This window comes from Salvelinus fontinalis, chromosome 13 (genome assembly GCF_029448725.1).
Source record: "Salvelinus fontinalis isolate EN_2023a chromosome 13, ASM2944872v1, whole genome shotgun sequence".
In the NCBI taxonomy this organism is placed as follows: domain Eukaryota; kingdom Metazoa; phylum Chordata; class Actinopteri; order Salmoniformes; family Salmonidae; genus Salvelinus; species Salvelinus fontinalis.
The window spans coordinates 47,507,885-47,652,063 of NC_074677.1; the positions used below are offsets into that span (position 1 = coordinate 47,507,885).

Below are 144,179 nucleotides of genomic sequence, written 5' to 3' on the forward strand. Positions count from 1 at the left end.
TTCCAAGGCCCTGATGTTCTTTTCACCGGGCTCTTTCACCCCAACAACCACTGCCGAGTCCCCTACATGGGCTACGTACATCAGATCCCCGCGGATCAGCACTATACTGGCCGTTGTTCCTGCCGTACTGGGCTGGCCGGTCAGAGTCTTGGGCCACTCAGCTGTAGGATTAAGATGGGGAAAGCATTGGAGAACATTATTATGTACAAACATCTTGCGGGCAACACAGATGAGTGGATGTGACAATTTGGCACGAGGCCATCATATGAAAGAAGTGTATTCAGATCAGAGGAAATCAGGAGACGTTTGGATGACACATGTCAGAGGTTGGGACAAGAGCACGCTTGTCATGAGATAAACTCATCATTGCTTTTGGAACATAAGGTTGACATGCTGACCTTTTATGCTCTACTTGCAGTGCTAGGTATTTACAAACCCCCAAACTTGTTTTGTCTAACCAAACCCCCGAGCAATAACGTTACATAGAAAAGACCTGCTCATAAAATTGCCAGTTAATAGCTAATATTAAAAGGGATGGATATCAGAACTGTAGCAGAGAGGACGAGGCGATCATATTTGGTAGTAGCATCAGCAGCAGCAAAAAGGGATTAGCTAGCTACACACTGTACAGTAGCTAGCTAAACCACAGTTATTGTGGAGCCATAATTTCGCCACACTAACTTGAGCGTTGTTGGCTAGCTAGCAGGTAGATAACGTCAGCCAGCGAAGAAGCTACAAACACAAGCTAGGCGAGCTAACTAGTTCACTTACGTAGCTCTTTCCACATATCATGGTGGCAGGCAATGAACCCCTTTCGAATTGCTTCACAGACTTCTCCTTGATCTTCTGACCAAAACCCCCTTTGCTTTTTCAGAATACCCCACAGATTGTCTCGCGCAAAATGAGCAGCTTCTCGCCCTCCGTGACCGTCAAATACACCAAAAAACGCCACAGACTTCCGAACGACCGTGTGCACTTCTGGAACTTCTGCCTGGGAAATGTCCTCATGCTTCTCGCATGTTATGTTTTCTGTCCACATTGCACTAACAGGCACCGATTCTTGAACGTTGTCGGGGGAATTGCTTATTATGATCTGCTCAGTATGACCATTCTCCTGTTTCTCTACTTTTGACTCCCTTTGTTGTTCTACCGAGTTCAGACCACCCTCTGCTGGCTCTGGTTCAGGCGGTTCGTACTCCACTTTAAACTCAATAACATCCTCCATGTATCTCCTTCCTCCTTGCTCGGAGAATGCACTAACTCGGAAAATTAATGCGTCGTTCATGGCTATGAAAACTCCAAGCAAAGCTATACAATAAATACTTGTCCACCGGTTATGCTAAGCCGTGTTTGAAGCAAATATCTGCCGTGATATATTGATCGAAAAACCTTTTCCCCGTTCCTTCCTTGCTTCTGTTTATTTTTCGACGACTGGTCGTAAGGTATTTGAACCACCTGTGTGAAGCTAGCCACAATAGTAGAATTTGCGGTTTGCCTTAAAAATAAAAGTCCCCAATTGAAACATCCAAACGGATACAAATAGAGGAATAATGCCATACTTGGACTAGATCATGTTTAACCAGGTTGGAATGTTTTTATATAGCTTAAAAATAAATTCAATAACGAATTAATTTGACAATAAACAGTAAAGTTCAAATCCAACTGTGGATTTATTAGACTGCATAATTGCTTTGGGGGCATACATATATGCACTGTACAGCCTTCCCTATGGAGTGTGCACCCATGAAGTGGGTTATCAGCTTACTCAGTGAAACACGCAGAGTCCAATTCTAAAGAGTTTACACAAATATTAGCATCATAGCTCTTAATGCAGAACTTTGACTGCGCAGAATCTCTCCACAGTTGGTCTATTATGAGTTTTGAACATTCATATTATATTGTATAGCCTTATCTATAGTGTGCACCCATGAAATGGGGTATCAGTCTACTGAGTACACCCACATATTACAATTCCTTAAGAGTTTAAAGAAATATTAGCTTCATAGCTTTTATTGCAGGAATTTGAAACCACTGTGAAGTGAGTCATATTAGCTAACCGGTCAGTCTATAATAAATCTTAAACATTCATATTACACTATTGTACAGCCTTACATATAAAGTGTGCTCCGGGGGAGAACAACCTCTCCCTCTCTTTGAAGCCACGGAAGTTCAAGGCCGACCGCGTTGTTAGCAAAAAACAGTATTATAGTGAATGGGAAAAAGTAAACTTTTTTAAAAGACAATCATGGTACCAATAATTGCTTATAATACACCAGATATATGTCCTTGAACCAATTATTGTAAAATCGCACACAGAATAAGTGATATGGATAACTTGGTTGCTAATGGTAGCCTGCAGTACCCCAGTCGGCCTTCAATAAAATTACTCAATGAGAGGCTGCAGCACTGAGCTAGCCTGCAATGTCATTTCCTGGAGTATTTCGTATTTATATTGAACACAAATATAAACGCAACATCAACAAATTCAAAGATTTTACTGAGTTACAGTTCATATAAGGAAATCAGTCAATTGAAATAAATAAATTAGGCCCTAATCTATGGATTTCACATGACTGGGCAAGGGTGCAGCGATTTTAGCCACTGCATCACAGTGCAAGAGGCGTCACTACAGTCCCTTGTTCTATTCCGGGCTGTATCACATCCGGCAGTGATTGGGAGTCCCATACGGCGGCGCACAATTGGCCCAGAGTCCTCCGGGTTTGGCCGAGGTAGGCCGGTTAATTGTTCTTAACTGACTTGCCTAGTTAAATAAAGGTCAAAGAAAAAATAAAGAATAAAAAATAAAAAAAACAGCTCTGGTGGACATTCCTGCAGTTAGCATGCCAATTGCATGCTCACTCAAAACTTGAGTCATCTGTTGCATTGTGTTGTGTGACAAAACTGCACATTTTAAAGTGGCCTTTTATTGTCCCCAGCACAAGGTGCACCTGTGTAATTGTCCTGCTGTTTAGTCAGCTTCTTGATATGCCACACCTGTCAGGTGAATGGATTATCTTGGCTAAGGAGAAATGCTCACTAACAGGGAAGTATACAAATGTGTGCACAACATTATAAAGAAATAAGCTTTTTGTGCTTACGAAACATTTCTGGGATTTTTTATTTCAGCTTTTTTTTTATAAAACAGTACATTCAGAAAGTATTCAGACCCCTTCACTTTTTCCACATTTGTTAAGTTTGTTAAGTTACAGCCTTATTCTAAAATTGATTAAATTGGCTTTTTTCCTCATCAATCTACACACAATACCCCATAACGACAAAGGAAAATCAGGTTTTTAGATATTTTTTTCAATTTATAAAATTAAAATGAAATATCACATTTACATAAGTATTCAGACCTTTTACTCAGTACTTTGTTGAAGCACCTTTGGCAGCGATTACAGGGTCGAGTCTTCTTGGGTATGACGCTACAAGCTTGGCACACCTGTATTTGGGGAGTTTCTCCCATTCTTCTCTGCAGATCATCTAAAACTCTGTCAGGCAGGATAGGGAGCGTTGCTGCACAACTACTTTCAGGTTCCAGAGATTTTAGATCGGGTTCAAGTCTGAGGCTCTGGCTGGGCCACTCAGGGATATTCAGAGACATGTCCCGAATCCACTCCTACGTTTCCTTGGCTGTGTACTTAGGGTTGTTGTGCTGTTGGAAGGTGAACCTTCGCCCCAGTCGGAGGTTCTGAGCACTCTGGAGCAGGTTTTCATCAAGGATCTCTCTCCAGACGTGACACTTGGCATTCAGGCCAAAGATTTCAATCTTGGTTTTATCAGACCAGAGAATCTTGTTTCTCATGGTCTGAGAGTCCCTTAGGTTCCTTTTGGCAAACTCCAAGCTGGTTTCATGTGCCTTTTACGGAGGAGTGGCTTCCGTCTGGCCACTGTACCATAAAGGCCTGATTGTTGGAATGCTGCAGAGATGGTTGTCCTTCTGGAAGGTTCTCCCATCTCCACAGAGGCAGTGCGAGCTGTGCCACTAGAGATTCAAGTCCAGGCTCTGTCGCAGCCGGCCGCAACCGGGAGTCCCACGGGGCGGCACACAATTGGCCCAGCGTCATCCAGGTTAGGGGAGGGCTTGGTCGGCAGGGATGTGTTTGTCCATTCGCGCTCTAGTGACTCGTGTGCGGGCTGGGCACGTGCACGCTGACACGGTGTACAGTGTTTCCTCCGACACATTGGTGTGGCTGGCTTCCGGGTTAAGTGGGCATTGTGTCAAGAAGCAGTGTGGCATGGTTGGGTTGTGTTTCGTAGGACGCACAGATCTCGACTTTCGCCTCTCTCAAGTCCGTACGGGAGTTGCAGCGACCAGACTGTGACTACAAATTGGATACCATGAAATTGGGGAGAAAAAGGTGTAAAATTAACAACATTTAAAGAATGATGGAGGACACTGTGTTCTTGGGGACCTTCAATGCTGCAGACATTTTTTTGGTACCATTCCCTTGATCTGTGCCTCGACACAATCCTGTCTCAGAGCTCTACAGACGTCTCCTTCGACCTCATGGCTTAGTTTTGGCTCTGATATGCACTGTCAACTGTGGGACCTTATATAGACAGGTGTGTGCCTTTCCAAATCATGTCCAATCAATTGAATTTACCACAGGTGGACTCCAATCAAAAGAAAGTTGTAGAAATCTCAAGGATGATCAATGGAAACAGGATGCACCTGAGATCAATTTCAAGTCTCATAGCAAAGGGTCAGCAAAGGGTTTTTATTTGTAATAAATTTGCAAACATTTCTAAAAACCTGTTTTTGCTTTGTCATTATGAGGTATTGTGTGTAGATTGATGAGGGGAAAAAATGATTTCATCCATTTTAGAATAAGTCTGTAATGTAACAAAATGTGGAAAAAGGGAAGGGGTCTGAATACTTTCCAAATGTACTGTGTATATATGTATATATACTTCTGTCAACCCGGGGCCAGCAGGGAGCTACAAAGGTAGGAGCAGGACCTTGGTCAGCTCCAGAGGGCTAGAGAGGCCAAGGTGGGTTAGTGCCATAGACAGCTCTACAGGCACCAACTGCGACTGGTGATTCAACACCAATATTACCCACTCCAGGTGCTGCAAACAATTGGCACCTGGAATAGGTCACACCTGTTACTTGTTACCCCAAATGGGTATAAGTAAAGGTGCAGAGGACCCATTCCCGGGCAGCACGCCACCTGGAGAAAGTTGAGAGAAAGGCTTGAAATCCCGGACTCATCGCTCTCTCTTTTTTGTTCATTAACACAGGAGGTTCGAGGAGCCGCCACGCCGGACACAGAGTGACCCACCTGTTACCAGAGAGGGCTTTCAGTTGTATCCCCCCCCCCCCCCCACCACCACCTTTATTACAGAACAACTTTGGTTTTAGCACCACATAACAGTCTCCCTCTGTCTTATTTTATTGTGAATTTCACCTCTGACTCCCCTGGGCTGCCATAGCTGGTGGAGAATGCTGGCACAACCCTCCCATGCTTTGAACTCACAATAAAATAAGAAGCCGGTGGTCATCGTGGTCAGCTGGTTCAAGCCTAAATGCAGCAAGCTCAAAGCCTATTTGCCTTTCAGGAGGTCATCACACAGCTTAGCCAAGCCATGGTCCGGCCGGACCATATGACACATCCAGGCAAGGTCCTCATCAAGCTAACTGCTTAAGATGACATTGAAGCTTATCCAGAAGTATTTGAGCTCACAGCAGAGAGAGCGATGGCCCAAGGAGGACTGGGCTGGCAAAGTGGCCCCCTTTCTGACTGGAGAATCCCAGAGGGCCTATAGCGGCTTGGCACTGGCGGACATCGACAACTATGCTGCTCTGAAAACTGCCATCTTGGCCCATTATAGGCACAACCTACCAACCCGGGCCCAACAGTTCCACTCCTGGGCCTATGATGGCCACGCCCCGGTAAGACCTCAAATAGCCGAGCTGGTTAGACTAACTAGAAGTTGGCTTACCACAGGGACGGGCCATCAGCAATAGATCGACTGGTAATGGACAAATATATCCGGGGCCTCCCCACCGCTGAAAAGTGCCATGCTGCCCAGAGCAACCCCCCGTCAGTTGACGCCCTGGTTACTTTATTAGAATATCACCAGGTTACGGAACATATGTTGTGAATCAGTAGGCCAGAGCCCAGTAGGCCTGAATTCAAGGCCGAACTAACGTGTGGTAGAAAGGGAGACGCCTATTTGAACCCTGCTTCAAGACGGCCTCCTATTACTGAAGCCAGATCATCCCTGAGGCGGCGGCCGCTAGTTAGCGTGGACCAGAGAAGGTATTACACCTGTGGCCAGGAGGGACACCTGGCCTGGAGCTGCCTGGGAAATGACGAGTCCCTGCCGACGGCCAGTCCCTCAGAGAAGACCACCAGAAGGTGCGAGTACATCACAACCTGCTGGGCCCACGAAGCCACTGCAGCCCCACAGAACCCCGTCAAAATAGGCAGTCAGGACGCGGCAGCCTTGTTGGACACAGGTAGTATGGTCACTCTCGTCAAGCCTCTACTTCAGTGGAAGTTCATTAGTATCACAGAAAACAATAATGGTCCAAGCCAGCTGCTTTGCAGTACGCCACACTAGATTTTGCATTAGAGAGGCTTCCATTAAAGAAAACCCTCTGTGTTATATTGGATCGATAACGGTCCATCCATTAAAAGGCAGAGGATGTTAATCCATAACACCTAACTTTTCAGCAATATGTTATGATCAATGATATCAAAGGCTGTGCTGAAGTCTAACAAAACAGCTCCCACAATCTTCTTATCAATTTCTTTCAGCCATTTGTGTCACCACTGAGCATGTTGAGTGCCCTTCCTACAAGCATGATGAAAGTCTGTTCATTTGTTATCTGTAAAATAACATTGTATTTGGTCAAACATAATGTTTTCCAAAGCTTTGCTAAGAACTGGTTTTAGGCAGATTTGTCTGCTGTTTGAACCATTGCTATAACGTTCGCTATATTTTGGCCGAGGACTGACCTTTGCTTCCCTCCAGGCCTGTGGGCACACTCCGTCTTCTAGGCTTAGATTGAAGCTGTGCCAAATAGGAGTCGCAATGTACTCCGCTACTAACCGCAGTAATTTACCATCGAGGTGGTTTGTCCTTTTTTTCAGATAGCAATAATTTTTTCAACTCTTCCACACTTTGAAGAATTCAAAGCTGCTGTGCTTGTCTTTCATTATTTGGTCCGTTATGCGTGATTATGAAGGCTCGGCATTTGTTTTTTTGTATGTAGTGTCTAAATGTGCTAATCTTGTCAACAAATTAGTTATTAAAGTAGTTTGAAATATCAAAGGGTTTTGTTATGAATGAGCCATCAGCCTCAATGAAGGATGGAGCTGACTTAGATTTTCTGCCTAAAATGTCATTTTAGGGACTCCAGAGCATTTTACTATCATTCTTTATATCATGTATCTTTGTTCCATAGTATAGTTTTTTTCTTATTTTTGTTTAGTTACTTGATTTGTCAATTTACTGTATGTTGCCAATCTGCTGTGTTGCCAGACTTATTTTCCATTCCCTAGCCTCATCCCTCTCAGCCATACAGTTTTAACAGTCAGTTTCTTTATGGCTGTCAGTAACCGGAAGAAGCAATTTCATCCTGACGCTGCTTTACATCATTACACACTTCAGACCAACAAATATTTTTCACATCTTTAACATAGGAATCAGTGTAAAACCTATTGTATGACCGCTTATACACTATTTTAGGTACAGTCTTAGGAACTTGGGTTTCCTAGACATGGCTATTATATTATGTTCACTACATCCGATGGGTGTTGATACTGCTTTAAAGCGGATTTCTGCAGCATTAATAAAGATGTGGTCAATACAAGTGGACGGTTTAGTTGATGTTCTGTTTGTAAATACCTTGGTAGGTTGATTGATAACCTGAACCAGGTTGCAGGCACTGGTTACAGTTTGAAGCTTTTTCTTGAGTGGACAGCTTGATGGAAGCCAGTCAATATTTACGGCACTGAGAAATATACCTCTCTGTTGATATCACATACATTATCAAGCATTTCACGCATATTATCCAGATACTGACTGTTAGCACTTGGTGGTCTATAGCAACTTCCCACAATAATAGGCTTTAGGTGAGGTAGGTGAACCTGTATCCATATTACTTAGACCGCATTTGACATGAGATCCTCTCTAAGCTTTACAGGAATATGACTATGAATATAAACAGCGATACATCCTCCATTGGCATTCCTGTCTCTTCTGTAGATGTTATAACCATATATTGATACCACTGTATCATCAAAGGAATTATTTAAGTGAGTTTCAGAGAGTAGCTCAAACTGCACATGTTATGTCTTCATGAGACGCCATCTTAACCGACAGTCAGCATATTATACATATTGAACATTCATATTACACTGTACAACCTTACCTATAGAGTGTGCACCCATGAACTGGGGTATCAGCCTACTCAGTGACAACCACAGATTAAAATTCTGAAGAGTTTACACAAATATTACCGTGGTAGGTCTTATTGCAGGTCTTTGACTGTGGCAAATCCATAGTTAGTCTGTTATGCGTAATTGAACATTCATAACGAATTATTGTCAAATTAGTTCATTATTGTATTTATTGTTAAGTTATGTAACAACATTCCAACCATGTTAGAATTATCTAGTTCAAATATGGCATAATTCCACTATATGTATCCTTCTGCATGTTTCAATTGGGGACTTTTATTTTGAAGGCAAACTGCAAATTCCACTATTGTGGTTAATCGTTATTGTGGCTAGCTTCACAAAGGTTCAATGAACGTTCCGACGTCAGATTTCTACACCTATCAATCTAGCCGCTTTTACTGCCTGGCAACAATTTTGCAGTGGGTGCACTTGGTTTGAGCTTGGCGGCGCGTCGGTTGGTTCGCAATTTCTTCACATCCTATTTCGCTTTTACAAGGTTTGTGGACTTGGGGACATATTATGCACATTTGTCCAGTCTTGGCCACAAGAGCTTGTGGTGCTTTCAAAGTTGCTATTATTCAGCCTCTTAGTGGTCTCTGATCAATTTCCACAATGCCTGCTTGTCAAGGGACAAAAATATAAAAATTTATTTTGTGTGCTGCAGATCTGTTACGTTTATGTTCCAGGGACACACATATTTTTTAAATAAAAAAAAAGGAATGACGTCCATAGGACAACGATGAATACTGATGATTCATTTTTTTATTTTATATTATGCTGTGAGTATGTGATTGATTGGTGACTGATTAACTGAGCAAGTATTTTGGATGCATTAAGAAAACACCACACACATTCCACTTCCATCTTCTCGCATCGCCAGATCAGAGTTTGCAATCGCTTTGGCAAGATAGCCATACAGCTGACGTTCCAGTACAGTCTACCTAGTAGCCTGACTGACGCGCGACCCACGTGACTAGGCAGCAACGTTGTTTTTATGCCGCCTTCACGCACTTGTCGGAAACTCTGAAGTGTCCGATTGCTAACTGGTTGAACGAGGCACGTGTGTAACCACAACCAGTTAGCAAGTTGGACATTTCAGAGTTTTCTAGTTCCGACTAGACCTTGAATGCATCATTAGCAAGAGTACGGTCTTCCCCGGTCTATCGACAGAATCCTGTGACGGGATCATCATCTGCGCAGCAGTGAGGGGATTCGATTAATGCCCAGGGCGAACCGGGTTAGCGTTGACTGCATCCGGTTTGGAAACTTGCTACCTCCCTGGCGCGAACCAGGCGCCCGATTTTGGCCGACGGCGATGTCGGCTCAAAACAAAAGTGAAGTAGGTTAAGCACGCATAATGAGTAACGACTATGATTCTGTTTTCACATGCAAAAGTGATTGCTTTTGATTTAAAAAAGTATATCTGCCTTCCCAATGAAAACTAGTTTGAAAATTAGAGAATATATTTTTGGGAAACGAGATGTATGTTTCTGAATGATGCATCAGTTAGTTACTTTAAGGAGCAGTTCTCTCTGTGGGTCTAACCCCAAGAAGTTCTGGAAAACATTTAAAGACCTGGAGAATAAACCCCCCTCACAGCTGCCCATGTCCCTTAATGTTGATGATGGGGTTGTTACTGACAAGAAGGACATGGCTGAGCTCTTTAATCACCATCATGATGACAGGATTCCAACATTTCCTCATCTCCCCCCCTTCTAATGCGACTATCCCAGATGCTTCTCCCTCTTTTTCCCATGCCCTGTCCTGGTTTGCTAACTACCTCTCTCAAGGAGCGCAGTGAATAAAGTCAGAACATCTGCTGTCTCAGCCACTGCCTGTCACCAAGGGAGTACCCCAAGGCTCGATCCTAGGCCCCTCATTCTTCTCAATTTACATCAACAACATAGCTCAGGCAGTAGGAAGCTCTCTCATCCATTTACATGCAGATGATACAGTCTTATACTCAGCTGGCCCCTCCCCAAATGTTGTGTTAAACACTCTACAACAAAGCTTTCTTAGTGTCCAACAAGCTTTCTCTGCCCTTAACCTTGTTCTGAACACCTCCAAAACAAAGGTCATGTGGTTTGGTAAGAAGAATGCCCCTCTCCCAACAGGTGTGATTACTACCTTTGAGGGTTTAGAGCTTGAGGTAGTCACCTCATACAAGTACTTGGGAGTTTGGCAAGATGGTACACTGTCCTTCTCATCACATATCAAACCTGCAGGCTAAAGTTAAATCTAGACTTGGTTTCCTCTATCGTAATCGCTCCTCTTTTCACTCCAGCTGCCAAACTAACCCTGATTCAAATGACCATCCTAACCGTTTTAGATTACGGAGACATCATTTATAGATCGACAGGTAAGGGTGCTCTCGAGTGGCTAGATGTTCTTTACCATTCGGCTATCAGATTTGCCACCAATGCTCCTTATAGGACACATCACTGCACTCTATAATCCTCTGTAAACTGGTCATCTCTGTATACCCGTCACAAGACCTACTGGTTGATGCTTATTTATAAAACCCTCTTAGGCCTCAATCCCCCCTATCTGAGATATCTACTGCAGCTCTCATCCTCCACATTCAACACCTGTTCCGCCAGTCACATTCTGTTAAAGGTCCCCAAAGCAAACACATCTCTGGGTCGCTCGTCTTTTCAGTTCACTGCAGCTAGCGACTGGAACGAGCTGCAACAAACACTCAAACTGGACAGTTTTATCTCAATGTCTTCATTCAAAGACTCAATTATGGACACTCTTACTGACAGTTGTGGCTGCTTTGCGTGATGTATTGTTGTCTCTACCTTCTTGCCCTTTGTGCTGTTGTCTGTGCCCAATAATGTTTGTACCATGTTTTGTGCTGCTACCATGTTGTGTTGCTACCATGCTCTGTTGTCATGTGTTACTGCCTTGCTATGTTGTTGTCTTAGGTCTCTCTTTATGTAGTGTTGTGTTATCTCTCTTATCATGATGTTTGTTTTGTCCTATATTTATATTTTATTTATATTTTATTTTTAATCCCAGCCCTAGTCCCTGCAGGAGGCCTTTTACCTTTTGGTAAACTGTCATTGGGCGTCATTGTAAATAAGAATTTGTTCATAATTGACTTGCCAAGTTAAATAAAGGTTAAATAAAAAAATAAAAATGAAATCATGCTGCATTTTGAAAACGACCGAGCGGCGTAGACGTTCGCTCCTCCCGTTCACTTCAGGTATGAACGGGCGTCACGGGCCATACTCCCTGTCTGTTTAGCCCGGTGCGGGTTCAATTAATCAAACTCCCTCAGGAACGAAGCGAAGTACATTTGACTCTGGCGAATCAGACCCCGAGTGTGAAAAACAGGGTGGGGGCAGAGATAGACCTTCGGGCAGACTGCACTGGTTCAGTCCGTATCCTAGGAACATGGCCGATGGTTAATGCTGGTGCTTAACCAGATGAGACAGTAAAAACTGTTTTGTTACATGAGAAGGTACAAGAAAAGAAGTTTAAACTTGGCAAGGTGGTTAGCTAGCTACCGACCGTCGATCGAGCAGAGGGGGTGTTATTGGCTGGAGAAAAGGAAAACAACATGGCGGCCTTGGAGCTCGAATGGATCCCAGAGACACTGTACAACACTGCTATATCAGCAGTGGTGGACAATTACAGTCGATCGCGAAGAGATATTCGTTCCCTCCCTGAAAATATTCAATTTGATGTGTATTACAAGGTAAGTTCTTAGTCTAGTTTGCTAACTGACGTTATACAATGTGATGTTCACGAGTCGATTCGTTTTAGCTAGCCAGAAAACGTTACAGCTAACGTTGCAAACTCGTTACTAAGCAAATCAGCTGATCAACTTGCTTGCTAACTATCCTGCTTTAAAGGTTAACAACAATATATTCCATTTAGCAGACGCTTTTATCCAGAGCGACTTGCAGTCATGCGTGTATACATTTTTACATGTGGGTGGTCCCAGGAATCGAACCCATTATCCTGGCGTTACAAACACCAAAGCTGGGGAACGATGGTATCTTATTAAGGGGAGAAGAAAAATGAGATTTTTTTTTAACATTTTTAAAATTGAGGCTTCGTCATAATGTAAGTGTTTATTATTCATTTATTTTTTATGGTAAGCTGAAAAACAATGAAAATGTAGTTTTTTCCCTCTGTTTAAGGAAGGGGAAGAGAGGACCCGAAGGTCTCCAGTTCGAATCCTGCCTCGGCCAGAAATAACATTTCTAAACAAACTCCAAAAGTGTAAAAAAAAAAATCATATTGGTCAATATGAGTTAATGTTACGATTATGGTAGCATAATCGTTATATATGTGTTCTAATGAGGTTGGTTTATGTACTGTACTCCCGCAACCTTGTTTATGCAATTAGTGTCTTAAATGATCAGTTATCTGTTGCAGTGTCTTGTGGACTGCATATTACCTGATGTATTTATAATTACATCATATCTCTGAAACTTTACTCAGAGCCACATATGTTAGTTATTTAAAGTGAATAATGATTGACCTACAATCAAAAGTCATTCAAATAATTGGTTGAAATATAGAACCATGTTTATTAATGTGAAATGTCACACACACACAGTCCCTAGGGACCCAGGGTAATGAGTGGTTATGACACTGCCTGATTCTGAGTGAATGACACAATCGGATCCAAACATATGACAACATCCATGCAAACAGAGGAGAAAAAAAACTCAATCTAAAAGTTCTAGGGCTCGATTTAATCAGATTAGCGTTGGTCAACACCCGCATAGCGGTTGTTTTGGCGGTATCGGAGGTGAAACCGTGTTAGAGCTTTCAAATTCACAAGCAGAACCTTGTTACCTTATCACCTACACTGCCATTGAATACAACAAAACCACCCAACTTTATATCCAACAAATCCCATGCAGCCGTGTTAGAAACACTGAAATACGTGATGTTCTATAGTAGGCTATAGGCCCTACTCCTGACTAGACTGATAGGCTTTAAATCCCCCCCCATCCAAATGTACATGAAAATTATGCAAAAGTCTACACTTTCTAATGCTGTTTTGAACTTCTGATGCGGTAAGGATAATAAAGAAGGGAGTGGTTTATGACACATGAGCAACATTGGGTTAAGGCTTGATCTGATTGAATCAAGCCCCTGGTTGTAGAAATAAGATAAAAAGGACTAGAGTGGCACTGCATCGTAGTGCTAACTGCGCCACCAGAGTCTCTGGGTTCGCGCCCAGGCTCTGTCGCAGCCGGCCGCGACCGGGAGGTCCGTGGGCCGACGCACAATTGGCATAGCGTCGCCCGGGGTAGGGAGGGTTTGGCCGGTAGGGATATCCTTGTCTCATCGCGCTCCAGCGACTCCTGTGGCGGGCCGGGCGCAGTGCGCGCCAGCCAAGGGGGCCAGGTACACGGTGTTTCCTCCGACACATTGGTGCGGCTGGCTTCCGGGTTGGAGGCGCGCTGTGTTAAGCAGTACGGCTGGTTGGGTTGTGCTTCGGAGGACGCATGGCTTTCGACCTTCGTCTCTCCCGAGCCCGTACGGGAGTTGTAGTGATGAGACAAGGTAGTAATTACTAGCGATTGGACACCACGAAAAAAAATTGGGGAGAAAATGGGATAAAAATTATTTTAAAAAAAATATATAAAAAAAAGGACTAGAGTACAGCAGAGTCTAATATGGAAACTATTGATGTGTTGCCACTTCTCAAACAATCAGGTTTTTTGCATGGGTGGAGTTGGCTGGCAGCAGACTGGGCTGTGGGTGAAGCAGGCCAGGTACTGGTGGCAGCAGACTTGGCGCTGGAGGAAGCAGGGTGGACTGTAGTGGGAGCATCCTGGGTGGGGCTGGGAGCAGAGAAGTCAGCAGTAGTGGTGGTGAAGTCATCCAGAAGACTACCAACTGTGGGGTCCGTTGCATAGTTCTCAAAATCAGTCTCCAAGTCGGGGAGGGTCCATGTCCTGCATATCCTCCCCAGTCTGCCTAAGCAGGTAGTCCACACCAATCAGCTCTCCTGAAAATGAAAAAAAGCTACGCAAAACAAGACAAAAATGTAATATTACTCACAATATCTTCATCATATCAATACACTGACGCGCAGTTTTGTTTCTGCCATGTTTTAATGTATATCATTATATTGGTTAAGAAATTACAGTTTGGTATGTCTTAAGAGGCTATAGCAGAGGAGAGCACTTAAGGCGTCGGCATGCTTCAGTTTGGCTGGCAGCTAGCCTACCCGACCAAGTATGCTTGCATACTCCCTTAAAAGACCTTCGCTTGAAAAAGTGGTACTGTTTGTCCATTTTGAGATGCCATTGCCAATATACACTTCCTCAAAATAGTCATTTAATTTGGACTTTTTTGCAGAGGAGACCTTAGTCGTGCAATTTTACATCCAACTAAGATGTTTGGTGCAGTATTTCTTAATGAAATAATGTGCATGAAAACGGGTCGTCTCTTGTTGAATGACAGACTACTGAAGATTCCCAACAGTTGACCTCGGCTTCCAACTTCGGCTTGCCTCAAGAAAAATAGTGTGCTCGACTAACCTTAAAAATGGAAAAATAAATGTCACAATGTTGTCATAATATATGCACAATCTATTCAAAAGCATGAGGGCGCCTTTAGAGGCTCTAGCAGAGAGCTCAGTTCCCTGAGAGACAACAGAGGCAGTGGTGGTCTTCACACAGGCTGTAGCAGAAGGGGTCGGGGAGAAAGGCGAGGTGGTCTTCACAGAGGCCCGTTGCAGGGGAGAAGAGCTAGGTGGTCTTCACAGAGGCCCATTGCAGGGCTGGGGAGAAAGGCGAGGTGGTCTTCACAGAGGCCCATTGCAGGGCTGGGGAGAAAGGCGAGGTGGTCTTCACAGAGGCCCGTTGCAGGGCTGGGGAGAAAGGCGAGGTGGTCTTCACAGAGGCCCGTTGCAGGGCTGGGGAGAAAGGCGAGGTGGTCTTCACAGAGGCCCGTTGCAGGGCTGGGGAGAAAGGCGAGGTGGTCTTCACAGAGGCCCGTTGCAGGGCTGGGGAGAAAGGCGAGGTGGTCTTCACAGAGGCCCGTTGCAGGGCTGGGGAGAAAGGCGAGGTGGTCTTCACAGAGGCCCGTTGCAGGGCTGGGGAGAAAGGCGAGGTGGTCTTCACAGAGGTCCGTTGCAGGGGAGAAGAGCTAGGTGGTCTTCACAGAGGCCCGTTGCAGGGCTGGGGAGAAAGGCGAGGTGGTCTTCACAGAGGCCCGTTGCAGGGCTGGGGAGAAAGGCGAGGTGGTCTTCACAGAGGCCCGTTGCAGGGCTGGGGAGAAAGGCGAGGTGGTCTTCACAGAGGCCCGTTGCAGGGCTGGGGAGAAAGGCGAGGTGGTCTTCACAGAGGCCCGTTGCAGGGCTGGGGAGAAAGGCGAGGTAGTCTTCACAGAGGCCCGTAGCAGGGCTGGGGAGAAAGGCGAGGTGGTCTTCACAGAGGCCCGTTGCAGGGCTGGGGAGAAAGGCGAGGTGGTCTTCACAGAGGTCCGTTGCAGGGGAGAAGAGCTAGGTGGTCTTCACAGAGGCCCGTTGCAGGGCTGGGGAGAAAGGCGAGGTGGTCTTCACAGAGGCCCGTTGCAGGGCTGGGGAGAAAGAGGAAAAGGTATAAGATTATTATGAAAATGATTTGAGCGTAAACCGTATTAAGAACAAATATGTAATCAAACAAGCTCTTGACAGGTTAAGCTATAGCTGGCACGATACACTAAAAATGATCACCGACCATACCGATCACTTATCGCAAGAATTTGGCTGATATCGTTCATTACGTTAATTAGCCGATATTAGAGAAATGTAAAGCTTGAAATTATATAAGTTTGCGAATATGGGTGATTTGTTATTGGGACAATTTTGTCTTTGTCGCCCAGCTCAATAATTGTTACTTTTTTTTCACCTTTATTTAACCAGATAGGCCAGCTGAGAACAAGTTCTCATTTACAATTGCGACCTGGCCAAGATAAAGCAAAGCAGTTCGACACATACAACAACACAGAGTTACACATGGAGTAAAACAAACATACAGTCAATAATACAGTAGAAAAAGAAGCCTATATACAATGTGAGCAAATGAGGTGAGATAAGGGAGGTAAAGGCAAAAAAAGGCCATGGTGGCGAAGTAAATGCAATATACCAAGTAAAACACTGGAATGGTAGATTTGCAATGGAAGAATGTGCAAAGTAAAGATAGAAATAATGGGGTGCAAAGGTGCAAAATAAATACAGTAGGGGAAGAGGTAGTTGTTTGGGCTAAATTATAGATGGGCTATGTACAGGTGCAGTAATCTGTGAGCTGCTCTGACGGCTGGTGCTTAAAGCTAGTGAGGGAGTGTTTCCAGTTTCAGAGATTTTTGAAGTTCGTTCCAGTCATTGGCAGCAGAGAACTGAAAGGAGAGGCGGCCAAAGGAGGAATTGGTTTTGGTGGTGACCAGAGAGATATACCTGCTGTAGCGCGTGCTACAGGTGGGGGCAGCTATGGTGACCAGCGAGCTGAGATAAGGGGGTACTTTACCTAGCAGGGTCTTGTAGATGACCTGGAGCCAGTGGGTTTGGCGACGAGTATGAAGCGAGGGCCAGCCAACGAGAGTGTACAGGTCGCAGTGGTGGGTATTATTATGGGGCTTTGGTGACAAAACGGATGGCACTGTGATAGACTGCATCCAATTTATTGAATAGGGTATTGGAGGCTATTTTGTAAATGACATCGCCGAAGTCGAGGATCGGTAGGATGGTCAATTTTACGAGGGTATGTTTGGCAGCATGGGTGAAGGATGCTTTGTTGTGAAATAGGAAGCCAATTCTAGATTTAATTTTGGATTGGAGATGTTTTATGTGAGTCTGGAAGGAGAGTTTACAGTCTAACCAGACACCTAGGTATTTGTAGTTGTCCACATATTCTAAGTCAGAACCGTCCAAAGTAGTGATGCTGGACGGGCGGGCAGGTGCAGGCAGCTATCCGTTGAATAGCATGCATTTAGTTTTACTTGTATTTAAGAGCAGTTGGAGGCCACAGAAGGAGAGTTGTATGGCATTGAAGCTCGTCTGGAGGGTTGTTAACACAGTGTCCAAAGAAGGGCAAGAAGTATACAGAATGGTGTCGTCTGCGTAGAGGTGGATCAGAGACTCACCAGCAGCAAGAGAGACATCATTGATGTATACAGAGAAGAGAGTCGGACCAATAATTGAACCCTGTGGCACCCCCATAGACACTGCCAGAGGCCCGGACAACAGGCCCTCCGATTTGACACTGAACTCTATCAGAGAAGTAGTTGGTGAACCAGGCGAGGCAATCATTTGAGAAAACAAGGCTATCGAGTCTGCCGATGTGGTGATTGACAGAGTCGAAAGCCTTGGCCAGGTCAATGAATACGGCTGCACAGTTTTGTTTCTTATCGATGGCGGTTAAGATATCGTTTAGGACCTTGAGCGTGGCTGAGGTGCACACATGACCAGCTCTGAAACCAGATTGCATAGCGGAGAAGGTATGGTGGGATTCGAAATGGTCGGTAATCTGTTGACTTGGCTTTCGAAGACCTTAGAAAGGCAGGGTAGGATAGATATAGGTCTGTAGCAAGATTAAGCTACAGTGAGTGGACAAAACATTAAGAACACCGTCTTAATATTGAGTTGCACCACCTTTTGCCCTCAGAACAGCCTCAATTCGTCAGGGCATGGACTACAAGGTGGTAAGTGTTCCCCAGGGATGCTGGTCCGTGTTTCTCATGATCTTTTCAAATTGGCTGGATGTCAAGAAATGTGGACCATTCTTGATACACACGGGAAACTGTTGAGTGTGAAAACCCAGCAGCGTTTTAGTTCTTGACAAACTCAAACTGGTGTGCCTCACACCTACTACCATACCCTGTTCAAAGGTACTTCAATATTTTGTCTGCCCATTCGCCCTCTGAGTGGCACACATACACAATCCGTCTCAATGCTTAAAAATCCTTATGTAACCGGTCTCCTCCCCTTCATTTACACTGATTGAATTGGATTTAATAGGTTACATCAGTACGGGATCATATCTTTCACCTGATCAGTCTGTCATGGAAAGAGCAAGTGTTCTTAATGTTTTGTACACTCAGTGTATATCATTTTTACCCAAACAGGCTTCCTAGGCACATGCTGAAATTATAAAGGAAGTAAAGAAATAAAAATGTATTTGAATACTGACAATACAGTCATGTGAGATTTAAAACGTGACAATAGTTTTTCTCTATGTTTTGATGAATGTTAGTTCTAGGTGTTAGTTCTAAAAGGACCATGGTGCATGATGTAGTAAGTAAAAGGCCACTCGCAGACAGCGGTTTGGGGCACTTGCAGATGTTGTTTATGGGCGGGGACACTCAGAGGCTGGTCCAAGTGTGGGGGCACTCAGAGGTCGTAGACAACTTGGCCAGGCTACAGACAACTAGTGTCTGTTTAAAATATATATATTAGTTACATTTGAAGGTTGTACTGTTATAAAAAACAATCAAACTTTATTGGTCACATCCACGTGTTTAGCAGATGTTATTGCTGGTGTAACGAAATGCTTGTACTTCCAAGTTCTGACAGTGCAGCAATATCTAACAAGTAATATCTAACAATTTCACAACATGTACCCAATAAACACAAATCTACGTAAAGGAATGGAATAAGAATATATAAATATATGGACGAGCAATGTCAGAGCAGCATAGACTAAGGAGCAGTGGAAACGTGTTCTCTGGAGTGATGAATCACGCTTCACCATCCGGCAGTCTGACGGACTAATCTGGGTTTGGCAGATGCCAGTAGAACACTACCTGCCCCAGTGCGTAGTGCCATCTGTAAAGTTTGGTGAAGGAGGAATAATGGTCGGGTTGTTTTTCATGGTTCGGGTTAGGCCCCTTAGTTCCAGTGAAGGGAAATCTTAACGCTACAGCATACAATGACATTCTAGACGAGTCTGTGCTTCCAACTTTGTGGCAACAGTTTGGGGAAGGCCCTTACAGGTTTCAGCATGCACCCGTGCACAAAGCGACGTCATTACAGAAATGGTTTGTCGATTGGTGTGGAAGAACTTGACTGGCCTGCGCAGAGCCCCAACCTCAACCCCATCAAACACCTTTAGGATGAATTGGAACACCAATTGTGAGCCAGGCCTAATCCCCCAACATCAGCGGCCAACCTCACTAATGCTCTTGTGGCTGATGAAAGCAAGTCCCCAACATGTAGTGGAAATCCTTCTCATAAGAGTGGAGGCTGTTATAGCAGCGAAGAGGGGACCAACTCCGTATTAATGCCATGAATTTGGAATGAGATGTTCGACAAGCAGGTGTCCACATACTTTTGGTCATGTAGTGTAAAACGGTATGTTTTCTAGATGAACACACAGTTCAAATGTCACAGGCCTGTGCATGTTTTGCCATTTAACTCTTGTCATAACCATACCACTTCTGCCTCGGAGCTGGATTGTTGCCTGCATTGGCAGGCCAAACCCCTGTGGTGGCAAATGTCCGCAAGCAGGACATTCACTTATAGGGCTTATGGGTCTTTTTAGGCATCTGAAACCAACAGGATGAATGTATCACACTACCACAAGAACAATTAGCAAACCTAATGTGAACTAGGCTAATGCAGTCAGCCTAAAAGAATACACTGTGTTATTGGAAAACAAGTCCGTATTCAAGCAAGTAGGCTCATTGCAAATTTGTAAGCTAGGCTATATCATGGACTGACTGATAAAAAAAAAAAAAAAAAAACATTACATAGATGTGTAAGTTGCATTCGCTAAAGCTGTTTATAACTAGAAGTTTGTCCCCTGGATATCAAAGCATTATCTAATTTAGCTGGCATAATCTAGCTAGTCAAAAGAAAGTCAGGTGACACTGACAGCTTCCCCCATTGAAAGTGGATGCTACTGTGACGTTACCAAATGATATGTGACCGTACTGTAAGCTGTTTATACATGGCTAGCTAGCCAACAAACGTAGCTAGCTGAAAATAATTTACCCAAATGGGCAATAACCTTGTTAACGTTAGCAGATTGCATGATATTTTAGCTCTCACAAACTTTGGCAGTACTCTTGCCTATGAAAACAAATGTTAGAGCTACTGTAATGTTACTGTACAGTTACCATGCTAGCTAGCTTGCCAGGCAGCTAAGCTAACCACTTTCCACAGGGTGATGAAAGTGCACTGTGATCTTGATGCTCCTTTACGGTAAATATTGAGGGTCTTATTCTGGTGACATGACGATACTTGACTGCTGTTTTGACAAATAAAAAATATTCTCGCTCTTATCCATAATAAGGTCATCATGTAAACTAGCCTACACACACAGCCTACCTGCACTGTACCCACACAGTCTACCTGCACTTTATCTGCGAGCTGTTGGCTAGAGCACACGTGCCAAGACCAGAGTAGACACGTTTGCTATTAAACGCAACTTTTTGAGGAAAAACTATCGGTTGAGTTGAAAATGTAAGTGTACACAAAAATGTGTTTCCATATTTCGGAAACGCCACTGGTGTGAAAATGCGCACATTTTCTTTATGTAGATTTGAGAATATTCGCATGAAAGTCTGTGACCAGTTGGATGGAAACATAGCTTCTGACACTCCTGTGCCTTTTTTTGCTATCCTAACTTTGTCTTCATGTTTCTCCAGCTGTACCAGCAGGGTCGGCTCTGCCAGCTGGGAGGGGAGTTCTGTGAGCTGGAGGTGTTTGCCAAAGTTCTAAGGGCATCTGACAAAAGGTACTTTGCTCATGTGTATATACATTTCATATTCTGTATGGTAATCTGACCATGATCATGTGAAGCAAAAGGGATATGATGATCCTCGAGCAAACCTTGAATGTCAGTGTCACACATTTTGACCGGTTCTCATGTATGTTTGTATCACGTCGTCATGCCCGGTCTTTGTGTGTGTGCGTGCAGACACCTCCTGCACCATTGCTTCCAGGCCCTGATGGATCATGGGGTGAAAGTGGCTTCTGTCCTGGCCAACTCCTTCAGCCGCCGCTGCTCCTACATTGCAGAGTCTGATGCCCATGTGAAAGAGAAGGCCATTCAGTTTGGCTTTGTTTTAGGTAGGCACCCACACCCATCAACTTTCTTTACCACTTTGTGTCTGATTGTACTAATGTTGACCCTGTCCTGTAGGTGGCTTTCTGTCTGATGCAGGTTGGTATGGTGATGCAGAGAAGGTGTTTCTGTCGTGTCTGCAGCTGTGCACACTGCATGACGAGGTGCTTCACTGGTACCGGGCTGTGGAGTGCTGTGTCAGGTCAGTGGGTCACAGAGCGTTAGTATATTCGGCTCCAATTCTAGTTCTTTGGCTGGTTACTCTTAGTCTGTATTTTTCCACAAAAGCTTACCAGATTCACTAATTTCTCTTAGGTTGCTTCATGTCCGGAATGGCAACTGCAAGTACCATCTTGGTGAAGAGACTGTCAAGCTGGCCCAGTTGTATATGGACAAATTGGCCAAACATGGTCATCAGGCCAACAAAGCTGCGCTCTATGGAGAGCTGTGTGCGCTGCTCTTTGCTAAGAGCCACTATGATGAGGTATGTTGCCTGGTAAAGATATATCAATTGGTTCTGTTAGATTGTTTTTGGTGTTCTGGTTTTACATGTAGATCTCATCACTGATATTGTCTTTTGCAGGCCTACAGGTGGTGCATAGAGGCAATGAAAGAAATCACAGTGGGTTTGCCTGTTAAAGTTGTGGTAGATGTCCTGAGGCAGGCCTCCAAGGTATGAGTGTTCCCTTTTCCTGTGTTATAGACATGTCTATGAATGTATAAATAAATACTTTTTGAGATGTCCCCAAACTATTGTCACTGCAGTACTCTGTTAGTCATAGATACTGCTTCGGACTTTAGTTAGTAGGGATTTAACGATTCACCAATACGCATTGGTCCCAGATACAAGTGCTTTGGTCTGCGGATCCAAATGTAGCATACATTGCTCAGAAAATCGATTCAAACGTTACGAATCGCATTCACATTTGTTTTTTATGCTGGTTCACTAACATTTATTACATTAATTCTGTGCTTTCAGAAACTATTCAGGCCCCTTGACTTTTTCCAAATGTTGTTACAGCCTGATTTAAAAATTGATTTAAATTTACACAAAAAATTCAATGGCCTACACACACAATACCCCATAAAGTCAAAGTGGAATTATGTTTATTTATTTTTTTACAAATTAATTAAAAGCTGAAATGTCTTTAGTAAATAAGTATTCAATCCCTTGTTATGGCAACCTCATCTGTACCTCACACATACAGTTATATGTAAGGCCCCTCATTAGAGCACTGAATTTCAACCACAAAGACCAGGGAGCTTTGCCTCGAAAAGAAGGGTACCTATAGGTAGAAGTGTAAAAAAAAAAAAAAAAAAAATCAGACATTGAGTATCCCTTTGAGCATGGTCAAGTTTTTCATTATATTTTGGATGGTTTATCAATACACCCAGTCACTACAAAGACACAGGCATCCTTCTTAACGCAGTTGACGGAGAGAAAGGAAACCACTCAGGGATTTCACCATGAGGCCAATGGTGACTTTTTTTTAATGGTTGTGATAGGAGAAAATTGAGGATGAATCAACAACATTGTAGTTACTCCACAATACTAACCTAAATGACAGTGTAAAAAGAAGGAAGCCTGTACAGAATAAAAATATTCCAAAACATGCATCCAGTTTGCAACAAGGCACTAAAGTTATACTGCAACTGTGGCAAATTTGTCCTTAATACAAAGTATTATGGTTTTGTGGCTAATACAACACATTGCTAAGTACCACTCTACATATTTTCAAGAATAGTGGTGGCTGCATCATGTTATGGGTATGCTTGTCATCGTTAAGGACTATGGAGTTTTTCAGGATAAAAAATAAACGACTGGAGCTAAGCACAGGCAAAATCCTAGAGGAAATCCTGGTTCAGTCTGCTTTCCACCAGATACAGGAAGGTTAAAACACCTTTCAGCAGGACAATGACCTAAAACACAAGGCCAAATCTACTCAAGTTACTTATCAAGAAGAAAGTGAATTTTGTTGCCAAGTTATAGTTTTGGTTTAAATCTACTTCAAACTGGTTGTCTAGCAATGATCAACAACAAATCTGATGGTGCTTGAGGAATTTTGAAGATAATAATGGACAAATGTTGCACAATCCATGTGTGGAACGCTCTTAGAGACTTACCCAGAAAAACTCGCAGCTGTAATCACTGATAAAGGTGCTTCTACAAAGTATCACCTCGAGGGCGTGAATACTTATGTAAATGAGAGTTATGTATTTCATTTAAAGTTTGCAACAATTTCTAAAAACTTGTTTTCACTTTATCATTATGCGGTATTGTGTGTAGATGGGTAAGAATCTATTTAATCAATTTTGAATGTGTAACAAGTCAAGGGGTATGAATACTTTCTAAAAGGCACTGTACCTCATCTTCTGTGACAACCAATGCATCCGCTCTCCTTCAGTGTCGAACTGCATGTAACTGTGTTGACGGTCATTGATCTACAAGTCATTTTGCATGCAGAACAACCCCAGGCAATAACAGTAGACTAGTCAAACTGCGCACTGTACTCAGCTTGTTGTGCTGACCAATGCGAGGTTGACGGCCTGATCTTGCACATCTGCGCAGCACCTTCAGTATTCAAATGCTAAAATGGCATGCGTGATATTAAGCTTTATTCGTTGAGTGCATTCGGAAAGTATTCGGACCCCTTCACTTTTTCCACATTTTGTTACATTACAGCCTTATTCCAAAATAAATTACATTCATTATTTTCCATGTCAATCTACACACAGTACCCACCCCATAATGACAAGGCAAAAACAGTTTTTTGGTCTTTTTTTTTTTTTATTATAAAAAAAAAAAAACTACATTTGCATAAGTATTCAGACCCTTTGCCATGAGACTCGAAATTGAGCTCCGGTGCATCCTGTTTCCATTGATCATCCTTGAGATGTTTCTACAACTTGATTGGAGTCCACCTGTGGTAAATTCAATTGATTGGACATGATTTGGAAATGCACACACCTGTCTATTGTCCATAGGATTCCGAGACAGGATTGTGTCAAGACACAGATATGGGGAAGGTTACCAAAACATTTCTGCAGCATTGAAGGTCCCCAAGAACACAGTGGCCTCCATCCTTCTTAAATGAAAGAAGTTTAGAACCACCAAGACTCTTCCTAGAGATGGCCGCCCGGGCCAAACTGAGCAATCGGGGGAGAAAAGGGCAGTCTGGTCAAAGCTCCAGAGTTCCTGTGGAGATGGGAGATCCTTCCAGAAGGACAACCATCTCTGAAGCACTCCACCAATCAGGCCTTTATGGTAGAGTGGCCAGATGGAAGCCACTCCTCAGTAAAAGGCACATGGCAGCCCACTTTGAGTTTGCCAAAAGGCACCTAAAGGACTCTCAGACCATGAGAAACAAGATTCTCTGGTCTGATGAAACCAAGATTGAACTCTTTGGCCTGAATGTCAAGCATCACCTCTGGAGGAAACCAGGCATGAATGTTTATGCAACAAATATTAGTCTATCGCATCTATTCATTTTCTAATTAAACCAAATCTTACCGAATCAGTTCAAACTAAAATGTATGGTTCCTGTATCGTATCAGAGCCCATGTACTGTATCTCGATATGTATCGAATTTTCTGGGAAAGATGTACATCCCTAGTAGTTTGATCTTAGTGTGGTTTCATGCCTTTGTGTTTGGACCAACAGGCCTGTGTGGTAAAGAGGGAGTTCAGTAAGGCAGAGCAGCTGATAAAGCATGCTGTTTTCCTGGCACGGTAAGTTAGGTTCACCACACTTTTTGTTTCTGTGTTGTAGTCCTTGTCTCTGTCTCCTTCAGTAATGTCTGTTTCCTTATTGTTTCTGCAGTGAGCATTTTGGACACAAGCATCCCAAATATTCAGACACTCTCCTTGATTATGGGTTTTATTTGCTGAATGTGGATAACATCTGCCAATCAGTTGCAATATACCAGGTGAGTGAGTCAGTCTGAGATGTCGATAGACAGCAGAGAGGGTGTATCAGATGTGTGATATTGAAACTGTGTTAATATTCCAGACGGCTCTAGATATCCGGCAGTCGGTTTTCGGGGGAAAGAATATCCACGTGGCCACAGCACACGAGGACCTGGCATACTCCTCCTATGTCCATCTGTACAGCTCTGGCAAATTTGACAACGCGCTGTGAGTAAACAACCAGGGGTACTAGGACCCCTGGGGGTACTTGGCCTATCCACAGGGGGTATTTGAAGACTCATGAGACCATAGCTTTACTGGTAAACTGGACATGAGGGGTTACTTCTAGTGAACTCCAGGCAGAGCAAAATTCAGTTGGTGATACAGTAACCGAGAAAGGTTGGAAACCACTGCTGTAAGGTACTTGTTGGCCATTTGATGTTATGTATGTACTTTTAGTCTCTCTTGTATTTGGAAGTTCATGCAGGCCAATTGCAGTGTCCCTCCCAAAAGTGATGTTCCTGCCTTATTTTGTTTCCTAGGAAATGTTTGTGCTTTAGCTACTGTGGCACATCTGTTTCTCTGCTGTGCCCCCTGGGTATGTTGTGTACAGATTCCACGCAGAGAGGGCCATAGACATCATCACTCACATTCTCCCTGAGGATCATCTGCTACTGGCCTCCTCCAAAAGAGTCAAAGGTAAAACGGCTTTCACAACCATCTGTTTACTCCTGTCCCACGTTGTCCGTGATGGGCACGAGGATGTCTGTGACAACTGCTGCCGAGTCAGTTATGGAAGAGGAGTTGTTTTATTTTGGAGGAGAGGTCCGTGTTATTTGGATTAGATCAGTTGATACCATTTCATCTTTCATTTCCTGACTAACTTGAGGTGTACGTCTGACTCTCTGTACCTCTTCTGACTGTGCTGTGCTGCTCACTCAGCTCTGATCCTGGAGGAGATCGCTATTGACTGCCACAACAAGGAAACGGAGGAGAGGCTGCTCCAGGATGCCCATGACCTCCACCTCTCCTCCCTCCAGCTGGCCAAGAAAGCCTTCGGGGAGTTTAATGTTCAGACAGCGAAACACTATGGCAACCTGGGCCGCCTCTACCAATCCATGAGGAAGTTCAAGGTCAGAATCAGATCCAACCCCTGAGACAAGTGTCTGTAGAAAGCATGCAGAAGGTGACCTGTGACACACTTTCATCATAAACTGCCATCCAAATGTTCTCCACAGTGTTTACGAACCCTGTGACCCACTTTTGGAGCAGGAATCTGCTCTCTAAGTGGGCTAAAATGTCACAGAGGCTCTGGGGTTTAATGGTAGCTGAAAAGCTGTATACAGACCACAAGGCTGTGGATGACTGGGAGATCTCATCTGTTTCTGTTTTTTAGGAGGCAGAGGAGATGCACATCAAGGCCATCCAGATCAAGGAGCAGCTTCTGGGTCAGGAGGACTATGAGGTGGCTCTGTCTGTGGGCCACCTAGCTTCTCTCTACAACTACGACATGAACCAGTATGAAGATGCTGAGAGGCTCTACCTGCGCTCCATCGCTATCGGTCAGTCACTAGGCTAGATGGGGTCTATTTTACCGTTGTACTCTTCTTTTGTAATCTATTCTTCCTCATCGTTCTATTCGATATTCTTACCAGTATGTGTGTTTCTCCCCTGCAGGTAAGAAGCTGTTTGGCGAGGGCTACAGTGGACTGGAATACGACTACAGGGGCCTAATTAAACTGTACAACTCTGTGGGGAACTATGAGAAAGTCTTTGAGTACCACAATATTTTATCCAATTGGAACCGGCTGAGGGACCGGCAGTTTGCAGTGGCTGATGCCCTGGAGGATGTCAACACCAGCCCCCAGGCCACAGAGGAGGTGGTGCAGTCCTTCCTACTGTCACAGAACCATGGGGCCGGACCACCTGCTTAGGCTTCCTGCACAGACACATGCACACACGCAGATAGAAACGCTAAGGTGTTCACAGCTCGCTTAAATCTATTGAACACACCCTCTCCACATCAAGTTACACAGTTGGCCTTGCAATCTGCCAACTGGCTTTAGGGAAATGCACTATGGCCTGTGGAATGCATCTGATCCAGTCTTTTTGTCGTTCTCCTGTGATCTACCCTACAGAGAACATTTGATGGGAGGATTCACTTGCTATACACTTTGCATTAACTAACACCGCTTTCATCACCGTCAGTCTTCTGTTAGAGGAATTGAGTCCAGGGGGGAAAGAAAACAATGAGAACATAGTGTTTTATAGAATAGTACATGGGTTTTGTTTTTCTGCTTCATTTTTGGTCAGAGCTTGCCCTTTATTGACCATTGATGTCTCCTGTAAGCATGGATTCAGCACCTCTTGGCTTTTTGCTTTGGTCAATTATAAAGAGCCAGAGTGATTTCTTCTGGGTGCAATCCTTCTGTTATTGTGCTAATGTCATGAGGGAGTTTACAACACCTGTCATCCGTGGACCAAATCTTCAGTTCTATTTCTTTTTGGAACACCTGTTTCTGCCTCTAAAGATGTTGTTGGTGCAGTCCTTCATGCATGCGTTTAAAGGTTGTCTGTGATTTGATGAATTTGAAATGCACCAGCATGTGTATTGAATTGAAGCACAATTGTGCTCAATAGATTCGTTGTTGGACCACTGACTTTTGGAATATTTGAAAATGTACGTTAGAGTACCTTTTGTGGAATTAAAATGGCAAGTATTTATGAGGAATTTCATGAAGCTGAAACCAAAAACAAGTCAGCTAAAACCTGCTATTGAGATGACTCCCTCCCTGTCTTCCAGTGCAAATGCTCAGACTGAGACCCTCAAAACACACCGTTAACAATATAATAGGTCTTGTGTTTTCATTTTAGAATGAGATGGTAAAGGTAGTAGTGCTAGTGAAGGGTTACCTAGTGCAAAGTTAAGTAATAATGTACGCCATTTTGTATGGACTAGGTAAATAGAACTTATTGCCTTGCTTTTAAACATGCATGTCTGTCTCATGGCTGTTAATTTTACATGTGCTGTTATAGTCCTACTGAAGTCCAAGCCTTAGCCTTAAAGGACGATCAGCCCAAGGTGCTCTTGCTCCGGTTATTAGCATGCTTGCTTTCAATATGCAGACAGAGACAGGAAGTCACATGTTTGACCTGACATGCACTACATGGCCAAAATGATGTGGACATCCCTTCAAATTAGTGTATTTGGCTATTTCAGCTACACTTGTGCTGATAGGTGTATAAAATCAAGGACACAGCCATGCAATCTCTAAGGACAAACATTGGCAGTAGAATGACCCATATTGAAAAGCTCAGTGACTTTCAACGTGGCACCATCGTAGGATGCCACCTTTCCAACAAGTCAGTTTGTCAAGTGTCTGCCCTGCTAGAGCTGCTATGGTCAACTGTAAGTGCTGTTATTGTGAAGTGGAAATGTCTAGGGGCAACAACGGCTCAGCCACGAAGTGGTTGGCCACACAAGCTCACAGAACAGGAGTGTAGTGCATAAAAATGGTCTCCTTGGTTGCAACGCTCTCTACCGAGTTCCAAACTGCCTCTGGAAGCAACGTCCGCACGAGCTGTTCGTCGGGAGCTTCATCAAATTAAGCTTCATGAAATGGGTTTCCATGGCCGAGCAGTTGCACACAAGCCTAAGATCACCATGCGCAATGCCAAGCGTTGGCTGACGTGGTGTAAAGCTTGCCGCCATTGGATTCTGGAGCAGTGGAAACGCGTTCTCTGGATTGATGAATCATGCTTCAGCATCTGGCAGCCCGACGGACTAATCTGTTTGGCGGATGCCAGGAGAACACTACCTGCCTCAATGAATAGTGCCAACTGTAAAGTTTGGTGGAGGAGGAATAATGAACTGGGGCTGTTTTTTGTGGTTTGGGCCAGGCCCCTTAGTTCCAGTGAAGGGGAATCTTAACACTACAGAATACAATGACATTCTAGATGATTATGTGCTTCCAACTTTGTGGCAACAGTTTGGGGAAGGCCCTTTCCGGTTTCAGCATGCCCCTGTACACAAAGCGAGGTTTTTATCGGCGTGGAAGAATTTGACTGGCCTGCGCAGAGCCCTGACCTCAACCCCATCGAAAACCTTTGGGATGAATTGGAACGTCAACTGCTAGTCAGACCTAATCGCCCAACATCAGTGCCCGACCTCACTAATGCTCTTGTGGCTCAATGGAAGCAAGTCCCCGCAGCAATGTTCCAACATCTAGTAGAAAGCCTTCCCAGAAGAGTGGAGGCTATGATAGCAGCAAAGGGGAGACCATATCCATCTTAATGCCCATGAATTTGGAACGAGATGTTCGAACAGATGTCTACATACTTTTGGCCATGTATTGTCTCTTCAAGCTAAGACTGATCATGTTGTTCTCAAATCAAGGACACCCAGTCCTTCTGAGGGAAGACCGCCAGCACTGTTTGTCAGCCAGCTTTACTCAACAGCTTTGTTGTGAAAAGTATTGCACCATGGGTGATGAATTAGGATGAACCGAGTTCAAGCTTAGAGACAGAAGGTGACAGGGAAGGCCGTTCTGAGGCAGATCAAGGGACAGCCATCTTAAAATCTGAACAGGTGAAGCAAATGGACATTCTCAAATGTCAACCCTTTTACCCCCAAGTGCTTTGCCTGTGTACATCTGAAAATAAAAACAGTTTAGATTTAGGAAATTGGATGTTCAAAAAAGTTATCCACCTCCTTGTAAACTGGGGTGGCTGGTATATGGTTGTCTATGTCCCTAGTTTTGTTTACAAGGCTTTAATTGTTTCTGGTGAATGTTACTGTTTGGGTCTGAATATCTAATGGTATTTGTGATTGCTGCACACATGAATTTGGGGCTGAGCCTCCCTGTCCTTTACATCTATCAGTGTCAGCAAGACTGCTATAAGATTCATTGAAGACGTCTCTCTGGAACAAGGCATAGCTCTCAATCAGGAGTTTCATCTTTGTATGTTATAGGTGGAACATCTATTGAGAGTTGATCACTTCTAGACACGTTTTCCACTGAAACTGGAGCAAATGCAGTCCATGTAGCTTTTTTTATTTAGTTTTTATTACGTGCTGTCTATATCCTCACATGCATTGCAAGGCGCCAGCCTTTTGTAAAGCACATTTATTTCCACACTAACATTTTAACCGTTGCTCACTCTGAAACTCCCATGTAAATAGAAGATTGTCTAATTCTAGAAGTATAACTATGGGCAAGTTTCACAGACCTACATTAAGCCCACTCTTGGACTAAATTGTACTTTTGAATAAGACTATGATGACTGTTATGGCTAAACTTCATTTTAAAAGGTTTGCATCACAAACGACCCTGTATTTCATCCATAGTTAGTTAAACAATGTTCTTGAAATTTTAAGGTCTTTATTATCAAAAGGTAATTTGGCCAACTCCTGGAATCATTTAATCTTGGTCTGTGAAACTGGCCCTAAATGTGTTTTTAAAAGAGGAGGTTACACACAAATACATTTTGAGTTTAGGTATGACTCAGAAGTATTTGCAGAACTAGATTGCAGATATTCCATACATGCTGTATCAGAGTTTTTAAAGAACTGTGCTGTGCATTAATCTTTTGAGATATTGTATTTATTGTATACTGCGTGAAGTGCTGCCTGCTGCATAGGTGTGGATACAGTCCTCTAGTAAGAGTGGCTTTAGTGGTTGTTCATCGTGACATCCATGGCTACCCAGAAAGGTAAGAGGAAATTGGTGGAATGTGTGTACTGAGAACATGTAAATAATTTTCATTTTATGTACTGCCTTCTGCAGTACCCCTAAATTTGAACAGATGGCAACAGTGACAGACAGATGGCAACAGGTCAGCCCATTATTCTGTCATAGGATGGAATCTTTAAATGAAATCGCACAAACAATATGAAATGAAAGGACTTTCAGTAATCTCCTTTTGTTTCATATCAACACTACTGTGTTTTTGTACATTTTTTCATTAACATTTTACAAAGCTCTGAAAAGATGAAGGAATATTGACATGTCTACGAATTAAAAAGATACATGTAAATGTCGACATCATCATTAGTGTCAGTGCGCTTTTTTATGGATAGATCAACGTTATTTGGCTTGTGTAACGCAATGCACCACCATTAAATGATATTAAACTTGTTTGTACATTATGAATCTGTGTCGGTTATTCTTTGGCAATAACACAAACTTACTAAAGTCAGTAAGTCTTGATTATGTAAACTTGCTGAAATATTTCAAGGGCTTTGATGAACTGCAGCCCCGTAGCAGCCTGTAACTAAAACTAGCCTGTCACTAAACCAATACTATCGCCGTCTACTGGCCGTGGTTAATCCCTACCACATACATGCGAACTCCTTTTTTTTCTCGGTCCTTGCTGTCCGGGAATTCTTGGGACGTCCCCACCCCATTTAAATTGAAAGGTAAAATGATAATTTCCCTTTATAATCATCCTTTCCTAGCTTCCTTTCCTACTTTATTAGCATCCTTTCCTAATTTAGGGAATGAAACTATGTCCCTTTCCTTAGCTCCTTTCCTTGTTACCTAGCTCCCTTCTTCCTTTCCTAACTACTGGCCGTGGCACAAATAGAACATTGAGCCAGATGTTTCATCGGATTTATAGATGTGAAGTATCCTGCTGGCGTTTCCACTCACCACCAAATATGGTGATGATAGGAAGCCCAGTGGTCGGCAGTGAGAGAAGATGGAGCGAGATGGATTTTGGCCGACTTTCTGCTCATTTTCTCATCGATGAAACATTTGATTTCAAAACAGTTTTCTATTCCCAAAACGAACATTTGTTGCCAACAGAGTTGACTAAGTTTTGTACACCTTACAATATGCAAAAGTAAAATAATAATATATATATATATATATAAACAAAAAAAAACAAAAAAAAGGATGTTGTTCAAAATCAGTGCAAGCGCGAATTGAGTTATTGCACATGCGCACTTCACAGAGTAGGCGCTCCCTAATGTCAATATAAAATACATGCTAGATTAGGACCTGCCCAGGCCTGTAGGAACGAGCCAATAGGCACTCGCCAGCTGCTCGTTCTGCCAACTATGAAAGAAGGAAAAGAAAGGGACGAGGAAGAGAGGAAAGGGTTCTAGGAAAGAAAATTAGTAAATTAAAGGAAAGAGAATAGGAAGCAAGCAAAGGGAGCTAGGAAAGGAGGAAAGGAGCTAGGAAAATAAAAAAGATAAGAAAGCGAGATTGGGAAGGAAGCGAGGAAATGGGGGTAGGGGAGAATAGGAAGCCAGGAAAGAAGGAAAGGAAGCTAGGAAAAGAAAGGAGTTAGGGAAAGAAAGGAATCTAGGAAAGAAGCTAGGAAATGAGGAAAAGGAGGGAGCTAGAAAAGGACAAAAGGAAAGGGAGAGTGGAAAGGACAAAAGGAAAGGGAGCAAGGAAAGGAATCTAGGAAAGAAAATGATGGAAGAAAGGGAAGAAGGAAAGGGAGCTAGGAAAGGTGGAAATTAGCTAGGAAAGGAGATAAGGAAAGAGAACTATGGATGGAGTTGAGGAAAGGAAGCTAGGAAAGAAAAGGAAGCTAGGAAAGGAGGAAAAGAAAGCGAACCAGGAAAGGAAATGGAGCGAGGAAAGGAATCTAAGAAATAAAAGGAGGAAAGAAAATGAACAAGGAAATGAAGCAAGCAAAGGTAAAAAGGAACTAGGAAAGGAAGCTAGGAAATGAAAGTAATCTAGGAAAGGAGGAAAAGAAAAGGAGCTAGGAAAGGAGGAAAGGACAGGGAGAGAGAAAAGGAGGAAAGGAAGAAGGAAAGAAAGCTAGGACAAGGGAGCTAGGAAAGGAAAACATGAACTAGGAAAGGTAAGGAGATAAGGAAAGAGAGATTTGGAAGGTGGAGAGGAAGCTAGGAAAAGAGAGGAAAGGAATTTCAAGAAAGAAAAGGAGGTGTTTACATGTATGTGTTTGAGATTAACTATGACCAGTAGAGAGGCAAGGAAAGGAAGAAGAAAATGTAGTTAGGAAAGGAAGCTAAGAAATTAGGAAAGGCAAGGGAGCGAGGAAAGGAGGAAAGGAATCTAGGAAAGAAAAATTCACATCTATGTGGTAGGGATTAACCACGGCCAGTAGATGGGTATTGGTTTAGTGACCGGTTAGCTTTAGTGACAGGCTAGATTTATGGTGTTTTCAAGACAAATGGAAACTCGAAAATAACCGAGGTCAAATCATGAAGTCGGTGATCTCCAGGTTGGAAAGTCGGAGCTTTAGAAATATCGTTTTTTCCTGAGTACCTAGCGGTCTTGAAAGCACTGATTTAGTTATCCGAGGTCCCAGTTGTTTTGAACGCGGCAATAGTCACTGCCTGCTGCAGCTGGATACTATTGGCCTTGACAGGTGATCACGTGACTTTTAGTCGACGAGGCATCGGCAAAGCTTCGGTATACGCAAGGCTAGCTAGACATAATTAGATAGTTTTGACCGCAGTGTACAAGCTAGATAAACGAACAAAGCAGTTGCTAGCTGCCTTTTATATTTGTAAGGCTGCTGCTATGAAATGAGGAAAGCATGGGAGCCAAAGAGTCAAGGATAGGTTTCCTTTCGTATGACGAGGCTATCAACAGAGGTAAACATAATTGACAATTTGCTAACCTTGGCTAGCTAGCTGTCAACATTAGCGTTAGATTCATTAGCTAGCTGGCTAACTTAGCTTATGCTAGCTCTGTTGGATGGGTAATACGTTACTAGCTAGCTAACGTTAGGGCAGGCAATGAACTAGCTAACGTTAGTGGACTAAGGTTTAATTTAAATGGGTAGCTAATACTGCTAGCTTCAGGCTAGCATTAACGGTAATAAGACGCAGTACTGCGGTTAGCTAGTTTACATACTATTCTTTTTTTTACCCCAAAAAATGTACTTTACAGTACTGCCCTCGGGATCAGGATAGGTTGATGATGACATATGTATTGGGGAGAGGCCAACGACCGGAAAATAAGGCCTAGAGCTACTGGTAGCTAGCTGTCTACAGTAACTGTCAGTGCCCTGTCATCTAGAAGTGCATGAATGACACCACCAAGTAGCAGCTGCGCTGAGAGGCTAACGCTAGCTGTTTGTTGACATTGTCAATTTTACCCGTTTTCTCCCCAATTTCGTGGTATCCAATTGATAGTTATAGTCTTGTCTCATCGCTGCAACTCCAGTATGGACTCGGGAGAGGCGAAGGTCGAGAGCCGTGAGTCCTCCGAAACGCAACCCAGCCAAACCGATGGTACTGGGCCAATTGGGTCTCCCGGTCGCGGCCGGCCACCGCAGAGCCTGCACTCGAAACCAGAATATCTAGTGACACAGCTAGTACTGCGATACATTGTCAATTTAATAACGTTTTTTTTTGCATACGTTTACTGGCAAGAGTCATATTCAACGGGTGTTGGGCGTTAATTATTAAGTCTGTTATTCTTCGCTCTGGCACGCTCAGACAAAAGTGCTTTTAAATCGGAGTATTTGTATTTATTAGGGATCCCCGACTCTTCCTAGGGTCCAAGGCACTTACATTACATATAAAACAGTACATCAAATAACATAATTACACCACTATATATCTACAATGCAAAATGTATAATACCACCATGCAACAATATTACAATGTACGTGTGTGTAGAGTGCAAAGATGGTCAGAGTGAATTTATCAACAAACCCTGTCTTTCTGGTGTTCTAAGTTTTCAATTTATCATATTCATGGTATGTTATGATATTCAGGCCTAGCCTAGCGCAGGAACAGCAACTGGCCATATTTGAATTGTTTTTATTTGTATTTAACTAGTCAGTTAATAATTATTTCTTATTTACAATGATGGCCTACCCCTGCCAAACCCTACACCGGACGACATTGGGTCAATTGTGCGCCACCCTATGGGACTCCCAATCAGTTGTGATACAGCCCAGGATCAAACCAGGGTCTGTAGTGATGCTTCTAGCACTGAGATGAATGCCTTAGACCGAGGCACCACTCTAGAGCCCTACCGGTAATTAGAGCTGACAGAGCTAACTAGTAGTAGTTATACTGATGATGGTGTATGTGTGTGTCTGCCAGTACTGTATCGTTGACATTGTCTGTCTGGTGCTGTGCCAATGTTTCATTTTATCATATTCATGATGATAAAAAAAAAAGTTTTAAGTAAGAATATGCATTGGTCTGAAGACGAAAAAGAAAGGAAATTCACATGAGCACCACAATGTCTATTCCACCCAGGCTCTACCAAGTTTTCCAGCACACCACTTTGACCTACTACAATAGCTATGTTGGTATTGTGCTTCAAATTACGTATGAGTAGGCAGGTTGCTTAGAATTCAAACCTTCTCAAACAGCCTAATTTGAACTCTTAGTGCTTCCACAATAATGTGATTTGTACCACATACAAGGTAAAGTATTGGATTCTTCACACACCACAGTTTGACATTGTCCCATTACGCTACTTTTTCATACTTTTTAAAATTAATTGAATGCAAGCTTTGCTTTTATACTTACAATACAATCAGGCTTGATTGAGCTGTTTTTTCTTGTAGTAATGTGGTGCCTGCATGTATTTCCTTAAACCTTTATTTTAGCAAAACATGTAATCATAATAACACCCTTTTTTTGGTCAGTAGTTGCCCATCATAACAGAAAGTGGTGGTGTGTTGGACACAGTAGCTCAGATAGAGCCTGTCTGCATTCCTGATTTCTGTAACTGTTAGCTTACCTGTGTAATATTTAATTAAGCTCAGAATCACTTGTGTTTCAAACATGGTTATGTTTTATCAATTGCTGTGCTGATCAATGGAAAGTTCATTACCTCTGTCAAAATAATATGTACCTTCAAGTTATGTACTACTTTTTGCAATAAATATGGGGACGCATCAACAATATGCATTTATAATAGGCCTATATCTAAAAATACATACGGCAAAATGTATTTCTATTAACAAGGTAGTTAACCCACTGTTCCCCAGTAGGCTGTCATTGTAAATAGGAATCTGTTCTTAAATGACTTGCCTAGTTAAATAACTAAAATAATTATATACAGTACCAGTCAAAAGTTTGGACACCTACTCATTCCAGGGTTTTTCTTTATTTGTACTATTTTCTACATTGTAGAATAATAGTGAAGACATCAAAATTATGAAATAACACATGGAATTATGTAGTACCAAAAAGCGTTAATCAAATCAATATATATTTTATATTTGAGATTCTTCAAAGTAGCCACCCTTTGCCTTGATGACAGCTTTGCACACTCTTGGTATTCTCTCAACTAGCTTCATGAGGTAGTTTTCTAGAATGCATTTCAATTAACAGGTGTGCCTTGTTAAAAGTTCATTTGTGGAATTTCATTCCTTAATGTGTTTAAGCCAATCAGTTGTGTTGTGACAAGGTAGGGGTGGTATATAGAAGATAGCCCTATTTGGTGAAAGACCAAGTCTATTATGTCAAGAACAGTACAAATAAGCAAAGAGAAACAACTGTCCATCATTACTTTAAGACATGAAGGTAAAATTTCAAGAACTTTGAACGTTTCTTCAAGTGCAGTTGCAAAAACCATCAAGCGCTATGATGAAACTGGTTCTCATGAGGACCGCCACAGGAATGGAAGACCCAGAGTTACCTCTGCTGCAGAGCCTCAGAAATTGCAGCCCAAATAAATGCTTCACAGAATTGAAATAACGCATATCTCAACTGTGTGACTCAGGCCTTCATGGTCGAATTGCTGCAAAGAAACCACTATTAAAAGACACCAATAAGAAGAGACTTGCTTGGGCCAAAAAACACGAGCAATGGACATTAGACTGGTGGAAATCTGTCTTTTGGTCTGATGAGTCCAAATTTGAGATTCTTGGTTCCAACAGCCGTGTCTTTGTGAGACGATGAGTAGGTGAAAGGGTGATCTCCGCATGTGTGGTTCCCACCGTGAAGCATGGAGGAGGAGGTGTGGGGGTGCCTTCCTGGTGCCACTGTCTGACTTATTTAGAATTCAAGGCACACTTAACCAGCATGACTACCACAGCATTCTGCAGCGATACTCCATCCCATCTGGTTTGCGCTTAGTGGGACTATGATTTGTTTTTCAACAGGACAATGACCCAACACACCTCCAGGCTGTGTAAGGGCTATTTGACCAAGAAGGAGAGTGATGGAGTGCTGCATCAGATGACCTGGCCTCCACAATCACCCGACCTCAACCCAATTGAGAGGGTTTGGGATGAGTTGAGCCCGCAGAGTGAAGGATATGTTGGAACTCCTTCAAGTGTTATTTCATAGTTTTGATGCCTTCACTATTATTCTACAATGTGGAAAATAGTACAAATAAATACCCTTGAATGAGTACATGTGTAAACCTTTGACTCGTACTGTGTGTGTGTATATATATATATATATTTTTTTTACGGTTATGTTATTTTCATGACAGTCTTCATCAATAACCGTCGGTTATTAGTAATTTTGCCATTTCCTTTGGGTCGCAGAGATGCATCTTCCTACAATTATCGATAAGTTACAGGGCCTAAAATTAACACCTGCCAAATGCGAGTAGATTTTGGCATTGATGGGTCAGATGTCTATTTCACCAGCCACGTTGGCAGGTGGTCAGGGCTTCACCTGCAGTCCGTAAGTCAAGTATGAGCACACTTTATAGCTAAATTAATGCAGCAGTTTTCAAAGTGTTTGTCGTTTTGTTTCGTAGCTGGAAGTGAATCTCACACAAATACTAATCCTATGATATATATCCCACCTTGTGCAACGCGCAGCAACACTGCCTGCCTGGGGAGCTGTGTGCACTGATTGATGGGCTGAAGGTACATTTTTAGAAGCGCTGTGCACATGCATAAAAGTTGGTCTAATTTACTCACGTACTAAAGTGAGACTTTGTTATTGTGTTTCTTGGTTATTTACCTTTGTTTTGTTCACAAGAAAGATTGATTTTCAATGTTTGCTTCAAGTGCTAGCATCGGCTACTATTTTATTTAACCTAACTAGGCAAGTAAGTTAACAAATTCTTATTTACAGTGACGGCTTACCCCTTGTTCAGTGGCAGAACAACAGATTTTTATCTCGTCAGCTCGGGGATGTGATCCAAAAACCTTTCGGTTACTGGCCCAACGCTCTAACCACTAGGCTACTTGCCGCCCCTAGTCAGATTCTTTATCTAATAGGCACACTGTCACTGAGGACTCGAGCGGCTTGAGTGACCTGCCCTTGTTGCCATGGGAACCTCCCCAAAAAATGAAATAAAATGTATCAATTTACCACATCACTTTTTACTAGTAATACATTTATTGTGTAAGAAACATTACAAAGCATGCTCATCTTTTTTGGGCGGGGGGTTGTGTGTAATTATGTCCCCCAAAATATTTTGGCTGATGAAAAATCTGTTTGTGTTAGGCCCTGATTTTAGTTATGATGGTTGCTATTGTAATACAATTTAACAGCCATGGTGGTTGTGGGTTGGGGTAAAGGAGTTATGCAGATAGCCTTTGCTTGTATTTGTGACCATGGTTTGATGCTCTGCCGTGACCATGGTTTGATGCTCTGCCATAACCATTGTCCGTGTTTCATTTACAGAAAAGCGATTTATATTTTCTAAACACTTACGGTTTCTCTCTCCCTCCCAGTCACTGATGTGGAGCTCCAGCGTCTGAAGGATGCCTTCCGCAGGACCAGTGGCCTGTCCTGTTATATGAGCCAGCAGTGCTTCCTCAGGGAGGTGCTGGGAGACGTCGTACCACCCAGGGTTGCTGAGGTGAGCCTATTTCAACTGATAGAGGACCCCAGTCTGATGGGAGGGATTGTAGCCTATTGTGCTCTTCCGATGTTAGTTCACATTAGCAGCAAACGGGCTTGACTCTTCCTAACAGCTTTTGGAATGTGGTCCTGCAAGTCAGAGCATGTGATGATTGGGATTCACCCTTTTTCTTCATAATTTTACTTATGCTTGACAGTGAAATTATGTCGAGCATAACTTTTGCCCTCAGAACAGCTTCATTTCGTCGGGGCATGGACTCTACAAGGTGTCAAGCGTTCCACAGGGATGCTGGCCCATGTTGACTCCAATGCTTCCCACAGGTGTCAAGTTGGCTGGATGTCCTTTGGGTGGGGGACCATTCTTGATACACACGGGAAACTGTTGACCAGGAAAAACCCAGCATCATTGCAGTTCTTGAAACAAATCAGTGCACCTGGCACCTACTTACATACCCCCTTCAAAGGCACTTAAATCAGGCTCTGAATGGCAAACACACAATCCATGTCTCAATTGTCTTAAGGCTTAAAAATCCTTTAACCCGTATCCTCCCCTTCATCTGTACTGATTTAAGTGGATTTAATGTGACATCAATAAGGGATCATAGTTTTCACCTGGATTCACAGGTTATGGAAAGAGCAGGTGTTCTTAATGTTTTGTACACTCAGTGTATGTCTAATCAGTAGTCAAATTTTGGTTACCCAAGTGACTAACAGAGATGTTTTTATGTAAATGGAATGTTATAGAAGGTTCCAGACACTTTTTGTTGTTGCAATTTCCCTTGATTTTGAGAAACTTAACCCAACCACTAATTCAATTCCAAATCCTCGTTGTGCAGTATGGGGGCTCAAAAAACATGAACAAATGCTTCAAAAACACACATACATCCTTTTAAAAACTGAAATGCTCTCAGTATAGTGACACAGGTCTTTAGATGTTGTACACATGGAAATGGTCATTCCGAACTTTATCTGCATTGTTTTATACCATTTTGTGCACATCGAGCTGTTTCCCCTATCTAACATTATCCGTGTAGCCTACTGTTAGGATAGACGGTGAGGTATTGCTCGAGTCACAACAACATTGAATATAACGTTGCGGATAAAGTTCTGAATGACTCTTTCACGTGTACAACATCTAAAGACCTGCATCACTATTAGAGGTCGACCGATTAATTGGAATGGCCGATTAATTAGGGCCGATTTTCAAGTTTTCTAAACAATCGGATATCGGTATTTATTATTATTTTTAATTTTTTTTACACCTTTATTTAATCTTTATTTAACTAGGCAAGTCAGTTAAGAACACATTCTTATTTTCAATGACGGCCTAGGAACGGTGGGTTAACTGCCTTGTTCAGGGGCAGAACGACAGACGTTTACCTTGTCAGCTCAGGGGATTTCATCTTGCAACCTTACAGTTAACTAGTCCATCGCTCTAACCACCTGATTACATTGCACTCCACGAGGAGCCTGCCTGTTACGCGAATGCAGTAGAAGACAAGGTAAGTTGCTAGCTAGCATTAAACTTATCTTATAAAAAACAATCAATCAAACATAATCACTAGTTAACTACACATGGTTGATGATATTACTAGTTTATCTAGCGTGTCCTGCGTTGCATATAATCGATGCGGTGCGTATCGTTGCTCCAATGTGTACCTAACCATAAACATCAATGCCTTTCTTAAAATCAATACACAGAAGTATATATTTTTAAACCTGCATATTTACCTAAAATAAATCCAGGTTAGCAGGCAATATTAACCAGGTGAAATTGTGTCACTTATCTTGCGTTCATTGCACGCAGAGTCAGTATATATGCAACAGTTTGGGCCGCCTAATTTGCCAGAATTGTACGTAATTATGACATAACATTAAAGGTTGTGCAATGTAACAGGAATATTTAGAATTATGGATGCCACCCGTTAGATAAAATACGGAACGGTTCCGTATTTCACTGAAAGAATAAACGTCTTGTTTTCGAGATGATAGTTTCCGGATTCGACCATATTAATGACCTAAGGCTCGTATTTCTGTGTGTTATTATGTTATAATTAAGTCTATGATTTGATAGAGCAGTCTGACTGAGCGGTGGTAGGCAGCAGCAGGCTCATAAGCATTCATTCAAACAGCACTTTCGTGAAAAGAAAAAAAAATATTTCTACGACAGTGGTCACTCTACAAAAAACAACAACCTGTCAAAGAAAGTAGGTGAGGACTGGGCATGAATGAGTTGACATGTTTACCTGAACTCAACCCAGCTCCCTTCCCCTGTCTCTAGGTGATATACAGCTCATTCGGCGGGACCCCTAAAGGCCTGCACTTCAACAACCTCATTGTTGGGCTGGTTCTCTTGACTAGAGGACGTGATGAGGAAAAAGCTAAATGTGAGTATTGTAAGACAGACTTATGAAACCACTACAGATGTTTGTGTTGACCATGTAATTTCAAGAGTAATCATAGAATAATATAAATAATTGAATAGGATCTCTGTTAGAATAATATTTAAACAAAGTTTAAACCATCTTCACACTTAGTTTTTAGAGTGGTATGTAATTTATTTTCTTGAAAATATCTTCTGTGATTCATCCCCTTGTAAATATCACATGTGACTGAGTTGCATAACAGGCTAAGCTTCTTTTGTGGTTCTCCTTCAGACATTTTCAGTCTGTTTGCCAGTGATTCGGGCAATCATGCAACGCGAGAGGACATGGAAAGCATGCTGCAGACCGTGGATGGAGAGATCCCACTTTCTCTCAGGAAGTGTTTCTCAGAGGTCCGCTCGTATGCCTTAGTTGATTGAATATGTATTTTACTGTTTTTAACTCAACTTTTGACAGCCATGTTTTCACATATGACCTCCAGGGTGGGTGCAAATCTGTTATTACCATTCAGTGGCCCGTTACTTATTAGGCTACCTTTTTGTTCTATTACTAGGTCTATTTTTATCTGCAACATCTGTTCACTACAATAATGCCACATCCTAATCTATCCTCATGCCTTATCTAATTGTAAACTGCTGACAGGACTTAGCACACCTAGGCTTTCTTATCTGTTTAACCAAGTGCACAGGGCTGCTAATGCTACTTAACACAGAAAGATAATTGCACCTTTTGTTATTTTCTTTACCAGGGTGAGAAGGTAAATTATGAGAAATTTAAGAGCTGGCTCCTGCAGAACAAGGATGCCTTCACCTTCTCCCGCTGGCTCCTGTCCAGTGGGGTGTGTGTCACCCTGACAGACGATAGTGACACACCCACCTTCTACCAGACCTTGGCTGGAGTAACACACTGTGAGTGACGCTCATCCTGAGCCTTTGGGAGATATACTAAACAATAGCCTAGGCTAAGGGTCCGATATGATCACTAGTCTTGTCATGCCGCTTATTGATTTTTCTCTTGCAGTAGAGGAATCGGATATCATTGACCTGGAGAAGAGATACTGGCTGCTGAAAGCTCAGTCTCGGACCGGCCGATTTGACCTGGAAACCTTTGTCCCTTTAGTTTCTCCCCCTATTCATGCATCCCTAAGTGAAGGTAAGAGAATACACAGGATTTATTTATTGGATACTTATTTTGAAGGCAATCGTTACTACTTCCATTTTCAACGTTTCTCTTTGTGTCCAGGTTTGTTTCATGCCTTTGATGAAAACAGGGACAATCACATAGATTTCAAGGAAATCTCGTGTGGCCTATCTGCTTGCTGCAGAGGGCCTTTGGCAGAGAGACAGAAGTGTAAGTGGATACACAAGCATTAATCCTTGCTGATTGTCATTTCTTCATTACGTTAGCAATGTTTCTATTAACTTGTCCAGTGTTTTTTTTTTTACAGTTAGAAAATAGATACGAGAATTGCCTGCTACAGTGCGTTTCTATTAAACTATCTTGTGTCGATTCAAAACAGCTGGATGTAGTGACGTCACACCTAGGGCTGTTATGGTGATGTGACTGTTATGGGGACACCAGTAGTCACGTGTCATGACCGCAGTCAAATTCCATGTGATCGTTTGTCACGTAATTAGGCTTCTCCAAGCTCTGATGCTGCCGATGGTCATTAGTAGCCTACTAAACTTTTCAACTGCCTGGTACTCAGCACTCTATTGTTCCTGTAATCACTCGCGCAAATGTAATAGAAAATCACATTTGATTTGTCACATACACATGGTTAGCAGATGTTAATGCGAGTGTAGCGAAATGCTTGTGCTTCTAGTTCCGACCATGCAGTAATATCTAACAAGTAATCTAACCTAACAATTTCACAACAACTACCTTATACACACAAGTGTAAAGGAATGAATAAGAACATGTACATAAAAATATATGAATGAGTGATGGCCGAACGGCATAGGCAAGATGCAGTAAATGGTATAGAGTACAGTATATACATATGAGATGAGTAATGTAGGTTATGTAAACATTATATAAAGTGGCATTGTTTAAAGTGGCTAGTGATACATTTATTACATACATTTTTCCATTATTAAAGTGGCTGGAGTTGAGTCAGTATGTTGGCAGCAGCCACTCAATGTTAGTGATGGCTGTTTAATCAAACACTTCATGAGTGCCTATGAGCTCATGTTGGGCAACATTTCTATAGGCTATGCAATTGCGTGAGAAAACAGAGGATCCCATCAGATTTCTATAGGCTAGACCTACTATATTTATTTCTCAACTATTAAGCACATTGCTTCGCTACAACAGGAGTAGAGCCTACCTGCTGGCATGGAAAAGGAAAAAAATGGAAAAGCGTCCTCCATTCGCAACTTAAGTACATAATTGTTTTTTCCCCCCATGCCCCCTAAAATCTTAATTATTATCACACATATATGTAAAGACAACATTAAATTAAGAATAGTTTGATAGGCTAATATTGTCACCTATCACTTGTGAATGATGCCCAGCTTGTGCAAGAAACAGTGCATATCTTTTTTTATTTACTTTTTCAAATCATAGTCACACACCTCATGTATCCTAACCTATAGGCCTATATGTTTTGAGAAGGTCTGTATCACAACTAAAGAGGCCAAATAACATATTTATAAATTAACCACATTAATCTGCTTTATAACCGGTGTAGAGCCTAACTGGCATACAGTGCATTCGGAATGTATTCAGACCCCCTGACTTTTTCCACATTTTGTTACGTTACAGCCTTATTCTAAAATTGATGAAATTGTATTTTATCCTCATCAATCTACACACAATACCTCATAATGACAAAGCAAAAACAGTTTATTTTAATTTTAAATATTACATTTACATAAGTATTCAGGCCCTTTGCTCAGTACTTTGTTGAAACACATTTGGGAGCGATTACAGCCTATAGTCTTTGGTATGATGCTACATGCTTGGCACATATGCGTTTGGGAAGTCTGTCAGGTTGGCTGGGGAGTGTCGCTGCACAGCTATATTCAGGTCTTTCCAGAGATGATCGATCGGATTCAAGTCCGGGCTCTGGCTGGGCCACTCAAGGACATTCAGAGACTTGTCCCAAAGCCACTCCTGCATTGTCTTGGCTGTGTGCTTAGGGTTGTTGTCCTGTTAGAAGGGGAACCTTCTGAGGTCCTGAGTACTCTGGAGCAGGTTTTCATCAAAGATCTCTCTGTACTTTGCTCTGTTCATCTTTCCCTCGATCCTGACTAGTCTCCCAGTCCCTACCGCTGAGAAACATCCCCACAGCATGATGCTGGCACCACCATGCTTCACCGTAGGGATTGTGCCAGGTTTCCTTCAGACGTGACGCTTGGCATTAAGGCCAAAGAGTTCAATCTTGGTTTCATCAGACCAGAGAATCTTGTTTCTCATGGTCTGAGAGTCTTTAGGTGGCTTTTAGCAAACTCCAAGCAGGCTGTCATGTGCATTCTACTGAGAAGTGGCTTCCATCTGGCCACTCTACCATAAAGGTCTGATTGGTGGAGTGCTGCAGAGATGGTTATCCATCTGGATGGTTCTCCCATCTCCACAGAGGAACTCTGGAGCTCTGTCAGAGTGACCATCGGGTTCTTGGTCCTGACCAAGGCCTTTCTCCCCCGATTGCTCAGTTTGGCTGAGCGGCCAGCTCTAGGCAGACGAGTCTTGGTTCTTCCGTTTAAGAATGATGGAGGCCACTGTGTTCTTGGGGACCTTCAATGCTGCAGAAATGTTTTGGTACCATTCTCCAGATCTGTGTCTTGACACAATACTGTTTCGGAGCTCTGCTGACAATTCCTTCGACCTCATGGAATGTTTTTTTTTGCTTAGAAATGCACTGTCAACTGTGGGACCTTATCTAGACAGGTGTGCGACTTTCCAAATCATGTCCAATCAATTGCATTTACCACAGGTGGACTCCAATCAAGTTGTAGAAACATCTCAAGGATGATCGATGAAAACAGGATGCACCTGAACTCAATTTCGGGTCTCATAGCAAATGCTTATGTAAATAAGGTATTTCTGTTTAGATTTTATACATTTGCAACAATTTCTAAAAACCTGTTTTCGCTTTGTCATTATGGAGTATTGTGTGTAGATTGCTGAGGAAAAATAAGATTTAATCAGTTTTAGAATAAGGCTGTATGTGGCATAACAAAATGTAGAAAAAGTCAAGGGGTCTGAATACTTTCCAAATGCTTGTGAGATTCAAGATTGGGCAAGATAATTTTCACCATAAAAAGGCCCCTTTTATAATAATGCATAATCGCATTTGCCATCACTTGTTTACCCGCTATTTGATTGCATATTGTTACGTTTATGTTTATAGCCTACTGCGGGTGTGCGGAGCGCGGTGCTTATGTGAAGGAATAGCCTAATAGTTGATCAACATTTTAAGCTAAATGGTCAGCCTCATTGCTTTTAAAAGTTTTTTTGATACTAGTGGTTGTATTTAATTTGGGGAGCTGTCACATCCCACTACTGTCACAGAGATATGTTTGGAATATTTATTTATTGCACAGAAAGACAAGTTGACCAATAGAATAGGTCAACTTTTGTACTTTGGGGGATAGTAGTTCGACATAGGCTTGTGCTTTTGCTATCCGTTAGGGCTACTCATCTTATTGGCTGATGAAAAGTAGTGAACAGTTCTAACATCTTCAATATGCGACTTGGAATTTGAGGGATGCGTGCAGTTGCGTCCCAGATGTGTCTGTCTTCATTCATTTGTAGCCTACTTAGGTAAAATGCCTGTCAAGAAGGACACGATCACGTGACGGGCATTGGCTACATCTGAGAGAGCCATGTGACTGAGCGGTGCTTCCGAGCACGGCAGTCGGCAGAAGGGAATTATAATTAGCCTATTATATTCAGCCCAAGGGCACAATGGCTGTACAATGATTGGATTTTTTTAGGTAGCATCACGGTCACACAAGGGAGATGCCGCCGGGACATTCGAGGCCTGGAGAGAATATTATCAAGTGCTTGTCAAATTGTGAATGACAGACTGAAGTGTGTGCAGCGTACAACTTTTTTCAAATCATCATTAGTCCCATCATGTAGCCTTAGAATGTATTAAACATCAAAACATTTAGCCCAACGTTTGTATCATAACTCAAGTTGCATAAATAACTCTAAATTAAGCATATAGGAGGACCAGTTTCTTTGTTACCTACTCAACACAGAATAGCCACATGCACTTCCTATGAAATATCCTTTATTTTATTAAGCTATGCTCAATTGTATTCTTCATACTGTAAAATATTTTATTTTTTAAATGATGCCACGGAATTCTAAGCAAATATTGTCTGCTAAATGAACTAGTGTTGCCTACAGCCATATGCCATAGCCTTATCAGGGCCTAACATAAGGATAACTCAAAGTATATGCTATTCTGTTCTTCTGAAATGGACTATGATGGTGGAGGCTATATTAAATGGATTTATTTGACTTTTTAAAATGTAGATGTGCCAAAGGTCCGCATCAGTGTCTTGTTGGTTATGCTTGGAAGCCAGGACATGCTAAACGTGTTTATGCTAATTAATGGTCAATTACAGTGAGACCGGCAGTTATTTGCTTGACAATCACCAGCTGACAAAATTTCATGACTGCCACAGCCCTAGTCACACCTAAAATAAAAACTTTGTTTCTCAAAAAACTACAGTGTTGAATTAAAATGAAGTGTTTCCATTACCCATTTGAAGTGTTTCCATTACCCATTTGAAGTGTTTCCATGCCAATTTAGGCAAATTGCGCATTAATAAATTGTTGACTGCCTGCCTGTATGCCCTCCCACCTGTCTGTATGTCTCAGGTAGCCTGCGAAAGCCAGCATGGAATGCAAGAATTGATGAATATTTGCCATATTGTAATAATTCTCACGTGACAACATATAGCCATGGTCCGTAACATGGTGAAACTTGCACTCCTGTAGATCTGAAATAATTCAGCCAACAAGAAAAGCATGGCGAAGTAATTCAGGCATTATTGAAAGTCAGGACAATCCTTGTCCTGCAATGGAACATCATTTTTATAGATGTTGCAAGCAGTAGGCATTAGAATTAATTGTGGAGTGGCGTTTTATAGTTGTGTGATTAAATTATGTGCCCCGCATACCTTAAATTATTCAGCAATCGTAATTTATTCTAAAAACACAGTTTTCATAATTTGTCGCAAATAAAATTAGACAATTGAACTGCTAAAAATGTTGAAATTTCTCATATCGGTCAGTTGCATTACACATGGCGCAAGGATTTTGTTTACGACGTTGCTTTTGTCGAATAACCTGGGTCAATGAGAAACCTGCCTATTGACAGTTTCAATGTGGGACTTTCCCCTTGTTTCTTCTCCCCAGTCTGTTTCAAAGTGTTTGATGTTGACCATGATGGGCTTCTGTCTCGGGAGGAAATCACAGAAATGGTTGGAGCATTACTGGAGGTGTGGAAAGACAATCGCACAGACCCTCTACCTGTAAGTACCATTTGGCCAGACTGGACATATGATGGACATAATGTAGAAAATGATAACTGTTGTAGTGTTTGTAGTTAGTTTGTTTGTTTTACCCTGTTTCATAACCACTTACACTATGTCCCCTTAGGAAACGCACAGTAATGTCCATGCCATTGTGGAAGACATCCTGAAGGAGCATGACACCACTAAGGTATTACCTTACTGCCTGCATTGCTTTGAATTCTTACATATTTCTTCAATTTTGTCAGAAGATGTTGAAACTGGAATTTTGTTGTTTTGTTCTTAAGAAAGGGCATTTGACCCTGGAGGATTACCAAATATGGAGTGTGATGAGTGCACTTGCCAATGAGTTCCTCAACCTGTTGTTTCAGGTAAGAGCCAGCCACTGTGTTTCTACTTTGGTCATCATTATGTGCTTTTCTGCTGGTTCACCAGTTTCTGGTGGTCCCTAGGTGTGCCATATTGTCCTGGGGCTGCGGCCTGCCTCGTGTGAAGAGGAGGGAAAGATAATCAGGTGTGTGTGTGTCACCATGTCATTGTCCTCTCCTGCTGTCATACACATGCCCCTCATCAATCTACCACTCACAAACTCATTGACTTGTGTCTGCAGGGGCTGGTTGGAGAGAGAGAGCAGACACGGCCTCCAGCCAGGAGACTACTGGTTCCTCATAGCAGTGCCGTGGTGGCAGCAGTGGAGGGACTACGTCAAATATGTAAGCAAGGCTTTTTAGCTGCTTGACACCATGATCATCTGTTTCTCATAATGTGCCCACTCTACAGTATAATTTCTTGCTGTTGTGGTTGTTGGCGCCTCGTCCAGGACAACACGCACATCGTGGTGGAACAGCCGTCAGTGTTTGGCACAGGGAAGAGTGGTGTAGGGGCCCAGACGCAGGCCAGGGCAGAGCAGGGCCCAGAGGGGGAGAGCATGGCCAGCTCCCACAGCTCCCCAGAGGAGAAGTTCTCAGACAACATCTCCAGTGCATCAGAGGCCTCTGAGACAACCAGTGGCAGTGAGTGGCAAATAATTCTCAGCATTGCATTTAGAAAAACAGTTGAAAACTAGTATAGCTTAAGGTAATATTCCACTTAGTTGTTAACTATTGCATACCTGAGAGTGAGTCTTCCATTGAATGTCACTGAAAACAATTAAAACAATTTGCTCTCTTTAGGCCTTCTACCCCTGGGCTCGACTGCTACGGATATTTGCTTTGCCCGGCAGCATGAGACCCCAGATGTAGACAACCAGTGCTTCCTGGGGGCTGATGTGAACATGGCGGTTCTAAGGCCTGGGGCCATCGACAACCAGCCTCTGGTCATGTCGGAGCCCTTAAAGGTAAAGGTAGACTCCACCACCACCAACAACACTGTGGAAGTATGTTCCTATTCCTCAAACTGACATTACCATATTGTTTCCGTTTTACACCTGTCCCTCTTTAAATGTTCCCCCAGGCTCCCACATTGACCATGGAGGGGGGCCTACTGAGGCGCTCCCCATCGCTGATTCTAAGCAGGGACTTTGAGGTTGTGCCAGAGCCGGTGTGGAGGGCACTCTTCCACTGGTACGGAGCCAACCTGAGTCTCCCCAGGCCGGTATGTACATTTTAACTTGTTGATTTTCCATGTACAGTTATTAATCCTGATATTGTGTTAACCTCATATTCCCGTCCCCTCTCCTCTCCTCTTGTGGGCATTCCCAGGTGATCAGAAACACCAAGACAGACTGTGCTGAGCTAGAGCTGTTCCCCCGACACCTGCTCTTCCTGAGGCAGCAGCAGCCCCCTGCCCGCACCCCCCAGAACAACGTCTGGGTCAATATGGGTAAGAGCTTCCCCTGCATGTGTCTCCAGCACCTCTCCAAAGGCGGGACAAGAGTAGCACAACGGCCTAGTGACTTTCTGCTCCAAGAGTGTGGCAGGGTCAGTGCCACACTGTGAGTCTATTTTTACATCTGTGTTGTAATCTGATTATCTGACAGTCAGACCTTTTTGTCTGAAGCGTGTCTGATTAGATCATACTCTACATTCAACTCATTTCAAAAAGTTGTACTATTTTTGCATTTCTTTAATTCTAGAATAGTTTGTCCTGTTGAATAATAGTTCCCGTGTGTGCAGCTTGTGAGATCAGCTCTCTATTCTCTCTCCACACAACCAATAAATCTTTTTTTTTTTGTGTGACCTTTACGTGGACGTCACAAGACTGGTGGCAGCACAGGGTCACATTAATCTCAGTCATGTGAGATCACTTCTGTGTGGGGAAGTGGGTGCTCACTATGCATACACCCCTTTTTTCTGTGACGCGCAGGGCAATATCCTAAGATGTGCACGATCCACTGACGTCAATTCATGATCTGCTCAGATCTCAAGTTGGGCCTCAATGAATGGCAGAGCCTTTGGCCACAGCAAAACATTCTGGAAATGAGCTAACACAAGCGTTTACAGTTTTCCATCTATGAACAGTAATCAATGGTGTCTCCCGGTCCATCCCCAGGTAATGTCCCCTCTCCTAGTGCCCCCTTAAAACGTGTGCTGGTCTACACGGGCTGTTTCAGTAGGATGGGCACCATCAAAGACATCCATGAGTACCTGGCCCAGAGACTCCGCATCAAGGAGGAAGACATGCGCCTGTGGCTCTTTAACAATGAGGTGGGTGGGGACTCAGAAGGTTGACCCATCATCAACATACACACGCACAGTAAACACTCACGCTCCGATACACACACACACACACAAATTATCTCCACATTTTATTTATATTTTTACAGTTCAATTTCCAATATCTTTCAAAACAATGTATTCCACAGAATTATCTGACCCTTCTTGATGATGAAGACCATTCCCTGGAGGGGTTGAAGATCCCAGATGAACAGTACATGGTCATAGAAGGTATGTATCATAATGAATCTCTGTGTTAAATGGATTCATCATGTATTGTCAGGATGAGTAGATGAAGGTTTCTTTGTGTTCATTAGTAAGGAGCAAGGACATGAGCTGGCCTGAGGAGATGTCCTTCATCGCTAACAACAACAGGATGAACAGACACAATGGTAACACCATTACTGCATACAGCTACACCAATAGTACTACTATTGTGTGGTCCTTATTGGGTCAGTCCACCTCAAAAAGCACAAGAAAGAGGATTTTGACCCCCACCATCTCAATTTCTGTAGTTGGAAAAGGATAAGAGTAGCATTCCTGAAACATTATTTTGTTGAAATATAATTGGATCTCTGAGAAATTAAGCTAATTGATTGCACCCAAATTGGCCATTTTTTATTTATAGTATTCATATACCGAACATCTGATTTTTGATCTGATCTTCCTAACAATGAGTAAGACATGAGGAATTCAATACAATGATCAACAGCCACCCACAAGCAACATAGTGATAGCCCTCAGAGAACTGCCATTTGTTGGATTATTCAAAGAGAATTGGGTTGAAGCATTAGGTTGCTAAGACAAGGACAAACTGAATTGCTTTCATGGAGGACTGGCTTAACAATTTATTTTCACCATGAGCAAAAGCTATTGATTTTCTACCCAAAATTGCAACGAACATTTTGTGATCCATTTAATAAACACAAGAGACCAGAAAATTTGACAAAAGCGTGTGGCCATAGCAGGAACTGCGGCATCTAGTGGGAATAACCTGGTACTTTCACACTAATTTATGGTAAATAATGCAAGCAACTTCAATGGCTAATTCTTCTAAATGGGAGGGGACATCGCCAGATTCACAGGGAATACATTACGTAGGATGAAGAATCAATACGCCAAGCCTCAGCTCCGTACTGATACCGTATATACTGGTTGTTGTGGTGTGTGTGAGGGGGTCCGTGGGTGGCTTTTGAGATTTTTATTGTCTTTCAATGGTAGGAAGAAGTTTGGTCCAAATTGGATGTTGGGTACTATATTCATTGAATATATTATGTATATCCTATACATTTTAAAATGGCCAATTTAGGTGCAATCAATTTCTCAGAGATCAAATTATATGTCAACAAAATAATGTTGCAGGAATGCTAATCTTAGCTCCCGAGTGGTGCAGCAGTCTTAGGCACTGCATCTCAGTGCTAGAGGCGTCACTACAGACCCTGGTTCGATTCCAGGCTGTATCCCAACCTGCCGTGATTGGGAGTCCCATAGGGCGGCGCACAATTGGCCCAGTGTCGTCCGGGTTTGGCCGGGTAGCCGGGTAGGCCGGGTAGGCCGTCATTGTAAATAAGAATTTGTTCTTAACTGACTTGCCTAGTTAAATAAAAATATGTTTCTAACTTTAGAAACAATTTCAGAATAATCTGTGATGGTGGGTGTCATGGCTTGCTGAATTGACATGGAATGACTCTATTAAGAATTGAACACTAACTGAGCTGATAAGTACTTTGATATATTATAGATAAGCCTGTCAGACAATACTCGTTTTGCTTTCACTCAACATTAAAGGGGTCGTACTGACTGTTGTAGAAGCTTTTGATGGTCAAATAGCCTTCTCAAACTGTTGCCTCCTCCTGTTCACAGTCCCTACTGAGAAAGGTGCGACTGGACTGAGCAACCTTGGTAACACGTGTTTCATGAACTCCAGTATCCAGTGTGTGAGCAACACCAAGCCTCTCACAGACTACTTCACCTCAGGAAACCACCTCTATGAGCTCAACAGGTATATGTGTGCATTATCTTAGATTTACAAGAATGCATTCTTATTATAAAATAATGTATTTTTATTATACATGCTTATTGTATACTTTGAGCAAAACGTTGGTTAAATAAACCCACAGCAAGCAGAGATGAGTGTGCAAGTTTATTTGTACTGTTTCTCTTCATAACAGGACCAATCCCATTGGGATGCGTGGTCACATGGCCAAATGCTATGGCGATCTGGTACAAGAGTTGTGGAGTGGAACACAAAAGAACTTGGCCCCTCTGAAACTCAGAGTACGTCCACAAACAAGCCTTCAACTGACACCCCCCTCCAATAACACTAGAGTCTACCAACCTAAAAAGTACAGTCTTTCAACCTAAAAAAACAAGTCAAATGGTTGTATTTTCCCTTCTGTCCTTGTCTCTCCCCTGTCCCTTCCGTCAGTGGACGATAGCGAAGTACGCCCCGCGGTTCAATGGCTTCCAGCAGCAGGACTCCCAGGAGCTGCTGGCCTTCCTGCTGGACGGCCTTCACGAGGACCTGAACCGCGTTCACGAGAAACCCTACGTAGAGCTGAAGGACAGCGACGGGCGGCCTGACTGGGAGGTGGCTTCTGAGGTCAGAGTTCATAGACACTTTTCCTATTTTCATAGTGGAGCAATCCAGAAACCAGGCCCTGGGTGAATTACCTCATGTATCTGTTGAGTGTAAATGATTTGTGGGTGTAATATTAGCTTTCTGTGCCATCTTGAACTGCTAGAAGTTGTCTGGTGTGAGGATGTGGTGTTGTGTTCCCCCAGGCGTGGGAGAATCACTTGAGGAGGAACCGCTCCATTGTGGTGGATCTGTTCCATGGCCAGCTCAGGTCACAGGTCAAGTGCAAGACCTGTGGCCATGTCAGTGCACGCTTCGACCCCTTCAACTTCCTCTCTCTCCCCCTACCCATGGATAACTCCATGCACTTGGAGATCATAGGTGAGCCTTATAATGCAGTGTATACAGTACTACAGTTCAACATCCAGAAAATATTTCCCAAAACATCAAAGATTACCATCATATTGGAGATATTTGTCTCAGCATGTCTGTCACCTGTCCACCCTTTCCTGTGCTAGCCTCAGAGCTTTACAGTAACAGTGTGGTTTTGAATAGAAAGCTCCTTTGTTCCTGTTGTCTTGTGAGAGAAAGTATATTGGATCCCGTGCCTCTGCAACACTTGTCTTTGTTTCCTCTGTCCAGTCATTAAGCTGGATGGGTCATGCCCAGTGCGGTATGGCCTCCGGCTCAATGCGGATGAGAAGTACACAGGCCTGAAGAGACTCCTGAGTGAACTCTGCTGCCTTAACCCTGAGCAGATCCTCCTGGCTGAAGTCCATGCCTCTAACATCAAGGTAGAGCTATCACCAGCCATCATCTGTCCTCATCACTGTCCATCCAACCATCACTCTGTTCATATGCACATAGACTAGTGAAAGTCTGTCTACCCAATTTTTAGAATTTTCCACTGGACAACCAGAAAGTGCGTCGGGCGGTGAGCGGCTTTCTGTGTGCGTTTGAGATCCCGGTGTCAGGCGTATCCACATCTGTGGTGTCCTCCCCCACGCAAACAGATGGTGATGGTATACCGATTTGGTTCTTCTGTTTATCAGTTTGTTCTTCTCTTTTCAAAGGCATTTTTTTGTAAAGTTATTCAATCAAAGCCTTTGTCATATAAGGCTCTTTTTATAAGCAATCAGTGAGAAGTAATGAAAGGGATTTAGAATGCATAGTAGCAACCAAGAATGTTTTAGAATTTCAAGAAATGCACAGGTTTTAGATAACTGATGGAAAGGTAGCTACTTTGACACGGAACAATATAACAAAGCTAAATGACCATCACAGTAGCTGTCAACACTGCTGTTATGTCTTATTTAAGCCTTCACTGACAACTTGACAAGCTGTTTGTTCTTCATGTCATCTCCAGAAGCTCCAGCGCTAGCAAATGGGAATGCTGCCAAGGTAACTGAGAGTAACTCTCTGAAACTAGGAATGATCCCCAAGGGCATGCCCAGCACTGTAGTGCCGTGTGTCACAGAGGGCAGCCTTGCCAATGGTCTCCCCAACGGCCACGTGATGCACCCTCTGGACAGCCCTTTCGCTGGGTACATCATCGCCATCCATAGGAAGATGGTGAGAACTGCAGGATGGGCTAAAGATGGAGACAAGATTATCAGTGCATCAAGATTAGCCAAAGTCTATATAATGCTCACTTCTAAACTGTTTTTGTTTGTTTTGTAGATGCGGGCAGAGTTATACTTCCTGTCCAGTCAGAAAAACCGACCCAGTCTGTTTGGGATGCCGTTGATCGTGCCGTGTACAGTCCACACCAGGACCAGGGACCTGTATGACGCTGTTTGGACCCAGGTGTCCCGCTTGGCCAGTCCCTTACCCCCTCAGGAGGCCAGCAACCACGCCCAGGACTGGTCAGTCTCTCCAGACCACTCTGTGTGTTCTGTCAGGTGGCTTTGCAGTGCTCAGTCTTATCCTAATGGCACAGGTGTGTGATACTGTTCTGTGTGTTTTTGTTTGTTGTGAACACACAGTGATGACAGCATGGGCTACCAGTATCCCTTCACCCTGCGCGTGGTGCAGAGAGATGGCAACTCTTGCGCCTGGTGTCCGTGGTACAGGTAATTGTCTGCCCTGACAGTACAACATATCACAATACGGTTGAAGATGGAGAAGGCGTTAATTGATACCCTCTGTTGGTGTCCCCCACAGGTTCTGCAGAGGCTGCACAGTGGAGTGTAATGATGACAGGGCTGCTGTGGGGAATGCCTTCATGGCTGTGGACTGGGACCCCACTGCTCTACACCTCCGTTACCAGACCTCTCAGGAGAGGGTAAGAGAGACACGAGGCTGGGGATAAACACAGCAGTGGGACCCTAGAGGTCATATCAATATATTTATTCTAGGGATGTAATGATTTAAAAAAAAATGTTTACCTTTATTTATCTAGGCAAGCCAGTTAAGAACAAATTCTTATTTACAATGACGGCTTACCATGGCCAAACCTGGATGACGCTGGGCCAATTGTGCGCCACCCTATGGGACTCCCAATACATACTGATTGTTTCAAGCAAAACTATCAAAACTACTGCTAATGGTGAACCTGAACAACTGAAATAAAATCTTACGTAAGTCCCGATCAGCATGTAGCCTACCTATAGCCAGATGAGCGTAGTCTCCCTGGCAGTAGCTTAGGTTACCTTTACTCCGGGAAAAAGAAATTCAACAGCGCATTTGATAAGAATAACCTAGCAAATTACATTGGTTGTCGCTCAACTAATAAAGCCTAATATTGCACAAGCCATTTTACAAACACATAAATGCTGAAGGTGACACGCAGATGTGCCAGATCAGGAATAAGTCTTCCTCATGTTGGTCTACGAGTGAAGCTGGGCACAGTGCGCAGTTTGACTAGTCTACTGTTATTGCCTGGGGTTCTGCATGCAAAATTACTTGTAGATCAATGACTTAACACAGTTACATGCTTAGTTCAATACTGAAGGAGAGAGGACGCATCAGTTGTCACAAAAGATGAGGCATTTTCAGAAGGTAAGAAAAATAAAATGTTATTTGACCTGCGATTTGTAACATTTGAATAGATTTTCTGACCGACGCATGCTACATTGGATCAGTTTGTGGTCCTGCGGATCGATGCATCTTAAATACTTGGACCGGGGACCGATGCATATTGGTGAATCATGTAGCCTAGTGGTTAGAGCATTGGACTAGTAACTGGAAGGTTGCAAGATCGAATCCCTGAGCTGACAAGGTAAAAATCTGTCATTCTGCCCCTGAACAAGGCAGTTAACCCACTAGGCCATCCTTGAAAATAAGAATTTGTTCTTAACTGACTTGCCTAGTTAAATAAAGGTTGAAAAAAAAAAATTGTATTGTCATTTTTAGATATTCAGGGTAAAGTTGATAATTTCATAACAAGGACAGCAATCACTTTTGCTACCCACATGGTCGAAGCGAGAGAAGGGAAGTTCACTCCGATTCTGTCAACTTCCAAACAGTCTAAACCATTCGATTATGAGACAGAGGTGAAATCCAAAGTTGTGCTATATATTAATTGGTTATGTCATAGAAAATGTAAGATAAATATTGATGCATTACTAGCTCTAACACTTTAATCTGCAAAAAGGACATTAATTAGTGGTTGATGCTGATTTCAGATCATAAGTGGGGGGGGAACAAAAAGCAAGCATTGCACCCCCTAACTGATAGTGGGGTGGCAGATGCCCAGTTTCCCTTACGGCTCAGGTCAGGTGCCTATATACACCATAGACCAGCTGTATTCAAACTTTTTCAGCGGGGAACACATTTTTTTCTGTCGGAAATTCTGCCGACCCCCCCCCCCCCCCCCCCCCCCCCAACCCAAATCTAATGGCACACCCCTAAAATCTGTCTTAAAAAAATAGATTTTCACATCAACAAATAACCTTCAATTCATTACATGTTCATCTTAAGAGAACCAATACATACATTTACTAAATTAACTTTCTCACTAACGTTTGTATATTGTCCCATAAAATAACCTGTACTTTTATTTTTTGTCCCCCCCCCCAAAAAAAAAAAAACATTTTTATTTGCCGACCCAACGGCAATTCCACCGATCGCGACCCCGACATTAAATACCATTGCCATAGACACATACATTTATATATACACACAGAGACAGACAGACAGATGTCAGCTCAGAGAGGCCCATCAGCAGCAGATTTTACTGAATGTGTTTATGCAACCAATGTTAATGTATCACATCGATTCGTTCCTCTAATCAAACCGAATAATTTCAAACTAAAACGTATCGTTCCTGTATTGGGATCCCATGCATCGAATCGTCCTGAAAAGGAAAGATGCACATGCCTAATTTATTCCATATCTAATGGAACAACGACATAGACTAAGTAATGAGTGTGTCCTGTAGATCGTGGAGGAGCACCCCAGTGTGGAACAGAGTCGCAGGGCCCAGGCAGAGCCCATCAGTCTGGACAGCTGTCTGCAGGCCTTTACCAGTGAGGAGGAGCTGGGAGAGGATGAGCTCTACTACTGCTCCAAGTGCAAGACCCACCGCCTGGCCACTAAGAAACTGGACCTGTGGAGGCTGCCGCCCATCCTGGTCAGACATACAGCTCGTTCCCTCTGCATTAACTCCCCAGTCCTCTCCCTATTCATCTTAGTGTCTATGGGCAACAGTTGAAACCTATGCAAAGAGAAAGATAGAAACCCCCAGTCCAACAGCTTGAATGCCATGTCTGAATTACAAGACTGCACAGGACATCACCCACTCTAAAACGCTTTTATTCTGTCCATTTGAATTACAGATTATTCATTTAAAACGTTTCCAGTTTATGAATGGGCGGTGGATCAAATCACAGAAGATTGTGAGGTTTCCCAGGGAGACATTTGATCCCAGTGCTTTCCTGACCCCGAGAGATGCAGACCAAAGCCAACAGAGCTGGAGGGACGGGCTAGGGGAGGAGCTACACGACACAGAGGGAGGAGTATCAAAATCTGGGGGTGGAGACACTGTCTGTAACCCCACCCCAACTCTCAACAATGGGAAAGGTTTGTAAAGAGTCTTGACTGGGGTTTCAGATGTAGCTGTCACATCCCACTTATTCCTTTAGAGAGGCTGGTGTTCATCTATGAAAGTATGTTCTATTTTCAGAGTCTTTGTGCTCAGGGAGGATGGCCAGCACTCCCCTCAGCAGAGATGTCAGCCCCAACTGCAGCCCACAGAGTGAGGACAGGAGGCAGGGCCGTGGACGGGTGTTGCCCCTGGAAAGCAGGTACCAGCTATCCCTCAGTAAAGAGAGTCTGGACAGTGGCAGGGAGAGCCCCATGGAGCTCGAGGCCAGCGGGGTGGGGATGGGGAGCAGGGGAGAGGGCCTCAGCGACTCTACCTCTGGAGAGGACACGGCCAGGGACTGTGACAACACAACGTCTGTGTCTGAGCTGGAGAGCAATGGCTACACCGAGGACAGCATAGATCTGGAGGCCTCCCAGGACCAAAGAGACAAAATCTGCTTAGACCCCATGTACAACTTGTATGCAATTTCAGTAAGTATTAAATATTAGTTTTTCTCCAAGAATATTGCTCTTATAACCTGAAGACACAGGAGTGCAAAGTGACTATCTACCACCTGAAATATCCTCTTAACCACCAATCATTTTTGTGTCTGCAGTGCCATTCAGGGATCCTTGGAGGAGGCCACTATGTGACATATGCCAAAAACCCAAATGAAAAGTGGTACTGTTACAACGACAGTAGCTGTAAGGTAAGGGAAGTCATGAGTTTGAAATGCTGTTTTTGGAATACAATCTCTGGTATGTGATGCATTGTCCATTTGTCATCTATAACTCAGTTATTTGAAGTTCACAAGTATAAACCAAGCCGCACTGTGTTTTCTGTGTTCAGGAGTTGCGGTCAGAGGAGATTGATGCAGACTCTGCCTATATCCTGTTCTACGAGCAGCAGGGAGTGGATTATTCTCTGTTCATGCCCAAAACTGACGGCAAAAAGATGGCCGACACAACTAGCATGGACGAGGACTTTGAGTCTGATTATAAGAAGTACTGTGTTCTTCAGTAATGAACTGTTGATGTGTCAATGTGCTGCTGGTTCATCGACATGCTTGTGCTAGAAAACCACCTTCCTATTTGAATCTGAAATCTCTCAGGTTGAGATGAGCTGAACCTTAGAAATCATCCCTGGTGGTTAGAAGTGGACCACAAACCATTTTTACACCACCTCTTCTTAGTGGATAGACATTTTTTTCAAGCAATGGTACTCAAGTTATTTCGCGCTAGCGATGTCAAACAAAACGGAGGGCTGTGTATTGGTTTGTTTCAGCATCAACACCTTGTCGGAGGGTGACCATGCTTAGGCCCATGGTGCTGGTCCTAGGCCAGATGTGACAAGTATGTGTGTGTGTTTGTTTGTTTGTAAACCAATGCCAGTGGCAATATGTGTAGACACTAGACACATTTGATTGGTATTCTCTGTAGTTAAAGATGTTATAATACAATTGATCTAGTGAAATGTAACTGAACCCCCCCCCCCCCTCCCTCATTGAAATCTACAAAAAATGATTGCAGTAGAAGCAAGTGTTCACTACCTCATCATACCCTGCTTTGGACAGTAGTCAAATCCATAGTCACAATTCTAAAATGTCTCTTTAGAAAATACCCTTTTTTGTTGTCCTCAAATGTAAAGGAGTCAGACTCCGGACCGATAGGCCTGGATTAAATTCAGTGTTGCTGAACTACATTCATGTATTTGCATTGCAATGTATCTGTCTTTGGTGTTCATCATGCCAGGTATGCTAAGAACAAAGCCTCAGACCCCTTTACCTATCTGAGACAATCTTCCTGTAGCGTCTGCTTGTCCCATTCTGTGTGCAGGTCCATTCCAACAACATATCAGTCTGTGCCATTACAACATTGTGATGTTATCACATCAACAGTTGACTTTCGTTATAGTAGCTACCAGTAGGCCATGTCATACTTTATTATTGTGCCCAATTTAACACAATTCTTTATGCAAGTAATGAGATCACAACTTCAAAGAGCATAAGTTGTGGAGAATGTTGCATCTTTCTGAATGCCATAGGTATGATGTATTTGATTTAGGCAGAGGGACATTTCTTACAGTTTTGAGTGGTTGCACCTTACCGTTATGCGACAAGTGAATAGATAGCTTTTCCCCCACGCGCTTCGGAAAACATGTATTTATTGTAGCTATGTTGACATGCACTAGGTGAAACATTGTCACTAGGAGTTCAATTAACCTAATCGTATGAAGACACAAATCAAACTATTTAGGCCCTGAGCTACATCTGTTACAATCCACAACTCTCATTTCTGCTCTGTCTTTAAAGGCTTGTTGAGGTGTATGCTTTTATTTGGTTAATCAATTACTGATTATAACATCTGGACAGAAACCTACCCACTCTACCTGACATATGATGGTAGTATGGTAAGCATTCTGATGTCTTTACATTTTTAACCTTAGCTAACTGCTGTGGTGGTCATTTTCAGTATTGTCCCTCTGAAAACCTTGATACAGTGATTACTACTGAATGTTTTTTTTATTTTTGTCTATTTAGTTGTAATGTTTTCTTTTGATTTATTATTAATTTAATGTAATTTTCTAAAATGTTTATAGTCTAAATTTACTTTGCACTGACCCATGTGGGAAAATGAACATGTATTGTACATAAATACTTTTGGAAAAAGGATGTATTGGAATATGAACTGTAAAGATCTGTCTTGTATATGGCGTGATTAGGTTATCTAACTATTAAAGCAGGCAGCCAATAAAATACACAGCTTTTGTGTCCCTTTTCATGTACAGTCTTATCAGGATGGGTAACATGAGCAATTGAATGGAATGTACATATTATATTGGGCATAACTTAATATGTCCAGCAGCCTAGGTAAAGCTAGACAACATATTCTCAGGGCCACATACTTTCGATAAGCACAGCTCAAATAACTAAGGAGAAAATACATTTTAGTACTATTTCTGAAAACAAAGGAAACCACAAAGAGGCCATGTCATCTCCACCTCCCTTACAGCCTAGAACTCTGTGTGGGCTTTGTCAATCTATACTCAAACCTTTTTACTGTTGGTGAAAGTGAGCTTTGTGCATCAGAACACAGCATGAAAATGCCTCCCACCCATAGCACTATCTGACACACACTTCCCTTGATCACCGTTAATCATATTGGAGTCCAATATGGTCATGTTTCATTAGAAATGATTAGTGGCCAGTTGTAAAATGTTAACCAACTGCCGTTGTCACCCAACAACTCATACAAGTACATGAATATAGAATGACTTGAAAGCTTGACTTATCCGGTGAGACATAGTGATGCTGATGACAAAGCCGCTCCTTCCTGTGAGTGAGGGACGACAGCAAGCCACATAACAAAGTGAGGTGAAGAACGAGTGTAAGTGGTCAACTCAGTGGTTGCAATAGAAAATATTTCACATGAATCTGGACAGAAGTTGCTTGAATATCTTACCAGCTTGGGCACTGGGGGTGAGGTGTACTCTCTTTCTCCATACAATTTAAATGTGTATAACTCTGAAAAAAGTAATAGCTCTTTGCCTACTTTAGAACCCTTTCAATGTAATTTGTTTCATACCATTTCATATTTTTGCTCTTTAGTCCTCATATGAAGGCAACATACACACTCAAGAACAGAAAAATGTCATATCGGAATGCAACAAATAATCACACAGAAACTTCCCTCATCAGGAACTCAAATATAACAAATGATTTTGGTCATAAATTCCCAGATCCTATAGTAGGTGAGTCGTGTAATCATATATAATGTGAGATGGAAAGCTTACTGTTGACAGTTTCTCAAGCTCTGATGTAACTGGTGAACATGTATTTTCTCAGGTGGCAGATTAAACGGGATGTTCTACATTCTAATCAGTATTTCTGGGTTTACTGTCACCATTGTCATTTTAATGGCAATTCTGTGGATGAGGAAGTAAGCTTACACCACTTGTAAAGATATCAAACATTTGTACCTTTCCTAAATACAGTATCAGCAGTAGATGTAACTGTTCCATGCTGGATGCAACCTTACTATACCAAATACAGCTGATAACATACAGTACCAGTCAAAAGTTTGGACACACCTACTCATTCCAGGGATTTTCTTAATTTTTTACTATTTTCTACATTGTAAAATAATAGTGAAGACATCAAAACTATGAAATAACACAAATGGAATCATGTAGTAACCAAAAAAGTGTTGAACAAGTCAATCAATATTTTAGATTTGAGATTCTTCAAAGTAGCCACCCTTTACCTTGATGACAGCTTTGCACACTCTTGGCATTTTGATTTGTTTAACCTAAATATATTTTTGCCTAAAATGACATACCCAAATCTAACTGCCTGTAGCTCAGGCCCTGAACCAAGGATATGCATATTCTTGGTACCATTTGAAAGGAAACACTGAAGTTTGTGGAAATGTGAAAGGAATGTAGGAGAATATAACATAATAGATCTGGTAAAAGATAATACAAAGAAAATAATGGTTATTTTGTATTTTTTTGTACCATCATCTTTGAAATGCAAGAGAAAGGCCATAATGTATTATTCCAGCCCAGGTGAAATTTGGTTTTGTCCACCAGATGGCAGCAGTGTATGTGCAACGTTTTAGACAGATCCAATGAACCATTGCATATCTGTTAAAAATTTTGTATCAAGACTGCCAAAATGTGCCCAATTTGTTTATTAATAACTTTTCATGTTCAAAATTGTGCCCTCTCCTCCAACAATAGCATGGTATTCTTTCACAGTAATATCTACTGTAAATTGGACAGTGCATTTAGATTAACAAGAATTTAAGTTTTCCACCCATATCAGATATGTCTATGTCCTGGGAAATGTTCTTGTTACTTACAACCTTATGCTAAGCGCATTAGCCTACATTAGCTCAACTGTCCCGTGGAGACAGAACATCGATCCCGAAAAAGTAAACTTTTTTTGGTTGCTACATGATTCCATGTGTTATTTCATAGTTTTGATGTCTTCACTATTATTCTACAATGTAGAAAATAGTAAAAAATTAAGAAAAACCCTGGAATGAGTAGGTGTGTCCAAACTTTTGACTGGTAGTGTATAATACTACTAACATGCTTCATATCCTTTCCAGGTATTGTACTTTGATTCACACCATTCGAGAGCTGCAGGGTGTTGAGGGTCTATTGGGCAGAGCTCCTCCATCTAACCCCTCATTTAGAAGTCCCCTAACCTTGAGGAAGTGTTTGGGGCATGAGGCTAGAAGCCATCAAACACGAGAGCTTGTCTCCGTCACACTGGGACAGGAGTCACAGGACACCAGCTTAACCACTCCCCTTGAAAGGCAGACAACCAAGTCTGCTTCTAGGTCTCTCTGGAGACCACGGCAAACTGTAAACTTACTGTGTAGAAAAAGCAACGGTGTAAAAAAAAAAAACATTCTCATATTTGAATTTAGCTGTGAAATGGTGTAACAGTGTGGACCTAATTTCCCAGGGTCCCTGCTTCAACACGTCTGGGCTAGGTCTACAGCATATCATCAAGGCAGGGAGGGAAGGGGTGTACTACAAGGCTAAGATGATATGTGGCACCTGCAAGGGCCACTTCATTGTCACCTGCAAGATTATCAAAGAGGGTTAGGACACATCCATCAAGCTCACTAACACATTCATCATCAATACAAAGAGACATTGCACTTTAATCATTACAATAATATCAATCACAGAGTAATACCCTCCAACCCTCACCATCTGTAGGGGCTACTCACAGGAGAGTAGCCAGAGAGGTGAGCATCATGAGGAAGCTGGGTACCCACAAGAACGTGCTGCAGCTGCTAGACTGGAACATCACACAGGGTAGGAGTCACATACTACTCAGCAAAAATATAAATGCAACATGTAAAGTGTTGGTCCCATGTTTCATGAGCTGAAATAAAAGATCCTAGACATCTTCCGTACGCACAAAAAACGTATTTCTCTCAAATGATGGCCACAAATTAGTTTACATCCCTATTAGTGAGCATTTCTACTTTTCCAAGATAATCCATCCACCTGACAGGTGTAGCATATCAAGAAGCTGATTAAAAAGCATGATCATTACACAGGTGCACCTTATGCTGGGGACAATAAATGGCCACTCTAAAATGTGCAGTTGTCGTCACACAACACAATGCCACAGATGTCTCAAGTTGAGGGAGCGTGCAATTGGCATGCTGACTTCAGAAATATCCACCAGAGCTGTTGCCAGAGAATGTAATGTTCATTTCTCTACCTTAAGCCGCCTCCAACGTTGTTTTAGAGAATTTGGCAGTATGTACAACTGACCAAAAAAAACGCAGACCACGTGAATGGCATTGTGTGGGTGAGTGGTTTGCTGATATTAACATTGTGAACAGAGCGCCCCACGGTGGCGGTGGGGTAATTCTATGGGCAGGAATAAGCTATGGACAACGAACACAATTGCATTTTATCGATGGCAATTTGAATGCACAGAAATACAATGACGAGACCTGAAACTTTTGTGAGGCCCATTTTTTAAAGGTGTCTGTGACCAACAGCTGCATATCTGTGTTCCCAGTCATGTGACATCCATATAACATACAGTGGCTTGCGAAAGTATTCAGCCCCTTAGCATTTTTCCTATTTTGTTGCCTTACAACCTGGAATTGTATCATTTGTATCATTTGATTTACACAACACGCCTACCACTTTGAAACAAACAAGAAATTAGACCCCAAAAAATGGAAAACTTGAGCGTCCATAACTATTTACCCCCCCAAAGTCAATACTTTGTAGAGCCACCTTTTACAGAAATTACAGCTGCAAGTCTCTTGGGGTATGTCTATAAGCTTGGCACATCAATCCACTGGGAGGTTTGCCCATTCAAGGCAAAACAGCCCCAGCTCGTTCAAGTTGGATGGGTTCCGCTGGTGTACAGCAATCTTTAAGTCATACAACAGATTCTCAATTGGATTGAGGTCTGGGCTTTGACTAGGCCATTCCAAGACATTTAAATGTTTCCCCTTAAACCACTCTAGTGTTGCTTTAGCAGTATGCTTTGGGTCACTGTCCTGCTGGAAGGTGAACCTCCGTCCCAGTCTCAAATCTCTGGAAGACTGAAACAGTTGCCCTCAAGAATTTCCCTGTATTTAACACCATCCATCATTCGTCAAATTCTGACCAGTTTCCCAGTCCCTGCCGATGAAAAACTTCCCCACAGCATGAAGCTGCCACCACCATGCTTCACTGTGGGGATTGGTTCTCGGGGTGATGAGTTTGCGCCAGACAGAGGTTTCCTTGATGGCCAAAAAGCTCAATTTTAGTCTCATCTGAACAGTGTACCTTCTTCCATATGTTTGGGGAGTCTCCCACATGCCTTTTGGCAAACACCAAACGTGTTTGCTTATTTTTTTCTTTAAGCAATGGCTTTTTTTGGCCACTCTTCCATAAAGCCCAGCTTTGTGGAGAGTGCGGCTTAAAGTGGTCCTATGGACAGATACTCCAATCTCCGCTGTGGAGCTTTGCAGCTCCTTCAGGGTTATCTTTGGTCTCTTTGTTTCCTCTCTGATTAATGCCCTCCTTGCCTGGTCCGTGAGTGTTGGTGGGTGGCAGGTTTGTTGTGGTGCCATATTCAATAATGGATTTAATGGTGCTCTGTGGAATGTTCAAAGTTTCAGATTTTTTTTATAACTCAACCCTGATCTGTACTTCTCCACAACTTTGGCTCTGACCTGTTTGTAGCGCTCCTTGGTCTTCATGGTGCCGCTTGCTTAGTGGTGTTGCAGACTCTGGGGCCTTTCAGAACAGGTGTATATATACTGAGATCATGTGACAGATCATGTGACATTTAGATTGCACACAGGTGGAATTTATTTAACTAATTATGTGACTTCTGAAGGTAATTGGTTGCACCAGATCTTATTTAGGGGCTTCAATTTTTTCCCACTTTTTTTTAAACAAGTTATATTTTTTCCTTTCACTTCACCAATTTGGACTATTTTGTGTAGGTCCATTACATGAAATCCAAATAAAAACCATTTAAATTACAGGTTGTAAAGCAACAAAATAGTAAAAACGCATACTTTTGCAAGGCACTTTATGAACTGCAACTCTGTAAAATCTTAGAAATTGTTGCATGTTGCGTTTATATTTTTGTTCAGTATCGTTTATTTAGCATTGATTGTTTCTGCATCTTGTCCCATGGCAAAAAGTGGAAAGGTGGTTTTGTGTGTGTTTTATTTCCCTTTACTCCAGCTCCTTACAAGCTGATCCTAGAGTCGGTGAGCAGTGGGACACTGCGCAGTTTCCTTCAAGTGAATCAAGACCAACTGAGCAGGGACAGTCAACTGCAAAATCTCTTCACCAGAGCAGCATATCACATTGCCCATGCAATGAGACACCTGTGCTCTAAAATGGTACATTAAAATAATTCTAAAAATCCATCAACAATGTCATATATTCAATTTTCTTCCTGTGGTCACCACACATACATATTTGACTACAGTCCCCATCAGTTCTGATCCACAATTGTTCATACTCCAGGTGGTGCACTGTGACCTAGCCCTGAGGAACATTATGGTGAACCATTTTCCCAGAGAGGTGAAGCTGGCAGAGTTTGGACTGGCCCAAGACCTGACTCACAAAAGGAGCTATCGCAGCAGCTGCAAAGGGGACTACATGGTGAGGAGGACTGTACTGAAGTCACCCAGACATTATGACCAGAGCATAAGGCTATCTCTAACTTGGCTGTTCTTTGTGCTTCGGTTCACAGCAAAGTATGCCCCTGCGTTGGTATCCCCCAGAGTACTTCAGAAAAAACAACTACTACAGCTTCAAAGGGGATGTCTGGGCATTTGGCATTGTGCTGTGGGAGATGCAAACATTTGGTAAGATGGAAAGAGCACCTGAGATGAACTGAATGAAATGTATTCACTAATGTTTTAATAATGAGTCATTAATGATTCATCTTAATCTTAGGGACCTTACCATATCCTAACCTGAAGGCTCCAGAGTTGGTGGTGCGCTATGTCTGCTCTGGACAAAGGAACTCAGTCCCAGAGACATGTAGGCCAGAGATGTGAGAAATGGTCCCCTTTCTGGTTCATTTTTACATGTAATATTTCCATGAATATTGACTGCTTTTGTCTATTTGCATGATACTGGTGTGCTAGTAAATTGGCCTCTTTACTTCTAGACTGCAGACGATTAGGGACTGTTGGCTGGAGCCGAACACCCAAAGGCCCTCCTTCAACGACATAGTCAGAGACCTGGAGAACATCCTGGAGGATGATGAAGTAAGTGTGGCTTCTTCAGTTAGCATTCCTTCTGCATCTCATATCCTTCTCTGTGGATTCAAATTATTTAAGAGGCAATCTGGGCATGCAACATTTTACCTTTTCATGCAGTTCCTTGTGTTTGTATATTGTCTGCACTTCAGGATTACGTCAAAGTGGACAACGGAGTCCTAATGGCCAATATTGAACTTGGCGACCAAGGTCAAATCTAACCCACTCTCCTTCACGGAGACTAAATATGTGTAAGTTACTTCAAGTAGCATAACATGTTTGGATGTGCATGTTTGCAAAATCTGTTTTTTTTCCTTTACTTAGGGTAGTAGGCAGTGGTGTAAAGTACTTAAGTAAAAATACCTTAAGTGCTACTTAAGTCGTTTTTTGAGGTATCTGTACTTTACTTTACTATTTATATTTTTGACAACTTTTACTTTAATTGCACAACATTCCTAAAGAAAATAATGTAATTTTTACCCCTTACATTTTCCCTGTAACTCAAAAGTACTCGTTACATGTTTAATGCTTAGCAGGACAGGAAAATTGTCTAATTCACACACTTATCAAGAGAACATCCCTGGTCATCCCTACTGCCTCTGATCTGGCAGACTCACTAAACACAAATACTTTGTTTCGAAATGATGTCTGAGTGTTGGAGTGTGCCCATTGCTATCAGCAAATTTTAAAAACAAGAAAATTGTCTTGTCTGGTTTGCTTAATATAAGACATTTTAAATGATTTATACTTTTACTTTTGATACTCAAGTATATTTTAGCAACTACATTTACTTTTGATACTTAAGTAGATTTAAAACCAAATACTTTTAGACTTTTACTCAAGTAGTATTTTACTGGGTGACTTTCACATTTACTTGAGTCATTTTCTTTTAAGGTATCTTTACTTTTACTCAAGTATGAAAATTGGGTACTTTTTCCACCACTGGTAGTAGGTCTACTACAATGAAACGATATAAAATAATGCATCCTAAAAGGCCTACAGATCCCCTCAGGTACAAAAAGTAAGAACATTATTCACATGATACAGTACCTAACTGGTGCACAGGATTTGGTTCCAATGCAACATTTTCATTGTGTGTGTTAGAAAAGCTGTACATGTCATTAAATAGGCTACACTTGTTAGTGATTTTGACATTCTTTAAATCAATTTATGTGTAGCATAGCCCAGGACTCATGGTTTTGTCCAGAGGTTCATGCAAGAATTAGGGTTAGGCCTACTAAGATTTATGGAATTGAAATAAAGGGGAGTAGCTAGTTAGCCAGCTAAGTTCTTGAAAAAAGACACCACAAACACTGCTTGACAGTCTAGAGACACAATCCCATGCCTATCTTTGGCATCAGTGGGTAGTAACGCTCTACAAGTAACATGTACTTAAAGCTGCAATATGTACCTTTTTGGGTGACCCAACAAAAATTCACATAGAAATGTGAGTTATAGATCTGTCATTCTAATTGAAAGCAAGTCTAAGAATGATATATCTAAGAAGCGGTAGATCTGTTCTTTGTGAGCTATTTCTATGCTCCCCATTTTTCACTTTTGTTTTTGTGTCTTTTATTTTTGGTTTTGTACACCAGTTTCAAACAATTGAAAATACAATATTTTTGGTTATGGAAAAAATATTTCACAGCGGTTCAGATGGTACAATGATTCTCTAAACTAAATGTGTTTGTTTTGTCACATAAAATTCAATTAGGCAAACTATTAGAATTTTAGCAACCACTAAATGGCAGAGCGATTTCTGCATAGTGCATCTTTAAGCACATTTTCCCCTTACAAAAAAAGACTGCAGTTTTGAAAATGCAGTACAAGTGCAGCAACTGCAGTCGACTGTGGTATTTTGGACACAGTAATTTCAGAATAACTGCTGTTAAACTGCACGGAGACTGCAATCTTTTTAAGTAAGGGTCACTAGTCACTATTACTTTTCTAGTTACTCTCTGTGGGCTGTACTTGAAGTAGCATGTTCCCGGGAGGGACATTATGTTCACTGTCAACAACTGGTGCTGGTCATAGTGCTGGCAGGCTGAAATAATAAATGAATGTCAAATCAATTACACTAAGTTGTTGTTCTTTCTGTTTGCAGTTTACCATATGGTATAACAATTACCAAACTAAATTTGTTAGTAGAAAAATCTGCCACTCTATCACCAGTTATTATGCTGTTATTAGTACTGCTGTAAGATTTGCTAAACATTTGTTGCCCTTTCTTTGTTAGTCTTTGTTAAGGGAATTATGTTCCCCAGGTTCATAAACTGAACTTCAATGAAATAATCTGTCTGTAGCCCAGAGTTTGTAAGGTTCTGGTTGAAATGAAACAGAGGCCAGTCAACAATAGTCAGAATGTTTATTCCCGAGAGCTCTGCCAATCATACCATGCACATAGGTTTATATACCTCACATTTCGTCATAAATGCCCCTCCTCCTCTCTAACAATGCCAATGCTGTTTTACAAGTCTTCTCCTATGCCTACATTGCTTATCATATGCTACAACATGTTACACAATCTACTGCAAGCCCAACGGTTTCTCCCCTCCCTGGATGGGGACGAGACATATTTCCTGTTAGTTTCACAGTGGTCACAAGTTGTCTGTTAACACTTCCTCTTTGCCTATGTATAAACATTCTTCATCAGACAGGGTAGAATTCTGTTAGTTACAGTCCTATCATTACTTTTAAATGTATACATCATTTAGTCATTATACATAAAATCCTTAACAGTCTTACTGCATGATTTCTTGCTTTTGTCATTTTTAAGCATCTGTATTGCCCTCTACAGCATATTACGATTCCTAGGGTGCATTTCGTCTCCCATGATGCAACGCTCCGCCTAGTTAGCCTGCAGTTAGCTTAGCTAGCTGGCTATCAAGCCCAGATTAAGCTTAGTCTAAACATATTGCTTACAGTATGTCATAAATTATGAGTACATTTCACATTACTTTCGGGTTGTAAATATATGATAATGCTTGCATTATGCTGAATATATGTTCATGTAATTGTCATCAACCAACTGCAATAGACTCAAAAATAACCTCCCTCTGCAACTCGATCCTGGACATCCTGAAGGGCCTCCCCCAGGTGGTAAGGGTAGGCAACAACACATCTGCCACGCTTATCCTTAACACTGGGACCCCTCAGGGGTGCATGCTTAGTTCCCTCCTGTACTCCCTGTTCACCCACGACTGCGTGCCAAGCACAACTCCAACACCATCATTAAGTTTGCTGACGACACAACAGTGTCGTCATGTCGTCAACACTGATCACTGACAACGATGAGACAGCCTATAGGGAGGAGATCAGAGACCTGGCAGTGTGGTGCCAGGACAACAGCATCTCTCTCAATGTGAGTAAGACAAAGGAGCTGATCGTGGACTACAGGAAAAGGAGGGCCGAACAGGCCCCCATTAACATCGACGGGACTGAAGTGGAGTGGGTCGAGAGTTTCAAGTTCCTTGGTGTCCACTTCCCCAACAAGCTATCATTGTCCAAATACCCCAGTTGTGAAGAGGGCACGACAACACCCTTTCCCCCCTCAGGAGACTGAAAAGATTTGGCATGGGTCCCCAGATCCTCAAAAAGTTATACAACTGCACCATCTAGAGCATCCTGACTGGTTGCATCACCACCTGGTATGGCAACTGCTCGGCATTGCACCGTAAGGCACTACAGAGGGCAGTGCCTACAGTCCAGTACATCACTGGGGCCAAACTTCCTGCCATCCAGGACCTCTATACCAGGCAGTGTCAGAGGAAGCCCAAAGAATTGTCAAAGACTTCAGTCACCCAGTTTACAGATATTATTAGACAAAGACAGCCTGAGCAACAAATTGCAGGGAGTTCCATTATAATCACAACTACAGACAGGTTATTATAAATCGCTGAAAATGACCGTCCATAATTTAAAGTCACCTCATGGATTGTATTCAAAAACGTCACAGAGAAGCAATTTCCGGTTTTCCTCATCACTAAACAGTTAATAGACATGAAATCATACAATTATACTAAAACTGTGTTGGACATCACTAAATGCTTCATAATAACCAACCAAATGTTAAAAGGGGCTGACTTGTCCTTTAAGTAGTTTTCTGACCAGATACTTCTTTATGCTTACGAGTAGTTTCTTAAGAGGGCTAATTTTACTTGAGTAAATTACATCTAAATAACATATTTTCCATACACTACTCACCTCTGATCTTTGGCTTGTCTGACTATCATTATTTACAGAGGACGAAGCCCCTACACACTGTTATAAGATCAGCTTTAAAATGTTTTCCATAACAGCAAAGGTTTAAATGTAGGAGGGTAACGCTGATCCTAGGTCTGCATCGTCAGTGGCCTGCAGCTGCGCCTACTTTTTCTTAAAATTTTCTTTATTTATTATTATTATTTTTTGTTGTTGTATTTTTTGTATATATATAAAAAAATCATAATACAAAAATCAACTTACATTGCTACATCAAACATGTCTAGCAAACCAAACACAGGTATAAACAATACTCAAACATACAAAAAATAAAATTAAAATAATACAAAAAATAAACAATTTAAGTGCAATTATATTCACTCTGAAAATATCTTATTATAATGCTTCATGAAGATGTTATTATTGTTGTTATTCACTAGGGTTAATGTTTCAATAAGATAATTAAATTCAATCAGAAAAATTGGTAATTTTGGTATAGAATTTTGGAATCTTTGTTTGTGTATAAAGTATTTGGCAACAAGAATAAAAAATTAACAATCATTTTTGTGGTTTTGTTATCATTGCAATAGTAACATATTATATATTTTATGTTAAAAATATAGGCAGTGTTCATAATGGTAAATAAGTACTTTGCAAGGTTTTCCCAAAATTCTGACACAAATTTACATTCAAAGAACAAGTGAGACAGATTCTTATCTTCTTTTTCACAGAAAACGCAGATATCATCAATAGCCACAAATTTGGAAATCATGCAGCGGATAATTTCGAATCTACGGAATGACGTTCACGAGTGACGTTTTTTGCTGCTGTTGCGGTTCACAAAATTGTTTTCGTTCCACGACGTCTTCAATGTCGCAAACCATTACATTTATCTATTTACCACTGAAATAAAGGCGTGGAAAATACAATTCAGGGTAAGTTACCATGTCGCTGGCACCCAAGACAAGGGTGTGTTTAACTGGAGAATGATAGTGCTACGAGAGTCACAACTAACGTTACTGTAGCTAGCTAGCAAACAGCTTTCTAGTAACTCGAGCTAACTAGCTAATGTGATGCATTTGACGGCTTCTAGGCTGTTATACAAAATATAAATATATAGCTAGCTAATATGTGTGCCATACGTGGTTTAATATAAGTATTGATAGCTTTTTTTTCTTAAATTTTGGCAGCTTTAGCTAGCAAACTAGGCAGCTACGTTAGGTAGCTAACGTTAGCTAACAAACAAATATTCCAAACATTGTTTATGTAGGGCAAACTAGCTCGCAATATGACATGTCCTCTGCCCCTCATTTTTTTTGTGCATAGTAGCATTTAACTTGCTTACAGGCTTGCAACGAGCTAGACATGCAGTGGGCCTTTACGCGCTAATGTCAGCTAGCTTAACATGTAACGTTAGTGTGGGCTTTTACCTAACTTTAGCTATTCTATAGTTTGTGTTGCTTGCACAGCCTTGGAGTCCAACTGGGAGGAGCTGGAATCACTGCATGCCAAGCTTTGCTAGTAGTTAACGGGTTGCAATCATATTCATGCTACATTTTAGAAATCAGATGAGACTCAAATTAGATCTATTTAATGCAGACCATTTAAACACTGATACATGAACTCTGTCTCCACACAGTTGTGTATGCTGTCGTAGACAAACACCCTTGTTAGTCTTTAGGCCTGATTTTCTGTGGCGCTAAGCTCTCTGCCATGTCTTTGGAGAAGACCTCCGACCTGGCCAATGAGAACACATGCTTGCCATCCTTGCTGACCCTTGACCTCCGCTCCCCTCAGTTTGATTCTGACCTGAGCAAGAAGGCCAAAGGCACCACCACCTCCTCCACCAAGAAGCGCCACAACTATGCCACATCCACACCTTTGGACCTGCTGAATGGCACCATGGGTAGCAATTGCATCGATGAGGAAGAGTCCAGTCAACAGAGAGAGGAGGAGAGGGTCCGGAACCAGGAGAACGAGCAAGGACAGCACTGCACCGGGACCAATGCCAAGTGGCTCAAGGAGGGTCAGAATCAACTTCGCAAAGTGGCAGAGAGGCAGCAGGACCAGAATATAAATTCTGACCAGGATTTGAATCACAACGAGAGCCCAGATGGAAACCCCAACCATAACTCTTTAGTGATGGACCAGCAGGAGGAAGACAGTGAGCAGAACCCTTCTTCTAAGACCCTGAGGTCCCTCTGCTCTGACCTGAATGAGCCTCTGCTGATCGACACCTCAGAGACCCCTCATGGGAAGGAGGAAGAAGAGAAAGAGGACGGGGATGAGGAAGAGTCTCTACTACTTTCAACAAGTGGAGAGAAGGACACGGACTCGTCTGAGGCGCAGAGTAGCAGTGAGTCTCAGACATATGACAGTGGAGAAGTGAAGAACACATGCCTGCTGTTTCAGGGCAGAAACGCAGCACCCAGTGATGAGGACTCCAGTTGCATGTCACTGTCTCAGGGCAGCACAGCCAACAGCACGCCAGACAGTGACTCAGGTAAGCGGGGCAACAAAATATCTTAACAATGGATGGGCTTTGAATGTAGGTTTTTGTGTAAGATTTGCACTTTGTTTTTGTCACAAACAGGAAGTGGGACACAATCCAATTGTGTTCTGGGTTATCTTATATTTATCTCACTGTTCCTCCTTGTTGTATAGAGTCTTACTGGGACCGCAGTGCATTTGAGACGGACACAGACCTGCCTGCAGGGTGGATGCGGGTCAGAGACGAGTCGGGTACCTACTACTGGCACATCCCCACAGGCACCACCCAGTGGGAGCCCCCCTCTCTCCTAGAGGAGGGAGAAGCCCCAGAAAGACCCTCCAGTACCTCCCCTGCCATCACTCCCAACGCGGAGCCAACGGTGAGAGCTAGAGGATAGAGCGATGGGGGCTGTGTGTATGTGTTGAGGACATTGTTCTTGCCATGTGATAGAAGACTACATTGTTCCACATAATGTATCAGGACTCTGAAGAAAAAATTGTCTGAGCAAGTGGATTGTACGTGCATTGACCCATCTGCCGGTACTCAATGCCTGCCCGTGCCGCACAGTCATTGTATTTCCATTAAGCACCCACTGCTAGTGCGAACTGATTTAGTTTTCTAATTGGGCCTTGTCTCTTTTTTGTATTTTCAGTTGATGTGGAATAGTCTCACCCAGTCCCGCCCCAACAGGTTTAATGACGAGGAGTTCTGGAAGGTAAGGGCCAACTACTTGAAACAAGCCCAACTACTTGAAACAAGCCCAACATCAATGCAGTTTTAAAACCTTTACATAAACATTGAACATTGAGATGTTCAATGTTTAGGTATCAACTGCTTACGTAGACATTTGTAGAAATTGTAGACATTTGATTGGTGATTTTGACTTCTTACTGTTGTTTTAAATTCAGGAGGAAGATGCCATGGCTGATCAGACCCTAAAGGATTTTGAAGGAGCCACATTGCGTTATGCCTCTATCAACCTCAAGTGAGTCTCCCACCCCCACCATGTATGGTGTCTGTTATCATTAGATGCTCCTGACTTGTGTAGATGAAAACTAACTGATAGTCTGATTCCTTTCACCTCCTAGCTGCTCACAATCTGAAGAAAAGGAAAATATGAACTCGCTCATCAATGACCCGGAGGCTAAGGTATGTACTCTCACTTGGACACATGGACATAACCATCATTCCACTCCAATCCCACACATATTTTTCTCTGTCAACATTCAACCTAAGGTCAATCGCTCTTTCTCTGTCCTCATGTCTTTGTGTGGCTTTATTAATAAGTGCATTGACAACATCGTCCCCAAAGTCACTGTACGAACATACAGTGCATTCAGAAAGTATTCAGACCCCTTGACTTTTTCCACATTTTGTTAAGTTACAGCCTTATTCTAAAATGTATTAAATAAAATACAAATCCTAATCAATCTACACACTACCCCATAATAACAAAGAAAATACAGGTTTCTAGAAATGTTAGCAAATTTATAAAAATAAAAAATAACTTATTTACAAAAGTATTCAGACCCTTTGCTATGAAACTTGAAATTGAGCTCAGGTGCATCCTGTTTCCATTGATCATCCTTGAGATGTTTCTACAACTCTATTGGAGTCAACTGTGGCAAATTCCATTGATTGGACTTTATTTGGAAAGGCACACACCTGTCCATATAAGGTCCCACAGTTGACAGTGCATGTCAGAGCAAAAACCAAGCCATGAGGTTGAAGGACTTGTCCGTTGAGTGTCGAGACAGGATTGTGTCGAGGCACAGATCTGGGAAACGGTACCAAAACATTTTGTCAGCATTGAAGAACACAGTGGCCTCCATCATTCTTAAATGGAAGACATTTGGAATCACCAAGACTCTTCCTAGTGCTGTTAGCCCGGCCAAACGGAGCGATCGGGGGAGAAGGGCCTTGTTCAGGGAGGTGACCAAGAACCCGATGGTCAGAGCTCCAGAGTTCCTCTGTGGAGATGGTTGTACTTCTGGAAGGTTCTCCCATCTCTGCAGCACTCCACCAATCAGGCCTTTATGGTAGAATGGGCAGACAGAAGCCACTCCTCAGTAAAAGGCACATGACATCCAGCTTGGAATTTGTCAAAAGGCACATAAAGAACTCTCAGACCATGAGAAACAAGATAATCTGGTCTGATGAAACTAAGATTGAACTCTTTGGCCTGAGTGTCAAGCGTCATGTCTGGAGAAAACCTGGCACCATCCTACGGTGATTCATGGTGGTAGCAATATCATGCTGTGGGAATTGTTTTTTAGCAGCAGGGAATACGATCCTGACTAGTCTCCTAGGAAAGATGAACGGAGCAAAGTACAGAGAGATCCTTGATGAAAACCTGATCCAGAGCACTCAGGACCTCCGACTGGGGCAAAGGTTCACCTTCCAACAGGACAACGACCCTAAGGACACAGCCAAGACCACGCAGGAGTGTCTTCGGGACAAGTCTCTGAATGTCCTTTAGTCGCCCAGCCAGAGTCCGGACTTGAACCCGATCAAACATCTTTGGAGAGACCTGAAAATAGCTGTGCAGCGATGCTCCCCATCCAACCTGACAGAGCTTGAGAGGATCTGCAGAGAAGAATGGGATAAACTCCCCAAATACAAGTGTGCTAAGCTTGTAGCGTCATACCCAAGAAGACTTGAGGCTGTAATTGCTGCCAAAGGTGCTTCAACAAAGTACTGAGTAAAGGTTCTGAATACTTATGTAAATGTCATATTTCAGTTATTTTTAATAAATGTGCAAACATTTCTAAACATTTCTAAAAAAAAGTTTTTTTGTTGTCATTTTGGGGTATTGTGTGTAGATTTAGAATAAGGCTGTAACGTAACAAAATGTTGAAAAGTAAAGGGGTCTGAATTCTTTCCAAATTCACCTTATCCCAACCAGAAGCCATGGATTACAGGCAACATCCACACTGAGCTAAAGGCTAGAACTGCCGCTTTCAAGGAGCTGGACACTAATTGGGACACTTAAAAGAAATCCCACTACGCCCTCCGATGAGCCATCAAACAGGAAAAGCATCAATACAGGGCAAGGAATGAATCTTCCTACGTCGGCTTTGACGCTTGTCAAATGTGGCAGGGCTTGCAAACTAACACGAATTACAATGGGAAACCCAGCCATGAACTGCCCAGTGACGTGACCCTACCAGGAGAGCTAAATGCCTTCTATTCTCGCTTCAAGGCAAGCCACACTGAACCATGCATGAGAGCACCAGCTGTTCCGGGCGACTGTGTGATCTCGTTCTCCAAAGCTGACATGAGTAAGACCTTTTAAACAGGTCAACATTCACAAGGCTGCAGGGCCAGACGGATTACCAGGATGCGTACTCCGAGCATGCACTGACCAGCTGGCAAATGTCTTCACTGACATTTTCAACCTCTCCCTGAACCAGTCTGTAATATCTACATGTTTCATGCAGAACACCATAGTCCCTGTGCCTTAGAAAGCCAAGGTAACTTGTATCAATGACAATCGCCCCGTAGCACTCATATCTAGCCATGAAATGTTTTGAAAGGCTGGTCATGGCTCACATCAACAACTTCAACCCAGACATTCTGGACCCACTGCAATTCGTATACCGCCCCAACAGGGCCATAGATGACATAATCGCTATTGCACTCCACACTGCCCTCTCCCAGCTGGACAAGAACACTTATGTGAGAATGCTGTTCATTGACTATTGCTCAGCGTTAAACACCATAGTGCCCTCCAAGGTCATCACTAAGCTCAGTACCCTGGGCTTGAACACCTCCCTCTGCAACTGGATCCTGGACTTCCTGTCAGGCCGCACCCCCGGTGGTGTAGATAGGTAACAACACATTAGCCACGCTGACCCACAACATGGTGTGGGCCCTCGGGTGTGTGCATTGTCCCCTCCTGTACTCTTTTTTTCACCCACGACTCTGCCCGCGAACGACTCCAACACCATCATTAAGTTTGCTGACGACATGACTGTCAACGACGATGAGACGGCATATTAGGAGGTCAGTGACTTGGGAGTGTGGTGCCAGGATAACAACCTCTCCTTTTAACGTCAGCAAGGCACAGGAGCTGATCATGGACTACAGGAGACGGCGTGCCGGGCACATCGATGGGGCTGTAGTGGAGCGCGTCAAGAGCTTCAAGTTCCTTGGTGTCCACGTCATTAAGGAATTCACATGGTCCACACACCAACACAGTTGTGAAGAATGCACGACAATGCCTCTTTTCCTTCAGGAGACTGAAAGATTTGGCTTGGGTCCTCAGATCCTCAAAGTTCTACAGCTGCACCATTTTTAGAGTATCTTCACTGGCTATATCCCAGCTTGAATGGCAACTGCTTGCCATCCGACCGCAAGGCGCTACAGAAGGTAGTACGTACGGCCCAGTACATATGCGCCAAGCTCCCTGCCATCCAGGACATCTATACCAGGCGGTGTCAGAGGAAGGCCTTAAAAATGCTCAGACTCCAGCCACCCAAGTCATAGACTGTTCTCTCTGCTACCGCACGGCAAGCGCAATCAATGCACTAAGTCTGGAATCAACAGGACCCTGAACAGCTTCTACCTCCAAGCCATAAGACTGCTACATAGTTAGTGCAGGAAGCGATTTGACTATCTGCATTGACCCTTTTTGCACTAACTCTTTTGACTCATGCACACACACTAGACTCTACCCACACACTCACACATACCTACACTGACACTCCTACATACTCTCACACATAACACGTACAAACAGGCATACTGTCGCGAAACACACACAATCCTCACAGAAGCTGCTACTACTGTTAATTATCTGTCATGTTGCCTAGTCACTTTACCCCTACCTATATGTACATATCTACCTCAATTACCTCGTAGCCCTGCACATCGATTCTGTACTGGTACCCCGTGTATGTAGCCAAGTTATCGTTACACATTATGTATTTATTCAACGTGTTTTTATTTTTGCATTGTTCGTAAGCATTTCACTGTTAGTCTTCACCTGTTTGCGAAGCATGTGACAAATACAAATTGATTTGAATAGGTTTTTGCAGTCCGGTCTCTGGGCTGGGTGGAGATATCAGAGGAGGAGATGGCTCCAGGGAAGAGCAGTGTGGCTGTCAACAACTGCATCAGACAGCTCTCCTACCACAAACACAACCTGCACGACACGGCTGGGATCTGGGGAGAGGTAAGAGAATGGCTTGTGTGTGGGAATATAACCTCGTAATGTTGGTAGAACAATGTTTAGAGAAATGTTGTGTAATGTTTCCACACAGGGAAAAGACATGCTCCTTGTTCTGGAGAATGAGATCTTGAACCTGATAGATCCGTTGGGCCAGACTCTGCTGCACACCCAGCCTATCGTCAGCATCCGAGTGTGGGGAGTGGGCCGGGACAACGGCAGGCCAGTCCCCTGCTACTCTTAACTCTTATTTCTTATTTTATTAATATAATCTACAAATATCAGTTTTTGCCAGTTTGCTATAGGAAACTTTTCTTATTTTAGTTTTATTTGCCTGGCTTTTAAGTGAATCTCGAGTTGCCTTTTGTGAATCCTGCTTTGTTTTCTGTTGAATTGATTTGGTGTTTTCTCTCTAACCTGCTGCACTTGGGCACACAGGGAGAGGTAGTGTATTGTTGTAACCACCATCATTGGCTTGTCAGTTGTTGATTCCACACCCCCATCCCATAATGCTTGATGTTTCTCACTCACACCCATGACTTTCGATCAGTTACTTGGTGAAAGTAACACCTATACACTGTACAAAACATTAAGAAGGCCTTCCTAATATTACCCCCTCCCCCCTTTGCCCTCAGAACAGCCTCAATTTGTCAGGGCATGGACTCTACAAGGTGTTGAGAGCGTTCCACAAGGGATGCTGGCCCATGTTGACTCCAATGCTTCCCACAGTTGTTTCAAGTTGGCTGGATGTCCTTTGAGTGGTGGACCATTCCTGATAAACACAGGAAACTGTTGCGCGTGAAAAACCCAGCAGCATTGCAGTTCTTGACACCGGTGCGTCTGGCACATACTAACATATCGCGTTCAAAGGCACTTTAAAACTTTGGTCTTGCCCATTCACTCACATACACAATCCATATCTCAAGGCTTTAAAAATCCTTCTTTAACCTGTCTCCTCCCCTTCATCTACACTGACTGAAGTGGATTGAACAATTGAAATCAGTAAGCGATCATAGCATTCACCTGGTCAGTCTGTCATGGAAAGAGCAGGTGTTCTTAATGTTTGTACACTCAATGTAGACTAGCCATCAGTAATAGTCAGACTACGTTAAGTGTTCTCTGTCATTGTGGTTACGTTTGTTCATTGTATTTTTGAAAACTTACACTATTAGGTTGATAGTTCTCTTGAGTAGAGACTGAACAATATTGGTCAAAGATCCTGATCAGTATTGACTGATTTCAGCATTGTCTGTTTCATCAGCCTCATTTGTCATGATCAGCCTTTATAACAGCCTCTTTCTCTGGTGATGCCTCTTTTCGTTTGTGTGTTTGTGCTAACTTTAGGGACTTTGCCTACGTGGCGAGAGACAAACTGACTCATGTTCTGAAGTGCCATGTGTTCAGGTGTGACACACCTGCTAAGAACATTGCCACGAGCATGCATGACATCTGCTCTAAGGTAAGCCCATCTGCTATGGTGCACTGCAGCATACTCTGGTCTCCACATTTAACTTTTTTCACATGACTTTGAAACTGTGGTTCAGGGGTGGATGTTTGTCCTCATTTTTTCAAATGTGGAATTTAAGGCTAAATTGTGTCTTTCCTGTCTTTCCTTATCTGTAGATAATGGCCCAGAGGAAGTCATCCAAATCCTCTCTGAACAGACTCAACACAGACCCCTCTAAACTGGCAGACATTCCTTTCCAGGGTAAAACACTGTACCATTATATCCCTAATAGTCATACAGTAAAAGTGCCAGTGTGCCCACGGTTCGGTATGTATCACGGTTTGTGGACCACGGTACGGTTTCAGTGTCTTTATATTTAAGAAAAGTGTGTGCTTGTATGACACTCATACAGAGGATGAGTTTGCAACACGTAGCTCTTCATCTTACAATCCAGTACATAGTGAACCAGCAAAGTGAGGTAGCTTCCAGTACATAGTGAACCATCACAGTGAGGTAGCTTCCAGTACATAGTGAACCATCACAGTGAGGTAGCTTCCAGTACATAGTGAACCGGCACAGTGAGGTAGCTTCCAGTACATAGTGAACCGGCACAGTGAGGTAGCTTCCAGTACATAGTGAACCGGCACAGTGAGGTAGCTTCCAGTACATAGTGGAGGTAGCTTTGAGTTGCTCTGGAGGTCCAACTATCAGTGGAGAGAGCTAGATGGGTTATCTGTATCAATTTGTTTTCTATATTTCTTTGATGTTTCATCGAGTTTGGGAATTACTTTGCTGCTGAAATGTGTGCAGGAGGAAACATTGTAACGCAGTTACATTTTTTCCATCAGGTGACAAAGTACTGAGTTAGTAACCACCGAATAGGGCTGCAAATCTTTGGCTAGGAATACTCCCACTGCTTTTGTTATTTCTTTGTTTTTCTGAATTTGTCGCAAATTGTTGTTAGAAGGCAGCAACGAGAGAATGTGGTGTTTTCGCTAACGGGTGGACTCTCCTTGCTCCACCTGCAAGGGATACGGCTGGGTGATGGCCACGTAAATTACATATCATGTTAGACGTGTTTCCACTCGAGTGGCAAAGCAATGCTTGCAGACTGTACTTTGTTTACGGTCTTCTTACACTCGTCATTGTATTGAACGCTGAATGCTTCTTCAAATTTGCTTCTCTCTGTCTCGCTGGCGTACGCCATTGTCACGTTGGAGCTGAGAGAATATTTATTTTTAGTTTCCCCTCTCTTCATGGGGCCCCGTTAGGGAAGTTTCCTACTGAGATGTCATTGCAAATCGTCCATTGGTTGTTTAAGGGGGGGGGGGGTCACTGCGGTTGCCACATTTTGAGACATTGCTGTGGAGTAAAGTTTGTCAGCCCCCAGGAGCCCCCTACCAGCCACAAGCTGCACGTTTGCTTCTGTGGATTTGAATGTACAATGTGCGTGTAGTCTGCAGCGCAATAAGCACGTTTTGGAAATTATAGAAAAATGACAGGCATACCATAATTCCACGGTTCACGTGTGCCTATTGAACCGTAGGGTGCATAGCGAACGGTTCGATAACATACTGTTCCATCCCTAATGACTATATACTTCATGTATAATCTGAAACCAAATGCATCTATGGGCTCCTTCAGGTCCTTTGTATGGTTTTAGCATGAGGTTTTCTGTCTCTCTCACTCTGCTCTATTCTCCCTGCAGAATTCCCTGCACCAAAGAATGAGCTAGTCCAGCGCTTCCAGGTATGTTACCTGGGGAACGTGCCTGTGGCCAAACCCGTAGGTAAGGAACGCTTTGGTAAGGAATGCTTATTCTTCTCTTTCCTAGTTGTTGTGTTGGTGTATCTTGTGGTGTTTTGAACAATGTTTCAGGGAAACTTCTCAGTCACTGCCTGTATTTAACATTCCACTTGTCCTCCTGTATTTTGCTACTGTGTTAAAATGAATGCTAACTTTCTACTAAGTTCGGTTTCACTCAATGAAATGCATTCAATACACATTTACTTAATTGAATGTTTCAAATTATTGCACGTATTCTACTAATTTCTCCGACAGATTGTGATACTGATTTCTTACTGTGTGAAGTCTCAACTTCAATGAGCTATCCTCTTGTTATGGATATTGAGCTTTTAACTCCCTTGGTTTTAAGTGAATTATGAACGAACACATTTCTTGTAATTTCTTCCTTCCATTTTCCTAATATTCTCAGGTATTGAGTGTACCCAGACAGATGTATAGTGCATTTGGAAAGTTTTTAGACCCCTTGACTTTTTCCATGTTTTGTTACGTTACAGCCTTATTCAAAAATTTATTATGTTTTTTCCCCCTCAATCTACACACAGTACCCCATAATGAGAAGGCAAACACAGGTTTTTAGAAATGTTAGCAATTGTATATTTTTTAGAAAGTATTACATTTACATAAGTATTCAGACCCTTTACTCAGTACTTTGTTGAAGCACCTTTGGCAGTGATTACAGCCTTGAGTCTTCTTGGGTATGATGCTACAAGCTTGGCACATCTGTATTTGGGGAGTTTCTTCCATTCTTCTCAGCAGATCCTCTCAAGCTCTGTCAGGCTGGATGGGGAGCGTCGCTGCACAGCTATCACTTCAAGTACGGTCTCTGGTTGGGACACTCAAGGACTTTCAGATACTTGTCCCGAAGCCACTCCTGTGTTGTCTTGGCTGTGTTCTTTGGGTCGTTGTCCTGTTGGAAGGTGAACCTTCGTCCCAGTCTGAGGTTCTGATTGCTTTGGAGCAGGTTTATATCAAGGATCTCTCTGTACTTTGCTCCGTTCATCTTTCCCTCGTTCCTGACGTGTCTCCCAGTCCCTGCCTCTGAAAAACATCCCCACAGCATGATGCTGCCTCAGCCATGCTTCATCATAAGGATGGTGCCAGGTTTCCTCCAGACTTGACGCTTGGTATTCAGGCCAAAGAGTTCAATCTTGGTTTCATCAGACCAGAGAATCTTGTTTCTCCTGGTCTGATAGTCCTTTAGGTGTCTTTTGGCAAAATCTAAGCTGGCAGTCATGTGCCTTTTAATGAGGAGTGGCTTCCTGGGGCGGCAATGGTTAGCGTTGGGCCAGTAACCGAAAGGATGCTAGATCGAATCACCGACCTGACAAGGTAAAAATCTGTCATTCTGCCTCTGAGCAAGGCATTTAACCCAATGTTCCCCGGGCGCCAAAGACGTGGATTCCAATTAAGGCAGCCCCCCACACCTCTCTGCTTGAGGGGTTGGGTTAAATGCGGAATACACATTTCAGTTGAAGGCATTCAGTTGTGCAACGGACTAGGTATCCCCTTTCCCCGTCTGGACACTCTACCATAAAGGCCTGATTGGTGGAATGCAGCAGAGATGGGTGTCCTTCTGGAAGGTTCACCCATCTCCACAGAGGAACTCTGGAGCTTTGACCATCGGGTTCTTGGTCATCTCCCTGAACAAGGCCGCCCTCCCCCGATTGCTCAGTTTGGCCGTGTGGCCAGCTCTAGGAAGATTCTTGGTGGTTCCAAACTTCTTCCATTTAAGAATGTTGGAGGCCACTGTGTTCTTGGGGACCTTCAATGCTGCAGAAATGTTTTGGTACCCTTCCTAATATCTGTGCCTTGACACAATCCTGTCTCGGAGCTTTACAGACAATTCCTTCGACCTCATGGCTTGGTTTTTACTCTGACATGCACTGCCAACTGTGGGACTTTATAGAGACAGATGTGTGCCTTTCAAAATCATGTTCAATCAATGAATTTACCGCAGGGGGACTCCCAAGTTGTAGAAACATCTCAAGGATGATCAATGAAAACAGGATGCACCTGAAATTAATTTTTAGTCTCATATCGAAAGGTCTGAATACTTATGTAAATATGGTATTTCTGTTTTATTTATTTTTATATATTTGCACAAAAATCTAAACATGTTTTTGCTTTGTCATTATTGGGTATTGTGTGTAGATTGATGAGGATTCAATCTATTTTAGAAAAAGGCTCTAATGTAACAAAATGTTGAAAAGGGGAATGGGTCTGGATACTTTCCGAATGCACTGTAGTTGTAGCTGCTAGCTAACCTAGGTGGTTGTTATTCCTATCCAGGTATGGACCTAGTTAACGTTGCCCTCGACACCGCAATGAATTCCAAAGACAAGGAAGAGTGGACGTCAGTTACTGTGAACGTGGCCTCAGCCACACTTACCATAATCGCTGCTGAGGTGAGTACACATATAGGTGGTCGCACTCAAATGTACACGCACAATCTCAATTATTATATATATTTTTTATGTCTTTCCAATTTGAAGGTCTGAGGTTGTTTAAGTTTCTGTGGGAATAGAACCCAAGGTGTTCTGTTGTGTTTCTTGCAGACAGAGGAGGTTCTGTCAGAGTGCCGGGTGCGGTTCCTGTCCTTCATGGGCGTGGGGAAGGACGTCCACACCTTTGCCTTCATCATGGCCGAGGGCCCCGCGGACTTCATCTGCCACATGTTCTGGTGTGAGCCCAACGCAGCCAGCCTCAGTGAGGCCGTGCAGGCCGCCTGCATGGTGAGTGCAATGTTTCCATCAGCCAGGAATTGCTGGCTTTTGTCCGATACAAATTAATTGTCCGGCAAAAAAATTTCCTATTGAAAATCAATATCCTCTATAAATCTCACAGGCTGTTCATGGAGCTTGGTTCAGGTTGTCTTTCGATCACATAATTTCTTTACTCTGCCTGTCTGTTTTGAGCTCACACTCTCGCTAGCAAACGTTCAACATTGTATCAACTGAGCTCTGCCCGCAAAGATTCAAGCGCCATTGAGTTTGTGACAGCTGTGTGCAGACAGGAGAGAAGTGTTCCGCTATTTTATGTTTTGCTAGATATCCCTGTAAGAGAATGTTGCCCCCTATAAGAAAATGTACGGAAATGTCATAGAAGTCCAGCATGGAGGACTATTTAGATGAAGTCATTTTGCTTCCCTCCTCTACCTCTAATCTAATGCCTGGTTGTGTAGTTAGATCAAAAATGCCCAAAACAATGCAAATCAAGCTAGCTAGTTGGCTAACTAGCTACTGTACCAAGGATGGAGGCACAGACAAGTGGAAAAATAGATTGACACTGAAACAGAGAATATTTACAAGCCAGGTGGACAGAGACGTGCATTGTTCAAGTAGCCAACGTTGACTTGGTAGGCTATCATTCCTCCTTGCATGATTGTTGTAGTCACTTCCATGTGATGTCAGTGCGTAGTCCTGAAAAAGCAATACCCTACAAATGACTGCATTCAGATGGGTTCTTATTTGATATGGCAACTTTTTCAGAAACACTGGGTGAGTGGTTCTTCTCGATATGAGGAGCTTGCAGGGATTGGACTGTTTTACGAAGAGACAATAGTAAACATACACAGCCTTGTTGCACCATATATTTTGAATCCCAAGTTTATATTTCGAATGAGATTTGGTGCTAATGTTGTGTGCCTGTTGACAGCTGCGCTACCAGAAGTGTCTGGACGCCAGGCCGCCCAGTACCAGCTCCTGCCTGCCAGGCCCGCCGGCTGACTCCGTGGCACGCCGTGTGGGCTCAAGTGTCAAGAAGGGAGTTCAGAGCCTGCTGGGCAGCTTCAAGAGGTCTGGCTCCCAGACGCCCTGAGAGGTGCCAACTAACCCACTACACACCACTCTACCCCCAGGCCAAGCCCACCATGATAGCCATGGCTCTCCTCACTCCTCCACTGCCTCTCTATCGCCCCCATTCTGAGGTGTTATGGTAGAACCTGCTTCCCTTCTCATGGGCACTGTGGGTTGGGGTACCAGTAAACCTAGCGCTGCCCACAGCTCCTCCATGCGTTACACCTCCTTCACTTCACCTTTGGTTGGACAAGTAGGCCATCTTTTTCTTCAGTTGTTTGTTTAATCTGTGAATTATTAAAGGTCCAATGCAGAAGTTATCTCTATCAAATCATTTCCGGGTAAGAAGTACCTTACTTTGATATGTTTTCAGGTAAAATGGCCAAAAATAAACAAAAATAGCTTCTTAGCAAAGAGCAGTTTCTCAAGAATTTAGCTAGGACTGTCAGGGAGTGGTCTGAGGGTGGGAACCGAAAATTATATTTTATCGGAAGAGATGTTTGGAACTCTTTCTAATTGGTCTGTTAAGAGGAAACTGCTAGACTCATGGACAGTGGTTTGAATGACAGCGAGAGTTGATTAAACTTGGTCTAGTTTACAAAGTACCAACACTAATTATGCTTAGGAAAACAGTTCCGTTCTGTAACATTGTCTCTGCTATTTGTTTTGCAGAACAAATATAGTATATTATTTGTGAAAATAGAAATGGAAGATGTGCAATTGAATTGTGAATGTGGTTGAGCTCATGCCATTTGCTTGTGGAACTATCATGTTGGTTTTCATTTCAAAATGGATATAGACTAGAAACAGTGAGAAGTCAACATAAAATGCAGCATGGTGAATGAGTGTTGAGCTGGAAGCACTAAAACATGCTAGCTAGCTAATATAATATTTGGCAAATAAATATTTTGGATATATATAGTTTGTATAATACATTTGTTGTAATGCCGTTTTGTTTTAAGTTCCCTCTTCCTTCTGGGGGAGCTGGAAAACCAGCAACATTTTTATTTGTATGTGTATTGCAAATTGCAGTAAAATGTGTATAGTTCAACTCCTCAAATCTAAAATGGAGATGGCATACTTTTAGAGCATGACTCAAGTTTTAGTGAAACCTCATGTCTCAAAGAAAGCTTAGGCTATCTGTTACTGCACTCCAAGTGGACAGTATGTTGGAGGAAGATGGAAGCTTTCTATTGTGTGGAAATGGACCTGAAGTTGATTTTGTCATCCTTTTTTTATGACCAGATGTTGTATGTTAGTCTGTTTAACCACATTATTTTTTATCTGTTTAATAATTATGTTTTTTTTTACATGTGTCAAGTGTTATAATTGTTTTCCTTTACTCCATTCTGTATGTCTAAACATGTTTTGTGTGTTTAATTTAGTTACATCTGAGCAGTGACAGAGCTATTTATAGCTACCCCCTTGTCCTTTCAAACTGTTTATAAGATCTGACAACTTTTATGCCACCTAATTAATTGGGTCTAAGGGATGAAACACTACTATCATTGTGATAGACATGTCACTGAACTTGACAGCGTCTGTCAGTAACTCACAAGTCATTTAACTCCCACTTCCTTTCTTAATTTCTATTTTTAAACTCCTGACTGCCCTCTGCTGGGCTTTAGAATAGTAATTTTTCATTAGCAGTGTGTCTGACAACACAACAGGAGAGCTAACAAGCCTGATGCATTTTGTTGCGCAACGGAAAGTGTTTTTTACCCACAAACAGTGTTTGTCTATGAAAGAGTCAGACTGAAGTATGTGTGGAAGTTTCCTCCTTAGCGTGCAGTATGTGTAAATCATATGAACACTTCGCTGCATATAAACACATCTTTAAAATACACTATCCCATAGTTGACTGACGAGAGCATAGTCTTCCCTTTTTGTTTTTGAATGCAGTTGGTTAAAAATACTTTAATGAAATTTATATTTTTCTAAGTGTGTGTGTGTGTGTGTGTGTGTAACATATCTGTGAGATGGAGATGCCTTTTTAGCCTCGGTTCCTACCACTATGTGGTCACTGGTGCAGCAGTGTTTCCAAATCTGTATCGCCATACTAGTTATCCCCCGCCACTTTATTGCGCCACAGTTCTCCAGCTCTCATCTGTTTTGGACAGCAATTTGACCAGACAGGAAGCCATAGGTTAGGCTTTGGCCTGGCTTTAGTTGCTCGCTCACTCTTAAGTACTGACTAATAAAAACATAGACACATGTATGTACAATGTAGTTTTTTTTAGTATGACATTGGTTTTTTTGTAACTGAATTTGTGATTTTCATCACGCCTATAATTTTTACTCCTTACTCTACACACTAAGTACTCTACACTACTTACTGTAAATGTCAGACATTGGTTGCCTTGTAAAAACAGAGCTTCCTGGTGTTAGTATATCATTTATTTTTAATTCACACTGTAATATTGCACCATGCTTTGAGCCCTCAAAAATACTTTCAAAAATTTGTGCATGTTGTGGCTATAGATGTGACTGTACATTTCACGTGTCAAATGTTTTCCCTTCCATTTCAATAGTGACTTAATACACATGTCCCTAATCCACTTATTGCTCACCCGTTTCTTTTGTTTAGCTGAGAAAGAGATTATAACCCATTTATATATTCACTCAGTGTAGATGTCAACCAGTGGGCGCACTTTGCATGGCTGTTATATAAGGACTGACCCTAGCTTTTCAGAACCGGGGCGCACAGAGGGTCCTCAGTGTGTTTTCAGCTCTAAGGACAAATATAGGCCACGATGGGAAGTCTGAGTACTGGTATACGTTAGCCCTACTAACAAAAACCCCATCGGATTGTCAATGTAGATTCCTTGTTGTAATGCTCAAGATATTTAGGTTGCTTTGGTGATGTTCAAGGTTAAATATTTGTCTTAAGGATGAATCATTTCAATAACAATTAGTAATACAGGCTTTTCTTTTAACTTAAGATAAATTATTGAATGATTTACATGTGTTGAAGATAAGAAACAGACTTTGATCCAAATGTACCGCAACACTAATATGATAGGGCTGTGATGTCCTCTGTCATAGGCCATGGAAAATATCTATGTTCAGTTAACAAACGTCAACTTTTGTCTGCCTTTTTGTTTTTCAGGTGTGTTCAGTGTGTTAACCTTTCGATGTGAGGTATTTATTAAGCCTTAAGGAAACCTTACAATGAAGTGATACCTTTTGTTCACACTCCTGTATGTCAGCCATGTGTATTTTTTAGCTTCTGTTTTCTTTAATATCCACTGGTGACTGTAATGCAAAAAAAGCGGTCATTTACATATCTGAAGAATGTAAGTGGTGTGTGTGTGTATGTATATACAGTACCAATTAAAGGTTTGTACACCTACTCAGTCAAGCATTCTTTATTTTTACTATTTTCTACATTGTAGAATAATAGTGAAGACAAACTATGAAATAACACATGGAATCATGTAGTAACCAGGAGAGTCTTAAATTAATCCAAATATATTTTGAATTCTTCGAAGTAGCCATGCTTTTCCTTGATGATAGTTTGCACACGCTTGGCATTCTCTCAACCAGCTTCACCTGGAATGCTTTTCCAACAGTCTTGAAGGAGTTCCCACATATGCTGAGCACTTGTTGGCTGCTTTTCCTTCACTTAGTGGTCCAACTCATCCCAAACCATCTCAATTTGGTTGAGATCAGGGGATTGTGGAGGCCAGGTCATCTGATGCAGCACTCCACTCTCCTTGGTCAAATAGACCTTACACAGCCTGGAGGTGTGTGTTGGGTCATTTTTAGTGGGACTAACAAATGATAATCCCACTAAGCGCAAACCAGATGGGATGGCATATCGCTGCAGAATGCTGTGGTAGCCATGCTGGTTAAGTATGCCTTGAATTCTAAGTAAATCAGTGTCACCTTGTGTTTCTTGGCCCAAGCACGTCTCTTCATCTTATTGATGTCCTTTTAGTAGTGGTTTCTTTGCAGCAATTTGACCATGAAGGCCTGATTCATGCAGTCTCCTCTGAACAGTTAATGTTGAGATGTCCATTACTTGAACTTTGTGAATTGCAGCCCATTTATTTGGGCTGCAATTTCGGAGGCTGGTAACTCTAATAAACGTATCCTCTGCAGCAAAGGTAACTCTGGGTCTTCCTTTCCTGTGGCGGTCCTCTTCATGGGAGCCGGTTTTATCATAGCCCTTGATGGTTTTTGCGACTGCACTTGAAGAAATGTTCAAAGTTCTTGAAGTTTTCCAGATTGACTGACCATGTCTTAAAGTAATAATGGACTGTCATGTATCTTTGATTATTTGATCTGTTCTTGCCATAATATGGACTTGGGTTTTTACCAAATAGGGCAATCTTCTGTGTACCACCCCTACCTTGTCACAACACAACTGATTGGCACAAACATTAAGAAGGAAATCATTTGTGGAATGTAACTTTTAACAAGGCACACCTTGTTAAATTGAATTGCATTCCAGGTGACTACCTCATTAAGCTGAGTGCCAAAGCTGTCATCAAGGCAAAGGGTGGCAATTTGAAGAAACTCAAATATAAAATATATTTTGATTACTACATGATTCCATATGTGTTATCATAGTTTTGATGTCTTCTATTACTCTATAATGTAGAACATAGTAAAAATAAAGAAAAATCCTTGAATGAGTAGGTGTGTCCAAACCTTTGACTGGTACTGTATACATATACATGTATTTTAATATTGTGTCACAGGACAAAATAAAAAGTGGAACTGTATTGTTTTGTGGGCCATTGTGGTGTTTGCTGAATAACACTGTGAGTAGCTACTTACACCTCACCTCATATTCACGATGTACTCCAGGAATGGTTTAAAATGAATTAATGCAGAGTTAATGCATACACACACAGTTCACAATGAGTTACTTGGATATGTTTATTTTATCATCAATGTGAGTGCCACTGTTCAAAAGACTGAACAGTATTGAGAATAATTGTCATGCCCTTGGTTAGCTCAGTTTACAGCTGAAATGAAGACTTACTAACATGAATATTTATGAGGCTGTGTCAATAAACAAAGCCAACACCATCTACAATTATTTCCATGTTTTATTCCCCCTTTTCCACTTTGCCTGCTGTTAATATCCTAAATGAGTTACACACACACACACAGCCAGGGGTAAATATTTTTACATGTAAATTTACAGTGTTCCAGTTGGCGCAGTCAGTGGATTACCAGTTCCATATTCTCCCGTCCCTGTATTTGCTTTCATCCCGTTTCTCTAATCGTCACAGACGTTAGGTTCCCCAGCAGTGCTTCTGTTGATTTTCAGTATGCCGCCTCCTTTCTTGGTCCAAACTACGCTGTAGTCGCACAGAGCTTTGTCATCATAGAGTATTACTTTAGATGCAGCTGATAGGCCTACAGCTCCCCTGTTTGAAATGAAGAAGAAAGAAAGGCTGTTTTTATACTCTGCCTGTATTCACAAGGTGCTAATCATGATTTAATGTGATTCAGCTTTTTAAGACTCATCACATCATTCATTATTTCCATCATTTTCTCCTATATTTCGAGGTTTGTTTAAACAATGAATGAGCCCACTGGGCACACTATGTTATTTCAACGTGGAGAATTTGGTAGATATGTTGATCAATAAGATTCCAACCTATTTTCACCTGCTCAAAAGGAGAGCCAAAAGTCTGTTGAATTCCTAATGTGTTATCGCTATGCTTTCAACCATCTAAAAGCACAACCAAATTCCAATGGAAAATCAATGTCTGATTTTTGGTTTAGTTGTCACCTAAATGTTTTATCACTGCGCTTTCAACCATTTAAAAACACATCAAAGTTCAAATGGGAATACGATGTCAGATATATTGTTTATTTATATAAAATCGTAATGTGTTGTCACTGTGCTTTATCTAATAGCACAACCAAATGACCTGGATTGCAGTTAATATTACATTAAAGTACATGGCGCAAGTGATCAATGCTGTTTGAGATTCTGTGCAGATTATTATAGCAATTGTGAAGATTCCCACAGACCTGGGACCCTGAACATGCACACTTTCTATGATTACATAAGAAGACGCATTGTTACAGTAACCTCAAAATGTGGCCATGGATGTGTTACTCATTTTAAGGTTGAATAAATACTCTTACATTCGTTTGTAAAATAGCCTTAATAGCCTTGGGGATGGGTGTCCCTAAACGGGACGGTTTCTGCTAACGTGCGCTTATGTGACTAGAATGACGTTGTACACGACAGCCAAACTTTCCGGGACATACAGTCGTGGCCAAAAGTTTTGAGAATGACACAAATATTTATTTTCACATAGTTTGCTGCTTCAGTGTCTTTATATATTTTTGTCAGATGTTTTTATGGAATACTGAAGTATAATTACAAGCATTTCATAAGTGTCAAAGGCTTTTATTGACAATTACATGAAGTTGATGCAAAGAGTTAATATTTGCGGTGTTGACCCTTCTTTTTCAAGACCTCTGCAATCCGCCCTGGCATGCTGTCAATAACTTCTGGGCCACATCCTGACTGATGGCAGCCCATTCTTGCATAATCAATGCTTGGAGTTTGTCAGAATTTGTGGGTTTTTGTTTGTCCACCTGCCTCTTGAGGATTGACCACAAGTTCTCAATGGGATTAAAGTCTGGGGAGTTTCCTGACCATGGACCCAAAATATCGATGTTTTGTTCCCCGGGCCACTTAGTTATCACGTTTACCTTATGGCAAGGTGCTCCATCATGCTGGAAAAGGCATTGTTCGTCACCAAACTGTTCCTGGATAGATGGGAGAAGGTGCTCTCGGAGGATGTGTTGGTACCATTCTTTATTCATGGCTGTGTTCTTAGGCAAAATTGTGAGAGCCCACTCCCTTGGCTGAGAAGCAAACTCACACATGAATGGTCTCAGGATGCTTTACTGTTGGCATGACACAGGACTGATGCTAGCGCTCACCTTGTCTTCTCCAGACAAGCTTTTTTTCCGGATGCCCCAAACAATCGGAAAGGGGATTCATCAGAGAAAATGACTTTATCCCAGTCCTCAGCAGTCCAATCCCTGTACCTTTTGCAGAATATCAGTCTGTCCCTAATGTTTTTCCTGGAGAGAAGTGGCTTCTTTGCTGCCCTTCTTGACACCAGGCCATGCTCCTAAAGTCTTTGCCTCACTGTGCGTGCAGATGCACTCACACCTGCCTGCTGCCATTCCTGAGCAAGCTCTGTACTGGTGGTGCCCCGATCCCGCAGCTGAATCAACTTTAGGAGACGGTCCTGGCGCTTGCTGGACTTTCTTGGGCGCCCTGAAGCCTTCTTCACAACAATTGAACCGCTCTCCTTGAAGTTCTTGATGATCCGATAAATGGTTGATTTAGGTGCAATCTTACTGGCAGCAATATCCTTGCCTGTGAAGCCCTTTTTGTGCAAAGCAATGATGACGGCACGTGTTTCCTTGCAGGTAACCATGATTGACAGAGGAAGAGCAATGATTCCAAGCACCACCCTCCTTTTGAAGCTTCCAGTCTGTTATTCGAACTCAATCAGCATGACAGAGTGATCTCCAGCCTTGTCTTCGTCAACACTCACACCTGTGTTAATGAGAGAATTACTGACATGTCAGCTGGTCCTTTTGTGGCAGGGCTGAAATGCAGTGGAAATGTTTTTTGGGGATTCAGTTAATTTGCATGGCAAAGAGGGACTTTGCAATTAATTGCAATTCATCTGATCACTCTTCATAACATTCTGGAGTATATGCAAATTGCCATCATACAAACTGAGGCAGCAGACTTTGTGAAAATTAATATTTGTGTCATTCTCAAAACTTTTGGCCACGACTGTATACATGTCTTATATGGGCAGAAAGCTTAAATTCGTGTTAATCTAACTGCAGTGTTCAATTAACAGTAGCTATTACACTGAAAATAATGCCATGCTATTGTTCGAGGAGAGTGCACAACAACAAACTTTAATCACGTCAACTGGTTTGATACATTCACTTCTGAAGGTAAATAATGGAATTACATTCAGTAATCTTGCTCTGATTTGTCATCCTGAGGGTCCCAGAAATGTAGCATAGTTTTGTTTGATAAAATCATTTTTTATGTTAAAATGTAGGAACTGGGGTCTACAGTTTGACCCCACTGCTGTCTCTGGCTCCACACCCACCCCACCCGGCCATCTAGATGTGTGAAAGTTAGTATATATTCAATTATGACATTCCTGGGATTGTGTAAACTTACATTTTTTAGTACCATATCATTTTTGTATGTTCTCTAGTTATGTACTTGACCAATTCGGCGCATTTGTGAAAACTCCTGGCAGACTTGATCCAAAATAGTGTGCTGTAATGTAATTCTTCACTGGATCAGTCTGAAACTTTGCACACACACTGCTGTCATCTGGTGGCCAAAATCACACCTAGACTCCTATCTGAAAGTATGGCCTTTCTCTTGCAAATCAAAGACGATTTTTACCAGATCTAATGCGTTATATTCTCTTACATTAATTTCACATTTCCACAAACTTTAAAGTGTTTCCTTTCAAATGTTATCAAGAATATGCATATCCTTGCTTCAGGTCTTGAGCTACAGGCAGTTAGATTTGGGTATGATATTTTAGGCGAAAATTGGAAAAAAAGGGTATGAGCCTTAAGATGTTTTTAAAGGGAAACTCTGCCACTTTTCAACCTCATATTTATTCTCTTCAGCACCAAACCAGTGTCTACATATGTGAAAATGGTGCATGTCTATGTTTGGTATAAAACATAATGTTAAGTTCTACCCGATGACATAAAAAGTTAAAACATTTTAAAAACAGTAATTTTCAAACACTAACCCTGTTTCCATCCACATTTTTTTTAATGCAAATAAAGCATACCGTAAAAAAAAAATGTATCACAACAGCTGTGATTGAAACGTGTATTTTTTGTATAATTTTTAAAAACGTGGACATTTTTTTGTTTCTGTAAAATTAAATATGCGGGAAATGGAGGTCTAAATGCCTTAATGCGCATATATTGATATAACAGCCATTATATCGAAGTAAGCCTGGAGTCAAGCTACGACCTGGGAAACCATGCAGTTTATTAGGCTACAGATTAAATAAGTTATGACAAACTTCACAGGGCGGTGAAAGTGCACGGTGCTCTTGATGCTCCTTTCCAATAAATATTGAGGGTCTTATTATGGTGACGTGATGATCAATGCTTGACCGACGTTTGACAAATAAAAATATTATCACTCTTATCCATAATAATCTCATCATGTAGACTAGCTACCCGCACAGTATCTGCGAGCTGTTGGCTAGTGCTCATATGCCAAGACCAGAGTAGGCACATTTTGTTTTTTTAATTATTTATTTATTTATTTAAAACTTTAACTAGGCATGTCAGTTAAAACCTTTCAGTGATACCCATCCCGGATCCGGGAGCATCCTCATCAAAAAAGCTGACTAGCCTAGCCTAACGGGACAGGGATATCATATAATATAATTTTCATGAAATCACAAGTCCAATACAGCAAATGAAAGATAAACATCTTGTGAATCCAGCCATCATTTCCGATTTTTGAAATGTTTTACAGCGAAAACACAATATGTATTTCTATTAGCTAACCACAATAGCCAAAGACTCAACCGCATATTTTCACCATGTTTCTACCGCATAGGTAGCTATCACAAAACCGACCAAATAGCGATATAATTAGTCACTAACCAAGAAACAACTTCATCAGATGACAGTCTTATAACATGTTATACAATAAATGTATGTTTTGTTCGAAAATGTGCATATTTGAGGTATAAATCATAGTTTTACATTGCAGCTACCATCAAAAATATCACCAAAGCAGCCAGAATAATTACAGAGAGCAACGTGAAATACCTAAATACTCATCATAAAACATTTATGAAAAATACATGGTGTACAGCAAATGAAAGATAAACATCTTGTGAATCCAGCCAATATTTCAGATTTTTTAAGTGTTTTACAGCAGAAACACAATATAGCATTATATTAGCTTACCACAATAGCCAAACACACAACCGCATTTATTCACCTCATAGATAGCATTCGCAAAAACCAGCAAAAGATATAAAATTAATCACTAAGCTTGAACAACTTCATCAGATGACAGTCTTATTACATCAGGTTATACAATACACTTACGTTTTGTTCGAAAATGTGCATATTTAGAGCTGCAAACCGTGGTTATACATTGTGAAAATGTAGCAACATTTCCCCAGAATGTCAGGAGCTATTTTGGACACTCACCTAATCTGACCAAAGAACTCATCATAAACTTTACTAAAAAATACTTGTTGTATGGCAAATTAAAGATACACTGGTTCTTAATGCAACCACCGTGTTAGATTTAAAAAATTTACTTTACCATAACAAACAGCTTGCGTTATTGCGAGACAGCGCCGGCCAAAACGGCGGAGAATAGAAATAACATTTTCCACAGAAATACGAAATAACATCATAAATTGTTCTTACTTTTGCTGAGCTTCCATCAGAATCTTGTACAAGGAGTCCTATTTCCAGAATAAATCGTTGTTTGGTTTTAGAATGTCCTTTTCTCCTGTCGAATTCGCGCCACAATGCTAGCCAAGCTTGATGATGTTCCCAGTTTCTCTCGACGCACAGAACGGAAAACTCCAAAACTCCCAATAAACGTTGAATAATCTGATACAACTCGGTTGAAAAAACATACTTTACGATGTTATTATCACATGTATCAAATAAAATCAGAGCCGGAGATATTAGCCGTGTATACCGAACACTTATCAGAAGACAATATGGAGGTGCTTCGCGCGCCTAGGTAGAGAAAGGGAATTCCTGACCTGCCACTCCAAAAGCTCTCGTTCGACCTCAGATCAAGCTAGACACCCCATTCCACCTTCCACTGCCTGTTGACATCTAGTGGAAGGCGTATGAAGTGCATGCATATCGATAAATATAAGCCAGTTGAATAGGCAGGCCCTAGAACAGAGCCTCGTTTTCAGATTTTTCACTTCCTGTATGGAAGTTTGCTGCAAAATGAGTTCTGTTTTACTCACAGATATAATTCAAACAGTTTTAGAAACGTGAGAGTGTTTTCTATCCAATAGTAATAATAATATGCATATTGTATGATCTAGAATAGAGTACGAGGCAGTTTAATTTGGGCACGATTTTTTCCAAAGTGAAAATAGCGCCCCCCTATTGACAAGAAGTTTTAAGAACAGATTCTTAATTACAATGACATCCTACCCCAGCCAAACCTGGACTACGCTGAGCCAATTGTGCGCCGCCCTATGCAGCAGTTTTTGTGACGAAACTATTGGTGGAATTGAAAATGCGATGGAAACACATTGAACTTTTGATTTTAATTCAGTACATGAATACTTACGCGATACGTCATCACACACTGATTTTTATATGTATAATTTATATCAGCTGATGATGATTTAATGTCAAAACTGGAGGATGCTGCCTGCCTATGAGAGCCAGGGGGAACAGATGCCCATCATACAACCAAGAGGAGAAATCGAGTACACATGAGGTGCAACCTTCATAGCACTGAATCATTTCTCAACTGGATCAGATACGGACATTTTGTTCACATCTGGATAAGGAACAAGTTCCATTTCTGTTGCCTTTGTCACAGAATGAATGTTCCCTAAAATACTGTGTTGCGGTGAAACTGTAAGGCAGTAATTCCAATCACTATGGCCTATCAAAGACGTTTGTTTTTGACCCTCCACTATGCAGTCACACTCCTTGTATTGTCTGTGGTTCAGATGTTTATGCTCATTAGACTTAAATGATCTCTTCTGTGACGATTAAAGATTCAATGGGGCTTCATTAATCACATTTTAGCTGCTGGCAATTAGAGCTTTCTGCCACACACACACACAGACACGCAGAGGCTGGAGTCCCATGTGGTCAGCTGAACACTATACTTTTAATCCTACCCTGTGATGTCACAGAAAAGCATTATTTAGGATCTTGTAAATTTTTACCACAGATCATAGACTGGTTTGGTGCTGGAGATAATGATATGGCTATTTACTGTCTTACAAAAGTAATATTGAATTAGGTTTGGTTGACAACCCAACCAAATATCAACATTTAAAGGAGATGTAGCTACTGCTTGTATAAAAATAAATACAAATGATTGTCACATACACCAGATAGATGGAGTGAAATATGTTTTGTTTTACAGGGACAGCCATAGCAGTACGGCGCTTCTGGAACAAATTAGGTTTATGTGCCTTGCTCAAGATCATATCGACAGAATTTTCACCTTGTCGGCTTGGGTATTTAAACCAGTGACCTCTCTGTTACCGTCCCAATGCTCTAATCGCTGAGCCACTGGCTAAAACCTATTTCATTTTTTTAACTTTTATTTTTGGTTTAGATGGAGACGTGAATCCAACAAAAGTGATCTTGAATTGTTTGGTTGTCAACGCAACCAAATTTCAACATTTGAAGGAGACGTTTCTGCTGCTTGGATAGCTCCAATGTATTTTCCACGAAGATTCCAAGTCACAATACGTTGACAAATTACATTGAAACAACGTTGATTTAACTAGTTTGTTCCCAGTGGGAGAAGTATTTTGGAAGATAGCTTTGTGTCTCCAAGGTGATGTGGTATTTGTAAAGTGTCCCTACTGTACAGATGTTTTCCTCCCTATAGGTTAGTGTACAGGACATACCACTTTCCTTGACAGCAAACTAAGTTTTGAGGCCAACGTGGATGCTATCTGTGCAAAGAGGAATCAGTGCTTGTTCTTCCTGAGGAAACTGCAGTTTCAGGGTGACTGAAAAGTTTAGGCATAGGTCCTCAGATCCTCAAAAGGTTTTACATCTTCACCATTGAGACCTTCCTGACGGGTTCTATCACTGCCTGGTATGGCAACTGCTCGGCCTCCGACCGCAAGGCACTACAGAGGGTAGACAGAGGGTAGTGCTTACGGCCCAGTACATCACCGGGGCCAAGCTTCCTGCCATCCAGGACCTCTATACCAGGCGGTGTCAGAGGAAGGCCCTAAAAATTGTCAAAGACTCCAGACACCCTAGTCATAGACTGTTCTCTCTGCTACCGCATGGCAAGCGCTAACGGAGCACCAAGTCTAAGTCCAAGAGGCTTCTAAACAGCTTCTACCCCCAAGCCACAAGACTCCTGAACAGCTAATCAAATGGCTACCCAGACTATTTGCATTGCCCCCCCTCCAATTGCTCTTTACTTATCTGTTATTCTTATCCATTACTTTTTTATGGATTTTCTTAAAATTGCATTGTTGGTTAAGAGGTTGTAAGTCAGCATTTCACTGTAAGGTTGTATTCCTGTTGTATTCGGCGCATGTGACAAATACAATCTGATTTGATTTGATCCATTTTAACATTCAATATGATCTGCTGGTTTGGTTAGAACAGGCTTGGTAACATCGTGAAACTAAGTAGCAGGATCATTGGTACGAACATAACTGACCATTCTGATCTGTATCAGACATGAGTCATACTTAAGGCTTAATCCATTCTGAGGGACTCCCAGCATCCCCCCTCGGAGCGCAGATACAGGCTACCTAAGTTTTAAACAAAACTATCCTTCATGCTAGCTGCTATCAGGCTTCTCAATAAGCTGTAGCGAGTACTGTACTGTTAGGTATTGACTGACTGTTCATGCATGGTTTAAGGGTCTACTACCTGTGTACATATTGCTGTATATATAGTTTTTGTCTATATTTATTGTCATGGGTCCACTGTGTTTTTACTAAGTGCTGCAAAATGAATTGCCCCCAGTGATAATAAAGACTACTCTTCTGAATGAGAAGGACGATAGTCAGGACCCACATTCACAAAGTACTGTCTCTCTATTCAAACTGCACCACATGTCAGCACAAATGAGTCATTAGACGTTTTAGAAATGTTACTCAGAGGTAAAATTACATGCAATTAAAACAGTTGGATTGTCTTGTAATTATTCCATGAGGGCTTATAACAGGCATGCGTGAAATATGTTATCAAGCGAGGCTAGATTGATATTCACCAAATTAACGTCATTAATGTATGCTAATTTAATTGTGTGGATTAGCTCAAAATGTTAATTATGCAAATGAGTTAATTAAATATATTGGTTCAGGGAATGGGATGCTCTCTGACCTTTTCAAGTATCTTCCAGTCCAATAAAATACTCATTATGCTACCTATTTTTCAAATTCACTATTCAACAAATCACATTTTCAAAATATAGTTTTTCTTCTATTCATCTCCAAATGCACCAAAAAGGAAATGCAAGAGGTTTATGCTGCTGTTGAGCAGTGCTCATGCTGATATTATTCATCTAGGGGGTTTCTAAACAGGAAATGCACATGTTGATGTTAGTTTCTGTCAGAGCACAGCAGGGAAGCATCCCAGTAAGGCTTGGTAATCCTTTAAATAGGATGTGCTCTCACAGAGACTGACTGTCAGCGCAATGAAAATACTGCCTTACTACATCTCTAAATGAATGACGAGACACAAATTGGCGCTTCTTTGCGCTTTTATTTTCACTTTAGCTGCCACTTGCCTCAAAGCCCATGTAGTCATTCATTCACCCAGGCTGTCAGAATCACCACGGTGACAGAATGCATGAATAATAATTTCCCCATTTCACCTCAGCCATTAAGAGGATGAGAGTTGCCAGATACTTCTAATATCTTTATGCAAAGCATCTGTCTGTTGTTTAAAGGGGCAATCTGCAGTTGCTACATTCTTTTTTGGACTAAAGTTATGATATGTACCCATTTCATTCTTGAAGAATATATCTTATTAATACCGCACAAGCTTAGTTTTGTTGTACGCTATCAGAACTCAAAATATAAGCTTGTTTTACTCCAGTGTTTGTAAACAATGTAAATGTAAACAAACACTGGATAGCCTCAAAACATAGTTAAAACTATAATCATGGATGGTCAACCCGTGCATCCATAGCTCTGTCTATAAATTAAAGAGTGGTTACATTTCTTCATCCCCATCCCGAAAAAGTGGCAGGGAGTCCACTTTGTTATTTTTTCAACTAAAGATTGTCCCTTAGCAAGCTCTTTGTTCCAAGACAATATATTTCCTTCTCCATTTTCTAACCTGTCCTCATTCGTCCAGCAGATACCTTAAATAAAGGTTAAATCCAAAAATCAAAAAACATTTCAAAAGCCTTTGATTACACTGGTGAGCACTGCCATGGCTGTGGGGATGATGAAGCTGGTGTGTGAATGGTTCTTTTTGTCCTGGGGTTAATGGTGACGTGAGAGAGATGGGGAAAGGGGGAGGTGAAGCAGGACCTAGCCAGCACAGATCACTGGCTTCAGAGGGTGTCTGCTGGTCTGCTAGGCCTTCCATGGGCAGTAATCACTGGGAATGACGAGATGACATGTCCAAGGTGTTCCATAACACCAGAAAAATGGCTAACTCGTCATTACCTCCTTTCTCCATCATAGCTGTTTTACCCAGCTACTGCTTTATTTCTCTAAGTTATTTCTGCCTTGTGTTTTCTCTGTGGATTTGAAGCCTTGGAGTAATGGACGATATACGGAGAATGTAGTGTGTGTGTGTACTGTAAATGTTGTTTGTGTTTTTTGTTGTTGTGTGGCCTGCCTGCGTATGTGTGGTTCTGGCAGCAGTGAGATATGGCCCCCAGCTCTCTGCTGTGAAGCAGTCACTCCTGGAGGACGCCTCTAATTGCTTATAAATGTGTGAGTTTAATAAAACGTTGAGAATCAGCTAATGATGATTTATTGTCAAAACTGGGGGATGCTGCCTGCCTATGAGAGCCAGGGGGAACAGAGGCCCATCATACAAGCAAGAGGAGAAATCGAGTACACATGAACACACAACGAGTCTGTTTTCAGCACGCAGTCGAAGCACAGAGGTGCAACCTTCATAGTACTGAATCATTTCTCAACTGGATCAGATACGGCTGTTTTGTTCACACCTGGATAAGGAACAAGTTCCATTTCGGTTGCCTTTGTCACCGAATGAACGCGTGGGATCACGTTCCCTAAAATACTGTGTTGCGGTGAAATTGTAAGGCAGTAATTCAAATCACTATGGAATATCAAAGAGGTGTCAAATGTTGACCCTCTACTATGCAGTCATACTCTCTTTGTATTACCTGTGGTTCAGATGTTTATGCTCATTAGACTTAAATGATCACTTCTGTGATGATTAAAGATTCAATGGGGCTTCATTAATCACCTTGTAGCTGCTGGCAATTAGAGCTTTCTGCCACACACGCACACACACACACACACACAGACTGGAGTCCCATGCGGGCAACTGCACACTATAGAGATGGAGAGAAAAAATAAAAATGTATGACAACTGATGAAATATATAGCTTTGGCTGTTAGAGGATTGTAGGCGCCCCATATCTCACCTGCACAACATCATCAGCCGTTCTGATTCAGGACCAATCTATCCACATGAGTGATGGTTCTGTTCAAATACTGTAGAATTGGGTGTTTTTGAATTTACCTGTGCCCTCACCTTCAACCCTTTCAGCACTCAATCCCATGCATATGTTGCCAGTTCCTCAGTTTATAAGAGAGCGAATTCATTTCCGTTTTTGCTGGCATAAAATATTCAACATTTTAGGTCTTTTTGGACAAGAGACGATTTGGCCTGTGTGATCCGAGTTCTACATGTAGCAGTACCAAAGACGGCTTTAAACTCTCATGAAAGGAAATACTCCTTTACTTGCCTCACTATTTTAGTTTAGAACAATGCTACGTTGCTCTGTAAAATTTTAACATGATCTCCTCTCATTCTCAGAAGACATCGAAAAGGACGAACAAGAAGATGGAGAAGGCAGGAACCACCTGGATTGAAGTGAAGAAAACCTCCCAGCACAGATTTTGCTGGAGATCGTTGAGGCCCTTTGATCCACTACGAGCTGAAAGGAAGACAGTATGTCAAGTAAGCCCAAGTCCTCTCATTCCCTTAGTAACGTGCCCATCTGCTCATTCATGTAGATACTTCATACCTTATCCATGAACCTGTGAAATCATTTTCATGGCAGCCAGGTTCTGTAACGTCAAATCCAATGTGAGTGGATGCTAAACTAAGAAGATATGACTCTCTACTGTGAACGTATACTCCCCAAGGTGTTGCGTGGGTAGGCGAGGGTTAGTGGCTATTTATGAATACTACCATCCCCAGTTGAGTCTGTGAAATGATACTCCCGGGAGAAAAAAATGACAGATTAGAAAAGATTAAAAATAGTTTATGGTTTAAATACCGTAATGGGCTCTAGTTCCATGTTATCTGAGAAGCAACAGCTTTGCCGTATTGAAAGGATTGTCAAAATGGATGCTGAGAGTTCCACTTGAATGAGCTTGAGTATGAGCAGGCTCTGTGAGTGGCATTGGTCATCGAGCCTGTCATGGTAATCTATTTGACGATGTTGTTTACGTGTAAACCCCTCTCAATTGTATTCATTCTAAGCACATACATGCATACACAGTCACACACAGCCACACACAGTCAACACAGTCACACACAGCCACACACAGTCACACACAGTCACACTTGCACCCACACACATTCATCAGACACCAGAAGAGGGCAATCATGAGCCTTATCTCGCTTCTCTCCTCCTTTGTCAGTCCAGACTGTCTGGACGTACCTGATCCTGACAGACTATTTTACAAATGGATTGATCATATATGCTTGAGACCCACTAAAGGAAGAACAGTGTATGCTTTACAGGGCTCAGTTCCTATGTATGTAATGCATTATCCTCACCATAGATGTTGGCTCTCTATTTGGTGTGTCAGAGGCAAATGCCAGATCACTGTCTCTCTCACACTTAATCAATAATTCTATCTTGATTAGTCAACTGTCTACCTCAGGGAGGTGGAGGTCTATTTGCTATCACAATGGCATTAGTGAACATGATCTCTCTGCTCACAGTGCTTTTCTACTGTCTTGTTGTTTTGAACACAGTCGTGACATGGTGCAGCTGAGCTCCAGTATGTGGCCCAACCCAGACTTGAACAGTGGGAGGAGAGGGGGACCCCTCTGGAGGGGACTGGGACAGTGTGTGAACACACTAATCCCTGTAGCGGATGTGGGGACACACAGGGCCTGTGCAGCCAGCTGGTCCAGCAGATGTTGAGAGTAGATGGTAGCTGGTGTCATCCACACACGTGCACGGGGGCATCAGTCAGTGTGCTTTGGTGCATGTTTATTTCTGTGCAAATGCAGTCTTTGTGAGCATCCCATGTGACCTATGTTGATGGGTAATGTCTGTGCATGGCAAGAGAAGGAATGGGTGGTAGAGCTGGAGAGAAACGTGTATGTAAATAGGGGACCATACCTTTGTTCCCTCAGCCCTATGTTCCCTCAGCGCTATTTCCCCCCAGCCATGTTCCCTCTGCCTTATTTTCCCTCAGCCATATATTCCCTCCGCCATATGTCTCCTTAGCCCTATGTTCCCTCAGCCCTGTTCCCTCAGCCCTATGTTCCCTCAGGCCTATGTTCTTCATACCTATGTTCCCTCAACCCTATGTATCCCTCAGCCCTATGTTCCCTCAGCCCAACTTACCTCAGTTCTCACAGTCATATGTTCCCTCTGCCCTATGTTCCCTCAGACCTATGTTCCCTCAGACCTATGTTCCCTCTGCCCTATGTTCCCTCTGCCCTATGTTCCCTCTGCTCTATGTTCCCTCAGTTCTCATAGCCCTATGTTCCCTCAGACCTATGTTCCCTCTGCCCTATGTTCCCTCAGCCCTATCTTACCTCAGTTCTCACAGTCCTATGTTCCCTCTGCCCTATGTTCCCTCAGCCCAACTTCCCTCAGTTCTCATAGCCCTATGTTCCCTCAGACCTATGTTCCCTCAGACCTATGTTCCCTCTGCCCTATGTTCCCTCAGTTCTCATAGCCCTATGTTCCCTCAGACCTATGTTCCCTCAGACCTATGTTCCCTCTGCCCTATGTTCCCTCAGTTCTCATAGCCCTATGTTCCCTCAGACCCATGTTCCCTCAGACCTATGTTCCCTCAACCCTATGTATCCCTCAGCCCTATGTTCCCTCAGCCCAACTTACCTCAGTTCTCACAGTCATATGTTCCCTCTGCCCTATGTTCCCTCTGCCCTATGTTCCCTCAGACCTATGTTCCCTCTGCCCTATGTTCCCTCTGCCCTATGTTCCCTCTGCCCTATGTTCCCTCTGCCCTATGTTCCCTCTGCCCTATGTTCCCTCTGCCCTATGTTCCCTCTGCCCTATGTTCCCTCTGCCCTATGTTCCCTCTGCCCTATGTTCCCTCAGACCTATGTTCCCTCAGACCTATGTTCCCTCAGACCTATGTTCCCTCTGCCCTATGTTCCCTCTGCCCTATGTTCCCTCAGTTCTCATAGCCCTATGTTCCCTCTGCCCTATGTTCCCTCAGTTCTCATAGCCCTATGTTCCCTCTGCCCTATGTTCCCTCAGTTCTCATAGCCCTATGTTCCCTCTGCCCTATGTTCCCTCAGTTCTCATAGCCCTATGTTCCCTCAGACCTATGTTCCCTCTGCCCTATGTTCCCTCAGTTCTCATAGCCCTATGTTCCCTCAGACCTATGTTCCCTCTGCCCTATGTTCCCTCTGCCCTATGTTCCCTCAGCTGTATGTTCCCTCAGCCCTATCTTACCTCAGTTCTCACAGTCCTATGTTCCCTCTGCCCTATGTTCCCTCAGCCCAACTTCCCTCAGTTCTCATAGCCATATGTTCCCTCAGACCTATGTTCCCTCAGACCTATGTTCCCTCTGCCCTATGTTCCCTCAGTTCTCATAGCCCTATGTTCCCTCAGACCTATGTTCCCTCTGCCCTATGTTCCCTCTGCCCTATGTTCCCTCAGCTGTATGTTCCCTCAGCCCTATCTTACCTCAGTTCTCACAGTCCTATGTTCCCTCTGCCCTATGTTCCCTCAGCCCAACTTCCCTCAGTTCTCATAGCCCTATGTTCCCTCAGACCTATGTTCCCTCTGCCCTATGTTCCCTCAGTTCTCATAGCCCTATGTTCCCTCAGACCTATGTTCCCTCCAAGACATTTAAATGTCTCCCCTTAAACCACTCAAGTGTTGCTTTAGCAGTATGCTTAGGGTCATTATCCTGCTGGAAGTTGAACCTCTGTCCCAGTCTCAAATCTCTGGAAGACTGAAACAGGTTGCCATCAAGAATTTCCCTGCATTTAGCATCATCCATCATTCCTTCAATTCTGACAAGTTTCCCAGTCCCTGCCGATGAAAACATCCCCACAGCATGATGCTGCCACCACCGTGGGGATGGTGTTCTCAGGGTGATGAGTTTGCGCCAGACATAGCATTTTCCTTGATGGCCAAAAAGCTTAATTTTAGTCTCATCTGACCAGAGTACCTTCTTCCATATGTTTGGGGAGTCTCTCCCACGCCTTTTGCCAAACACCAAACGTGTTTGCTTATTTTTTTCTTTAACCTGTTTGGGCTGCAAGCCCGACGTCGGAACGAAAATGACAACAGCTGCAGGGCGCGAAATTCAAAATCAATTTTTTTTTAATATTTAACTTTCACACATTAACAAGTCCAATACAGCATTTGAAAGATAAACATCTTGTCAATCCAGCCAACATGTCCGATTTTTTAAATGTTTTACAGAGAAAACACCACATATATTTATGTTAGCTCACCACCAAATACAAAAGTGGACAGACACGTATGAATATGATTATGATGTATGAATTATGATTCAAGTAGCATGCACAAGCCAACCGATTTAAACTAAAACCAACCTAAAGAACCCAGAAAAAACTACCTCAGATGACAGTCATATAACATGTTACACAATAAATCTATGTTTTGTTCATAAAAAGTGCATATTTTAGCTATAAATCAGTTTTACATTGATGCTACCATAAATGCTACCACATAGCTACAGTCTGAATCCAGACGGGAGTAGCCAGAGAAAATACATACACCAACGTCGACTACTAATTACACCTCATAAAACATTTCAGAAAAACATATGGTGGATAGCTAATGAAAGACAGATATCGTGTGAATAAAGCCAATATTACCGATTTTTGAAGTGTTTTACAGCGAAAACACAATATATCGTTATATTAGCTAACAACATAAGCTAGCATAAGGCAGCACTAGCATAAGTCAAGCGCTAGCCTAGCACAGTTAGCACAGTTAGCATACAACAGTTCGACAGATATATGAAAAAGCATCCCAAATTGGGTCCTTATCTTTGTTGATATTCCATCAGAATGTTGTAACGGGGTCCAATGTCCAGTACAGTCTTTAGTTGGGTTCCAGAACGAACTATTTCCCTCTTTGGTTAGCAAGCACAATAGCATTGCGGCGCTAATCTGTCTTTCTTCAAAAAATTCTTCCGTCGCATCACATCTAAAGTCCAGAATAAATTGCAATAATATAATTAAAGTATATTGAAAAAACATACTTTAGGATGATTTTGTGACATGTATCAAATAATGTCGAAGTCAGAGATCATATTCACCGTTATCGACCTTCTTCCAGTAGCCGAGACCAAATTCTGTTTCGCGCCCGGATTTTTTTTTTAACTGCGCAGGTCTCACAAGAAGGTGTGGTATTCAGTCCATGGACGAGATATTCGACTGCTTTCAATTCTCACTTCCGCATTACACCCTGATGAAGGCGTGTGACGTGTTTCTACGGTCCTAAGTCTAATGACCTTTTATAGACAAGGTCTTAAAGAGACACATCGATTTTGGAAATCTCAATTCGGCTGGGAAAATGGCTGTAAAAATATTTCTGTTCGACTTAGAGAAATAATTCAAACCTTTTTAGAAACTATAGACTGTTATCTATCCAACAGTAGTAAATATATGCATATTGGAAAATAAAAAGTTTCTTAAGAGGCCGTTTGAAAATGTGCACATATTTTCCAGTTTTTTCAATATTCACCCTGCAGCCATAAGAAGTTTAAGCAATGTTTTTTTTCTGGCCACTTTTCTGTAAAGCCCAGCTCTATGGAGTGTACAGCTTAAAGTGGTCCTATGGACAGATACTCCAATGTCCGCTGTGGAGCTTTGCAGGTCCTTCAGAGTTATCTTTGGTCTCTTTGTTGCCTCTCTGATTAATGTCCTCCTTGCCTGGTCCGTGACTTTTGGTGGGTGGTCCGCTCTTGGCAGGTTTGTTGTGGTGCTATATTCTTTCCATTTTATAATAATGGATTTAATGGTGCTCTGTGGGATGTTCAACATTTCTGATATTTTTTTATAACCCAACCCTTATCTGTACTTCTCCACAACTCTGTCCCTGACCTGTTTGGAGAGATCCTTGGTCAAATGATGTGACTTCCGAAGGTAATTGGTTGCACCATATCTTATTTAGGGGCTTCATAGTAAAGGGGGTGAATACATAAGCACGCACCACTTTTCTGTTTTTAATTTTTTAGAATCAGAATAAATAATTTTTTTCATTTCACTTCACCAATTTGGACTATTTTGTGTATGTCCATTACATGAAATCCAAATAAGAATCAATTTCAATTACAGGTTGTAACACAAAAAATTGGGAAAAACGCCAAGTGGGATGAAGGCACTGTACGTAAACACTCACACGTACACACAGTCTTGTACAACTAACCTTGTGCGGACAGCCAATTTAGTCCCAATCAAAATCCTATTTTCCCTAACCTTACCCTTAACCCTGGGGAGGCAGGTGGTTAGAACGTTGGACTAGTAACCGAAAGGTTGCAAGATTGAATCCCCAAGCTGACAAGGTAAAAATCTGTCGTTCTGCCCCTGAACGAGGCAGTTAACCCACCGTTCCTAGGCCGTCATTGAAAGTAAGAATTTGTTCCTAACTGACTTGCCTAATTAAATAAAAGTAAAATGAAAAATAACTAACCTATCCCAAAAACCTAACCCTAAACCTAACCTGAGCTATTAACCGTAAAACTAATTCTAATCTTAACCCTAAACCCACTAGAAATAGCATTTGACCTTGTGGGGACTAACTAAATTTCCCCAGTTGATCAAATTTGTGTTTGTTTACTATTTTTGTATACATAGTTAAACATGTCCACACACAGACACAGACACAGACACATACACACTGCATAGCTTCACCTTCACTCGCCACACAAGAACAAACAGTCCCAAGAAGACTCATTATGTACTCCTACCCTCTCCTTTAAGGTAGAGTATTAGTGAATTCAGTCATTAAAAATGTTTATTTTGATATCTTTCATGCATTGCCCAAAAACCTTAAACATAGCCTACATATGCTCTAGGGCCTCTTTCCACTAGATTGGTAGCTCAATACCTCAGACTTTCTGAAGTGTTGGGTCAATAATGTTTTTACACAGTTTTAAGCATCGATTGCTGCCTGCAAGAGATTTAATTGTCTCTGTGAGTATGCGTTGGGTGAGATGAATAGCATGTTGGGCTATTGAACAAGGGGAAAAAGTCAGCCCATCACAATGCAGAATCAATGGCAAATGGAGTAATTTGTAGTTGATCTCATTGACTAATTTGTTGTGCTCCAATTACACTGATGATGTTTCACGGTTGAGTGAACGTGGGATTCTGTATAGGGTGGGGTCTCTGTGAATAACTAATGATCTCTGGGGTTATAGTGTTTTCTTTCCACAGCATGTGGGAGCTTTGTGGCCACTCAATAGAAAACATAATTCATCCATGTTAAAACTATGTAGCATTTGTATTGTGGAAAATAAGTTAGTAAAATGGGTCTGGTATGATTTCTTACAGTTGGCCCAATGCACCATCTCCTGTTGTGATATTGACGTAATCAGCAGGTGGAGTCAGTGTTGAATAATGCTTCACTGTAGTCTCTATGTATGCCCCAAAGCCTCTCTCCCCTCTCTCCTCCACTATGGCCCCCACTGGGCTCACAGTCCTTCCCCTCCCCCAGCCTCTCCTCCAATCACACGCTCCGCAGCCCAGCGCAGGACTGTGGGGGTGCGTAGAGGGGAGAGGAGAAGATTTATGGTTGAAATTAAATATGGAGAAGCACATCACAAGAGCAGAGGTGAGGGGGATTAGCAGTGTGGAGAACTGTGGAGGTGTAGGACTGCCATACCTCATGAATCCTAATGCTGGCTCACTTATGAATCATTGCTCTAAAGGGGAGAGGAATTACAATTCTGGATGAATGATTTAAAAAAAATCTCTACCCCAACCTGTTAGAGAAGTGCACCAAACCTGCCAGGAGGGTTTATGAAGTTTAGAAATTAGGAAGTTATGGGTTTAACTGTAGGAGTGAACTTTTAAAAGGATATTGCAACATAAAAGCATTACAAATTACATTGATACCGTTTTGTGTTTGTGTTTTCATAACGAAGTCTGTTTGTGAAGTTGACAGAAGGGGATGTGCCCCGGAAATCACACATCTCTTTGTCATCAAGCAGACAGGTCACGCTCATCAGAGCTAAACCTGGGCGATTCATCTCCTCTGTCTGATCATTGCTATTCTATTCTACTATCATTACCTCTCATCTCCATCATCTGTCTCATCTGCCATATGCAAATGCTGCCAGATATTTACTGCTTGGTTTCCCAAAAACCATTGATGAATGGTTCACCCAAACAAAGGCATTCCCGTAGAAAGGGAACAACATTTAAGGAGACAAAAAGGAGAAGACATCTGAGTGGCCATCCTTTATCCTTTCAGATGGCTCCGTGTGCCCTGCAGCGTGACTGGAGCTAGATATTCAACAGGCCAGGTGTGGGGGAATGAAGCCAACGTTTGTTTATGTTTGTTTATATCTCCAGACGGCCAGACGTTTTGTCTGGCTGTCATGCCTTCAGCCGTTCAATCCCAGGATGTTATCAGTGCTTGGTGCTAACGAGGCCGTCTGTCTGTTCTGTCTGGCTCCCCACAGGTAAAGGTCAGGCCCAGAGCAGAGACCTGTCCTTTCTTTCACTACATCCACACATAGCTCTCTGCTCCAACCAACCACGGGCCTCCCAAACACTGTGTAGCAGCACCCTGAACAGACACTGCAGCGTTCTAATCTACTCCTGCTGATTGACACTATTCATTTCTGTATTGTTGCTGTTGATTGTCAATCAGCTGCATCATATTTTCCTATTCTCTCTCTCTCTTTTTCCCTCTGTCATCACAACATCCTTGCGAAGCAGAACCATAATAAATGACAGAGGAGAATAGGAGGGGATAAGAAATGGCTGCTGAGAGCGTATCAACCATTTGACGGGTGTTTTGTTGGGGCGTTTACGAGGGATGCTTCCTCACTCCTCGAGGGGGTAAATTAAGAGTCAGTCTCCATGCATGAGTAAGTATGAGTTTGGCTTCCCAGAGGCCCACTCTGCTGTGGAGGACTGTGCCTGCCTGCCTGCATGAGGGACAGCCAGTGGAACGATGGGGAGGGTCTGCTTACAGTAGCTCACATGCCACCCAAGAGAGGGAGGGTTGTGCCAGGCGACCACGTTGATTGACAGTTACTAGCTTGTGGTGATCTACCCTGACACTGCATCAGTAATGGGAGGGCGTGTGCTAAAGACAGCTTGAAATAGAGGATGTAATATTAGAAAGTGATGTCAGAGCCTTGTGAATGATCTCTAACACAAAGGAGCTTGTGCAGTGGTTATATACACCCAAAGCTACCAAAGTGCATGTGCGTGTGTGTTTGTGTGCGCAGTGTGTCTTCCCACCTGTGTGTTTGATGTTTCCGTAAGGCAGCTCCTTCATGCCACTGCACTATCCAGCACAGAAGCTGACAGGCATGCAGGTCAATAACATGGTTCAATAATGCAGGGAGAGAAGTTCTAACACACGTTGGAGACAGAAAGTTTAGTACCTCCAAAAGATTGTGCATTTCTCTGAAATCCCCAGTGGCTGAATGAAAAGTGAGATTCAAAGCAGAACCTGTGAAGAATGTGACATAGCTGATATTGTCACAGAGGAGATGCGGCATGGCACAGAGCAGAGGCAGGTCAGACGCCTGTGGTCTATCACTGTCTGTGTCAAGGTATTGAGTGTTAGCTGTCTGTCATTCTCTGTCTCATGTCAAGGAGGAACTCACAGAGGATTATTCAATAGCTGAGCCTCAACAAATTGCCTAGTGAATAATGTATCTATCAATATCACTAATCCACATTAAAGAAACTTAGTGGAAAGTGAATATGTTATATTATCTAAGGATTTATTGGAAACAGGATTGCTTGGTGGTATTGTGTTTCTTATTTATCACATATTTAAATTATCCAGAGGAACAGGGAGGGATAGGTACATTATAGCTGCATTTGATAGGGTCAGGTAAAGTAGGTTGACTGCACAATCCCACTGTAGCTGAATGATGTGGTAGGGTTCTTAGGACCAGTGGTGGAAAAAGTACCCAACTGTCATACTGGAGTAAAAGTAAAGATACCTTAATAGAAAATGACTCAAGTAAAAGTGAAAGTCACCCGATAAAATACTAAAATACTAGTCTAAAAGTATCAAAAGTGAATGTAATTGCTAAAATATATAAGTATCAAAAGTGAATGTAATTGCTAAAATAAATGTAAGTATCTAAAGTGAATGTAATTGCTAAAATATATTTAAGCATCAAAAGTAATAATATACCTCATTTCACATTCCTCATTTTAAGAAAACCTGATGGCACAATTTTATTTTTTAACATTTACGAATAGTGAGGGACACACTCCAACACTCGGACACCATTTACAAATCGAGCATTTGTGTCAGTAGGCATGACCAGGGATGTTCTCTTGATAAATTCGTGAATTGGACCATTTTACTGTCCTGCCAAGCATTCAAAATGTAATGAGTATTTTGGGGAAAATGTATGGAGTAAAAAGTACATTATTTTCTTTAGGAATGTAGTGCAGTAAAAATAGTCAAAAATAAAATAGTAAAGTAAAGATACCCAAAAAACTACTTAAGTAGTACTTTAAAGTATTTTTTACTTAAGTACATTAAATCACCCCCTAAGTATTGTATTTTTGGTACATAACGCTGTACAGTACATGCAGTGACTGTCCTGAGAGGGTTTTTTGTCTCAGTTAAAAGTCATGTTAGGTGTGAGGGATTCACCTGCAGATTTGTCTGAGGAAAAGCCCCTATTCTGTAATGGAGTGTGTACTTGATTTTTGTCTCATGTTCAGCTAAATCCTCAGTGTTGAGCAGAGCAGTGTAATCATAAAGCTTTGGAGCATAGAGGACTGGCTGAACACTTAATTCTCCAGTTGCTTGGGCCTTTCATTAAATACGGGATATCCTGTAATTTATCCTCTCTCAATAGCCAAGGTAACTCTCAAAAATGGGCTTTAGATGCCAACAAACCCTAAGTCAACAAGTCTACACAACATAGCTGTTTGAAACAGACACAAACATCCCTTACGTATGTACAGTATTTGTACAGCGATGCAAAAATGTTTCATTTGTCTCTTTCCTACAACATTTAGGATTTGAGATCAAATAGTTTTACCATTTAGAAGAAAACACTTTATATATCTAGTCCCACCATTTGAAGATGTCAGAAGTATTTGAAAACATTTCACTTATAGTGTATTAAAGTAGACAAAAGTTTAGTATTTGGTCCCATATTCCTAGCACACAATGACTACATCAAGATGTGACTCAAACTTATTGGATGTATTTGCAGCTTGTTTAGGTTGATTTGGATTATGTTTTGTCCAATAGGAAGTGAATGGTGAATAATGTGTCGTGTCATTTTGGAATCAGTTGTATTGTCAGAGAGAATATTTGTGAACACTTCTACATGAATGTGGATGCTACCGTGATTATGAATAACCATTCATGAATTGTGATTGATGATGAGTGAGAAAGTTGCAGAGTGACAAATTTCATACCCTTCCAAAAAGGTTAGCGTGCTTTCTTGTAGCCTTTGTAACATTCATTGTTATTCATGATTCATTCATGATTTTGCTTAATCATGGAATTATCAGGATTGATTTATAAGTGTTCTGAAATATCTTATTACTCACTTAGAAAGACAATTACTCCAGTCATCATTCAGTTTCTATTGGGCAAAACAAAACTAAAACCCAACCAAAACAAAATGCAAATGCATCCAATGAGTTTGTTGAGTCACAAGCTTGATGTAGTCATTGTGCCTAGCACTTAGCGAACTGAATGATGAATTTGGAACCAAATACTAAACTTTTGACTACTTTGGTACACTATAAGAGAAATATGTACAAATAATTGTCATCTTCAAATGGGGGCACTAGATATATAAAGTGCTTTCATTTCTAAAAGGGAAATTAGATTTGCATGACAATACCCTCAAATAAAAGTAACTTCGTATGAAATATTTGATCTCAAACCCAAAAGAGTATAGAGACACATTTAAAAATGTTGCATCACTGTCGGTAAAGGTAAAGCTCTGCCTTATCTCAGCTCACTGGTCACCATACAACACCCACCCGTAGCACGCGCTCCAGCAGGTATATCTCACTGGTCATCCCCAAAGCCAACACCTCCTTTTATGTTATTAAACTTGTTTTATTTCACCTTTATTTAACCAGGTAGGCCAGTTGAGAACAAGTTCTCATTTACAACTGCGACCTGGCCAAGATAAAGCAAAGCAGTGTGACACAGACAACAGCAGAGAGTTACACATGGAATAACATGGAACAATAAACAAGCCAATAACACAATAAACAAGTCAATAACACAGTAGAAAAAAAAGTCTATATACAGTGTGTGCAAAAGGCATGAGGAGGTAAGGCAATAAATAGGCCATAGTAGCGAATAATTACTATTTAGCAGATTAACACTGGAGTGATAAATGAACAGATGATGATGTGCAAGTAGAGATACTGATGTGCAAAAGAGCAGAAAAGTAAATAAAAACAGTATCGTGATGAGGTAGGTAGATTGGGTGAGCTATTTACAGATGGACTATGTACAGCTGCGGTTAGCTGCTCAGATAGCTGATGTTTAAAGTTGGTGAGGGAAATATAAGTCTCCAGCTTCAGCGATTTTTGCAATTACTTCCAGTCACTTGCAGCAAAGAACTGGAAGGAAATGCGGCCAAATTAGGTGTTGGCTTTGGGGATGATCCTGCTGGAACGTGTGCTACGGGTGGGTGTTGTTATCGTGACCGGTGAGCTGAGATAAGGCAGAGCTTTACCTAGCATAGACTTATAGATGACCTGGAGCCAGTGGGTCTGGCGACGAATATGTAGCGAGGGCCAGCCGATGAGAGCATACAGGTCGCAGTGGTAGGTGATTTGGTAACAAAACAGATGGCACTGTGATAGACTGCATCCAGTTTGCTGAGTAGAGGATTGGAAGGGCATTCCAAGAAAGGGCCAGAAGTATACAGAATGGTGTCGTCTGCGTAGAGGTGGATCAGGGAATCACCCGCAGCAAGAGCGACATCATTGATATATACAGAGAAAAGAGTCGGCCCGAGAATTGAACCCTGTGGTACCCCATAGAGACTGCCAGAGGTCCGGACAACAGGCCCTCCGATTTGACACACTGAACTCTGTCTGCAAAGTAGTTGGTGAACCAGGCGAGGCAGTCATTAGAGAAACCAAGGCTATTGAGTCTGCCAATAAGAATACGGTGATTGACAGAGTCGAAAGCCTTGGCCAGGTCAATGAAGACGGCTGCACAGCACTGTCTTTTATCGATGTCCGTTATGATATCGTTTAGTACCTTGAGCGTGGCTGAGGTGCACCCGTGACCGGCTCGGAAACCGGATTGCACAGCGGAGAAGGTACGGTGGGATTCCAAATGATCAGTAATCTGTTTATTAACTTTCGAAGACTATAGAGAGGCAGGGCAGGATAGATATAGGTCTATAGCAGTTTGGGTCTAGAGTGTCACCCCCTTTGAAGAGGGGGATGACCGCGGCAGCTTTCCAATCTTTAGGGATCTCGGACGATACGAAAGAGAGGTTGAATAGGCTGGTAATAGGGGTTGCAACAATGGCGGCGGATAGTTTTAGGAAGAGAGGGTCCAGATTGTCTAGCCCAGCTGATTGGTACGGTCCAGGTTTTGCAGCTCTTTCAGAACATCTGCTATCTGGATTTGGGTGAAGGAGAAGCTGGGGAGGCTCGTGCGAGTAGCTGCAGTGGGGGCGGAGCTGTTGGCCGGGGTTGGAGTAGCCAGGAGGAAGGCATGGCCAGCCGTAGAGAAATGCTTATTGAAATTTCATGGTTGGATTATGGTGGTGACAGTATTACCTAGCCTCAGTGCAGTGGGAAGCTCCTATGGCCGCCTTTCCTTCCAGTTCTCTGCTGCCAATGACTGGAACAAATTGCAAAAATTGCTGAAGTTGGCGATTTATATCTCCCTCACTAACTTTAAGCATCAGCTATCTGAGCAGCTTACCGATCGCTCTAGCTGTACACAGCCATCTGTAAATAGCCCATCCAACTACTTACCTACTTACCTCATATTGTTTTTATTAACTTTTTTTTGCTCTTTTGCACACCAGTATTTCTTCTGCACACCTATCACTCCAGTGTTAATTTGCTAAATTGCAATGACTTCGCAACTATGGCCTATTTATTGCCTTACCTCCTTACTCTATTTGCACACACTGTATATAGACTTTTCTATTGTGTTATTGACTGTACTTTTGTTTATCCCATGTGTAACTCTGTGTTGTTGTTTTATGTCGCACTGCTTTACTCTATCTTGGCCAGGACGCAGTTGTAATTGAGAACTTGTTCTCAACTGGCTTACCTGGTTAAGTAAAGGTGAAATAAAAAATAAATTACAATTAAAATTAGCTGTCCAAATACGTAAGTAGGGGAGTGTACCTTACTTTATATTAAGTTCACATACAGTACAGGCACTCATAAACTAAGCAAACTCTTTGTGTTGAAACAAAGTTGAATCATCTTTGCTTAGAAAGAAGAGCTCAGATACAGATGATTTTGATGATAGTGCAGCTGTGAGGTCATCAGGAAGTGCATGGTCAGGCTTGGCTGATGAATCTCCACGGTCATTATTTTGGAATGCAGCGCATCACAACAGGGGTTGACTATTTCTGAAGCCCATGTGGTGAGCCATTAACAGTCTGCATCCATACAGGGTGGTCCTGAGTTGTGCTGAGTTAGGTCTGGAATCTCTGAACTAATCTAATAGAAACAGTAAATAGTGTTAGCCAAAAGACAGTTTCCGCTGACATCGCAAGTCAGGTCTTTTAACTTCTGCTCTGACCTTGTTGAAGGATTCACGTGTTTGACGGGTGCATGTCTGTCTCTGTGTGTGTGTCAGGGTTGGGCTCAATCAAGAATTGTATTGAGAATGCCTCAAATTCCAATTCAATTCTTGAATTTGAATTTAAGTAATAAACAGGAATCAGAATTGCAATTTGAATAAAAGTAAATAGAACTGAATTCAGTAAAATTCAAATGCCTATACAAAAATACAGTCGGGTCCGAAATTATTGACACCCTTGATGAAGATGAGCAAAAATGACTATGTAAAATAATTCAAAAACTGAGCTATATTGTATGCTAAAAAATAATTGGGAAATGATTTTATACTAATACAATTGCTCAGAGAAAGAGATTTTGTTTAACAAGTAATACTTTTCTTCTCAAAAAGATAAGGATCCAAATTATTGACACCACTGTTTTCAGTACCTTTCAATACCTCACCTTGCGAGGATAATGGCACTGAACCTTTTTCTAAAATGTTTTATGAGATTAGAGAACACATTGGGAGGGATCTCAGACAGTTACTCCATACAGAATCTTTCCAGATCCTTGATATCCTTCGTCTGTGTTTATGGAGCATACCACCCTGCATACCACTGCTGGCTTGCTTCTGAAGCTAAGCAGGGTTGGTCCTGGTCAGTCCCTGGATGGGAGACCAGATGCTGCTGGAAGTGGTGTTGGAGGGCCAGTAGGAGGCACTCTTTCCTCTGGTCTAAAAAATATCCCAATGCCCCAGGGCAGTGATTGGGGACACTGTCCTGTGTAGGGTGCCGTCTTTCGGATGGGACGTTAAACGGGTGTCCTGACTCTCTGAGGTCATTAAAGATCCCATGGCACTTATCGTAAGAGTAGGGGTGTTAACCCCGGTGTCCTGGCTAAATTCCCAATCTGGCCCTCAAACCATCATGGTCACCTAATAATCCCCAGTTTACAATTGGCTCATTCATCCCCCTCCTCTCCCCTGTAACTATTCCCCAGGTCGTTGCTGCAAATGAGAACGTGTTCTCAGTCAACTTACCTGGTAAAATAACGGTAAAATAAAAAATAAATAAATAAAAATGGACTGCCCTCTTCAATTCAAACCACAGGCTTTCAATGGGTTTCAAGTCTGAAGACTGAGATGGCCATTGCAAAAGGTTGATTTTATGGCCAATTAACCATTACTTTGTGGATTGTGATGTGTGCTTGGGGTTATTGTCTTGCTGGAAGATCCACTTGCGGCCAAGTTTCAGCCTTCTGGCAGAGGCAACCAGGTTTTTGGCATTTTTTCCCCCTAGTACTGGGTAAAGTTCATGATGCCGTTGACCAGGGCCCCAGGACCAGTGGAAGCATTCAGTATGGAGGAATGGTCTAAGATCCCTCTCAGTGTGTCTCAGAAAACATTTTAGAAATAGGTTCAGTGCCGTTATCCTTGCAATGTGAAGTATTGAAAGGTATTGAAAACAGCGGTGTCAATCATTTTGACCCCTACCTTTTTGAGAAAAAAAGTATTACTTTGTACAGTATTAGTATAAAATAATAGAATTCTCGCTCATCTTTATCAAGGGTGTCAATAATTTTGGACCCCACATCTTGTACCTTGTCAGGTTTTGGCCAGGACTGTTCAGGTTTTGGTCACTAGATCTTGTTGAATTTTCCAGAGGTTCTCTGGTTTTGTTCTTGTGTTTTTTGGATTAGTCTTTTGAGGTTTGTTTTTTCCCTTGCTGTTCTTACCACTTTGTGGATTTTCTTTGTATTTTGGAAGATATCCATTTTTTGCCTCTTTGCTTTATTTTGGACATTGTGGATTTAGATTCTTTGCCTGAAGATTTTGTTCTTTAAACCACCATCTCTAGTACTGCTGTGTCTGCCTCATCTTCTGGGTTCTGCCGATTTATTAGTGACTGTTTCTCGCACCGGGTCCTGACAGTACATAAAACATGAGACATGTCGTTATATACATGCATATAAAATATTGTTGAAACAACTGATTTTCAGGACAAACTCTTAAAATGAATGGGGGACGACGACGACAAACACACACAGACATGGACACAGAGAGTAATAGCTAATTGAGTGTGTGCAGTGGTACAGTTATAGAGCGAGAGCATGGCTTTGCAGATAGCTTGATAGTAAGAATTGGAGTGGATATGGCCTGATGGGATGTGACACTTTGCTGAATGGGAGGATGTGAAGGTCAGTGTCTGGGATGAATAACTCCTCATCCCACATGGGAACAGCACCTAGAGCTCTACCAGTGCCACCTGCCATGGAGGCTGTAACAGAGATTTCAAATCAAAGTTTATTTGTTGCTTACACAGATTAGCAGATGTTAAAGCAGGTGCAGCGAAAATGCTTATGTTTTTAGTTCCAGTAGTGCAGTAAGTGTCTAACATTACAATACTAAAACAAAAAAAATCCCCCCTCACAAAAAATAAGGAAAAAAGAAGAAAAGAAGAAATATTACAACGAGAAATGTCAGAGTCCAGAATATAAATATAGGATCTCGCTAGCAATAAACATGTAAACATTATTAAAGTGGCCAGTGTTCAATGACTCTATAGACACTGAGTATACAAAACATGAAGCTCTTTTCATGACATAGACTGACCAGGTGAAAGCTATGTGCCCTTACTGATGTCATTTGTTAAATCCACTTCAATCAGTGTAGATGAAGGGGAGGAGACAGGTAAAAGAAGGATTTTCAAGCCTTGAGACAATTGAGACATGGATTGTGTATGTGTGCCATTCAGAGCCTGAATGGGCAAGACAAAAGGTTTAAGTGTCTTTGAACGGTGTATGGTAGTAGGTGCCAGGCACACCGGTTTGTGTCAAGAAATGCAACTCTGTTGGGTTTTTCACGCTCAACAGTTTCCTGTGTGTATCAAAAATGGTCCACCACCCAAAGGACATCCAGCCAACTTGACACAACTGTGGGAAGCATTGGAGTCAACATGGGCCAGCATCCCTGTGGAACACTTATGACACCTTGTAGAGTCCCATGCCCCGGCGAATTGAGGCTGTTCTGAGGGCAAAAAGGGAGGGGGAGGGGTGCAAATTTATATTAGGAAGGTGTTCTTAATGTTTGGTATACTCGGTGTACAGTACATAGGGCAGCAGTCTCTAATGTGCAGGGTAGTGTCCCGGGCTGTACCCGACTAGTGACAGTGTTTAAGATGCAGGGCAGGGTACTAGCCGGAGGCCGGCTAGTGATGACTGTTCAACAGTCTGATGGCCTGGAGATAGAAGCTGTTTCTCAGTCTCTCTGTCCCAGCTTTGATGCACTTGTGCTGTCTCTGTCAACGAGATGGTAGCAGGGTGAACAGGCCGTGGCTCGGGTGGCTGAGGTCTTTGATGATATTCTTGGGCTTCCTGTGACACCGGGTACTGTAGATGTCCTGGAGGGCAGGCAGTGGGCCCCCGGTGATGGGTTGGGCTGACCGCACCACCCTCTGGAGAGCCCTGCAGTTGCTGGCGGTGGGGTTGCCGTACCAGGTGGTGATACAGCCTGACAGGAAGCTCTTGATGGTGCATCTGTAGAAGTTTGTGAGGGTCTTAGGGGCCAAGCCAAATTTTTCTTGTGAGGTTGAAGAGGTGCTGTTGTTTCTTCTTCACAACGGTGTCGGTGTGGAGGGACCATTTCAGGTCCTCAGTGATGTGCCCGCAGAGGAACTTGAATCGTTTGACCCTCTCAATTGCAACCCTGTCGATGTGGATGGGGGTGTGCTGCTGTTTACTGTCGTCCATGATCAGCTCCTTCGTTTTGTTGACAGAGGTTATTTACTTCACACCACTCCGCCAGGGCTCTGTTGTGGAAATTCTTACCCAGGGACACTCGAAGCCAATCTTAAATGAATCATTGTTTATTATCAGTACGCTGGAAAGGTTCCAACAAACTTGATGCACCATAGTCTTACAGGAGCTCTACTGGGGCAGTCCCAACTATGCCTATACAACGTAGTTTACAGAGATGTTACATAGGCATAGTTCATAGGGTTGGTTCCGGCATGTGTCTGGCACCATCGACACTAAATCCCTGATGAAGCTTCTTACAGATCCAACGGAAAGTCAATGTATTCCACTGAGCCCATTTCAGCCATTACCATGGTGTATCTGACAGGTCATTACAAACATTTTCACAGTTGTAACGTTAACGGAAGAAATGAATGACACAAGCAAGAGTATGACAGAGTCACAGCAGTAAAATGAAAGCAATCAATCCAACGAGATTCAAGTGACAAGTGGATTTTGCACCCCTCAAACACAGGAAATAAATAGCTGAAAAAAAGAGATCCTAAGGTGGGCGGGGCATGCGCGTTGCTAATTTACTGAACAGCTTCAGCTTCGCCTGCATGGTGGAGTCAGAGACAGTCACTTCCTGCTCCTCAGCGTTAATGCCTACCGTAAAAACAGGCCACAAAACAAAATCAAATACAATTTCATTTGTCACATGCTTTGTAAACAACAGGTGTGGACAAACAGTAAAATGCTTACTTACGGGCCCTTCCCAACAATGCAGAGTGAAAGAAAATAGAGAAATAATAGAAAAGTAAAACATGTAATAATAAAAGTATTAATAACCTCTTTGGGGTCGGTACCCCCCCCATGGGACGGTTGAGCTAACGTGCACTATTGTGATTAGCATGAGGTTGTAAGTAACAAGAACATTTCCCAGGACATAGACATATCTGATATGGGCAGAAAGTTTACATTTTTGTTAATCTAACTGCACTGTCCAATTTACAGTAGCATTACAGTGAAATAATAAAATACTATTGTTTGAGGAGAGTGCACAGAAAATGTATTAATAAACCGATTAGGCACAATTGGGCAGACTTGATACAACATTTTGAACAGAAATGCAATGGTTCATTGGATCAGTCTAACACTTTGCACATACAGTGCTGCCATCTAGTTGCCAAAATCTAAATTGCGCCTATGCTGGAATAATACATTGTGGCCTTTCTCGCATTTCAAAAATAAGGAAAACGAAAACGCATGTTTTTTTCTTTGTATATATATATTTTTTACAGATCTAATGTTTTATATTCTCCTACATTAATTTCACATTTCCACAAACTTCAAAGTGTTTCCTTTCAAATGGTATCAAGAATATGCATATCCTTGCTTCAGGTCCTGAGCTACAGGCAGTTAGATTTGGGTATGTTATTTTAGGCGAAAATTAAAAAAAAGGGTCCGATCCTTAGATACACAATGAGTAATGTTAACTTGGCTATAAACAAGGGGTACCAGTACTGAGTCGATGTGCAGGGGTACGAGCGAATTGAGGTAGATATGTACATATACATGTAGCTAGTAATAAAGTGACCGATAGTAAACAGTAACAGCAGTGTATGTGATAAGTCCAATAAGTTAGTACAAACAGGGTCAATGCAGATAGTCCGGGTAGCTATTTGGTTAACAATTGAACGACCTATTTAGGAGTCTTATGTCTTTGGGGTAGAAGCTGTTCAGGGTTCTGTTGGTTCCAGACTTGGTGCATCGGTACCGTTTGACGTGCGGTAGCAGAGAGAACAGTTTTTGACTTGGTTTGAGTCTTTGACCATTTTTAGGACCTTCCTCTGACACCGCCTGGTATAGAGGTCCTGGGTGGCAGGGAGTTCGGCCCCCTTTTTGAGGATCTGAGGGCCCATGCCAAAATCTTTTCACATGTAGAACTGAGGAGAGGAAACATACTGATTATCAAGGACTGTAGTAATTGGCTGCTATGTTGGAATAGTTGACCTTTTTAGCCGTTGTATCACAGTAACTCTGCTCAGGGTTGTAGTGAGAGATGGATCCAAAAGTTCATCTCATGTTATTTTGCCAGTGGCTGCCAAATGTGGATCTCTGAGAAACATAGAAAATGCACTGGTCTTGATTTCTCCTTTACCTGCAGAAAGGATACAATACAGTGCCCCTGCTGAGACTGGCTCACTGTAGGTTTACTTTTCCTTTGACCTTTGACCTAACATGGAAAGGCAGATAGAGTTTCTCAGTTAGTTTCTGAACTATCCAGGGAGAAAAGCCAAACAACAATTTTTATCTCACTTCTTGACTCTCTTCCTTGACTGTGAGGATCATGAGGATTCTCTCAGAGAGCCTGTGAATTGTGTGGCCCTGACACTCAGAGAGGTAGAGGTAAGGGTTTCTGTTTGGCCCTGGTCAAGGGAGTTGAAGGAGTGGATTTGAGACTAATTTCATGGTGAGAGTGTGCTAGTTGTCTCTGTCATATAACACTTCTGTGTCACGCTAACTAACACTGTGGGGATGAAAATCAATTCAGGTGGGAAGGTTGGTACAAATCCTATTCCTTTGTAAAGTCTCCCCTTTGGTAACCTCTATGTTCAGCATGGAATGCTCCTGTCCAGTGGATACTGTCAGTCCACCTGATCAGTGACCAAGTGAAAGACGTCTGCTCTGAGGGAGTCCTCTGTATGAAATGGAGCTAGATAGGTCACCCTGAGTAAGGGTATCTGATAGGCTAATAAATAGAGTGGGGTAATGCAATTATAAATGGCTGTGTTGGCTGACTTCCAAGTCTGTAAAAAGTACTGCCTTGTACCACTAACATTGATCAGGTGCTCTCTCGTCATGTCTTTTTAATGTTATATAACGCTCTGAGACAGGGCTCAGCTCTATAACTCGAGCTTTAGAGGCTATTTTCTTTTTTATTTATCTTTATCCAAGGCAATCCTAATCAATATTGACCTTTATAGATAATATATTTGAGATACACATCCTAATAAGGGAAATACAGTTATTATTGGGACAGTGAAGGATTTTTTATTCTTTGAGCTGTGTACTCCAGCACTTTGGATTTGAAATTATACAATGAAATGAGGTTAAAGTGAAGACAGCCAGCTTTAATTTGAGGATATTTTTATTGTTTCTAAACACTTCTACATTAATGTGGAGTGTACCATGATTATGGATAGTCCTGAATGAATCATGAATAATGATGAGTGAGGAAGTTACAGACGCACAATTATCGTATCCCCAGAAATGCTAACCTCCCCTGTTATTGTAATGGTGAGAGGTTAGCATGTCTTGGGGGTATGATATTTGTGTATCTGTAACTTTCTCACTCATCATTATTCACGATTCATTCAGGACTATCCGTAACCATGGTAGCATCCACATGAATGTAAAGTGTTTAGAAACATATTCTATTCGTATTTACAATAAAAGAGACTCCAAAATGACACAATACATGATTTACCATACATTTCTATTGGAACAAAATGATCGGAAACACAAGCAAAACAAACAGTAAATGCATTCAACAAGTTTGTAGAGTCTTAAGCTTGGTGTAGTCATTGCGTGCTAGGAATATGGGACCAAATACTAAACTTTGGACTACTTTAATACACATATATTGTAAGTGAATTTGTCCCAATGCTTTTGTTGCCCTAAAATGGGGGGCTATGTACAAAGAGTGCTGTAATTTCTAAACAGTTCGCCCGATATGAAGGAAAATACCCTCAAATTAAAGCTGACAGTATGCACTTAAACCTCATAGTCATTGTTTGATTTCAAATACAAACTTTTGGAGTATAGAGCCAAAATAAGAACAAATGCTTCTCTGTCACAATAATTACAGCGGGCACTGTATATTACATTGTCTTCTCTTGATTCAAGGAACCCAATTGATGTTAGTTATTGGAGTAGGCCTCAAGCATCAAAATTAGCTTCCTCATAAAAATGTGATTAAAGCAAAATGCGTCTGTTCCCCTCCAATAAGCTGAATCATATTAATCTACTTCAGCGAAAACATTGAAGCCTTTCAAGGGGGGGGGGGGGGGGGGGGGGTAATTATTATCACATACTTCAAAATGTATGTTTTTTATTCACGCTTTCCTTCTGATTAATTGATGATATTAGATACCAGACATGAAAGTAGACTTAAACTTTGCAATTGAATATCATAGTTTGCTGCAGAATGAAAGCCTCTTGGATTTATTTTGGGTGAAGGATAAGACTGAATATCTTATTGTGTCAATTAATTTCACTCACATTTACCACAATCCACCAAGGAAATGTAAGTGTCAAAATGTCTTATTATTAGTTCAAATAATGAGTAATAATGAGTAATGCAGTAATTGTGATAACTTGGGATATTGATAACTACTGAAACAATACAATTGTGAATGATGCAGATAGACACAATGCACACATTACAGTACACTATTGAATGAAAAAAGACATATGAAGCAAGTTTAGAAACAAATATAACAACAGTAATTTCAAGATAATTACAATCTTGATAATGGCTTGATAAGAAACACTTTAGCAGAACAAGAAGAAGAAATATGGCATATTGAATATTGACACAATGATGGCCTCATTTCCACAGAATTGGGAAGATAATAACAGACCTCAAAGTTGAGGAAAGACTGTGTGTATCTGTGCACACACGCTGTATGTGTCTGTGTCTGCCTCTCTACCTGCCCTTATTGTTGTTTTAGGCCTTTGTATATATACCATTCGTACAGTGCATTCAGAATCTATTCAGACCCCTTGACTTTTCCTACATTTTGTTACATTACAGCCTTATTCTAAAATTGATTAAATAGTTTATCCCCCCTCATCAATCCACACACAATACCCCATAATGACAAAGCGAAAACAGGTTTTTTGAAATGTAAAAAACTGAAATATCACATTTACATAAGTATTCAGACCTTTAACTCAAAACTTTGTTAAAGCACCTTTGGCAGAGATCACAGCCTTGAATCTTCTTGGGTATTTTAGGTTGGATGAGGAGGGTCACTGCACAGTTGTGTTCAGGTCTCTCCAGAGATGTTAGATCAGGTTAAAGTCCGGGCTCTGGCTGGGGCACTCAAGGACATTCAGAGACTTGTCCTGAAGCCACTCCTGCATTGTCTTGGCTGTGTGCTTAGGGTCGTTGTCCTGTTGGAAGATGAACCTTCACCCCAGTCTGAGGTCCTGAGCGCTCTTGAGCAGGTTTTCATCAAGGATCTCTCTGTACTTTTCTCCATTCATCTTTCCCTCGATCCTGACTAGTCTCCCAGTCCCTGCTGCTGAAAAACATCCCCACAGCATGATTCTGCCAACACCATGCTTCACCGTAGGGAAGGTGTCAGGTTTCCTCTAGACATGATACCTGGCATTCAGGCCAAAGAGTTCCATCTTGCTTTCATCAGACCAGAGAATATTGTTTCTCATGGTCTGAGAGTCCTTAGTTGCCTTTTGGCAAACTCCAAGCTGGCTGTCATGTGCCTTTTACTTAGGAGTGGATTTTGTGTGGTCACTCTACCATAAAGGCCTGATTGGTGGAGTGCTGCAGAGATGGTTATCCTTCTGGAAGGTTCTCACTGTCACGCCCTGATCTGTTTCACCTGTCCTTGTGATTGTCTCCACCCCTCCAGGTGTCGCTTATTTTCCCCAGTGTATTTATCCCTGTGTTTTATGTCTCTCTGTGCCAGTTTGTCTTGTATGTTTTCAAGTCAACCAGCGGTTTTCCCGTTCGCCTGCTTTTTGCATTCTCCTTTTTCTTAAACAATTTGAATCATTGAAATCCAGTGCTTAAAGGGTAAGAAGCATGAGTTTTCACTCATGTCGTCAAAACATGTTGTTAAAGAATTGGTAACTTAGTTGTAGCCACGGTGTGGTCACCTTTAACTAAAAAAAAAGTAATGTTTAGTTTAAAAAAAATATTTATGAACTTATTTTTGGATATCTTCGTAGCTACACACAATGCACTATTTTCAATGTCATATGGAAAACCAGTGCTACCTAGCTAGCTCCAGCTGGACAACATTAGCCACTAACCATGCTAGCATGTCATTACATTCAAGACAAAGTGTTGGCATTGGTGAGCTACTATTTGCATCAAAGAAGCAGAAAACATATAAATGAATGTGAAAAACTGTATCTCCTCCTGTGTGTTTGATAGTGGTAGTTGCGCGAGCATTGTAGTATTATTCCATTGTCCATAACTAGTGCAGTAATACCCACATTATGGAGTAATACCCACAAGTGTAACGATTGTCTACTTCGTCCTCCTCCTCAGACGAGGAGAGGCGAGAAGGACCAGAGGACCAATGTGCAGCGTGATAGTTTTCTGACATAATGATATTTATTAAAGTAAAACGAAACACGAAAACACTATAACAGACTACAAAACAAATAAACAATGTAGACAGACCTGACTTGAGAACTTACAAACTATGAAGAACACACGAACAGGAACAGACTACATAAACGAACAAACAAACCGAAACAGTCCCGTGTGGTGCAACATACAGAGACACGGAAGACAACCACCCACAACAAACAATGTGAAACAACCTCCCTATATATGGTTCTCAATCAGAGGAAAACGTAAAACACCTGCCTCTGATTGAGAGCCATACAAGGTCAATTAAACCTGACACTTAACATAGAACAAACAACACAGACTGCCCACCCAGCTCACGTCCTGACCCACTAAACACAACTATACAAAAGGAAAACAAGGTCAGGAACGTGACAACAAGGATGGGGTTACGACTCGAGAAGATAGCTTTGAAGTGGGACCGGTTTGTCCTGTTGAAGTAAGTCTGTGTATGCGGTGCTCATTTCAACCCGGTGGACTTCCTGGAGGACTTTAACGGCTTAGTATAACCGGTGGAAGGCAGGATTCGGAATGAGACGCCAACTGGAATCAGGCGCTGTGCCTAGCGTGAATGTGAAACCTCTGTTTCCTGCCGACTCACTGGTACATTGTGAGTGTCAGTAGTGATGGAGACAAACCGGGTAAATTCAATGTGGGTTTAGCTCACTATATCGCTATCGGATTGGCTATCTAGGCTAGTTAGCTGGCTAGGCTACCTAGCAGGCTAAAATAACTAACTTCAGCTGGCTGGCTTGCTGGCTGGGATAACTGCATATACCGGTAACATAATTTGATTACTGGTTAGATGGCGTTATGTATTTCCAAAATGTTGGTTTACTTTAATATAGCTGTAAGCTAGGTGTTGATAGCAACTGGCTTACTCATGCAGTGCTACTGAAATGATTTTCCAATCGTTTAGTTCCGAACATATTTTTTTTGTTTTGTTCCATTCAACTGTTTTCTGACCAGAAAAATTAAGTTCTGAACCGGTTCAGCCCCCCCCCCCACAAATGTTTTATTTTTAACATTTAGTTCAACATTAAATTACTTCAACAATCATGCAGTGCGGATAGAGCAGCTTGCTATGGAGCGGGCAAGCTATAGCACAGTGAGTTGTTTACATTCGTGAAGGAAAGACGGCGTGAGATGCTACTGAAATTTTGCTTTTGGGGATAGAGCGAGAGAGGGTGGAGGAAGAGGCTTGGCTTGAAGTGCTGGGGATCTTGTGATGACATACATTATCTGAATTAGGCTCACAATATTATACCTATAGAGGACCGGCTTCTATGCAGGAACTTTGAATGTCTTTGAACTTCAGAGTTGGTTTAATGTTGGACCGGAGAAGCTAGCTAGCTAACAATCTTGTGTGTGCAGAGCGGCACCAGAATTAAAAACACGTATTTAATAAATCCAATGTGAAATGTGATAAATATAGTATCCCTAACTAGCATTGAAAAATGTAATTAATTCTTCTCTAATTGAAAATCTCTCTCCTTATCTTCTGAATCAAGTTTGAAACATCAGTAGACTACAGCTATGCTTCGGAGGGGATAGGGCAGGTAGCCTACACGCGCACACACTGGCAAAGATTTTCAGCTGGCAAGCAGAAGCTGGAAGAAGTTTCTGGTGACAGAGGGTGTCACGCCCTGACCTTAGAGAGCCTTTTTATGTCTCCATTTTGGTTTGGTCAGGGTGTGATTTGGGGTGGGAATTCTATGTTATGTTTTCTATGTTTCTTTATTTCTATGTTTTGGCCAGGTATGGTTCTCAATCAGGGACAGCTGTCTATCGTTGTCTCTGATTGGGAATCATACTTAGGTAGCCCTTTTTCCCTCCTTTCAGTGTGGGTAGTTGACTTTTGTTAGTGGCACTATAGCCCTGTAAGCTTCATGGTTGTTTCTTCGTTTGTTGTTTTGTTGGCAACATTTTAAATAAAAGGAACTGCTGCACTTTGGTCCACTTCATTCGATTTAATTTTAATTATTGTAAAAGAACGTTATTAACCTGTTTCCATGCTTGTAAAATAACAGTTCTGTTCCGAAAGAGTATAGGTCACTTTCATTCCGAGTTCTGATTCTGTTCTTTGAAAAATATTGTTATTTTCCGGTTTCCGGTTCCAACCCCTGGTGCTAACATAACGTTCGCAGGCTAGTTGGCTAGCAACCTTGTAAGCTGATATGTAACCATAAATTCATAACGTATTTGCTTGTATGTTCGTTGAACATTGTATTGAAACCAGTCGTCATGAATGCAAATGATGGGGTTTAATTTGAAGTTATACATTTGAAGTTATTTCTGTTGAAGTTTACATGATAGGGAATAGGCTGGCTTGCCGGGTCTTCCATATTACATCACACCTTGCAAAAAAAAATTCAGACATGACTTTGTCATTCTTCGGAATTCTGATCAGTTTTATGTAATAACTCGAAAAAAGTGAGATGTAACTTTGCATTGGGACTTTGGATGCATATACTAATGCAAATCCATATTTTACAATTGCTTAAGCTTATGCTACCTACTCTTTAAGGCTGCATTCATGACATGTCAGCACTAGGAAAACTCAGAGTTAGAAAGATGATACCCCAGTTTGTTTCCTACTTGGAAAGTATCAGAATAAACCAATAGGAAGCTTTACGCAAATAGCTCTTACACTACTTGCAACTCAGATATAGGAAGTTCCCACTAGGACATGAAAGCCTAGTAATTTGAACTGAAATAGAATCATTTTGCATAAGTTACAAAATTCACACAAATATACAATCGGAAAGTTCTGACTTGGAAAGTCTTTGTATAAAGATAATACCTCACTTTCCCAAGTATCAGAATAAACCAATAGGAAACTCCAATAGGAAACCTAGATCACTTTCAACTCTTTTTCTTTTAGATCTAAACCTTCATGTTGAGCATCCAACATTTTGTTTACATCATGCTGTCATACAGCTGTCAGAACTGCTGTCATGAAATGGTCATGGCCAAAGTGAAGAGAAACTGAATGAATTGGGAACCTACAACCCTCTGCCATAAAGCCTGTGTGCATTTGTGTTAGCGGTACACTGTTTTGTAAGAGTAAGATTGATGACCGCACTTCAATGTCTGTGAGTGTGGCACTAAATCTGGTACCCAATTTATACTTACCTGTGGCCTCTTGTTTCTAGTGCTGCCACATTCCATCAACACGGCGGGGAATATTCTCCTCACCAAAGAGCTCAACACTGGGAATCGACTCAATGTTGCGATTCCAACATCAACTACGTACTTACAGTACCTGACTAACTAGCCATTTAAAATAGTTTTTATTATTGTTACTGTAGTGTGCACACGTTCATTTTTCACAGCTGTCACTCATCCTGTGTCCAAGCAACCTTGATTTTGTTGTAAAATTATTTTTGGTTCCATTTCGTTTCAATTATTTTAAGTTTCTTTTTTATATATATCTGAACGTGGTCCAATTTGTACAACCCAGAGCAGCTTATAGCATCGTCAAAATAGAAATAAAAACAAAGTACATCTGTGCTTCCATTTGCCTATGTTTCTTTGAACGGTTAGCTTGTAAAACTTTAAACTCACCATGTGATATAAGCACATTAATAACCGTTATATAACACCTCAAATGAATGTCACTTTATATAAGGTGTCTGTGCACACTCAGCATATGACATGGTTATGACGTAATAATGTCATGTAATAATGTGACAGAGGTTGGTAAATTAGATAGCACCCTGTTATAACATCTGGTATGTAGACTAATGTATCATGTAATAACATATGACATAAGTTGTAATGCAGACTCTGAAGTGGCAGCTCTTCTTAACAGTTGACATTAGAGCATATGACCACAGGAAGAAAAGTCAGCCATAACACCCATTATAACCACTGAACAAAAATATAAGTGCAACAAGTGCCATGTTTCATGAGCTGAAATAAAACATCCCAGAAATGTTCCACAAGCACAAAAAAGTGTACCAGGTGTTATAGCTGTGCAGCGAAATTCTCGTGTTACTAGCTCCTAACAATACAGTCAAATGTCAAACAGCTAAAATGTAAAGAAAAATACAAAAAAATAAAGGCAAGAAATCAAGAACGGTGTGACAGATCCAATTAACAACCCAAATAGCCCGGTAGCAGTATCAAAATGAAATCTGTACACCAGGGGAATTTACACAAGCTAAACTAAGAGGAACCCTTTGGAATTACCTGGATTTCTGCATACACTGGTCATACAATTTGATCTGATCTTCATCTAAGTCACGACAATAGACAAACACAGTCTGCTTAAAAACTAATAACACACAAACAATTATTTGTTATCTTGTCTTTACTGAATAAACCGTGTAAACATTCACAGTGCAGGGTGGGAAAAGTATGTGAACCCTCCTTTGGCAGCAATAACCTCAACCGAACGTTTCTGTAGTTGGCATCAGACCTGCACAACGGTCAGGAGGAATTTTGGACCATTCCTCTTTACAAAACTTTTTCAGTTCAGCAATATTCTTGGGATGTCTGGTGTGAACCGCTTTCGAGGTCATGCCACAGCATCTCAATCGGGTTGAGGTCAGGATTTACTTCTGTGTTTTGGGTTGTTGTCCTGTTACATCACCCAACTTTTGTTGAGCTTCAATTGGCGGACAGATAGCCTTACACTATCCTGCAAAATGTCTTGATAAACATGGGAATTCATTTTTCTGTCGATGATATCAAGCTGTCCAGGCCCTGAGGCAGCAAAGCAGACCCAAAGCATGATGCTCCCTCCACCATTTTACAGTTGGGATGAGGTTTTGATGTTGGTGTGCTGGGTTCCTTCTAAACAACTCAACTTTAGTTTAATCTGCTCTTTTGCGAACTTCAGACGTGCAGCAATGTGTTTTTGGACAGCAGTGGCTTCTTCCCATGAACACCATTCTTGTGTCACAATACAGAGGCGGATGCAAGATGCAAGCAACGATGGTTTTAATGAAAATAGTTTACAGTATCCACAGGACAGACAGAATATACTCAGACAGAATCCAACCCAGGGCCTAGGGCACATCCTCTGATGATAGCGTGCTGAGAAATCCAAGGGAGTGAGTCCGGCTGGGTAGGAAGGAGCACAGCAGATAATCCCCACAAGGGCTGAGAGAGAATGAGCACTGACACACGACACAACCTCAGGGAAGAAACAACGATCTGACAACAAGAAACACAGGTTACAGAACATATAAAGGGGAAGATAATTAATTCCAGCTGGCGCAGACAATCAGGCCAAGATTGGGAACCACGCCCACACAAACACAGGAGAGAGAGAGAGAGAGAGCGAGAGAGAGAGAGAGAGAGAGAGAGAGAGAGAGAAAAGAGAGAGTGAGGCAGTGGATTCATGAACCGTGACAATACCCCCCCCTAGGAACGCCTCTTGGCGTTCCCAGACAAATTTACCTGTCGATTGAAATCATCGATAAGGGAGTGATCCAGAATGTCCCTAGCGGGTACCCAACTTCTCTCCTCCGGACCGTAACCCTCCCAGTCTACCAGGTACTGGAATCCGCGTCCCCTCCTTCTCGAGTTCAAAATCCGATTGACAGAAAAGGTGGTCTCCCCATCAACAAGTCGTGGCGGCGGGGGAACCGGGACCGGCGGGTTAATGCGTGCCTGAAACACCGGTTTTATCTTGGACACATGGAAGGTAGGATGAATTCTCCTATACGCCGGAGGAAGCTTGAGCCGGACCGCCACCGGACTAATGATCCTGGTGACCCTGAACGGCCCGATAAATTTGGGGGCAAGCTTGTTAGAAACGGATCGGAGTGGAATGTTCTTCGTGGAAAGCCACACTCTTTGTCCAACAACGTATACCGGAGGCTTCGACCGGTGGCGATCGGCCTTAGCCTTGGTGCGCGCCCCCACCCGGAGGAGAGTCTCACGGGCTCTGCTCCATACGTGACGGCACCTCTGGATGAAAGCGTGAGCGGAGGGAACAGTGACCTCGGACTCTGTACTGGGAAAGATAGGTGGCTGGTAACCTAAACTACACTCAAACGGAGAGAGACCCGTGGCTGCCACTGGCAACGAATTGTGAGCGTACTCAACCATAGAGAGTTGTTGACTCCAGGAAGAGGGGTTCTTAGAAACCAAACATCGCAACACTCTCTCCAAATCTTGGTTGGCCCTCTCCGTTTGACCGTTGCTCTGGGGATGAAACCCTGAAGAAAGACTGACACTTGCTCCCAGTAACCTACAAAACTCCTGCCAAAACTTGGACACAAATTGGGGCCCACGGTCAGAAACTACGTCCATCGGCAGGCCATGTAAGCGAAAGACATGATCCACGACCGTTACCGCTGTTTCCTTGGCAGATGGTAATTTAGGCAAGGGAATAAAATGAGCCGCCTTCGAGAACCGGTCCACCACAGTCAAAACAACCGTCTTGCCCTGGGAGGGCGGGAGACCGGTAACAAAATCTAACGCGATGTGGGACCAGGGTCTCGAAGGGACCGACAGCGGTTGGAGTAACCCATCTGGGGGTCGATTAGAACTCTTCCCAGTGGCACAAACCGAGCAAGCCAAGACAAAACTGTGAATGTCACGAGCCATCAGCGGCCACCAAAAGCGTTGCTTCACTAAAAAGCTAGTACGGCTGACTCCTGGATGACACGCTACGTTGGAGCAATGCCCCCACCGAATAACATCGGACCGACACCCCTCCGGCACAAACAACCGATTAGGCGGACAACCGGGCGGAGGCGTTACCCCTTCTAAGGCCGTTCTGACCCTTGATTCAACCTCCCATATAAGTGTGGAGACCACTAGGGTCCTGGGTAGGATGCACTCGGGAGTGGATGGGCGTTCGGAATGGTCAAAAATACGAGAAAGGGAATCGGGTTTGACATTCTTGGAACCCGGGCGATACGAGAGAGAGAAGTCAAAACGTCCGAAAAAGAGTGCCCACCGCGCCTGCCTGGAGTTGAGTCTCTTGGCTGTTCTGATATATTCCAAATTCTTGTGATCGGTCCAAACTATAAAAGGTACCCCCGAACCCTCTAACCAATGGCGCCACTCCTCCAATGCTAACTTTACTGCCAACAACTCTCTGTTGCCAATGTCGTAGTTGCGTTCCGCAGGTGATAACCGATGGGAAAGGAACGCGCAAGGGTGCATCTTGTTGTCAGATGCGGCACGTTGGGAAAGTACCGCACCTACCCCCACCTCTGAAGCGTCCACCTCCACCACGAACTGACGCGAGGGATCGGGAGCTATGAGGATGGGGGCCGAAACAAAGCGGCTCTTGAGTTTGACGAATGCACCCTCGGCTGTATCGGTCCACCTGAACGTCACTCTGGGGGAGGTTAAGGCGGTAAGGGAAGCGACTATCTGGCTAAAGTTGCGAACAAAACGCCGGTAGAAATTGGCGAATCCCAGAAACCTCTGTAGGGCCTTACGGGAATCTGGGCTTGGCCACTCCACCACAGCCTTAATCTTGTCAGGATCCATGCGAATACCTTCAGTCGAGACGATGTAACCTAGGAATGGAACGGATTGTGCATGAAAAATGCATTTCTCCGCCTTGACAAAAAGTCCATTCTCCAACAACCTCTGGAGCACTCGTCTGACGTGCTGAACGTGTTCCTGGAGAGAAGAAGAAAAAATCAGTATGTCATCCAGGTAAACATATATGAACTGATCAATCATATCTCTCAGCACGTCATTGACGAGTGCCTGGAAAACCGCTGGGGAGTTGGATAGCCCAAAAGGCATGACCAAATATTCAAAGTGCCCTCTGGGGGTGTTAAACGCGGTCTTCCATTCGTCCCCCCTCCTTATGCGAACCAAATGATATGCATTACGTAAATCCAACTTAGTGAACACGGATGCTCCCTGTAACCTTTCAAAGGCTGAGGACATCAACGGTAAGGGATAGGTATTCTTCACTGTGATGTTATTCAACCCACGGTAATCAATGCAAGGACGCAGAGATCCGTCCTTCTTTCCCACAAAGAAGAACCCCGCCCCCGCTGGAGAAGAGGAAGGACGAATGAATCCAGATGCCAGAGAATCAGAGATGTATCTCTCCATAGCCTCCCTCTCAGGAACAGAGAGTGAATATAACTTGCCTTTAGGCGGAGACTCACCTGGCAATAATTCTATTGCACAGTCATAGGGACGATGCGGAGGAAGAGAAGCAGCACGGGACTTACTGAACACCTCCTTCAGGTCGAGGTATTCAACGGGCACGTTAGACAAATCCACTGCCTCCTCTAGAAACACAGAATCAGACACAGATGAACAAGCAGACACTAAACAGGACTCAAGACACTTGTTACTCCACATGGATATGGAGTTATGACCCCAGTCAACTCTGGGGTTGTGTTGGGTGAGCCAAGGGTGGCCGAGAACTAATGGTGCAAGGGGTGAGTCCATGAGTAGAAATGATAGTGTCTCAGTGTGATTGCCAGAAGTGATGAGTGTGATAGGTTCAGTGGTGTGAGATATGTTGGGGAGTTCTTGACCATTGAGAGCGTTGACGGATATCTTGTGCGTGAGTGAGGTGATAGGAATCTGGAGCTTGTGAGCGAGCTTGAAGTCCATGAAATTACCCTCTGCTCCTGAGTCCAGTAAAGCTTGGGTGTCGTGCGTGTGGGTGGCCCATCTTAGTCTTACCGGGAGGAGAGTAGATGATGAGGTCTTCTCTGTGGTGACACCACCCGATAGTAGCCTCATACTTACTACCGGGCCTGATCTTTTACCGGGCAGGAGTGGATAAAGTGGCCCGCTCTACCACAGTAGAGACAGAGTCCTTGTGATCTCCGCCTCTCCCTCTCCTCCCGGGAGAGGCGAGCTCTCCCCAGCTGCATGGGTTCGTGAGCGGAGGCTGAACTGACCGTGTTCCCGCCGCTGGTATGCCAGCCCTCCGTGTCGTTATACGGTCTGTTAGGGCATGCTCGGCGGCCAATACGACTCAGACGAGCATCGACCCTCAAGGCTAGTTCCACTAGTCCATTTAAACTCCTGGGAAGGTCCAGAACATAGATCTCCTTCTGGATCCGGTCCCCCAGCCCATGCAGGAACATGTCCCACTGCGCCTCCTCGTTCCACTGACACTCTGCGGCCAGAGTGCGGAATTGGATGGAGTATTCCGATACTGAACGGTCTCCTTGGCGAAGGTCAGCGAGTAGTCTGGCCGCCTCCCTACCCGCCACGGCCCGATCGAAGACCCTTCTCATCTCCTCGGATAGTGTCTGGAAAGAGGTGCAGCATGGGTCCTGGTTCGCCCACACCGCCGTTCCCCAAAGAGCTGCTTTGCCTGATAGCAGTGTGAGTACGAATGCTACCTTAGACTGTTCACGGTTGAAGGTCCGTAGCTGCAACGAGAAATGCATGGAACATCTCGTAAGAAAAGCTCTGCAATAGTCAGGATCACCTGAATAACCCTCTGGTGTCGGTAGCCGTGGCTCTAGCTGAGAATCCAGCTCTGGCGGGGCGTGTGGAACTGCTGGTGTAGGTGGCGCAGCGAGACCCTTCAGATGTTGTAATTGTTGGGTCAGCTGGGATACCTGCGTCGCCATGGCTTGTACTGCCCGACCTGTGCTGGAGATGTTCTCCTCTTGTTGGTCCATTCTCGTGATACTGAAATGAATTCGGTCAGACTCGTTGAACTCGCTGCATCCATGATATGGTCAGATCGTTCTGTCACAATACAGAGGCGGATGCAAGATGCAAGCAACGATGGTTTTAATGAAAATAGTTTACAGTATCCACAGGACAGACAGAATATACTCAGACAGAATCCAACCCAGGGCCTAGGGCACATCCTCTGATGATAGCGTGCTGAGAAATCCAAGGGAGTGAGTCCGACTGGGTAGGAAGGAGCACAGCAGATAATCCCCACAAGGGCTGAGAGAGAATGAGCACTGACACACGACACAACCTCAGGGAAGAAACAACGATCTGACAACAAGAAACACAGGTTACAGAACATATAAAGGGGAAGATAATTAATTCCAGCTGGCGCAGACAATCAGGCCAAGATTGGGAACCACGCCCACACAAACACAGGAGAGAGAGAGCGAGAGAGAGAGAGCGAGAGAGAGAGAGCGAGAGAGAAAAGAGAGAGTGAGGCAGTGGATTCATGAACCGTGACATCTTGTTTACTGTTTTACGTATTGTAGACTCATCAATAGAGATGTTAGCATGTTCCAGAGATTTCTATAAGTCTTTAGCTGACACTCTAGGATTCCTCTTAACCTCATTGAGTATTCTGCACTGTGCACTTGCAGTCATTTTTGCAGGACGGCCACTCCTAGGGGGAGTAGCAGCAGTGCTGAACTTTCTCCATTTATAGACAATTTGTCTTACCGTGGACTGATGAACATTAACGCTTTTAGAGATACTTTTGTAACCCTTTCCAAATTATGCAAGTCAACAATTCTTAATCTTAGGTCTTAGGTATTCTGAGATCTCTTTTTTCGAGGCATGGTTCACATCAGGCAATGCTTCATGTGAATAGTAAACTCACATTTTGTGTTTTTTTTTATATTGCAGGGCAGCTCTAATCAACATCTCTAATCTCGTCTCATTGATTGAACTCCAGGTAAGCTGAGTCCTGACTCCAATTAGCTTTTGGAGAAGTCATTAGCTTTTTCCAACCTATACTGTGAATGTTTAAATGATGTATTCAATATAGACAAGAAAAATACAATAATTGTTGTGTATTCTGTGTTGAATTAAAAAAATTGCTGTTGATGACTTTGCAAATGCTATAAATAGCTTAATTGATGGTCATAATTTACTTGCTCTGTTAAACCTACCCTTTGGAATGACTTCTACAGCAACAGTGAATCTATTTCGTTTTTAAGTGGAGATCTCTTAACAATCATTCTCACGATAGCACATTGGTAATAGTCAGTGATAATTATCATAGCTAACAGGGCTGGGCTTTGTTAAAACCTTGGATGGGAAACCAAGGGGTAACTGTAGATGTATCAATTCTCTGGTAGGTGGTGCTGCCTAGCCTATTTTTTCTTCTACTTATAGTGGATATAACGTAGAACATCTGACGTTGTTTTAAAGGTACAAGTTTAACACATTGTCTATGTTGAAATTTGGTAACTATGATGTCAATCATGTGGTTGAAATGTCACCCTCAAAACAACAGTTGATGACGTTTTTCTAATATTGTCCACATAGATTTCACATCCCAATACGTTGACAAATTACGTTGAAACAACGCTGATTCAACCAGTTTGTGCCCAGTAGGATGTGTGAGTCCCTGCATTTCTGCATGGCTTTATTGTTGGTGTTTTGTAGGCCTATGTGTATTTACGTATGGCTGTGTGTGCCTGTTCCTTTGTAATGGTCAAAAAATAGCAGACATTTTTAGGGAGCAGAAATGAGGTAGAGGGTGCCTCCATTATGTCTCCCCTTCTTTCTGCGCTCTTTTATTCCCCAATAAATCATTATCCAGTCCAAACACACACAGACTAGGGCCTCTAACAGCCAGTAACTTCAAAGCCTGCAGGAGAGCCCCATTCTTCCCATAGAAATGGCTGTAGCTCTGTGCAGACAGAGGACTGGCGTTAGGAGGCAGGGAGGCTGCACCATTATTCCTGCTGCCTTCCAACACTCAGGCATTGTGATGTACCTGTACAAAGACCTTTGCTTCACGGAAGATAAGACAACTGGTCAAGAATTCCATTCAGTTTTTCAAATACCATTCCCATGCGGAACAATATCTGATTCATCTACATTTAATTCAATTAGAAGAGTTGTGGTCCTCGCAGATGCTAATGTCAAGCAACAGTTACTGATTCACACGTGGGAGCAGACTGGGTGGAGACAACAGTTACATATTCCTGGATAATTGCAAAATGTCACTCCATAAACTAATTGAATGATGGGATCTATGGGTGTCTCATTTTGACCAACTCACAATACAGTTACAAGCAATAGGATATAATTATCCTTCAATAGTTTATGGAGTGACGTTTTGCATTAATCTGGCTCTCAATGCACAAGGCGAGACCCAAATGCAGACACAGGAGGCAGATGGTTGGAGTCTTTCAATGTTTATTAATCCAAAGGGGTAGGCAAGAGAATGGTCATGGACAGGCAAAAAGGTCAAAACCAGATCAGAGTCCAGGAGGTACAGAGTGGCAGGCAGGCAGGCTTGAGGTCAAGGCAGGCGGGTACAAAGTCCAGAAACAGGCAAGGGTCAAAACCAGGAGGACTAGAAAAAGGAGAATGCAAAAAGCAGGAGAACGGGAAAACCGCTGGTTGACTTGGAAACATACAAGACAAACTGGCACAGAGAGACAGGAAACACAGGGATAAATACACTGGGGAAAATAAGCGACACCTGGAGGGGGTGGAGACAATCACAAGGACAGGTGAAACAGATCAGGGTGTGACACTGGCAATATGTAGCTGTTGTTTCTACCCAGTCTGTGAATCAGTACCTGTTTATTATATTGCTTGTTGATGGTGTAACTGTATTGTGAGTTTGTCAAAATGAGACACCCATCTCATTGTGATGGACCAAACGATGTCTCTCAGAAATCCCAGGGGTGTAGGGAATAAGTCTTGCCTGCTCCTCTGACTTCTTATTGTCACGGATTCGCTAATCATTTGCATCCAAAACTATTTCATACAGCGCAAGCTGAACTTCAAGTGCATGCCGATCATAATCAGAGAGGTGATTAATCACCTATATACTTAATTAAGTTGAGGAACAACAGCATATCCTCCATTCTCTTTTCTTCTGGTTATTGTCACAGTAGCACCAAAAGGTGTTTGGCTCAGATGAACTTTGACACTGTGAAGGTCAGGGAGATAACAGCCAGCTCAATGTGTTTTTAATTGACTCATTTAGTTAGTTAATGAGCTTTGTATTAAAGCCAAAGAGGCACAGAGAGCATCCAAGAGGCCTCCAATTAATGATGTTGTTGTTTGGTTATCTAAAGGAGATACTCATCAATACCAACCTTAATTCATCAACAAGAAAGCATGAACTTAAAATAGTACACAACACTCATCAAGTTCATTACTATTTAGGAAAAACAAAGGATAGGGTAATAGCACACAATAGAGAGAAAGAGAGAGTGAGATAGATAAGTAGATGGATTTGAATACCTTGATGGATGGATAGAGGGATGGACAGAGAGACATGATGGATGAATGGTTTGACAGAGGAAAACAAAGAGTTGTAGAGTGATGGATGGGGTGATGGTAAAAATGGAGATATGGTTAGATAAATAAGATACTGTATGAGTGATGGATATCCATAGTTATGGCAGTGACATTACCAAAGGTGGAGAGGCGGTGGCAGGTGGTCCACAAGCAAACTGTTGTATTTCACTTCTCTGTGTTTGGTAACGATGAAACATGACCATGTAGGCCACACAGACAATGGCTGTACATTGGCATCATCCAATAACACACGCTAGATGTCGGGTATTTGAGTTTGCACTGCTTGTGGATGTCAAACACATTGAATATAGTGGTTCTCTAGTCTAGGTAGCAGAATATCGGCTGTGCCAGTGATGTTGGTGGTCAGCTCATGTAAAGCCTGTGGGGTCTTATTCTTCACCACTCTACACAGAGGGACGGCACCCTGACATAATGTCTGAGTGCCCACTGATCCTTGGTGTCTCTCTGCAGCTCTCTGTGTTCCCTTACATGATGTGACTGACCAGTTATCAAGAGAATGTGATGAGTGTACAGTGGAAAAATGTCAATGAGCCTCTGCATAAGAAGCCTGGGTGGTGGGGGTTAGATAAGGATAAGGACGGTTAAGACACATGAACACTGCATGTAAACAGTCCAAGCCAATTCCAGGCTAGGTTAGCTGAAGAAAATGGAGGGTGTGGGGGGGGGGGGGGGGGGGACTCCACAGTCTACACCCTGGTACGAGTTGGACTTAGCTAAGCTTGTCCGTCAGTTCTCTGGTCTCGCCTTGCTTTCACTCAATACCACTACATCGCTGGCTGATGGCATGTATATGGATTTCTGTCTGTTCGTCCATCCACTTTGAATGCTAATGTATTCACAGCTATGACATCGCTTGTCTGTAATGCACGTATCTATATATTGGCTGCAGTGGTAACCCTTTTTCAGCCTGTAGGTCCTGTGGCGGTGGACTATGGGAAAAGTCTGTATGTCATAGGGGTGTTGGTAGGAGGGCACAGAGCTTAGGCACAATAGATGAAGCTGAGCATTCATAGTACATGGTGTAGCAGTGGCTACAGATGAGAGTAATACTGTAGTATGTTGGTTGAAGCTGTCTAAATCACTGTAATTGGTTGGATGAGTCCGGCTCTGTCTCTATGTGTGCCTGACTCAGTCGTCAACACAGTTGGTATTCATGCCACCCAGTGGGCTGTGTACTTATTCAGGAAATACATTTGAATAAATCTCCAATAGATCACAACTCCCTCAAGGTCTCCGGCTGAGACGCACGCAGCAGCAATCTCCAGAGCCTCCACTTCCAACAGGGCCAGGAAATTATTTCTCCTCACTTTTTGTTGAGAAAATATATAATAAGCTCCTTGAGATGGGAGATCTCACATTCCGTAAAATATTGTCTCCCGAAAGACAAACATGCCCTGGGTGCTTTTGAATTGGTTATGTTCAGTATTTTTGAACTGTCATTGTTGTTCAGTTATACTAGTGCTATGAATGACTCAAGGTTTAACCTTTTGCCATACAGACAGAGAACCCTCCCCTCCTGTAACGGCTGTTGGAAGGAGAGGACCAAGGTGCAGAGTGGTACTTGTCCATATTTATTTAACGAACACTGAAATAACAAAAATAACAAAGAGAACGACCGAAACAGTTCTGGCTGGTGCAGACACACAACAGAAAACAACTACCCACAAACACAGGTGGGAACAGGCTACCTAAGTATGGTTCTCAATCAGAGACAACGATAGACAGCTGCCTCTGATTGAGAACCACACCCGGCCAAACACATAGAAAAGGGCAACATAGAACAAAACGTAGAATGCCCACCCCAACTCACGCCCCGACCAAACCAAAATAGAGACATAAAAAAGGAACTAAGGTCAGGGCGTGACACCTCCATTCGCCCCTGTTGCCCCCCCCTTTAGTCATTAGCCTTTTGTTAGGTGAAAACAGACAGAAATCGATGAGTTTGTCACCTGAGTGATATCCTATGCAGAGCATGTGGAATGGTCTGGCTGTGCTGCAGGTACAGATCTATGTCTGATAGGAATAATCCCACAAAAATAATATGGGTGCTTTGTTCAGAGTTTACTCTGTAACACTGATATGACTCTGTCACTGCTGCCCTATATACATACACAGACATGGAATCACTCGCCACTTTAATAATGGAACACTAGGTACTTTAATAATGTTTACGTACTGCTTTACTCATCTCATATACATGTACTGTATTCTCTTCTACTGTATTTTAGTCAATGCCTCTCCGACATTGCTCATCGTAATATTTATATATTTATTCATTCCATTCTTTTACTTTTAGATTTGTGTGTATTGTTGTGAATTGTTAGATACTACTGCTGGGAACATAAGCATTTCGCTACACCGCAATAACATCTGCTAAATAATATGTGTATGTGACCAATAACATGATTTGATTTTATATGAAGGTTTAGAGTGCATAATGGATACAGTAGGGATATACAGTATAAAAACACACAACAGTGTACTTACTCCTGCATGCAAGCTTCCACACAGAAACACGCAAACATACATGTACTTGTTTTTTGATCTGTTAAAGGTTATGCCTCTCTCTACTCTAGAGCTTCCATGTATAGTAGTTGCTAATGAGAGTTTGTTCTGTGACACCACAGCTCTCCTGATCTATTTCCCCACCTGACCTCTGACCTGACCTCTCCAAAAAGGTAATCAGCTCCCCGATGGAGGATGTGCCTTAAGAGGCTTTCCTCCAAGACACCCATTGATCAGACACACATTAATCACTCTGTGTGTGAAGGAACACACCCTTCCTATGGTAAACCCATCATATGTTTTTTTTATGAGAGGGGAGGTTGACCTCTAAGCTGAGCGATTTGTTAAAAGCATTTGACACACAAATTCAGGAAACAAGGGGGAACACAAAAATGGACTGACAGATAAACGGAGTGATGATGAGTTGGCGGCAGGGAGTGAATGGAGCTGGTGGTGTGTGTGTGAGAGACAGATAGCGCGAAGAAACAGAGATCGAAAGAAAGAGCTTGTGTGAGGAAGATGTGCATTTGGCTTGAGAGGGTGGGGGTGGTAGGACCATAAAACAATATCAGGCCCATCAAGGCTAACTGAGTGTGTTTAAAGGTCTTTGGGAAGCATTGTTCCATGTTAACGATCTGTTAAGCAATGATGTGATGACAACGGGGATGGTGAGAGGGGCGGTCCTGGAGCGCTCCTTCATCCCCCTCATGGTTTTAATTAACCTCTAAAAGTCTAAGGGGGGGGGGGGGGGTTCTACTATCATATGGAATTGTTTTTAAGGACATACGATGGATCATTTGGCTATTTGTATTTCATTTTTATATGATAAAATATAGAATTTGGGCTTTACTACTATAGCCCACTGAAACACATTGAATAACACATTCATAAATGGAAAACAG

General features: G+C 42.4%; 5 protein-coding genes across 8 annotated transcripts in view; 4 read left to right on the forward strand and 1 right to left on the reverse strand.

Moving 5' to 3' along the window:
• Nucleotides 1-1,460, reverse strand: part of LOC129868823 (protein phosphatase 1D-like) — an 11,550-nt gene extending 10,090 nt beyond the window's left edge. For both annotated transcript variants that reach the window (XM_055943098.1, XM_055943097.1), the window contains exons 1-2: nt 772-1,460; nt 1-161 (exon numbers count right to left, since the gene is read on the reverse strand). The exon at nt 1-161 is cut by the window's left edge and continues 65 nt beyond it. In XM_055943098.1, coding sequence (XP_055799073.1) covers nt 1-161; nt 772-1,285 — 675 coding nt within the window. In that variant the 5' untranslated portion in view covers nt 1,286-1,460. The remainder of the gene's footprint in view (nt 162-771) is intronic.
• Nucleotides 1,461-11,676: 10,216 nt separating this feature from the next.
• On the forward strand, nt 11,677-31,494 carry LOC129868824 (amyloid protein-binding protein 2). Its single transcript, XM_055943099.1, has 13 exons — nt 11,677-12,117; nt 21,018-21,106; nt 21,290-21,441; nt 21,515-21,638; nt 21,752-21,920; nt 22,020-22,109; nt 25,098-25,165; nt 25,257-25,362; nt 25,446-25,570; nt 25,956-26,041; nt 26,285-26,475; nt 26,739-26,904; nt 27,020-31,494. Exons 1-13 carry the CDS (start codon nt 11,980-11,982, stop codon nt 27,274-27,276), a joined length of 1,761 nt encoding a protein of 586 aa, XP_055799074.1. The 5' UTR covers nt 11,677-11,979; the 3' UTR covers nt 27,277-31,494.
• A 2,187-nt stretch (nt 31,495-33,681) lies between these two features.
• Nucleotides 33,682-60,969, forward strand: LOC129868825 (ubiquitin carboxyl-terminal hydrolase 32-like). The gene is made up of 34 exons (XM_055943100.1): nt 33,682-33,926; nt 38,945-39,072; nt 41,356-41,461; nt 41,732-41,850; nt 42,207-42,366; nt 42,479-42,610; nt 42,701-42,808; nt 47,837-47,952; nt 48,080-48,142; nt 48,240-48,323; nt 48,405-48,466; nt 48,563-48,665; nt 48,773-48,965; nt 49,125-49,288; nt 49,405-49,545; nt 49,653-49,773; nt 50,443-50,597; nt 50,756-50,837; nt 50,924-50,998; nt 52,470-52,608; nt 52,778-52,883; nt 53,035-53,208; nt 53,391-53,565; nt 53,827-53,978; nt 54,083-54,206; nt 54,551-54,756; nt 54,865-55,049; nt 55,170-55,256; nt 55,348-55,468; nt 57,566-57,757; nt 57,963-58,206; nt 58,310-58,701; nt 58,827-58,919; nt 59,060-60,969. The coding sequence occupies exons 1-34, from the start codon at nt 33,869-33,871 to the stop codon at nt 59,231-59,233; spliced, it is 4,734 nt and encodes a 1,577-aa protein (XP_055799075.1). The 5' UTR covers nt 33,682-33,868; the 3' UTR covers nt 59,234-60,969.
• A 2,798-nt stretch (nt 60,970-63,767) lies between these two features.
• On the forward strand, nt 63,768-67,269 carry LOC129867857 (fibroblast growth factor receptor homolog 1-like). Its single transcript, XM_055941341.1, has 6 exons — nt 63,768-63,800; nt 63,916-64,045; nt 66,443-66,603; nt 66,731-66,868; nt 66,960-67,074; nt 67,166-67,269. Exons 1-6 carry the CDS (start codon nt 63,768-63,770, stop codon nt 67,267-67,269), a joined length of 681 nt encoding a protein of 226 aa, XP_055797316.1.
• Nucleotides 67,270-72,452: 5,183 nt separating this feature from the next.
• On the forward strand, nt 72,453-91,428 carry LOC129868826 (amyloid beta precursor protein binding family B member 1-like). 3 transcript variants are annotated; one of them, XM_055943101.1, is made up of 14 exons: nt 72,453-72,608; nt 73,313-74,176; nt 74,338-74,543; nt 74,817-74,879; nt 75,073-75,149; nt 75,253-75,313; nt 79,194-79,340; nt 79,429-79,556; nt 80,679-80,793; nt 80,958-81,042; nt 82,490-82,585; nt 84,877-84,992; nt 85,143-85,319; nt 86,242-91,428. In XM_055943101.1, exons 2-14 carry the CDS (start codon nt 73,387-73,389, stop codon nt 86,401-86,403), a joined length of 2,223 nt encoding a protein of 740 aa, XP_055799076.1. In that variant the 5' UTR covers nt 72,453-72,608; nt 73,313-73,386; the 3' UTR covers nt 86,404-91,428. The 3 variants fall into 3 exon arrangements, with proteins under 3 accessions (XP_055799076.1, XP_055799077.1, XP_055799078.1); XM_055943102.1 differs by having other exon boundaries at nt 82,490-82,570; XM_055943103.1 differs by having other exon boundaries at nt 73,471-74,176.
• Nucleotides 91,429-144,179: the final 52,751 nt, after the last annotated feature.

Excerpts from the sequence above, each read along its gene's own strand:
- LOC129868824 (XM_055943099.1), top strand. The coding sequence starts at position 11,980 with ATGGCGGCCTTGGAGCTCGAATGGATCCCAGAGACACTGTACAACACT. Across the intron at positions 21,442-21,514 it reads TCAGTTTGGCTTTGTTTTAG|GTGGCTTTCTGTCTGATGCA; the intron begins GTAGGCACCCAC and ends CCTGTCCTGTAG. Across the intron at positions 26,905-27,019 it reads CCTGCGCTCCATCGCTATCG|GTAAGAAGCTGTTTGGCGAG; the intron begins GTCAGTCACTAG and ends TCTCCCCTGCAG.
- LOC129868825 (XM_055943100.1), top strand. The coding sequence starts at position 33,869 with ATGGGAGCCAAAGAGTCAAGGATAGGTTTCCTTTCGTATGACGAGGCT. Across the intron at positions 53,566-53,826 it reads CATGCACTTGGAGATCATAG|TCATTAAGCTGGATGGGTCA; the intron begins GTGAGCCTTATA and ends TCCTCTGTCCAG. Across the intron at positions 54,757-54,864 it reads TCGCCATCCATAGGAAGATG|ATGCGGGCAGAGTTATACTT; the intron begins GTGAGAACTGCA and ends TTTGTTTTGTAG.
- LOC129867857 (XM_055941341.1), top strand. The coding sequence starts at position 63,768 with ATGATATGTGGCACCTGCAAGGGCCACTTCATT. Across the intron at positions 66,604-66,730 it reads GACACCTGTGCTCTAAAATG|GTGGTGCACTGTGACCTAGC; the intron begins GTACATTAAAAT and ends TTCATACTCCAG. Across the intron at positions 67,075-67,165 it reads GTGGGAGATGCAAACATTTG|GGACCTTACCATATCCTAAC; the intron begins GTAAGATGGAAA and ends TCTTAATCTTAG.
- LOC129868826 (XM_055943101.1), top strand. The coding sequence starts at position 73,387 with ATGTCTTTGGAGAAGACCTCCGACCTGGCCAATGAGAACACATGCTTG. Across the intron at positions 84,993-85,142 it reads TTACCATAATCGCTGCTGAG|ACAGAGGAGGTTCTGTCAGA; the intron begins GTGAGTACACAT and ends TGTTTCTTGCAG. Across the intron at positions 85,320-86,241 it reads CCGTGCAGGCCGCCTGCATG|CTGCGCTACCAGAAGTGTCT; the intron begins GTGAGTGCAATG and ends GCCTGTTGACAG.